Source organism: Chaetodon auriga, chromosome 1, assembly GCF_051107435.1.
Source record: "Chaetodon auriga isolate fChaAug3 chromosome 1, fChaAug3.hap1, whole genome shotgun sequence".
Lineage (NCBI taxonomy): Eukaryota > Metazoa > Chordata > Actinopteri > Chaetodontiformes > Chaetodontidae > Chaetodon > Chaetodon auriga.
The window spans coordinates 16,827,112-16,971,290 of NC_135074.1; the positions used below are offsets into that span (position 1 = coordinate 16,827,112).

At 41.5% G+C, this 144,179-nt stretch overlaps 7 protein-coding genes across 11 annotated transcripts in view; 5 read left to right on the top strand and 2 right to left on the bottom strand.

Moving 5' to 3' along the window:
* The first annotated feature begins 40,024 nt into the window (after positions 1-40,024).
* On the top strand, positions 40,025-70,503 carry LOC143318514 (chromodomain Y-like protein 2). 2 transcript variants are annotated; one of them, XM_076726913.1, is made up of 7 exons: positions 40,025-40,207; positions 54,511-55,108; positions 59,784-60,001; positions 67,080-67,252; positions 67,338-67,548; positions 67,707-67,850; positions 67,941-70,503. In XM_076726913.1, exons 1-7 carry the CDS (start codon positions 40,184-40,186, stop codon positions 68,097-68,099), a joined length of 1,527 nt encoding a protein of 508 aa, XP_076583028.1. In that variant the 5' UTR covers positions 40,025-40,183; the 3' UTR covers positions 68,100-70,503. The 2 variants fall into 2 exon arrangements, with proteins under 2 accessions (XP_076583028.1, XP_076583036.1); XM_076726921.1 differs by lacking the exon at positions 40,025-40,207 and adding an exon at positions 40,437-40,559 and having other exon boundaries at positions 67,941-69,596.
* Positions 70,504-71,738: 1,235 nt separating this feature from the next.
* Positions 71,739-73,532, bottom strand: cmc2 (C-x(9)-C motif containing 2). 2 transcript variants are annotated; one of them, XM_076726933.1, is made up of 5 exons: positions 73,237-73,532; positions 72,898-72,968; positions 72,633-72,703; positions 72,476-72,547; positions 71,739-72,368 (listed from the first exon to the last, which is right to left on the bottom strand). In XM_076726933.1, the coding sequence occupies exons 2-5, from the start codon at positions 72,932-72,934 to the stop codon at positions 72,285-72,287; spliced, it is 264 nt and encodes an 87-aa protein (XP_076583048.1). In that variant the 5' UTR covers positions 72,935-72,968; positions 73,237-73,532; the 3' UTR covers positions 71,739-72,284. The 2 variants fall into 2 exon arrangements, with proteins under 2 accessions (XP_076583048.1, XP_076583057.1); XM_076726942.1 differs by lacking the exon at positions 72,898-72,968 and having other exon boundaries at positions 72,633-72,749.
* Positions 73,533-75,268: 1,736 nt separating this feature from the next.
* On the top strand, positions 75,269-79,572 carry cenpn (centromere protein N). The gene is made up of 10 exons (XM_076737699.1): positions 75,269-75,557; positions 75,818-75,863; positions 75,979-76,038; positions 76,760-76,833; positions 76,952-77,125; positions 77,228-77,329; positions 78,272-78,326; positions 78,495-78,604; positions 78,779-78,902; positions 79,229-79,572. The coding sequence occupies exons 1-10, from the start codon at positions 75,387-75,389 to the stop codon at positions 79,348-79,350; spliced, it is 1,038 nt and encodes a 345-aa protein (XP_076593814.1). The 5' UTR covers positions 75,269-75,386; the 3' UTR covers positions 79,351-79,572.
* A 1,040-nt stretch (positions 79,573-80,612) lies between these two features.
* On the top strand, positions 80,613-89,576 carry atmin (ATM interactor). The gene is made up of 4 exons (XM_076726954.1): positions 80,613-80,956; positions 83,733-83,858; positions 85,263-85,462; positions 85,576-89,576. Exons 1-4 carry the CDS (start codon positions 80,705-80,707, stop codon positions 87,356-87,358), a joined length of 2,361 nt encoding a protein of 786 aa, XP_076583069.1. The 5' UTR covers positions 80,613-80,704; the 3' UTR covers positions 87,359-89,576.
* Positions 89,577-89,677: 101 nt separating this feature from the next.
* Positions 89,678-91,793, bottom strand: c1h16orf46 (chromosome 1 C16orf46 homolog). Its single transcript, XM_076726965.1, has 2 exons — positions 91,563-91,793; positions 89,678-91,229 (listed from the first exon to the last, which is right to left on the bottom strand). Exons 1-2 carry the CDS (start codon positions 91,764-91,766, stop codon positions 90,414-90,416), a joined length of 1,020 nt encoding a protein of 339 aa, XP_076583080.1. The 5' UTR covers positions 91,767-91,793; the 3' UTR covers positions 89,678-90,413.
* Positions 91,794-92,588: 795 nt separating this feature from the next.
* On the top strand, positions 92,589-97,639 carry LOC143318657 (protein phosphatase 1 regulatory subunit 3E). The gene has a single exon (XM_076727112.1). The coding sequence runs from the start codon at positions 92,913-92,915 to the stop codon at positions 93,834-93,836; it is 924 nt and encodes a 307-aa protein (XP_076583227.1). The 5' UTR covers positions 92,589-92,912; the 3' UTR covers positions 93,837-97,639.
* A 23,498-nt stretch (positions 97,640-121,137) lies between these two features.
* The window catches only part of gse1b (Gse1 coiled-coil protein b), a 172,135-nt gene continuing 149,093 nt past the window's right edge, over positions 121,138-144,179 (top strand). For 2 of the 3 annotated variants that reach the window (XM_076727050.1, XM_076727058.1), the window contains exon 1: positions 125,215-125,340. In XM_076727050.1, the coding sequence (XP_076583165.1) occupies positions 125,230-125,340 (111 nt within the window). In that variant the 5' untranslated portion in view covers positions 125,215-125,229. Of the gene's footprint in view, positions 121,227-125,214; positions 125,341-144,179 lie in introns of those variants that run through there. The other variant, XM_076727067.1, reaches the window with a different exon arrangement.

The window sequence follows — 144,179 nt, forward strand, 5'->3', positions numbered from 1 at the left end:
GACAGCAGTCTCTCTGCCACCTGTCACAGTGCAGCTTTAGGGGAAACATTCTGTCCCACCTTCTCCCCAGAGCTGGCTCACGCCATCCAGCCCACTCTGTCTGCTGCACAATCAGTCCTCTGTTCGGGACTCAGGGTGGGTCCAGCTCCTTCCACCCACATCACTGTGAAAACAACCCAATCTCAAACACACTCTCACTCTGGCATACCCATGAGTAAATACACACATACACACTCCTGGACCCACTTCTAAGCCCATTGCCCACCACGGTGCAGCAGGACCTATGGGAAACCTAACCCCATTCCTGCCACTTACCATTATACTCCTGCCTGTCCGCTTCATTGAAAACACATGTCCGCATGTGCGCCTGTATGCTTCTTGCATAGATGCATGTAAATGTAGGTCTGCCGAGGTAATCGTACTGTAACTTTGGGTGTGACTGTGCATACAGACTTGTAACCCAAACAACACTGGCAGGATACACTATTCCTGCTATTTCATGGCCTCACTCCCAGCCTTGATCTTTGCCCAGCACTCGACTCCACCACTTTCCACACTGAATATTTACAGCAGACTGTATTAATGTAGTAACTACACTCACATGCTCCATTAACACAGGCATCTTGTAACAGAATTGTGTCAGGTCAATCTCGTGTCTGAGTCACTTTCTTCGGTAAAAGTCACGATAGGCTTATGCCGATGGTTATCTGATCATATATCAACCATTGACAGGATGATTGACAATTGCTTTTTCCTATGCTGATGTTAAGGTAATTTTAACTAACTTACTATGACAACTAAGATGTTATACAATTATATCTAGAATCTGCACCCTGCTGTCCATTTAGAGATGTTTGTGGTGGTGCAACATGTCTTAGGCCAGTTAATAAGCAATAAGTGATGAACGAATTTTAAATTCTTGGTGACAAATCAGTTCGTTGTCTCTTTGACATTGATTGCACATCACAACGAAACTTTGCTCTGTGCTCCATAGGACTAGTGAACATCATAGATATGATTTGGAGTGTGATATTAAAGATAAGAAAATAATGTTAAACATTGTCACACCAAACACAGACTTTTACATAACTTGCAGGCTGTGTAATATCTATAGGTTCACCTTTGGCATCTGGGTAAATCCCATAATATCGCCATGAGTAGACCACAAGCATATGTTTCATTTTAGTCTATGCAGCTGTATGCACCAACTCCGCGCAGGCTTGCGCATCAGCTGTGTCTCATGGGCCTCGCCACCGGAGAAGTATATTTTTTTGACAATATACACATAAAAACAAGTTTGATGCCTAATTAAGAGACACCAAATAAATATATCTACATTTTGTAACCTTGGTGGATCAGAATGTGCTGCTCCCTGGTCAGCTGGAGACAGTGACGGCCCACAGGTATGAACATACCTAGTGCTGGATGACTAGTTTGTTACGTTTGTTGTTTTATGCTCCAAATATGCTCCAAATACAAATTTAACAATCACCAATTATAACAACAATCATAAACTGTACATCACAGTGGCAATCTCACTAGGTTGGACCTGGTAATTTCTCTGTAGCTGTTCGAACTTGGCACAGTCTCAATTTAATGTCATCAGATTATCGAAAAAGTTTGCAGCAGCACAAGGTTCAATATGTGCAGAGAACAATGAAATGTGTGCCTATTTATACTTTATAAAGCACAATGTAATAAATGCATCACTCCATTATTACTCTCTTATGGACAAAGAAAATACCTTCAGTTTAATAAGCAACAAAATCCTGTGATTATGAAAATTTTAAGTTGACGATTCTTCTCATGTCAGACCAATCTATAAAAAAAAAAATGCCCTTTAGTGCAAGGAAAGAGGTTAAAAAAAGAACTTTCCTACAACCACAAATCAAATTAGTACTCAGTCTGTATACTAACTATAATACTTATAGTAGCCAGCAGGATTGACCCATTACTAGTCACTGCCCTCCTTACTTACTGTTTCTGTGCCTGTCAAGCTTTCCATTCTCACACTGCACATACGGAGGTTACAGCCAAAACAGTGGCAGATTTATCACCAAAATGTGCAGTTATTTCTGAAACACTACATCTTTGATTCCTCATAGAAGTTACCAAAAGCAGGCTTCTCATTTACAACTGATGTTTCCATGTGACACACTGTAAAACTAGAACCCTGTAAAAGGGTCTTAAATATGTGCTTGATGACAGCATACATGATACAATGCCACAGGACTGAGGCTAAAGTTACATGCGCCAGGCATAACATCAGCATGCTCACCAGTTGCTGATCCATGTAATGTATACAAGGGAGCAGCATTGTGTGAGTACAGTGGTATGCAAAAGTTTGGTCTGGTCAAAATTTCTGTTATGCCTGTGAATAGATAAGTGAGTAGACATGGACTGATCTCCAAAAGGCATAAAAGTAAAGATTAAACATTCTCTTCAATATTTTTAGTAATAATAGTGCATTATTTTTGTTTTGTACAATTTCAGAGCAAAAAAAGGAAAAGAGCACCACGTAAACGTTTGGGAGATTTGAACTTTCAGATAATTTACCAAGGTGTCGGACTTTAATTAGCTTGTTAGGGATATGGCTTGATCACAATCATTGTTAGGAAAGGCAAGGTGATGCAAATTTTAAAGCTTTATACATACTGACTTCTCAAACCTCATCAGCCACAGGCTCCTCTAAGCAGCTGCCTAGCACAAAATGAAAATAATTGGTGCCCACAAAGCAGGAGAAAGCAAGAAAACAGGAAAAGTGTTTTCAGGTGGCCGTTTGCTCAGTTCAGAATGTAAATAAGAAATTGTAGTTAATAGGAACACTGCAGATCAAGTTGAAGTCTGGAAGACCAAGAAAACTTTCACAGAGAGAACTGCTGACAGGATTTCTAGAAAGACTAATCAAAGCCCCCGATTGACCGTTCAGGAGATCTAGCAGACTCTGAGTGTTGGTGCACTGTGTAGATACACAAATGTGACTTTTGTGGAACTCATCAGAAGAAAAGCTCTCCTTCATCCTTGAAACAAAATTCAGCATCAGAAGTATTCAAGTCTGATGCATTTTGGAAACCTGTGGACTGATGTAATGAAAACAGAACTTTTTGGTCACAATGAGCAATCATATGTTTGGAGTAAAAAGGGTGCAGAATTTCATCAAAAGAACATCTCTCAAACTGTGAAACACGGCGATGGATCGGCCATGGTTTGCGCTTGTGTTGCCGCCAGTGGCAAGGATGAGGATTAAAATGGTGAAATAAGAAATAACCTACTAGAAATGGGGTAATATATTCTTTCAAATATGGGAAACACTGTAGTCTACGATGACTCAAAGTGTCAGTTAGTAGTTTTGATAGCAGGTTAGTTGACTATTCGACTACTCTGTCAAACCCCAAGTGAGAAGCAGGGGCAAGCATGCGATGCACAAGAAGTCTAAGAATCAATCACTAATGCAGCCAATTGGAAAACAAACAGCAACACTCTTCTTCCTTCATATTATAACTTATCTTGTGAAATTCCTCCCTCGTGCACCAGGTGACAAATATCATGTAAGCATGTGGCTCTTTCTGTAAATGTCCAGTAATGTCTGAATGGAGCCATGATGGACAATAATGTGAACGACAGCTATGTCTGAATTACAGAAAGCCATCACACAACAGACAGATAAAGACGGCAATTTTGCATACTGCATGTTTGAAATGGACTATAAAGCCAGAGAGCTCGTCTACACAATAGAACAGAACTTCACTGTTACACTGTCCTCTCAGGTAGTCACATGATTCATTGTCCTACTTGCCAACAACTTAGCACCTTAGCCACGATATATGGCAACAGGGACAAATCACCTTGTGTGAAAATCCCCCCATACTCCCATTGTATGTGATGACACAGGGGGATCCTCTTAATGTATAATGATGAAATTTTCCTGCCACTGTGACAAGGCGAAGACTTTGCTTCAGCATAAGAGACCCCTGAGCCAACATATGGTTCAGTGCATTGCAGCCGACATTGACGTATTACAACTCATGTTGGAGTGGGGCTCACATCAAGAGGAGGCTCGTCCAAACCACTTACTCTATAGATCATCAGAGACAGAGAGCTCTCCCTCAGTCTGCACACGCTCCTAAAGTGGGTCCATTCAGACAGAAATGAAAATAGAGAGAAAGCGTGCTACGTCTTAGGAGTAGAGTGCATTTATGTGTGGGGTATGAAATTCTTACAGACATAGGAGCATAAGGGTGGGCCAATACATCTTACATGGACCACACACATGCACACAAAAATAATCAAGCACACATACATACATCTCTAGACATGCACTAACATCCATGCATGCATAAATACACTCACTCTCTCTCTCTCACCCACCCACTCACACACACATACACACAGAGTCACATAGACGCACACACCCTCACTTCGACCCATTTTAACACCCAAACAGCACAAATTGACAAGCACAGGCCAAGAAACACAGGCCTACACTGTTGCCATATCCCCTTCCAGCGACACAGAGAGCAAACGAGGCTCAACATTTTCCATGGCTGGGTGCACTAGTTAAACGCTCTCAGAAGCGATGTCTCTTTGATGAGCTGTGGTAAGTGATATAATAATCACACTGCTGCACGTTTGCCAGAACACTTGCCCATATTGCCCCACCAGCTCAATGCCCTTAGGGGAAACTCAGCCAAATAAACAGATCCCCTTTCTAAAGGCAGAGACTGGTAATGAGGAAGCATGCCTGGCCAGATCAACCGCCTCCCCATTACTTTCACCACTCTCCCGCTAAAGTGTTCGGCCTGTTAACATTCCTCACTCACAACAGCGTTATCGTGGCTGCTGAAGGCAGAAGTGAAGTTTATATTGCCCTCAACCAAGGCCGTCCATCTCTGATGAGAGCACACTGAAGGGCTTTGTGTCACTGGAGTATTTCAGACAGGGGAGCAGACAGACCGAAAGACAGACAGAGGGGTGAACATAAAATGGATAATCTCTCACTGACAAACACACACAATACAATACAATTGATCATTTCTGCCACCAATACATCACATGGCCTCTAACTCACGATGAAAGGCAACCATGCCATCAAAGGCAGTGATACACTGGCTTAATTTTGAGACAATAAAGTAGATGGCCAATTTTGTTAAAAAAAGAAATAAAAAATAACTCCTCCAACCTGTGTTTTTCATTATGGTTTTTTTCCTTACAAGCCATTTTATCGACACCAATTTTGTCCTGACACCACCCATACCTGCTGGAAACAATATCTATTCTCATCATCCCAAAACTGAGAAATCTCTTCTTGGCCTTGCAGAGTATAAAAGACACATTTTCACAGCACACCCTGCACACATAGACCACAATGAGAGGCACAACAATGATTTGGCCAGTCTTTCACAAAACAGCTTTATCATCTCAACTGTATAAACTCAGAGTCAAGAGGTTGTATTTCTTTCTACTGCAGAGGGCATTGCTGGCCATGAGAAAACTATCAGCTCAAACATGGAATGAACAAACACAAATACTATACAAATGAAACACACACACACACACACACACACACACACACACACATACACGCGCGCACACAAACAAACAAACAGAGACTCACGCACCTTTGACAAGAGGACTGCAAGCACTTGGTAATTTATGACAATTTTAAAAAACATGACTTTAATTATTTTAGCATTAGGAGTATTTTGAAGAGGAGCCCAGAAACAATTAAGCCACAGGGCCCATACTAAGCTGAACGGTTCTTTTAGATTAACTAATTCAATTAATGATGAAACTACCACTTTGCCTGGTCGAGGATCTCTGTGAAGTTCAAAACATGCACTGTAACAAATTGCCGTAAAATCCAGGAAATTTTGTGAAGTAATATAATGTTCTCATAAATACAGCTGAATACTGTAACAATCAATGCCTCTGAGGAACAAACAGGAAGCTACTGTAAAATGTAATGGTACAATACAGTATTTTTTATTTTTCAAAGTCTTGGATGCAAGAAACAAAGTCTTGTTGCATCCAGTCCCCCCACCTCACTTAGCACACAGTCTATGAAAAGAAGACGGACAGCAGTGAAGAGGACGATTTCCATCCTACTCTGAGCAGACAGCACTGAAGTGGATGGATACCAAATGCTCCTCCTGGACAACAGACACAAATTGTTGAGGACCTGTTTGACATGATTAATTGCCCTCATGGATTGTATTTTATAATAATTTTATTATTTGAAGTGCATTGGCTACTGAATGTAATAAATGTAATGTGATACAGGCATCTTTTGTCATAGTTCAGTGAAAAAAAGAAACTGAATTCAGGGTACATGGCCTCATCATGGCATCATCAAAAAAGCAATGAAAACACTGTTTCTATTTCCAACACCCTGTCTTTGTGAAGCAGGGTTTTCTGCAGTGATGGCAACCAAAACAAAGTTATGGAGTAGACTGGACATAAGGAACACACTGCGGGTGTCATTGTTTCCCATCAGTCCTAGGTGGGACCCTCTCATTGCAAAGAAGCAAGCTCAGGCCCACTGACTCTGCATTATTAGTGAGTGGTATTTTTATGTACTTTTATGCTTGTTGGATAATTTTATTTCCGCGTAAGGTTTGCATGCTGCCCTGTATGCAACATGTCCTTTCTCATTCACATGCCTATTTAAGTGATGAACTGCACTACTATTTGTCAGTTGTTTAAGAGTCGGTAACAGACATTTATACATGTACTACAATTTTGTGGCCTGTGCTACAAAACTTTCAACTCTATGTAGCACCAGTGGCATGTGCAAAAAAAAAAAAAAAAAAAAAAAAAGTTAACATACAGCCTTGGCAGGGAAAGAGGATTAAGAAAAATCTCTAAAATACTTGCCTAGGCCCTATTTGTACTATATAGAGGGAATAGTATGGACTATGATCATCATAGGTTGCTCTGTATTCTCTTTATTTTACATAAACTAAAGGGGTTGGTGGAACTGCATGCTTGTTCATAGACTCTGAGGTTAAAGTGTGTGCATATGAGATACCAAACAAATAAATATGATTCGGCCCATCAGTCTCAATATTGACATATCCACAGAATCATGCACCCCTTAGCTTTCTTTCTTTCTCGCTATCCTTATTTCCTGCCTGGTAATAAGCACCCGAATACATAAAAGATGTTGCTCAAGTCCTTCCTGTTTATATTAATGTTTTATTTAGTGTTTTGTATTATCATAATCAAAGTTCCAATAAAAATAACAAAGTAGAATAAAATATACATATCAAGTGACAGCCTAGTTCCGTAACCTGTCCCGCGCGGAATCTTGATGTTATGTTAACAAACAAATTAGCATTTAAATGAGTCCTGCATTTTATCCTTCAAGGTTATGTTGTTATGGATATTAAATTAGAGTGTGTGGATTTGCTTGTGCGTGGACTGTGCACGGTGTTTGTGTGAGTCTGTGAGTGTGTGCGTATATGTATGTGCTTGTGTGTGGTCCATAAGCTGCCAACCGACAAGTTCCCCAGAGAGGTGTTAGAGCAGGTTTGTTTAGGGTTGGTTTGGGAGAGAGTGTGGTGGAAATGTGCACGTTCCATTGTGTGTGTGGGTTTCAGTCTGCACGTGCTTGAGGAGAAGCAGTCCAGACTTTTTCTAACTGCAGAGGATTTAATATCCATTTCTCCTGATGGACAGCATCACCACAGTTGAAATGTTCTTCTAGGCTAATGTGCCTAATATTTATTTTCTCTGGGACAAAATCTGCAGAAAACACACAGGTACAATGGCTCGTCCATGTGTTGGCCTGCTTTTGATTGTTATAATTTTGGCTGGGCTCCTAGAGCAGCAGATGAAAGTGTGTGGACTGTTATTGCAGAGGTGATACACAGTGACTGTTTAAACAGCAAACAGTGCTTAGATACACAATGCACCCGCCAGATGGCTCGACTGCCAGTTTATAAAGTAAATTCCAAAATACAGACTTTAAACTAGGTCTACTGTGCTATCACCATTGGGGAAGAATCAAGACTTTCCTAAACTTGCACTTGACATATCAGCACTTGTTGTGGATGCAGTAGGTACTTTTAAAGTCAGATGTGACAGCTCCCAGTCTGATAAAAGAACTCCTTACACTGGCAGAGTATAAGAAGTCAGTGACAATAAACTACATGTTATTGAACCAGCTAATCTGTCCACATACATGGTTTCTTCAGAAAGAGATATAATTATGTTTCCGGAAGTAGAAACATCAGGTCAAACTCGCCCTGCGCACATTTAAATCTGCAGATGATGAGTCCACACTTAATCTCTACTGCAAACTAATCTCCCCTTTAATATAGTTGATTCATGAACCTGCTCAAAAACATGTTGTTTTTAATCTACCCCTCGCCGGCTCAGCAGCCATAATAAAATGTGGATTAACTTGTAAGCTGGGTGATATGTGGAGGGTTTTTTTCTGATTCTTATGGCAGAGCGTCTCCTTCAGTCTGCAACAGTAAATATGTATGCTAATACAGTAGCTCATAAAGCCTTTAAAAACACCTCCCCATGATATTACAGACAGAAAAGCTCACATATTCAAACACACACACACACACACACACACACACACACACACAACATATGTCCATGCACTAAAATACACACAGTGATGACTTTGCCTGAGGCAGTTTACATGTATAAGCATCAAGTATATTAAGCCTATACCTGTTTTTGTATTAACTCATTCAGTCTTCCTTTCACTCTTTAAGGTAATGTCCAGTCAAAATGTATTTGGAAATTGCTGCAGGTGTTAAGGAGGGAAAAGACTTTGAAATCTATTATATAAAACACTTGTTGAGAGTGTGGGAGAATATTATTTTCTGACTTTGTTATTATCAACTGATTTTACCCTCAGCCCATAATTACACAGCTTTACTATAATATCGGGTTGCGGTTAATTTTGTTGCAGAAACACAGAAATTGATGTTCCGGTTTGGATAGAATTGAGCTGATTCCTATTTCATTATTGTTTCCATAACTTTTTGTCTTGTTTTATGTTCAACCTTTACCTGAGTCAAACTGAGATTTCAAAAGTAACAGGAACTGAAAGATAAAAACAAATACTCAAGTGCACCAAACTGGATACACAAGAGTAAAGGCTGGTAGACAACAGAAAAAAGGAAACAAAGACAGACCAAAGAGAAACGGGAAAGGAAAGAAAATGTATTCAGCGCACCCAATTTATTCAACATTACTATTTCCCAACAAGTATGTGATCTACCCACACCTACTCATTTAATCCTTAGGTGAGGTGAGGTGATTTGATATAGCATGCAGAGAGCTCCAATGATTAAGGCCACGTGGGCATGGTTACAGTCAGGCCCACTCCTGACTATTATTATTGCCCTATCTGAAACTAGAGCTACACTTCAGATCACCACTTGGACATTCCAAGACACAATGATCCATCACAGGGACCGTCAACCTTGAAGCACTCAGACCCCCAAGCAAACCATTTCCTGAAGCCCAACCTCCACCAATTGCCCAGGCCAGACATTTATTTATTTAGCACTGCTGTCCTGTGCAGTTTGGCCACATGCAAAAACTAATTTAGGAATTTATGGAGCCCGGTTTCAAACGTAGGGTCTATAATGGAGTGTCTGATATGTCCTTGTGGGTTTGTGACAGGAAATAAAGATTTACAAACGGAGTGGAATTTGCTTTAAGACATGCCAGTGTTAGGTGGGGTGTTGTTATTCTAAAGTCAGAAAATTCCATCTCCACCCCAGAAACACATATCCTGTAAGTCCACATCCACAGCACATATCAGAGCGGGGGCTCTACCTCAAGGGGTTTATATCCTTCCATCTGAAAATATGTAAAGACAAAAAAAAACATGCAAGCCAACAACAAGAAACTTCAAATACACAGAACAGAAGCACAGAATGAAAGCAAATTATCAAATGTATTCCACCTTCTAAAATATTAATGCGTGCATTTAGGAAGCCTGTTACATGTCAGCTGTAAGGAAATGAACTCATGATCAATGTCAAATGACCAGTCTGTGAACGGTCGTCGTTTTCTGCAGTGAAGGAGGCTCATCTTTTATCTGTCTTCAGTGAATGATGTATTTTATTTGTTCCACAGCACTTCTCAAACAAGAGGAGGCAATCACAGGGGAAAGGACGGATCTGAGGATGAATCACCACTTATTTTACACTACAGAAAGCTGTAGTTTATCGGTTGGTCAGCAGCTGCTCAGACCTTTCATACATTACTGAAATGCACAGGACTATTGTCAGTGCATTGCGAGGGAAGGAAAAAGGCAAACTACAGGGACTTTCGCTCTCTCTCCCTCCTACTGTTTTATCTCTCACACCCTCTTTCTGCTTCCCACTCCCCCCGCCGCTCTCTCACACACACACACACACAAAGTACAAGGGACTTGAAAGACCTGTTTCAGGTGTTTGAACTCATCATTACCAACTCAAGCCTGGGGATCTGCTCAACCTGACAGCCTTGTTGATAGATTGTAATTGTATGGTCACAATTGATTGACTGCACCACACTCAATGTAATATGCATTTATTGGAGGTTACAGGTAAAGGGGAAGGCAGTAATGACTTCCCTTCTTGTCCTTTGGCAAATGACCCTGTACAAACTCTGACGGACACTTTACCATATTGAGGAGGCAAAGGATACTTTTGCATTTCTCTGTGGATATTCTGCTTACCAGGCAAAAGAAGGTTCTGGTTTCCCTTTTAATCAAATTTCAATTATTCCAATGGAGGAGAGGAAACTCACTCGTTTTGTGGCAGTCTCTGTGTTCTTTAAAACCAGTATTTTCCTCCAGCAGCTCCAGGTAATTAATCATCCATACATGTTTTAAAACATCAGCGACTCTCCGCGCTCCGTTCTCTCAGTCAGTACTTTGTCTCTGTTGTCCCAATGTGTGAGTGATTACCACCAAACTAAATATATTACATATTCCAAAGTGTGGAAAATACACATATGGCGTGGTCTTTGAAACAGTGTTTTATTTGAAGCATAAGCAGAAAAGAAAAAAGGAGGCTGAATGGAGTGTGACTTCCAATGTACAGGTGCAGCTAACGAAGTTGTAGAAAAGGAAAGGGGAAATGTACAGTAGCAGGTCAACATTTTTCACTTTTTTAACAAGCCAAGAGTGAGAGAAAAAATACTTTCTTGCCAAAGCTGTGTGCATTAGCCCTCAAATTGCAGGCTGGGAAAAATCTTGGCTGTATTCAGCCAAAGGTTTTTCGTGGTATGGTATTTCTTGATGCTTGTGGTATTCATTCTGACTAACTTTAAAAAAAATCTTAAATCTGCATTGTTTTGAAGAGGAAACATTCTGTTTCTATTTTGCACAGGTTTGGTCCTCTCATGTTCTCTACACACTCGCTTGCTCGCTCACTCCTTTGGAGTGGGACACTGAAATTTGGCCAATCAGGAATCAAAACAGTAATTCTTCTCAGCTGTATTAAGTTCATTCTACTCTAATCCAAATGATTCACTGCTGTCAAGTCAAGGTTGGCCTCCCCTCTACTCTGATGCCGCACCGACCCTGCTGCCGGTCTCACACTCTATTGGTTTTGGCAGCAGGCAGTTACAGGTGATGTGGTGGTTGGATTAAACCAAATTTACACGTGTCATAATGAGTGAATTTTCCATCCAAATGTAATGCCTTTTTTTTTTTTTTTTTTTTTAATAAATCGGCAAAAAAAAAAAAAAAAGAAAAGAAATGTGGATTTCTATTCATTTCCATTGTATGAAAATTGAGCAGAGAACACCACGATAAACAGCTAATGGTGCCAGTTCTCCAGTCCAGTGAACCATTAACCTTCCATCACCTTGGTTGCAATCTCTTCCACCTTGGCAGAGGAAGAGAGCACAACCACATGACTTAATTAAAATCCTATCAGCCTCAAATAATTTCCTCATTGGTCCACAGGTCTAATGTTTCATCTGGTGCTATTCTTTGTGCCTTCAGTGGAGCAGAATCTACACCTTCCACCACAAATAAGTGTAAAAAGTTTCTGTAATATCTTGCCTTTTTACTAATTTCAGGGGTTTCCACCATGGAAACGCACTTACTGACTTATGAACTAGTCCACTATAAAGCTGTGCCTAGCAGCACTTTGATGCCAGTGTCCAGATGTATGCACCTCACTGTGTTGAAGAGGCTGGAATCATTTTTTTATGTGACAGGCAACATTAGGCTTGACTTTAATACTGCTTTCCTAACTTTGTAAAACAAAATAAATAGGCAGGCTGGTAGAACATCCCCCACGTTGGAACTATTATGATCCCCCAAGCCTAATACTGGAGGCCCAAAATACTTAGCCAATATAGCGTTCACATTCTGAGCTACCAGCTCTGCTGCTGTTTTGGTGTTCGTGTAGTACTGCAATGTTGTTGCGCTCTTCTACATAACACAACGGAGAGTTAGAACAGACCCACTACACTATCACTGAGAAGTTATAAACACAGTTGATGACAACAGTAGGTAATTTCCAGGGGAGATAGCAGGGATGCAGAGACACAGTCAGCATCTCCAGGACAGGCATGCATACCTTCCACCGTATTATTCGCAATGGCCTTCATTTCCCATAATGCCTACTGCTGGACTGAGTAGTTTGTTAAGTTTACTGTTTAACATTTCAAAATGCATGTTACTGTTTGTTTGTGGAGAATGAGAATGATTTGCAAAATAGAGCTGCTCTGATAAATTAATTAATCAATGAGTCCTTCAAAATAAAATGAATCTGCAGAATCTTCATTCTACAAGCAAAAATGCCAAAAATGTCATGGTTCTAAAATGTGAGAACTGCAGCTTTTATTGATCGTACATTGTAGTACATTGAATATTTATGGGTTTTGGAGTATTGTTCAAACAAAACAAGACATTTATGGCACCTAGCGCTCCTATGCCACATAGGATATAGTGAAAAGGAATTTTTCACAGCTTTCTGATGTTTTAAAGACCAAAAATAAATCGATTAATCAAGAAAATAATTGACAGATCACTTGATGTTGAAAAGCACTGCTAGCCCTGTTGCAAAATGCATAAATAAAATTCACATGGTTCACAAAAAAGAAAAAAAATCCTTAGTTAGGTCAGTTTTTTGGACATCTTTTTGATCGTCACATTTTTGACTGTTTGACTGGTTATGGATCTAATACAGGATATTAAGTGGATTAACAGCCACAGCTTTGGTGAAAAAAACAGGCAAAATCTTAACATTGAATATAGAAATTTGGCAGGAAAAACTGAGGTTACACTGCCATTAAGCCATGATTACTAGTTTTACCAGATTTTTTTTTCCAGAAACCTTTAAGGCTGTATCTTACATTCACCTGCTGAATGCAGCTATTACTTCGAGGTATATATCACCAAAGGTACAGTCAGTGTTTTGAAAGGGGCCATCAACCTATTATTACACACACACACACACACACACACACACACACACACACACACACACACAGTGACAACTGCACACACACTATAAGCATTCACCTTTTGTGTGCATTGCATGAAGGTGGACACACAGGGTAGTAAAAGTCATGGGATGACAGGTTTACACCAGAGCTTATGTTAAACCTCATGAGGGCTCACCAAAGCTATGTTCCGTTCATAGGATAGAAACAGCTTCCACAGCAGATTGTATGACATGCGCACACACACAAGTCCAGAAACACGGTTCCCTCTCAGAAATACTCAAATACTTTGCCCACAAGTTCCTGAGTCTAACAATACTGCCATAATTCTTTTGTTTCATCAAACAAGGTTGTGAAGCAGAGTGTATCTAAATCAAGCTTCTAAAAGCTGCATATGAGTCTAAGATGTTTCCTGGGTTATCTGACAAAGACAGAGGGCATAATGAGAGACAGATCAGTTTCACCTCCATCTACCTCTCCTCTTCCTCCCATTGCTGAGTCCTCCCATCACTCTGCTTTGCCATGCTCAGATACAGCCCCTATGCCGAGGCCTATCTTAGTGCACAGGCGGATCATACCAGGCCAATCTTCCACCTAGAAATAGAGGAGGGCCGGAAAAAGATTCCAGTTTGCTGACGTCACCTTATCGAGAGCAGGGGACACAGGGGAGAGGTAGCGAGTAGATTACCGGTCTCTAAAAATAAAATTGAAATATGGCTTCTGTTCTGCAACTTCCCTTATTCTATCTCACTGTCTCTCTCTCTCTGTATGTTTTTTGTTGACTGTTTTTTCTTCATGCACTACATTTCCACTGTATGATACATTCAGTAAACACTGTTAAATGTGTCAACTTTATGATAAAGTCCAGTACTTGACCATGATCCTTGTTTAATAATATAGTTATATACACATATTATATAGGTGTGGCCTGGTTGCACATTATTGTTTTAAGCCCCGGCCTCTGGCTCTGTTTTACAGGTCTCAGAGGACAGCGGGCATTGAGTACTAATTGGTTCCAGAGCGAACCATAACACGGAGTCCACCAACGACTGTCCGCCTTCATCACCACAGGACCGTAACGAGTGTTTTGCAAACAACACAGAGAGGCTGATAAGAGGCCAGGTGGGTAATTGATGTGGTTACTAAGTGGCTAATTTGCATTCTTTACGCATATCAAACTAAGCAGAGAGAGCGATAGGGGTAAATGAGACAGAGTTGAGGGGAATTACAGTCATAAATGGCAACATGAACTCTAAATTTGATCTAAAGTGACCAGAATTCCTGGAGAAGACTAATTTATAAAGTGCATTAGGAACTTTGATAGAGTTGAGGGGCTGGCCAATACAGTAAAAAATGTTATCACATAAACTTGTTCCTCATCATTGGATTGACATATATCACAATATAAAATCAAGTCAGGATTTCTATTTAGCTTCAAGATTTCCTTAAGCTCAAAACTTCCTTGTCAGGATTACAACCAAAAATGGCAGTATAATTCACCTGAAATCCTACAGTGTAAAATGTTTAAAGACCAGGAGATCATATCTGCAATTTCTTTAATCTCAGTGAATCCCCAATTTTTGACAATATCAGAACCATGTCTTTCACACTTTAAAAAAGCAAAAATGTCTTCATGTATATTCCTTTTTTTTGTCTTTCGATGCAGCGCTGGAGAAGATGGAACACTGGCCATCACTGACGCTGTGTGCGGTCAGAAGCATGCACTGTTGCACTGATACATTTTCCTCTCATGTCACACTCAGGGTGGGAAGCTCAAATGCTGTTATAGCACAATATTGTAGGGAATCTGACAAATCCAAATCTCCCGGCCCAACAATGATGAAGTCCATTACAATGTTTCACTGTAGACATCGTGGACATGGAGTGATTCTTTCCCATATAAGAACACAAGGCAGCTGTGCTACTGTAATACAATGCCTGACTGTCTGCTGGTGGAAATGATGAGCTGTTGAACAGTGACGACAGTGGGAGAAGAGATGACAACTTGTGAGTTTGAGTTTGTTTGAGGTAAGTATATATGATGAAGGCATTGTAAAGACTTTCTCTTGTACGACTGTTGTTGCACATTGTATTTGTGCTAATTGGCAGAAAATATAGGGTATCAGGTGCTGTGGGAGTATCCTACAAACCTAATTTACAGATGCTATTACTATTATCTCACATAGCTCAGTGTAAACTGTGAGCAAGAACAACTCTCTCAGGAATCCTGAAGCCTCTCTCCTGACAGGCGATCGGGGACCAAATTAATGGACTCTGCAAAACACTATGCGTGATTCAACAGGCATTTGGGCACATGACTGAATGGTCTATGATCCCAAACATACTGTGTGTGAATTTTGTTTTAGGCACTAATTAACATGTCTATCACTCTGTTTAGGTTCTCTTGCTTCAGCACAGACAGTTTAACATATTGTGGCATTCTAATCTATCCTACTCTCACCTTCCCCCGGGGAAATAAAGTTAATTTGTGACTATTTGCAGACTGCACCACAATAGTATATTATTGATACCCAAGCCTGTCCCAGGTCTTTTCATTTGTGCATTCTTCTCAACCTGTTCCCTGGCATGGCTCCGAGCTGTCTTGCTCTCCCTTAGGAACACATCTGCTGCTTTAATGCTCCACCAGAGTTTATAGAGGTCTGAGCACAGGCCAGAGCTGCACCTGCAGAACCATCCAAACAAGAGGAACAGCACTTGCATTGCACAAGGAATTCATGACGTAACTATCTCTTCTGCCTTAACTCTAAAATCAGATAATGTGCCCGACAAGTCGCAACCATGTGTTAAAGTAGTGTGCAATGATAGGTACCAACAGGGGCATGGAAATACAGAGGAAGAGCTCAATGAGATGGGAGGTAAGACAGAAAGCAGGAAAAATTAGGAGAAAATTAAAAAAGGCACAAAAAAGTGACAGTAAAAAAGGAGTAAAAGAAAAGGAGAGACAGGAAACCGTGTCTTGCTGTCAATTCCTCTTCCAGTATGAAGAATCACTGAGGCCACCTGCGCCAGATGCTGGGTAGGATCATTAGGCGGGTGGCTAAAGGAGAGATGCTTACCCAAAGAGGAGAGCTGTGTACCAAGCCCACCTGCCCAGGGATAAAAATCTCCCTGGGACCCTTAAACTGAAAGGAAGAGAGCGCTGAGCCTCTCAACCAGATGAAGCTAAATAAAACCAAGGCTATTTATCAGTGTAGCAGCCACTCGACCTGTCACTCCTCACCCTGCATCCTCTCCATTCAACCATTCATTGACAGCAGCGCTATCAGCCCACACAAAGCAAATCAGATGCATGAATCAAGCTAGGCAGTATGGCTGAAGTAAGCCAAAGAAAATACTTCTCCAGTTGGCCAAGAGGACAAATTAATATATAGAGTTGGGCACCATTTGAGAGTTGCCATTTGACTTTCACCACACTTTGGTTATGTGGACCCACGCAAACTTAAAAAGCTATGCCTGGCTGTTGCTGTTTGTAAAAGGAATTTCCATTGTGGCAAACATTCACGTCATAGAAGGCCTGACCAAACACTTCAGAATAATCTGGCAAACACTCCATTATCCAATTAATACTCCTTCCTAGGAAAGTCCATGGGTTTCAATCAAGATCAAATGGACCAACGAAAAACTACTATCTAAAAAATGTTGTTGGACAAAGGCAACCACTGTTGGGTCTCCTAGCCCCCCACCTCCAAACTTCATCCTTGCAATAGTCAGGTAATTTCTACACTCCATTCATCATGTGAGGAGCTAACAGCTAAATCCTTGTCAGAGCTGAAAGAGTGATTCCTGCTGCTACTGTGTATCACTGACACTGCTCCCCTGTGGCAGATTTTCCAACACACTCACAAAGTGGGAGACAGATTATTTTCAACAGACTTACCCTCTCCAGGGGGCAATCTGTCTGTGTTACTGTGGTGTTAGTCACAGGGATAAAGGTACTATGCTCTACTACTGTCTGTAGAATTTCTCCCCTTTTCCAAAGTGGTATTAAAGCAAACGTAATTATGCATGATATGCTAAAGTAAATGAATGATTGTGGTGTGTACAAGTAATTGCCTCCCGTCTTTACCATTACCACTGTATCATATTGAAAAGAGAATATGGGGGAAAGTTAGAAACCAGCATAATGGGACATTTTGAAACAGACAAAATTGTCTCATTATGATGCATTATATAGTCCCTCTGAGCTGCAGCCTCAGCCCCAGTTTGGTAATTTTGGACGCACATGTGTATTGTTTAATCAGCATTGTTATCATTACCACTCTTCCTCCTCCACTCTACACTAAAGTGCTGAAGCAGGTGAATTACACCGTGGAACTTCACAATACTCAAGTGTATCTGTTCATTGTGCTAGTAGGCCGAATTCAAACCACTATCCCCTCACTAACCTTTAATGATCAGCTACTGCCCTTAAAAATAGATGTACCTTGCAATATCAACCCAACTGTATGTGTTTGTTTTCTGAGGCATCATATAATGAGCTCTAATCCTGGATACTGATACGTCTCCTTACTTTTCTACAGTCGTAATAAGAAACGGCATCAGTGGTAGGCAAACCATTCAGTGCAATAGCCATGTCTAATGGGGCCATAATGCAGGGTTGAATGGCTCTATCTGCTGGGGAGAGACAGCCCTCTCAGCAGCCCCTCAGGCCATCGCCTCAGGTCCATTTCAGGGGAAATTCTCAAGTGTTTCATAATTTCCATTTATAAATGCCTTGTTTTGATCACTGAGCTATAGCATAATGTCTTTTTAGCAGTTAGCTGGCTGTTTGACAACCCAGATCATCAGCTTTGTTCATACTTACAGTGATTCTTGCTTATAACTGAAATATAGACAGTTATTTTGTAATTTATACGATCTTGTCACTTCTATAGTACAAAGCGACTTAAGAGAGACAGTGTAGGCTGACAAGACTGAAAAACTCCCTATTGTAAAGCAATGTTGCATCCACAGTGCACTTCAAACTCGAACAGTCTAAAATAAACATGGGAAATGGCTCCTTTATTTCATTTTATTTTATTCCTTTATTCCTGTGCGCTGGTCTCCGAGGAGTGCTGGCATCGATTGCTGATTTAATGAAAGCGTCTGTTCCTCTCCCCCATTCCTCGCTCCTCCTTCAGGTCACTCTGCTTAAAATGCCTCCGTTAATCAGATTTCTGTTAAAAGCCGTAAATAGAATCAAAGGTCTGGTGCCAAAACACACTCTCCTTTACCCTAGTCTTCACTCCATCGCCCCCATTTCTACAATTTTCTCATTTGGTGTAGTGGGCATCCATTCTAAAGGTATAAGTTACATGCAATGGGCAGCCACTCATTCAGAGTGTCAAACATTTCTTTGACAGCAAAACAGACAAATTACTAAAGTGTGACTTAATAAGTAGCTTCTTCTGTAACATAAACAATTCCTGAATTAATCAATTTGCCAATCATCAGAAAATTAATTGGCAAATGTTGACAGTACAAAAGGCCAAACACTCTGAAGGGCCACTTTGCTGCTTTTCTGTTACATATGATAACAAACTGAATATCTGTAGGCTCTGGACTTAGTGGAACAAATCAAGCAATTTGATGACAAAATAATCAGCAGATTGATCAGTAATGAAAACAATCGCTTTGCTACCAGTTGGTAACAATGTTGAGAGGGGAATATTTTTGCCTGATTAAAATCTTAAGAACTCTGCTCCTTTTATTTTAGCACCTGATTGCTTAGACTTCCTCCAAGTGCTTTACTACAAATGGAATACAATCCCACGTAGTGTTTATCATGAAAACACTCATGAGCACTGGAATTAACAGCTATTCCTTGCAAAGTACAGGATACTCCTTAGGGGAGGATTTTTAGTGTTGTTATGTGGTGCAAATTCATTTTTATGTATGGTTCTATTTGTTCGTTATAGGTTGCACGTGGAAGTAACATCCAGAGAAAACCCTTCCAGTTTGGCCGAGGTCTGCTTTTACTCAAAAATAAAAATGAATGGCCTGTCAACAGCTCCCTGCAGAAGAAATTAAAGTCTCAACCTTGCCATTACTGTACAATTTGTGTTGGGCCTATCCAAAGTAGAGGAACTACTGTGAAATGAAAACACAAACTGAGAAAGAAAAAAACAACCAGCTATATTGTCCCTACTAATATCACTGTCGGGTTCAGAACATCACTGTTGATTCTTTAAATATTTACTTATGAAAGGCAATATGAAAGGGGATCAGAGTCCTGGTTGGCTAAAGATTCATGGTGGTGGGTCCTGGGGCCCCTTTCACTAATCTGCCTTGCAGATATTTAAAGGATAAATCTACATTTAATCACATAAGAAAGAAAACTTTGGGTGCAGTCTCTGGGATGAATATTCTAAACATGTTGCAGTGACCATGAAAAATGGCCATGCTCGCTGGTTGTAAGGGAAAAAAATGCTATTTTATCGCTTGTTATGCTTACAAGCACGGAAAGCAGCACCACTTGATCCCTGAGGGTCTGTTTAAGTCACTTAGTGATGTCTGTTAGTCACTAAACACTTTATACCCAACACTGCATAAAAAAATACCTGTGGAGCAAATTCTATAATGATTGTTCAATGTATCAACACAAAGTTTCATAAAAGTAAAACATTCTGCCTTACTTCTACAGGCTCATGTTACTCTGTTACAGGTAAATGCTGCTCTACTATAACTACACTTCTTTGGACATCTAACAGGTTGTACATGCTCAGCCCCTAATATCTTTTATCTGTGCACTGAACATTTGAAAATGTAAAAAGAGCAGGAGAAGAGAATTTCTCCCACACCACTCCTCTTCTCTATTTGCCACACTGGCTCCCTGTTGTAACTCATATGCACATTAAGGCTCTGGTGCTGGCCTACAGGCCATGAAAGAAACCACTCTTTGCTACCTCCAAGCCACGGTCAAACCCTACATGATGGCCCAACTATTGCTCTCCTCTGCCCCTGGAAGACTGGCTTCACCATTACTCTCAACCAATGCATTTCACTGTTTTGGCCCCACAGTGGTGGAAATTGCCATGGCTCTCTACCTAAATGTCATCAAAAATGTGTGGATGGATAGATCTCAAAAGAGCAGTGCATGCAAGATTGCACAAGAGTCTCGCAGAGCTAGACTACTTTTGACAGGAAGAATGGGTGAAAATCCCCCAAACAAGAATAGAAAGACTCTTAGCTGGCCAGATAAAAATATTTACAAGCTGTGATACTGGCCAAAGAGCGTGGCACGAAGTACTGACCATGTAGGGTGTACAAACTTTTATTTCAGACCCGTTTCCTTTTATGTTACTTTGAAACTGTAAAAGATGGAAATATAAAAGTAGTCTTGCTTAAAATAATGAAGAAGCATGTCATCATATTGAGAGAAACAGAAATTTTGAACTCTGCCATGTAACTGTATACGTTACGTGTTAAGTTTTTATGGACACCACTTTGAGTAGATATGCACATATGAATGACTTAAAAATCTGGCCCCAGGTGTCGGATGTTCAATTAAATGTACTGCGTACACTATGCTTTTATGATTTTTATGATGTTTACGATTTGATTATGCAGTGTGCCATAAAAACACTCCTTAAGCTTACAAATCCTAATTAGTTATTGTATATGCTAAAGGATCATTTAAGATGAGACTTTACTTTTCTTTCCAGCAGATAAGCAGCACTTAGACTGCCACAAGGGCTAATCATCACATTGTTCCTGATGAATAGCCAGCCAAAATGATTATGCACTCTACAAAAACTCTTAATTAGCAAAATCTCTTCCTCAATCAAGTATCTAAATTACATTTGTACAGTTCAGTGATTACTGACCAAAAGGAGGATTCTTGAGCTGTAAAGAATACGCTGGCCCATAAATGGTCCCATCGAATGGGTGACCACTCACTGAATGAATCATGTCCTAATAATTAAATTGTATGGCATACCAAGAGTGTTAACTTTAGTGGATGCACATTGAGCGGTTCTGACTTCTCAATAGGCTTTTAAAGAAATTAAGTGATGGGCTTGGACAATAATTTCTCTTTTCTGGGTCATTGATTGTTCTCATTTTTGGCTCCTTCAGGCCCATTTTGCTCCTCTACTTAAGATATGTATTCAGGGACTCTTGTCTTATCCCTATAACCTCAGACAAGTCAAGGGAGTAAAGAGTAAAGAGATGCATGAGGCTGAGCTGTCACAGTTGTTACTTTTGAAATGTGGTCATTAAAATAATAACCTTGAATTTAAATCTCTTTGGATTTCTTACTTTGTCTGAGACGAGTTAGTTATTCACTCAACTACTGTAACTGTTCAAGAGAAATAGTCGACAACTACAATAACTAAAATAAGTATTTCTGTGGGTATCTGTTGCCATTTAGCAATAATTGTTTACATTTATCATACAATGGCGAGAGATATCACACAATTTTATGAAATGTACTTATCAGTTACAAGAATTTTAGGTCTGAATAAATTTATAGTCACATCTATCAGGTTAACAATCTTTCACATCACATTCATTAAATCACAATTTGAATATATGGATACGCCTATACATCAAATCTGGAGATATTCACTCTTAATTTCAATGATGTACTGCATGTCATGAGCAGCACTTATACCCCACTAACGCCTAGGTTTAATCTTTAGAGTGATGGGCTCTTCCAAAGAATTTCATGCCAGAAAGCTTAAAACACTATTGCCACAGGTATATACAAACCTTAATACCCTCTTCACAGAAGCAGAAAACAGAAACAAGCAGCTGTTATGGTATCCAAAATGTTTAATTATGTAAGGCAGTCAAAATAGCCCAGATGAATTTGCAGCTAATAGAACATTTGTTTAACACACTGAGGCTGTCAAAACAGGAAAATTAGTCACATCACAGACAGCCTTTTCTTTTTATTACATGTTCATTTTTCTTTTCTTTTCTTTTTTTTTTTTTTTTTTTGACCTCAGAAGACTAACAATTTGCTGCAATCTGTTAGCATCCAGCTATTAATCTAGTGGTTGCTGAACAGCCTGCAGGATTGTTGTGATTTAAGAGCCATAACAGCGTCTTCTCTCTCTGCTCAAGCACCTGCTTTCCATTTGTTTCAGTTTTCTAAAACATTGTAAGCAAACTGTCAGCATGTCATAATATTAGGCCAATAATCAAAGTCAATTAGTGTCTGTGCTCCATCCCTTTTACACATAGTCCCTCTGGCTTATCCCACCATGTCCCCGAAACTTTAGAACAACCATTACTGCCTTTCTATGACATTTTTTAGCTATCCAGAGGGGTTTGATATCAAGCTTCTTCCTGATCAATAAGTAGAACTGTAGGCTAGTGCCATTTATCACATCCAAAACTGCCTACCTGCCTCTCCTGAAGAGTGATAGATCTCCCATACAGTCTATAATCTAAAATTACTCATAAAGACTGATTAGGGCCAAATCAGAACCTTCCTCTTATGGATCCTGTACATATCATCAAAAACAGGCTTCCTGAAGTCAAGCAGCCATATGATAGACGAGCCTTTCCAAGCACGAGGCCGGGGTATTGTGTGTGCCATGAAGCTTATTTTATAGGGTCCATGATAGATGTTGTTTAGAGCGATTTAAGCGGCCCTTATGCTGGTGTCAGCATCTGACCCCTCCGCAGTGATAAAGCTATCAGAAAGAGAGAGTAGAACCAGAAGTGAAATATGGAGGGAGGGACACGTGTGCCAGATAAACTCCTGCATACTGGGCACAGGCCCAGCACTGGGAGGGGAAAGCCTTCAGTCTTATCTGCATAAAACTTGAAGAATGGTTGGTGAAAGGGGGAGGGGATGAGGGCCAGTGTAGAAAGAGTGGTTTCAGTGAAATTGCCTGTGAAGTCCACTAACTGTTCATTTTCCAAAACTTGAATTTAAATCAAGAGCATTTTCCCAGGAAGAACAAGTATAAACCAACTTCCTCATTGCATCAATAAGACCTAAGTTTCAGATATAATTCAGCTAAGTAATATAATTAATGAAACCAAACTGGCAGCAGCTACACAGTGCACAATGGGATAGCAGTGAATGTGTAGCAGCGAAAGACAAGCAATATCACTGGTAACAGATGCTTTTGCTTATAAATTCACAAGTCAACCTAGTTCCTCTGGCAGAGTAGCAAAGTGCTTTACAATAGCAGGACAGTAAAACAGAGCATAATATGATAAATAACACAAATAAAAATCAGAAGTCAAGAGAGTAAAAACTAGAGCAAGGTACAGTAATTAAAAAGGTGGCCCTGACATAAGCTGGAAAAGGGGTGCAAATAACAGTGAGTTTTAAGAAGTGATTTAGAAGATGAAACTAACTTGGCCAGCCTGAAGTGCTGAGGCTAAAGCTGAGGGTGTGGTAGGGACTGGTATCAAATGATCACATATAAAAATGGCCTCATCAGGCAAGTTGCTGAAACAACAAGAGAGCACTGCAATTCATAGCATGCAGTGTCTAAAATGTAAACTGGTGCCAGACACAACCTTTAAAATAATCAATAAAATCTTAATGGGTCAGTTCACTTCAAAACATATTTTCTCAGTTATCCCTAACTGGACGTAGTCATACAGGTAGTTGCTGTTTAATTTTAACAGAGGTGATGCAGTGTACGCTCCCTACTTACACTGTGGGCTACAACTTTAGCCTATAGTTCATAACATTTTGCTAAATTTTCACCACTGAAAGTGTGCCAAATTAGGCATTAGAAGTTCGTGTTTGCAGTGTGCCTGTAGATGTACCGACTATCACTGGATTCATTTGAGACTGATAATTCTCAGGCACGCTTTGAAGTTAATGAGCAGCATTTTTTCCGATGATTTTTAAGCAGGTTTATGGATGTTTATCTGCAATGGACATAGGAGACAATGTCATTTGACATATAATGATATCACTATCAGTAACTTATAGCCTAAAGCTGGTGCACAAACAACCTATTGTAGCTAATTAGTTTTAATCAGATCCACCTTTACAGCCTATTATAACCAGTTAGACCGATTTGTCTGCTTTCTCAAACTTGTAGATCTTTTGCTTTGTTGATGAACTCACTGTTTACTACCCTCACACCACAGTTCATGTTGTCACATCGTGTCAAAGGCTCTGTCAGTCAAAATTTGAGAAAATATATGCTAATCTCAGTGAGTGTACCCAACTTAATTCAGTCACCCCTCTTATTAATCTAACAATTACAAAATAATTAAGGAGTAATTATCCATACTACATGAAAATGAAAAAACAAAAATGACATTCCAACAGCTTGAAGTGTGTTTAAGGACAGCGGACAGTGACCAAAGAATAGATTCAGAGTTGTACAGCAGGTAAAAAAAAAAAAGTGCTGGCGCAAAAAAATTCTTCACCACTTCCTCTTTTAGGAAGATATAACAAACCCAATGGGACATTAACCCCAACTCCCTCTCTTCTCCAAGCTCTATAATACAGACACTGCCCCAAATGAGTAGTTTGTGCTGTCATGTGAAATTGAGACCTATTGGTTGTAATCAGGAAATGCGACAGGCCTGTCCCCTCTAAGAGCAGGTCACCTCTACTCCCCCGCCCTCTTCCTGTTCTGGTCTGTTCAGCCTTCATGAGCCCCATGTTTTATTCCCCATTTCTGTCCACACACATTGGTCCTGTCATTTTTCACCCTGCTGACTGATTACTGGTTACACTGTTCAGCCAATCTCCACTTACAGCTCCTTGTCTTCCCTGGCTTTATGACATTATTATATGTCTTTATCACCGCCATCAATACTCCTGGACCCATAGTGAGATGTTTCAACACACAGTACAGGCCGGGCATAAGCATCATTAGCTTAGCCCACAAATCTTCAACACGCACCACACTACAGTACATAGTGTCAGCTGGACAGAGACCTGAAGCGATACAAGTTTAACCAAGTAAATGTACTATCAATACAACATGATGAACATTATTACACTTCCATTTATAAGGTAGTAGTTACTTTTCTCAGCTTGGAATTTAATTTTTTTCTGTCTGGCTGCACAAACTTGACTGTGATAACAGAAGTTCAATAGTTTGACTAACCAAGCATGTGTGAAATTTGTAATGAGATTCATAAACCTCTACCTCAAAATGAAATTCAGTCCGAAATCAATGGAAACAAGGCAGTGGTTCCTATATCACCAAGTCTAATAGATTTAACATATGGGAGTGGTGAAATTAAGTCATACAGAGGGACAATGGAAAAAGAGGGTGAGATAATATAACGAAGAAACCTCTATATACTGTACTGCATTGTACATTATTGTGCCTAAACAACGTGTGTTTATTTCAAGCACATATTCATCCTAGTTTAAAAATGGGTATTTCTATGCATCCTCACCACTCACTAATCACCATTATTCTTTTGGGCAGGCACACAGATTTCAGAGCACAACATGGAGATGAAACACATTCATGTGATGGAAAAAGGACAGTGGCAAGACAGAGTCAAAATTAAGGGCAGTGGTCTCCCAGTCAAAGCTCTAATCATCTCCTGAATTAATCAAAAAGCTAAACACCCTGCAGTAAAAGAGTGAAAGACAGCAAACATTCACTCCATAAGAAAGATAGTTTTAAGTGGACACTATATTGTTGCAATACTGTATCAATCGTCAATATTACAGACATGTTTGTTAAATGCTTAAAAGTATATCAAAATGTGTGATCTGTGGTTGTAGATCCCTGGCCAGAGGTGGCCGTCACAAAGGTTTATTGTTGCGGTTTAGTTCAGTTTATTTTGTTTGCACAATGACATACAAATAATCCAATTTCGGGATGCAACATCCTTTGCTGTTAAAAATGTTCATTTTTAATATTACTTAAAGTTTAGTAACAATGTCAACATTCTCATTTCTTAATCGTTTAAATAACTGCTGCTGAATACTGATTAAGCCATCTGTGCATGTGAGGGCTGTCCACTGCAACCCTGCAAAATGGTTATTTTAGATAAAATGTGTTGCTTTTTTGGGGGGGGGGGGGGTTGTTCCTTGCCATGTAATTTCAATTCATGTCAATAACAGCAATAGCAAATTTCAGTCTATGCATAAAACTCCTCAATGTCCTGTTTGTAATGGGAAGAACTCTGGGCAATTGCCACACTTCAGCAAGCAGAATAGTAAACATGTGTCTATTAATTACCATTAAAAATGTTAAATGAAAAATGAGCAACACTTATCTATGTTTTACAGTCATTTTTCTCAAATTCAACTCAAAGTATTTATGTGTGTATTCTGTGTGTGTACCTATGTGCACATTAGTGTTGGGCATTTGAGTGCAGTCATGCAAACCTGCCTGGGTGGGTGTGGGTTTGTGTGTGTGTGTGTGTGTGTCTGAGTTTATTTGTGCTCAAGCTTGAACACATACTGTATGTAACTTGATTGAAATGCAGAATTTTAGCATGAGAGAAGCGTAATCTTAGTCTCACAACAGGGCGCCTCAATGTCAGAGGAGCACTGCACTGGTGGCAATTACTATTGACATCACGCTAATTGTAGCTGAATAATTAATCCTTACTGTTGTGGAGTACAGGGACCTCAAAAGGTGAGCTGGATGTGGCAGAGTTGAACTCTTCCAAAGTAGAATCGTGACTAATTGGATTTAGGTTCATTGTGTTTATTGGACAATCACAATATTATCTATTCCAGTTTAGGTCATGTTTAAGGAGGCACGGCAGCCAGAATTAGACTGTGAAGACCACAACAGAACAATTGATAACAATTATAGTATGAATTTAAAAATCCATATACAGTGTTCCTGAAGCTGAACATATATATACAATTACTGGATATGAAAATCTCATGAAAACAATGTAGTCTGTGCATGTGAATGAGCCCAGCGAAACTCTCAGTGATTAAATTTGTAACACTGGTCTGCCCTCTATTGGACAAAACATTTAAATGTGACTTTCCTCTTCCATGGATGCAGAGGAAAGTGTTATCTTTTACATTTTAAGATTGGTAATTATATTGAATTTATTGATTTTTTTTTTTTTACAGTGAATAACATTCTGGTAGTCACAATGATTTAGGCCAAACAGGACAGTGTGTATTAGGTATAATGTATGTTTGTAAAATCCCTGTGCATTGTTGCAAAAACAGTGGTGATGACAGCACACAACATCAGGATGCTGAGAGTGTGACGAGTGCCACCCAACAAAGAAAAGTTGTCTGCATAAACAGGTAATTCCCCTGACCTTTGACTTTCTTGTGGGCACAAAAAAAAATTCAGGAGAACAACCACCAATGTATCACAGGAGTTTTTATACTTACTGCCATGAAAAGTAGCTTTTATCACATAGCTTTTTCATTTTGTTTGTTTGTTCCTTGTTTGTTTGTTTGTCATAAGTAAATGTACTGTTCTGTTTGAAGAGAAATCTATTTCCTCAAAGTTGCTGCATATACTCAAAAAAGATTTTGATATCAATACTGCAATACTGATCACAAATATACTTTTATAAAAACAAAATATGGCGCCCGACATTCATTCAGAGGTCAAAATTTCATTCTGTCTATCTGATCAGTTCTTTTCAGAAGACACCCTGACACAGGGCATTACGCAGATTAAGTGTAATGTGGTATGAAATGACTGATCATTTACCAGGATATAGTGAAAAAAAAAAATGTACATGTGAAAATGTTGTTTGACGTATGACCACAACAGGAGGAGATGATTCATCCTGCTTAAAACAGACATGTGATATAGCCCAGCTAATCTATTGTTAATGGTTTGTCATTATCTTCTCATATGGATCCAACATGGTACAACCTATTGAGGTTTCATTTTTAGATGAAAGTTGACTCATCGGTGCGTTTCCTGATGACTCACCATTGTACATACAAGACTGACTTTGTATTTAAGTGACAAGTACAAATTGTTTTCTTCTTGGCCACTAAATAAAAAAGAGCATGATTTAACATTGTGAGAACCACCTTTCAAATAAAAGACAACTGGGGGACTCATGGGCTCATTGTATAGTAAGACAATGTCGCCATCTAGTGAGTAACACGGCAAAATCCTTCATGACGGATTAGTTCCTATTGTGAGAGGGCCATTTCCCCTGCTATGAATAGTTTTCACCAGATCAACTTAAGAGAAAGTGATTTTATAACAGTTAAGTTCTCTTTTTTTGAGCACTGTAGAGAAAAGCATTATCTGAATTTAACCCATCTGAGTATTACGAGAAGTTGGCAGCCACTGAGCGGTGGTGTTTTTCTAAGTAGTTGGTTACAACGCTTTGTTTCAAACTGAATGGTTTAAGTGCCTGTACTTTCTATCAAGAATCTGACTTCTGGGTGAGAGTAGTCTATTCATCAATGAGATACTATGTTAACTCAGTTTAATTTCTTAATCATCTTGCCAAGTGATTCTGCATTGGGCTGAATCGCCCTGCAGATGGCATCACCTGGAAAACTGGAAGTTAAACAGTGCAAACATGCAGGTGTTAACAGCTTGAAAATCTAATTATTTCATACTGAATATCTGCAAGTTATGATAAATGTGAATTGACATCAACAATGTATCAAATATTTTTGTTACTTAGTCAAGTTTCACCTTTACATTTAGATATGTGACTAAAATAATAACAATAATGATTTCTCTTGGCCAAACTGATTGTCATGAAAGTGGCAGCTATCTCGTAACCATCAGAACCGTCTCAATCACATTGAAAAGGATTCTAAATAATGCTGTGGGACTATAATTATTGTACTGTTCATTTTACTTTTTAATCACTAATGAAAACAATTACTACAATTACAATTAGTCATTTGGCAGACGCTTTTATCCAACGTACATATGAATTCACACACCAATGGAACAGCATTGGGGGCAGTTTTCTGGGGTTCAGTATCTTGCCCAAGGATACTTCGGCATGTGGACTGCCGAGAACAGGGATCAAACCACCATTCATCAGTTATATCATTTAAATCTAGCACTGGTACATTTTTACTTAAACTCAATCAAAGACCCAGGCCTCAGTTGAATTGACAGTATAGACAGCTCTCTTGCTGCAGAGTGGAGTTTAGCCACATGTTTACTGCAGCTTTATTTTTTTAAATCAATAAAAGGGCCATATCTCACTGTAGTGTCAAGGGCAGAATAGACGATCTGAATGTACAGTTTCCATTTCTACGTAAGAGCTTCCCCCTTAAGTTCTATAATATAATATGGCTTAGTTTGATGAACACTGTATTTACAGTTTTACTCTCCTTCTCCATGTTTTTTTGTCACTATTCTTCTGGACTCGTGTACGCTCTAGATCTGCTCTATACACAAATTGCCCTGACAGAACTTCAGTTATAATTTGGCACAATTTAAATAAAACAGACTTGACTTCTCTGGCAGTTGGTGAACTAGCTTACATGTAATTTCCCACCACCGTCGCTCTCACAACATGCTGGTACGTGGAAGAAGTTCTGACAGATTACTGATAAATGCAAAACTTGGAAAATGCTGGTGCTGACTGTGTCAGTAGATAAATGCAGTGAAAGTTTCAATGAGACTATGCAAATACTGTAGCTGAATCCCAGAAAACAAGGCACAATATATTTAAACCTAACATCATCATTTGCACACAGCTAACGCCCACAAGCATCACAAGCTAACACATCAGACTTATGAAACTAACTGAGAAGACCTTTTACCACAAATTTACAGTTAATTAGTTACAAAAGATCACAAATGGCACACAGTGAGCCAGAAGTTGTCTGGTCCCTGATAGTCTGAGGCCCTGGACACAGAACTTGATCCAGTTTGGCCTGGTCCAGCCTTGAACATAATGTGTTAATCGTACGCTGTCTCTGTCTGAAGAGAATGTTTGTGTAGTCTGTGGAGGATGTTTTGATGAGGGCTATTTTTCCTGCATCAGCAACATAGATGAGTGAGATCAGGTCTTGCAAGTAGGAATGCATGATACAAAATATATTATTAATAAATACCAGTATTTATTTTAAGTTAATTATAAACTTAGTTTTTGCTGACCTGCAGCTTTGCCAGACACCAACCGACACTCGCTTGTGCAAAATACAGCCCTGGTCTGTTTTAAGGGGAAATAAAAACTTTAACAATGATCTGGCTCTGACAGCCATCTAAAGGATGGTTTCACTATCATGAGTTAGGTTTTTCTAGTTTCTGATTCTGATTCATTTATCATCTACACTGCTGTCCAGAACACACACACACACACACACACACACACACACACCCTCTAACATCAGTGGCATTACTAGGGTCTCTTGGGGCTCCAAGCAAGAAATCCCTGGGGGCCCCACCCCACCCGTGCACACTGCAAAGATTTGGTTTTTGCACACATAAATGCACAACTTCCGGGACATTTAAGATGAATACTGAGAAAATAGATGAGTGGTTCTCAAAGTGAGGTCCAGTGAGGACCCAACAGAGGTCCCTGAAACCCCCCCCCCCCCCCCCCAGTGGCCTGGGGCTCCAAGCAGCTGCATGGCTTACCTGTCCACAAGCCCCACCCCTGACTAACACATCTGCAAGAAGTGTGTAGCAACACCAGCAAAGGAAATAATGCAAACAATGAAAAGTAACAAAGTACTACAGCAATTTCAGACTTTCATTCAGTCACTTGATGCAAATAAACATGCATAATTCAGGAAATGTCACACTCAAAAACCACAATCTGAAAACACACACACCAATGAACAGCTGATTTCCACAGATGTCAGTATATTACTCAGCTAATCAGTCGAATTCAAATTAGCTCTCTGGGCTTCCAACACTAACATTAAATACTGTATCTATAAAAAATAGCAACAGTGCTCACCTTTGATATCTACAAGTATATTCTATCATTAGAAAACAACTCATTAAAAAAGCTTAATCATACACAATAAAAGCCAGAAACATACATGATTAAATATTGCAGAACAGTAAATTTGAGAAAAATCTGCTTTCACAAACACAACTAATTATAGATTCGCGAGGAATAAGCACCCATGAGAAATACACAAACTCCAGCTTCTCCAATAGCCACTTTGAGAGCTGTGGACCATCACACACCCTCTAAACATGTAATGCTGTTAGCCAATATGAAATTCAAATTGTTTGCCAAAAAGCACAAATATCAGATGTGTAGTGATTAAATAAATATGAGTAACTGACGCACCAGTTTGCGTCAGTGCAGGACTCATAAAATTCAATCAGCTGCAGGTGAATGTCAAAGGAGACACAACAACTTTATGAAATAAAGAAAAAAACATTAAAATGTCCTTCTCTCCATCCAAATGACTCAGTCTGCCACCTCTATCAAACCCGAATTACACTAACTGGCACCTTCAACTCCACACAACATGACTTTATCACCGGCTAGCAAAGCCTTCAGAGTCCAAAACCATCGCACTGCTCGTCAAACAACGACAAACATTATCAATGTCAGCAGTCTTACCTTGTAGCAGATGTTCGTTGGTCTTTGCCAGCGCAGAGTCGTAGTTCAGTTCATTCTTTAGACCGCTTGTCCAAACTTGAAACGGTTCAATCAAGTGTGTCCTTGGTCTTTCGTACGCTGGTTGAAGGCGCCAGTTGTTAGTCCGCTCCGTGGTTATTGCTAGCATGGCTAACATTAGCAAGCCTCAGCGTTAGCTCCAGCCGCAATCGTTTTGTAAGCTAACTTTACTCCCGCTGCGTCGCCGTTTACACGCTCCTCAGAAAATGTCGTTTTACCATCCTCCTCAGAATTATTGGATCTGTTTCTCCATTTACTTTCTCTTTATTAACAACTTTGTTTTAATTATACAGCCTGGGTCCACCACTTGGCCAGGCGTTGTGCCAAACTTTTCACATACGTCGACAGGCGCCATTTAAATTCCTGTTGTCAAGAACTGTCTCTATGCTCTTTCTTCCGCATGCGCACAGCAGCGCCGCCCTGTGGTAGGAAAGTGAAAGTGTGTCATGTAGAGCTCATAATGGACCTTTTCTTCCAGTAGACATGTAGACATATCATGTGAGTACAAGAACAATTACCATGAAGAAAGTCTATTAAAAAGACTATAAGAAACAAAAATTACACTGGGCTTTGCGTTATGTGCCAGTATTATTTTTGACAAAAATATTCAGATGAATTAAACATTACATACCGTACATACAAATAACTTTTTGCATTCATTCTGTAATGAGCACCACTTTCATCAGGATCAGTGGAGATCTTCAGATGCGGTTTATTGGTGGCTGAGAGGTTTGCAGTACTACATATTTTTTTTGCACATACTCGAAATCATAAAAACTCAAAATTGGAAATTAGCAATGTTAGTAACAATTATCTTTTATTTTCTCTATAAATTATTATAAAACTTAAATTAAAATTGTGGCAATGGCCATGCTGGTCTGTCCTTGTCTCATTCAATTCATATGATCTCGCAAACTTGACAAAAACCCCTTTCAGATCCATTTTCCTTTGTTGTTGCATCAGGCTCCAGCATATTCTCCTCAGCTGCCCTTTATTAGCTCCACAGCAGTAGGTGAGATGTCACTGTATAATTTGTGGCAACATGGACATGGCTGGCTGGCAAAGGATGGTGGGGATTCGAGTGGCTGTGCCACTGACTGACATTCCTCCTATTTATCTGAGGGAGATGCTGGGTATTATCACCTATGTTGTCGGCTTCACCCAGGGTAGCTGCTGCTCATACCCAGCTACTCTAAGGCCTGAGTGCCGTTAATGCAGTTGCACTGATTCTGACTTTGTCCATGACACTCCAGCTGTGGCTCCAGATGATCTGACCGACAAGATGACAATCCAGTCACATATATTAACTGTACTTTTTGTTTTTGTGGCTTGTTGATGTATTTGAGTTGCATTTTAACACCATATAGTGATTTATCAGACACTGCTGTGCTGATGTTACTGCTATAACATCAGAACTGATGTTGCTGTAGGACCATCATTGCAACAAAAAATTGTACCAACAAGCGACAAAATCACAGAGGGAGCAGGTTATGATGGATGAACAGGTTAGGTACAGGACTTTCACCTGGGAGACTGGGGTTTGTGTCCTGTCTGGAACTTATTGTAATATTGTTGCCTCATTATTTTAAGACTCAGTTTGCTTTTCTGTTTCTTTATTTGTCCTCATTTTTCTGTTGCAGTTTGGTACCAAAACTAATTGATTAGGTTTAGCAACAACATTATGTGGTTAGATGTAGGAAAAGATCATGGTCTAGGTTAAAATTGACCACTTCACAACATTAACCGTGTCTTATAAAAGCTAACTTTTCCCAAGTGTGTATTCTTGAGGTCTTTTTGTGTGACATCAAAACAGTGTGATTGGTCAGTTGTTGCACTGATGGTCCTTAAGCAACATAATTGTGATGTTGTAGGATGAGCATCAACATGGCAATATCAGACAGTGCTCCTAACTGAGAGGAACAGCACTGGGCTGTACTGCTGTTTGACACAGAGACCACAGTCAGAACTACAAGTGCACCGACACCTGGATAAACTTGTTTGCCATAAACATGTATTGCAAAAATAAAAACACACAGTAAAATTGACATAACCCCTCCATTCCATCTGTTAGCTGTATAGCCACTTTTTCTTTGAAGGGTTAATTCAATTCCAGCTGATACTGGGCAAGAGGTGGGGTACACCCTGGACAGGTCACCAGGATCACATGGTGGACAAATAAAGACAGACAGTCATTCATGTTCACACTGACACCTATGGGCAATTTAGAGTTGCCAGTTTAACACCCACACATGTGATTTCACAAGGTTTATTACACTTTTATTCATAGCTGAGGGTGCTGCACTTCCAAGCACTCTTTTGTGTGCACAGATATGTGTAAGGTTATATTGCAAGTATAAACTGTGGGAGATAGCATACCAAGGGGCTAGCAACAGCATTCCACAAGTTGTAAATGAAAGAGCTTCCTATCAGACACTTCGTCACTTATTGTCAACTATTATCATTTTCCTTGGACTCCTGACAGTCTTACTAACCAATGTCACTGTAATAGCCAATCTGTCAAGTTTTGCATTATAGCAGTTTAAAGTAATAGTGCTGAATTTGCCACTTGAAATTCATAGTTTTTACTTCAAGTTGTCCAAAGCCTTTTAACTTTTACAAGGCAAAGTGCATCAACTGCAGCAGCAGATCTTTTCCTAACATACCCCACAAAACGATGTAGTTAGCTCATGCCACCCTATGTTACCCCCCAGCTTTGGAAATAACAGCATAATTTGGTCCTTACTTCATTGGAGTTACTCACTCTATTTAGCACATATACCACAGACACTACAACACTGTAATTTGCCAGAGTGACATGATCAGCAAGGTGACCTGAAAATACTCAGCACTGTTGGTAGGGACAGGACTTCCTTAAAACATGAATGTGGCACTTGTAAAACACAACACAACATAAAAATAATAATAATTTAAACAAGAAGCCCCTCTTGGAGGTGTAACAGAAAGTCATACAAATAACAGGCCTGCCCAGTTGTACTGTATTTAGTCTGTTTTGTAATTGCACTGTGTATATTGAGCTTTTCTGTTTGTAAAGTACTTTGTAAACTGTCAGACATACATCTAACAAAAGTAGATTATTAAGGGCAATAGATGGAGTAAAGGACTTTTTTTTTCTTTTTTTTTTCTTAACTTCTCACTTTTGGCCTACATACGAATAGGAAAGAGCTTTTTTGTCCGTTACAGTTAATCGCTTGTAGAATCTAATCCACAAAGCTTCTGTGTTGCTGGTGTGTTGCTTGTTAGGATGAGGTAGCTGAAGAGGCTTGGTCTGTCTGTGGATTGAGCAGCATGCAGCTGGTGATGGCAGCATGCGACATGGAAGAACAGTGTTAGTTGTTGTTAGCTAGCATGCTGTCAGCTGATGATGGTAACTAGTGATGAGGCATGAATATAACTTGTTAGGTAGGGCTGTGTTGAGTCTGTGGGCGCAGGTAAAGAGGGGTGTGGTTTTTGGGTGTCTGAACACACTTCTGAGCTCTCTGTGTCGTAGGCCCAATTCAGCAAAATACCAGTTAGGCGCCCAGCTGATGACACTGTAGACATGCCTGCATCCTTACAGTCACACACAACATTATATTGAAACTATGTTCTTTTCTTTGGTTAGAAAGGTCACAGGACGGATATGTCTTCTCACTGGAGGGGTTACTACCTTGTGGTTACTACCTAAACTAGTGCAGCCAGATAAGCAGGCACGAAAGCAGGCTATGACACTCAAATGAAACTGGCCATAAAAGCTAATGGGGCCAGCCACTGTAATTTAGCCTAAGCAGATACAACGTGGATATAAGGCCAGCTCAAGCCGCCAAGTGTCTGCTCTTTGCTTTGGTGAGTGTAGGATTTAAAGACAGCCTAAAGATACGTTAGGTCAGGGCAACAGAATTATGTTGCCTGTCAGAGGGTTGCAGTTTTATGACAGCATAGCCTGATACACACTGCAGGGCATAATAATAGGTCAAAACACCATTTAACAGGAATACTGGGCCTCCATGGGAACTTTCAAGCAACTTTTGTCACATACTGTGTGCTGATAGCTCACAAAATGTGATGTTGACTAGAATCATGGTAATGGCCTGACCACTTTTAATTGTGGAGGATGGCACTTTTGATGGAAGTAAAATACCACTCTTATGTAATTTTTTAATTTACCTTTACCTTTACATTTACTTTGCAGTTAAAGGGTAACTGGTGCAATCTTTGTCATCTGAAATCAAATGTTAATGGCCAGAATTGTTGTCACATTGACAGAATACAGTGGCTTAATTGCCTTTTGATCAATGATTCACAAAAAGTTAGTTCTCGTCAACTGACAGTGTTGCTTATGGCTGGACTGGGGGCTCAGTTTGCCAGGATGATTGATAGAATGAACTTCCAACACAGTTTTGATTGACAGAAGTCTGAAAGCGCAGTAACATTGCAAGATATGTTCTGTCCTATAAGCCATCACGCTTGAGCTTAACCAAAAACCAGACTAAAAATGGTTTCAGTAATTCCTCTACATTCGCACATGCTACTTAAACAACAATATACATTTGTTGTTCATGGGGACTGAGTTATGTTTAAGCTTCCAGTGTTGTGTATGCAAGTTTACATACATGGGAGAATAGAAGGTGGTTGAAGAGAAGCCAGGAGCAGCACTTAGATGACTTACAGAAGACACAATGAGAAAGGAGCTCGTTCAGTGTTTCTGAGCAGAAATGTGCAGTATGACGCTCTCACTTTGATTGGCCTTATGAGATTGTAGGGCGATGGTGATAAAATCAACATTACATGCAAACAGCTGAGCGGACACACCCAAGAATGAGTTTTAGGTAACTTGACAGTTTGCACAGTAAACAAAGAGAATCACTACCTGGAGAGGATGGTTAGCAACATGGGAGGTAAACCACAGGAGTCCAGATGTCATCCTGGCTAGCTATGGGATTTGAGGGAAGCGAACATGTGAGAGACAAGCAACTGCAGCAGTGTGAAGCACTGCAGTGACAGCAAGGAGCACAGAGCTTGCAATGTGGACTGTTTGAGGCCCATGTGGCAGTGGTCCAACAAAGTTATTTAGAGGATGTCAAAACAGCGCTATTAGTGTTTAGATGCACTGAGGATGTTTCTTTCTTAAGATGTATGTTGTGAAGAAGTCAGATATGCAATCAGATGTATTGCAGTGGACAAGAAGCTGGGCATTACTGCAAAATAAGTCCACTCACAGAACCAAATAAATAAATACATTTTTTTAAAAAAAATTGTAAATTATTTCTGAAGTTTTCTTGTTTCTTGTAAACAAGCAAAATCTTGTTCACATTCCGTGTCTCTCTCTCTCTCTCTCTGTATCCTTGAGGCCTGTTGAATGCAAATGTAGTAATTATGACCGAATCCTTGTAAGTCTGACTCATTCAAATAGTATGATAAGTAAACAAGTACTCTTTTTATAATCATAACGTTCACTTTTATTTGTAAAAAATGTCCATAAGACTCGACAAACAGAAATATGAAGTTAAAGTGTTACTTCTTCCCGTAATGAGAGCTGAACATCTTCTCTGGATATTATACAGACAAGCCACAATCCCACCTATCACAATAGGAAATAGCAACTGATTCAACAAATAGCATCTTTGTGACTATAGGAAAAGAAAGCATTCATTTCCCCTTTTCACCGATGTGAACTGCACCGTTTCAAACATGGTGCAGTCAGCCAACAGCAGGCACAGGTGTCAACCAGAAACATATTTGATAAAATACTACATTTGATCTATATTGTGAAACATGATCTGAACTTCAATCCAAATTACTGTGTTCTTTTATGATGAATATCTTTTTTCCCAACAGAGAAAGTCTCTGTCTCCTGATCTACAGCCAGCTGATATCTATCCAGGCAACACTTCCTGTTTTGCCATTTCCTCATCTTTCCAACATATTGACAGTTTAAGCTGAGTTTCATTTATGAAACAGGACAAACATGTTGCATTTTCTGTCGTGAAAACATGACAGAATGGATTCAAATTGCCTGTAACTGCATGATCTCACCTTTCACAGCTGTTAGAGTATCAGCAGTTTGAATATCACCAGTGGGACTCCATTAAGGAAAGTCCTATGATCCTTTTTCCTCAAACATTTCCCTCTTCGACTTATTAAAACACAAGTCTAGGGTAGCTTTCAAGGAAAGACTCCATGAAACGGACTGTAACAGATGCCTCACTAACCACAATAAATGGTGTCACAGGATCCCAGGAAGCCTTTTTGCATTCACACAAACAGACAAGTCTGACCTCAATATTTGTGAGGACCCTGACATAATGCATTCCTTACTCTCTATAGCCTCTAATCCAGACCTTCACCATCTCAACTAAATGCCTAAACCGACCTTTTCTCTAACCCTCAAACCAAACCAGACCGTGTTTTCAATGACTTATAGACTCAGTAAACTCTGAGGTATGACAGACTATAGTCAGAAATAAGCTCACAATGTACCTCCAGAGGTGTTTTAGTAAGAGTGAGCTTTTGAAATACCTTATACTGCCAGCATAATATTTAGAGAAAGCAGTTATTTCCAGCATCTCAGACAAGAGCACTCATTTCTTGCTGATAATGTTAATATATTCTAAAGGGTTCATCAACTCCAACAGCTTACTTAGGCCGTAAGATGAACCTTGAACTTCCAACATTTCTGAAATTGGAAACTGAGCTAATATCTGTTATTACGCAAAAAGCCATTCTGTGCAGTATTTCAGATCTCTCTAACTAAACACAATTCATATTCATATTAAATGAAGGTCAAAGAAAATTAACAGTTTACTGCTCTGCTGTCATATTAGCATGGTCTGTTTAATGTTTCGACAAAAGTGAGATGCTCACATTTTCTTCAGTATTTGTTTTTACAGTGCTGGTGTTTCTTTCTATTAAAGGAGCATGGTGAGATATTTCTATGTTGTATCACACACACAGGAACAGTTATGCTCCAGATGTAGTGTGGCCTGGAAAGCAGTTGCACATCATGTGCACTGAGCTCCTTTCCGCTGAGCGTACTATCAGTAATGTGAAACAGGCAGGATTTGTTTTCATATACATGTTCCTAGGCAGTTTAATATCAGAGTACTTTGCTATGTTGTATAGTTTCTTAGCTGTATTTTAAGTTAAACTTTAAGTAAGTGGTGGTGGCAGTGGTGGTTTAATATAACATTTTTATGGAAGGAATGACTGAAAGAAAGTCAATGAAAACTAAGGATGATTGTTAATGGATTTCCACACTTTGTGCATACTTTAGCTGATCTTGTTAAATTATTATTTCTGTGTTGTGCATGGCACAAAACAACACTCAGTATTATGGATAATAAAAAGTAATCACAGTGGAAACCAAAATTACATTTGCAGTAAATGTCACACTGGAGCTTAATCTTCACAGATGAAGAATTTCTTGATATTTCAGCTTGAGCCACGTCATTTCAAATGCACAAATAATCAAGAAGTCATGATGAGATACTAATTCATGTGGTGCCTTATGTGAATCTTTACCACAAAGCAGTGGTGTACAACCACTGTGGCAATGAGCAGACCAGTGTGTCTTTATTGAATACAATCATTTTATTTGGGGCAACACTGTGACTGAGAAAATAAGATCAATATATTTGTTTTTAATTGTATACTTCAGCCACTGCTTTGTTTCTTTTAATAATGAAAACACTTTAACCATGCCAACATGAATATTGCCAAATGATGACAATTTTGCAGTGAGGGGGCATACATGCTCACCAATAAGCACAGTTTCCACTCAGTCATCAGTCGTTTTAAATAGTTCGGGCTCTTGTTCTGGGTGTTTCCTAATGGCTCCAAACGAAGATAAAGTCATGTCGTCCCTTCATAGCCTAATGGACAGGTGGAGTGGGTCATAGGAAAGGAACTGTCTCAGCTGGTGCGTCTAAACACAAGACATTTAGCATATCATCTCCCGTTGAGTAGTTGGATAGCGAGCAGAGCTCGGAGGAGCAGGGCGCATGCAGACCATCAGGCTGTGCCTTCCTTGCCGGGGACTAATTTTCAGTCCTCCACTTGGGTCTGGGTAAACAGCACCGCCCCGATGGTTGTTTGTTTTAAGAGTGGAACGATCCATCGCAGAGCGCCGGGCTCGATTGACACTGTCTGCTGATCTGCTACTGCGGATTGCTCAGAATAACAAGGCTGCTCGCTAATTCCCGTCTATCGGGGCTTTCGCCGAAACACCGAGAGAGTAGGGTCCAAAAAAGAGCCAACAAGGCAGGCAAGAACGCCGCGCCGCCGGAGTCCGCACCCCAGAATGGCTTCGGGAGACCTTTACGAGGTAGGACAAAACCACGTCCAAAGAAAATGCTCTGTAATATTGACGAATAATGGAATTAGGAAGTAAAGGGGAGGGCGTCGCGTATGTAAAAAGCGGTGTACTAAGCCCTTTAACAGGCGAAACTAACCCTTCTCAAGCTTCGCGAAGACAAGGTTGGTTAATTTATGCTCATACTTTATGTCGCTTCTGATATACTTTGACATAATTCTTCACGACTCTTGTAGATAGACAAGATGTCATTTACGGGCTCAACTCCTCAGTCTGTCGCCGAGTTGAAAGTCGTGGTAAAGTGACAGCAGCGCTGAGCGGACGGACATGGTGAATAGCTACAGACGGAGTGATGGTCCTGAAGGTGCGCATACATGCCAAAAGATATTTTGTCATCACAGCCTTTACAGCGGTGTGACTGTGTCTCAGGCTGTTTGGCACACAAGATGAGACACCGGTTTATTTTTGTCGAGCGGTGTAAACAAGTCTGTGTGAGCTTCTCTCATGGTTGATGTGTGAATTTGTGAAATTATGACTCCCGACGGTGTAAAAGTTGCCCAAATCGGTGGCAGGAAGGTCACGCCGCCCTCGTGCGCAACATCACTCTGGAAGCGGTGCCAGAATTTGCATGAAGCCTGGTTTCTACATCAGCTGTACTGAATCGGCCACTTACTGTCATTAGGCTTTGTTCTACGGACATGGTGTCATATGTTTCAGTTCATGGTGGTGACAGAGAGAGATGGGGAGGGAAGGGGGGGTTCAGTGTCTGATGACTTCCAAGGACAAACAAATATAGTTGGACAGAACAAGTTTTCCCATTTGTTTAAGTAACGCACAAGTTTTAAACGTGCCACAGCAACATGTCTATCTGAGAAGAAACTTGGGGATCCTCTCATGAGTGTTCGAGTAGATAACATTATCTCTGGCAGCACTGATAAGCAATGTATGATGAGTCAAGTGGGATCAGTTAGAAGACAATGGAATAAATAAGTGACAAGGAGTTGGTAATAGCTTTTTGACAGGCTGTTTTTTTTTTTTTTTTGGTTGTTTGGCCCACTGACTAATAATTTTATGTTATCGCTCATTATCCCAGCACCACATTTAATTTGGAATATGGCAACACAGAGCTGCCAAAAAGTGGATCTGTGAAGTCCATATTAGTATAACCCCCCATTCCCTGCCCCCGCCGCCTTCTGTTAATGGTTCTGGCTATTATTAGTTTTATTCACTTCCTTTCTTTGGCTTTTACAATATATTACAAAATGGATTTTAACTGCATCACTGCATAATTAACAGTTTTTCTTTCCTTTGGTTCAATCCCCTCAACAGCAAAACCTGTTTGCTTAATGCCACGTTCAGGTCATACCATTCGATAATTATGAGCATCTGAGTGGGAAAAACCACTCACTGTAATTTGTAGTTGTGTAAATATAGCATCAAATCAATAAAGTAGTGGTGAGCAATACTGTACTTTTGTTTTGAAGTTTGGCTACTGGATTGAGATTACTGTTCATTCCATGCAGGCAGATGGTGTGATGTGAAATCTGCCTCACGTGGCATCCTGTACCAACAGGTTACTGGTTTATTGTAATTTATCACTCAGAAAATATGATTAACTTTTGTTAGTAACAAGGTTGTTGGCAGGCATGGCCCGTCGATGGGTTGTTTTCCTACTAACATGCAACAGCTCTGTGGGTGACTGTTTTGTTTATAGTGGCCAAAATTGAGAAGCTGACCAGAGCTTGCATGTGCTGTGCAGCTTTTAATCAAAAAGGGCCAAAATTAACATTTGAAATATGCAGAGCAGTGTCTGCTATTGTTGGAGATTATGGCAAGTAATCATTTTGAGGAGTCTTTGCATGTTTGGAGTGCCAGCATCAATAAACTAGCTAATAATGTGATGTGGCAGGAGTTTGGTTGATGGTGCTGTACATGAGATTGTTTGAAAAGAGGAGGAAGTTTTGTCAGTTCAGGGTCATTCAGTATTGGTGTAGTTGTGTCTTGGAAAGCGATGAGCGGGACTGTTATGACAGTGAGAGAGAGAAGAACTCAAGAGATGTAGTATCTGCAAGAACACGCTCTTGTATGTTCATTATTTCTTTTTAGGAAAACAAAAACAAGGTGACTCAAAACACATTTCTACAGGAGGGAGTCACTCGTTTCACACGAACCCAGCAAATCTGATGAGCTGAGAATTAGCCTGGATATTTTCCAGTGAAGAAGAGCATCTTGACATCACTCACAGGTTTCTAAAAAGATATGAAGGCTGGGTTTTGGTCATTAGCCATCTTTAGAGCTCCAGAGATTAAATAAAAAGAAAATCTGTATTTCAAAGAAGATGTTGGGGAGTGAAGGAGATGGGGCCTAGGTTGAAAGGCTTTGAGATGAACAAGCAGTGACCTCCAGGGCTGCGTGAGACAGGCTGGGTATTAAAATTCAGTACTTTTCTAATACCGGAAAGTGAGAGCAAATTAAATATTTGACCCGTAATGATCTGTCTGAACGTCTGACTATTCAGTCTGAGAGTGCAACAGGCTGTGGCTTGTGCTCCAGAGAGGGTGTTCCTAAAATGCACTGTCATTCTGATCTATTGCATGCTTTATTGATCAGTAAAGTAGGCCATTGATCTCTTCCGTAGTGGAAAATGGAGTAAACTAGTGAACTGAATTGAACAGATATGATGTCATCAAACCATCTGAGAGCTGATGTGTGAAAGCATTTTTTGTAAAATCATGGATAAAGGTCAGGTGTTCTGCCCACTTTATAAAACGCAGTGAAGCACTGCACATGAACTGAGCGATGTCAAGTCCATAATGTAGTTAACACAAGAACAACTTGTGTACAGAGATGCTCACTGCTTTTATTTATTAAGCACATTCAACACTAAAACAACTGCACACATTTGTAGAACAAAATTATAGAGAATAACCTCCTTTATAAAAAATGTATAAATGTATTTCAAGGGTGAGGTTGAGATTTCCCATTCTCATCAACACTTTTTTTGTTCATCTACTAAAGGAACTTTATCTTAAATTCAGTGGTATAGTTTTCTAAATCCACAAAGGGGCCCAATATTATGCTGCAGTTTGGGGTTGTCCCTCAAGAAGAGATGTATATTAGACACTTCATTTTCTGCATTCTGGTGACGTATTATGCATGTAAATAAACATAATACCTACCTAACAGCAAATCAAGTTGGGACAGGATTGTCTTTGAAAAGACGAACACTAAATTCCAAAATATTTGTTTGCCTGACCGGAGCCAGAAGCCTCACTAGCATTAACCAAAAATAGGACAAAACTCAGACAATTAATATTATTCTATTAAATGACCAACAGTGAATCCAAAAGTTGACTCCACAGCAGATGCAACAAACATTATGAGGCCACAGATATTAAACTGCCAATTAAACAGCAGAATAAAACATCACCAAAGAGAAAACACAGAGATGTAGAAACAGTATAAACCCCACAGTGCTGCAGCCAAACACACAAATTAAGACAAAGAGAGCTGCATAGTTTTTACACATGGCATAGCATTCACACACAACGCTTCATTGCTAGGCAAGGCAGTGGTTGTTGATGTAGTTGTTGTAGGCTACTCATCTGTCTGAAAGTCATTCTCTGAGCCTTGTGCACTGCAGAGTGGTCCACTATCTGCTCTTGGTTCAAATTATTTACTTGACCACTCTCAGTGCACATTGTAGCCAGTCCTCCCAGCCTCTCTGTGCCATTGTGTTGCTCAAAGTTTTCAAACAGAGAGAAGCTCAGCAGTACCAATTTTGACAGAAATTGTGAAAGCAGCAGAAGGGCATCACACACACACACACACACACACACACACACACACACACACACACACACCACACACTGAAGGTAGATGCTCTTACGTAATGAAATGTAGAAATCACTGCTGGATCCACTATCAGCATTTTAGAATTTAGCATTTTGCCAAACCCAGCAACCACCTGTTGGTTGCGCAACGTCTTGGGTGTGTTTGTGTCACCTAGCATGCTTGCCAGGTGGTGCATTAAATGAGTGATTGATTAATGTAGATACAACAATGCTAACCATAACCAATAATGACATCATCCATAAAGGGATATTTGGGATCATTTGAAGTGGCGTTTTATAATGGAGTTATGAATAGCCAGCGTATTACCTACAGTAGATGACACGCCCCCAGTTTGGTTCAGCAGCAGTACCAGTGTAGCAATGCACTGCTGTAGACTGGGGGCAGCAGCAGCATGTATTTTAACCACCTAAAAAAAACAGGTTCACCTGAAAAGATCAATATCTGTAAAGTGTATGCCATGGTAAGAATATTTTCACCACTTTAACTTGCCATCAGACAGTGTTTCAGGTCCAAACCAGATTCCATTGACAGAAATAGTAATTTTACCTTGTGGAACACGGGAGTGGCTGGTTTACCTCAGCTTTGATCGCTTAGTTTGTGTTATTGTGTAACTCTGTGAATCCTAAATAATCCTTTTAAACACCTAAGTCACACAATAGCCAGAACAAACTAACTGAATTGTTTGTGCAGGTTATGCCTTCACCATAGCACGATTTGTAATTCTGCCACCAGGTCTTCTCCAAAACCAGCGATGTTGGCACAAGTCTGTGTCGTGGGAGCGTTGCTCTATTTTCAGTGACCTAAAACTGCATTTGTGTGTGGATGAAAGGCCAAAGCTCATAGAACAGTGGTGGGGAACCTCCGGCCTCCTGGCCCGCGAGGCAATTCATGAATGCAAAGAAATTCTCTAAACAGCAATAACTTTTTTCAGCAACAAAAGAAAATAACATGAAATAGTAGACTAACATGTTCTTCTGAGTCCCTGAGCACAATGTGCACATGGTGGTCCAAACTGTTCCAGAGTGTCAGTTTGTCTGGAATAATTCATGGAGATGAAGAAAAACCTGACGTGGAAACTCAGTGTCTGTGATTTGGCCTTCATGGTGGACATTATCGAGTAGCTCTCAGAGCTGAACTTCAAGCTCCAGACAGCTTCTCAGTTTTCTGCTTCAAATGTGAAACCATTTGAAGTGAATTTAAAGCTGTGGCAAGTACAGCTGGAAAGAGGGAACACTGAGCATTTTCCTGCTCGCCAAGAACAAAAGCCCGCTATGACATCTGAATATGCTGCTGAGTGTGAAAACTCCTTCAGGTGTTTGGTGAGAGGTTTCAGGACATGAAAGTAAACAAAATGAACTGAACATATTTGCTACACGGTTTAATGTGGAACCAGCTGATGTGACTGACAACCTTCAACATGAAATCATTGAGCTGCAAAGAAACAACCTGCTATTGTGAGCAGCTCCTTTTAAACGGACGCTTGCAAAGACTCAGTTCTGCTCAAGACTGACATGATTTACCAAAGGGAAGATGTCTGAACCATCACAGAGGTTACTGTGATATATATGTCCAATAATTTAGTATGGTGTTAGAAATGATGTTATGAAAGTAAAACATTACCCACCCCTGGCATAGAAAAGGTTGTTTTTGACAAATACCCATGTATGTGTGGCCTCAGCTGTACTTTGTGTTTAGTGCTAATTAGCAAATTTTAGCATGCTAACCTGTTAAACTAAGATGGAGAATGTGGTAAACATTGTATCTGCTGAACACCAGTCTGTTAACATTTTCTTCATAAGTATGTGAGCATGCTAGTGCCAGCATTTAGCTTAAAACACAGCCGTGACTCCCGATTTACTCAGAAAATGGAGCTGTACAAATGTGCACTGTGGTTTTCATTGACTTTGCGGCTGCAATCGTTGTGTGTTTCATGCATGATTAACTCAGACAGCAGCTCTTCATGCCGTCAGCTCTTGGACTGTAACTGTTTCTGCACTCAGTGAGTGAAGGAGATTTCAGAGGTGCTGCTGAGTAGCGGGTTTTCTATGAGATCACTAAGCTCAGAGAAGACACAGTAGCGTAGTGGCAGTGTGGTCTGTAGTCTGTGGGGAAATGTCAAGACAGCTGTGTGATGTATACCCTGACATCACTTTTGGGTGTGGTTACAGGTGCAACAGAGCACACCTCTGACCACACCCAAAAATGATGTCAGCGTGTGCATTACACACCTGTCTTCACATCCCTGTCAGACCATTTTATGCTTTTCTCATGAAGCTTTGGGTTGGAGGATGCTGAAAAGGAATCTGGCAGCTGAGGGAGGATATGCCCACCTCCACTCTTCCAGCTCATACCTAAGCGCTAAGTGTTACTAAACCTCTCTGGTCTGTACAGCTTGGCCCTTCTATCTACCTCCTCCACTTTCCTTCTCCTTTTCTTTGCATGCGTCTCTGCTCTGCTGTTATGGCTAAGTATGACAATGTCTGGGACTGTAAGCATGAATCTCCTTAAAGGCTGGTTATTCCCATAAATTTCCTCAAAACATATGTGAAAATGACAAGCAGTTATAACCGCAGCTTCAGTAAACCCTCTGTTGAAACCTTCTTACTATCCTCCATTTCTGACCAAAACAATAAGTGATGTCAGGTCCCACTGCAGTAAATATGAAAGAGACAGTGCTTGATCTTGTGAATTTTCCCGCTCATGTTCCTTCATATGTACAAGGAGGCTTCTTATGTTATCGAGCACAGTTGGAAAAAATGGATTTCTACAAGATGTATACACTCAAATAAGAACAAAAGAAGCAAACAATTTAACTGCAAGGTGGGATTTCCCCTTTAACAAACACTAAGATTAATCTGTTTGATGATATTATCTCAAGGAAAAGTCAACATACGTAAGAGGAAATAGTGTTGGTAGTGGCAAAACTATGTTAGTGAATTCTCCAGTGTTAAATGGATCTCCAGCTTGGTTGTGTGTTGTTGTTATTTCATCTTAACACTGACTTACTTCCTTCTTCTATGTCCATTTTGTTGTCTGTTTCTAGAGCAACCATTGTTCACATGACAGGATTAGACACACTAGCCTCAACAGTAGTCTTTAAGTTGCAACTTGTAAATATTAGTGTACACATTTTGAACAGATAGCAGTCGAAAGAGTCAAGGCCGGTCGATGCAGCATTGCAGTTGTACTGCACACATTATTATCTGTGTGGCTATACAACAGATAATGTCCTCACAGGAGATAATTCTTCAAGGGCTTGATCTGTAACCCCCTAGATCACCTTTCTTCAAGTGAGAGATGCATAGAAAGATTTCAGTATCACAAACTCTACAAACCAACAGATTGCACCTTGGAAGACATGCTGCTACCATGCACACCATGTTAGGCCAAAACTAAAGTAGTAATCATTGGTATGGTCCAATTTTATTTTAATGTCTACATGCAGAAGGTTTCCTTAAATGGTAGAGATGGTGGTGGTCTTGGGTAGCAAAGAAGAAAAGCTTTGATCGAATCAGAAATGGGCACTGGAGACTTCAGTATGAATATAAGAGAGAAGAAAAATGAATCTGAAGACACTGTACGTAAACCTGAATTCATTGTTTTTTGGCCTCTTGATGTGAGTTGATGTGTAAACACAACATTAACATATCATCACCTTATTATTATAAATGTATTAGCAAACAGTTGCCTATTTACACTTCCAGCACACATGAAGCAACATTAACATTCATCTGGAGTCATGTTTCTGCCCGCCTATTGACCTTCTTTTTTTGCTCTTTTTTTGTATTCACTAACTCCTGAGAGAAAAATCGCTAACTTTGTCTGTATGTCACATGGTGCTGGACAGATGAAGTACAGTCAGTTTATCAGAGCCTTTTCACTGAAAGCAACTGCCTGCTGTGGCCAAAAAACAACGCTATCAGAGCGGTAAGACTGAACCAAAACGGTAAAGTTACTGCCATGAAACAGAAGTAACAAACAAAAAAGTGTTGTTGGGCATGTGAGTGACCCATTTTCACATGACACCTAACCAAACAGGTTTTATGTAAGCCCCAAGTTCAAGTCAGTTACTGATAATGTGTATTTGAAAGTGAAACCAAAAGTGAACTTAACCAGATTGTCTGTTTCAGGGGGATCATCCTTTGCATTGTAAAACTGTGCGTGTAAATTTAAAATTCAAACAGGATGTAGTAATGCAGGATGTGATGCGCTTTTACATTGTCAGTTTGAATAATCATATTTGTAATTTACTTAGAAAAAAATGGTTTGATAATCAGACTAAACTGGAGTGGTGTTTGAATTTTGTCTCACTGTGAGGTTTCCCTCTTCACGCTGGCACCAGGCTACTGAAACTCAATGGTCTTGGGCTTGCTGTAAACACACTCAATTCACTGATAGTAATAATTTTGCAATGTATTAAAGCATATTAAATACAGTATATTCAATTAAAGTTGGACAATCACGCCGTAGTGCAGATGGTCATTGCATTGAGCTGAATGTTCTCAGAGGTTTTCATTATCAAACTTCATTTTTATAGCACTTTTCAAAACAAAGTCACAAAGTGCTTTACATGGTTGAAACCTAAAATAATACAAAATTAGAAGGAATAAAATACCCAACAATAAAGATAAGTGTCTGGTGTGAGAGTGAGCATTAACAAAAGGCTTTTTAAAAAGATAAGTTTTGAGAAGTGACTTTAAAGATGTCACTGATTGTGAAACCTCAGATCTTCAGGCAGTGAGGCTGCGCTCTGGCTCACAGGGGAGCAGTAGTTCAGCAGTTTAACTGGGTGCTAAACCATGAAGTGCTTTAAAGGTAAGCACTAAACTGATGAAATAAACTCTTAAAAAATTGGGATATGATCTTGTCTTCTAGCATTTCGCCTCTCATCCTCCCTGTGATTGTTCGTTTTAGAGGTCAGTATAGAAGAACTCACTGCTGTCATAACCTGTTTTATGCCGATTTTGTCCGGTCAAAGTCTGATCCCCTCTGGATAGTGGTTCCCTCCAGTTTGAATTGTGTTTTCTGTCCCACTTACCACATGTTGGCTATGATTCACAGCTTTGTTGTTCGCCATCTGAAAAGAGGATGAAGAAGAGATTTTGCCGTCTTTCACTGTGGGTAGACATCTCAGCGAAAATGCCAGTTTAAGAATTAACGGCTTAATGTAAACATAGTCTTGCTGTTTGTTTCTCATGTCAACGTTCCTGCTGATGGTTTGTCAGAATTTATGCCCAGCATGTTATGAACACAGTGCCGGTGCCGGTTAATGTCGGAGGATACAAATACCCTCACTCTCTGCCATCAAGAGTTTCTCAAGCTCTGCGGTCAGCGTATCCAAGTTTACCCCACGCTTTCCCTTTCCTTCCCCTCTTTTCTCTGTCTGTGTGTCTCTCTGCGTGCTGTTAAGTGTGACATTGTTTGAGACTGCAAGCAGCCTAATCGTCTGTTCATTTCTGTGACACCCCTGCGGCTCACACATCAAAGGCTGTTTACTCCTGTTAATGTGTGCAGCACATCTGAGAACATGATGAGCAGTTATTACCACAGCTGCACTGAAGCCTCTGATGGAACCTTCCAACCATTTTCCATCAGTCCCAAAACCATTGGTCCTTCCTATGAGTATTGTTTAACATACTCGTACTAAAACTTTTCCTTGTCTTTTCCAAGTAAAATCAGAAGAGCCTTACGTGATGACTGAGGATGTTATCGCTTGTGATTTTAATAGTGCCTGTCATATATAAAGGTCCACCCATGTCAGGCAGTGATGAGGAGCCTTATGCATAAATATCCAACCAACCGGCATGCTGCACATCTGAGATGTGTCACCATGGTGCAGGTGATGTTTTGTACATTTCGGTGATGGCGACAGATTGTACAGAGATGTTTTGCTATGGTGTGTATGTATGTGTGCGTGACAGTTTTTGATGTGATGTGTCCTCTGTGTTATATATTCTTTCTAACGAGATGAGGTGTGTGTGGCTGTTTGTGATGGTTGAATTTTGATGAAGTAAGGCCTCCTGTTTACTTCTCCTCACCCTTTTTTTTGCTGCTCACACTGCGCTGGCTGTAGTCAGTGTTTATTTTCATTGTACTTACTAACAGATGTTTTGAGATTCGAGTCAATCAGAAATTTGAATCTGGCATCAGATCTGGGAAAATGAAAACCAGCAGAAGTTACATTATTGAATGAGCATTAAACATTTGAACAGTATAAACTAATAGTCATTTTTTAATGCCAGTGTATTTGTCTAACAGAGGGCTTTCACCTCGAGTTTTACCAGCATCTTCTGAATTGCAAATCAAGTTGAGTGCAATCAAATTGAATCGCAAAGTAACAATTCACACTCTTATTATTTGAGCGATTAGTCACACACTCATTGTGTGAAGTTTGGAAATGACACTATCATAGTTGTTTTGCAAATGATGGAATATGACTCCGCTCTATTGTTTATGCAACAACAAAGCTTTAACTTAAAACACCTATTTTGGTGTTATATAGCCTAGGATTTAATTATTGTCATTTCACAGACCAGGCTGTCAGAGAAAGATATGACAACACATATAATCACTAGAGTTCTAAGAGTTTGTGCTGTTTCTGGACAGTGTCACCTTTTACACTGGGTTTATTCAGTTACTTTGCGTAATTAACTGCCTGTGTCAAACAGCAAGATTTGCTGATGGTTTATGGTCTCTACCTTCCTAACGTTGTATATAACTGTAAAATACAGGCTTTTGAATTTTCGTTTTGACTTCGAAAAGCTTATGTTTAAGTTTTGTTCATGATAGCAGCCTGCAGCTCATCTCAGCTCCACTCTGGTGTCTTATCTTTCTTCTGCAGGGAATTAGCCTTATCTTAAACTTGACATATGTCACAGAGTGTACTTTTTTTAAGATTTGACACTCCCTGGCAACATGTCAAATTTAATTCATCATTAGAAATACATCAGAATGTACAGTATATATAAAATTGAAGGTGCTTAGTCACTTTAATGAAAATCTGACCGGTAAGTTTTAGCACAGTATATCCTATGTACAAAGTGGAAATTTTGGCCTGATGGTGCCATCATAGTGTTGCCATAGGAGCAGGTTTATTAAGGATAGTTATCGATACCAATAACTGCATTAATATCAATAAAACTATTAGCATTGATTAATAACAGCACCAACCTGAGATAAGTAACCAATAACCAACTCCAGATTCAGTCTCTCAAAAGGGTTGTTAACTTAAAATGCCAATGTTTAAAATACCATTTACATTTATGAGATGAACAGTGAAGGGTTAAATCTGAGCACTGACATCAGGGATCAAAAATTTACATAAAATAAGATGGAGAATAAAACCTACTTGGTAATATTAATACAAATAAGAGAAAACATGGAAATAGAAGCATCAAAGGTTTCCAACTCTGTTATTCCTTTAAGACAATGACAGTCAGACTTAATAGGGGAGAATGCACAAAGTATTTCTCATGTGCTCCCTCTACCAATCGGTGCCTCTGATGCAAACAAGCCTAACACAATCTCCCAAATTCGCGATGACTCAGATTCAACACTGGTCTTGATTACCCGAAATAAGCCTATCTCAGCCTACCCCACAATGTCTTCCTACAGGTTTAGCCTCACTGTGGGTATTATCTGTGTTGGTCACAGCCTGAAGCTGCCCCAGAAAAAACGCCCTGTTGAGGTACTGTTGGAGTTAAAGCAACACACGACAGTCTTTTAGAAAGTGATTGAATAACACAATATAGAGAATTAAACTCACTGAATAGTAGTAAAAAATTGTGCTTCACATAGAAAAGACAGAGAATGAACATAAAACCAGGGAGAGAAAATTTAATGGAAAATGAGATGGAAAACAGTTGAATAATTGTAATAAAATATAGAGTACATAGAAATCATACAATCAAGTTAAAATACGGCATTTTAAAACACGTGCAGCAGGGAATAAACAAAGCAAAAGTTCAGACCTGTGTCAGGAAAGTGATAGCACAGACAACTGCTCTTTAAAGGTACAATAGTATTTATTATTTCAGCAATGTTGATCAACAACCAATAATCCTTCAGTCACTAAACATCTATTGTCCAACTCCAACTCAATGGAGATGTTCAACAATGTTCAAGACTGTGAGGCTTAGCAAAGACATGAGAAGCAAAATGGAGGACACGTCTCTGAACACAAGTTGGCAGGGAGCAGCTCTGAGTTGTACTAAAGCTATCTGCACCTTTTAAGGTGTGTATGTGTGTGTGAATGCCTGTAAAGGCATGTGGATGTATGTGTGGATTAGTAAAAGAGAAAATGGGAAAATCGCTCAAAGTGAAGCGATCTCAATTCCTGCAGAAAGACACAACAACTGTCTCTTTATCACACAGACCCAACATGTAAACTCAGCTCAGAGTTTGTCAGCTGTGGCTCCAGGCTTTTAACTGATAAACGCAGCTTACTGGCCCTACCACAGTGGCAGAAAACTAACACAAAACAAAACAAATCCTGACGGTGCAGGACACACAATCGCTATAACTTGCAAAGCACAAAACCAAGCAGCAAGTACAATGATTGAGGTATCTCAGACAGCAGCAACAGGGCTCGCGGGTCCGTTAATTTCACAACAATACAGTACAGCTTTCACAGCAATGAAGCTTACAGTGACATACTAGCATCAACCTGTTTCTACCCAGACAAAAGCTGCTTACTAGAGATGGCTTCAGGAGCGATTAACACATGTTTTAGTTTGTCTAGTTTGTCCGGTGTTTCTTTGAGCTCAGATGGTGACAATCAATCAATCAATCAATCAATCAATATCCTTTATTTAACCAGGTAAAAGACTCATTGAGATTAAAATCTCTTTTTCAAGAGCGACCTGGCCAAGAGGGCAGCGAAGACAAAGTTATAACAATACATACAACAGCAATCACACACTATAGTTAGAAACAGAAAGTACTTACAACATTGACACAAGAGCACGCAACAGGTCAAAATAATTTAAAATGTTTCGGCAGTAAAACAATTTAGAAACAAGTACATTGCCCAATAGAACTGGCTTCTCTGTCCTTTAAAATGGACTGAAATTCCCCCCAAAGTGATCACGGGCTTCTTGTGTTGCTTCATCTATGTTTTAATGGCAGGAAACAGTGGGGAGTCAATTGAATTGAAGTAACAGTAAATCCAATACTTCCTTCTGCAGGCAATGTGAGAATGCCCGTTATCTATTTCAAGATCCAAACGTGTTCAGTGAGCACGATATGTTGCTCGTCCAGCAAGTTAAGACTGTTTCCTCGGTTAATTAATATGCAAGCATTTATTTGGGAATGATACACCTCCAGTAGCAACTTCACGTCGCAGTGGAAAGGCGAGGTGGAGTGTGGGAACGTTAATTCTTATACCCTTGATGATGTAATGGCTGTAACAGGGATTCCCCTGAGTTTTGGTGGGACTTGTCCAATGGGAAACCAGGACTTGGATTCAAGCCAAATCTTACACTCCTGTGTGATTTGCAAGGCCTCATGTGGTTTGGCCATTGTTCCCCCGTTCATTCTTGTGTGACTTTGGTTTTACATGCGGGCCTGTTTTTGTTCATCCTCATGGTGAGATCCCAACTACAGCAAGAACAAGAGGATTCATCCACTGGAGATCATAACTATTGACAGAAATCTTCAGTGCTATGGCTGCAAGACCCACAATGCAGATGTGTATGGTGCGAGACCATAAAATACACCCATAATGGAGGCCATGCACCCCCACAGGGCCCTGATTTTCAGCAACTTAAAATCATATAAAGGGCCTCAGACCTTTTAAGTTATATTAGAATTGAATTTGGCACACAGACATTGGGCATTTTAGTGGACATATAGACATATATCCTAGCCTTGAGCTTTTTTTAATAAAACCAAAAGCGATTGCCTCAGTTTTGTAATTGTGTCATAAAATCTGACAAGAAAAATCCAAATGTAAATGTAAAAGGAAACAAAACAAGCTCACTGTTTGTCACTTAACTGGTCTGCTGAATTAAATTTTGTTTCATTTTATTAAATATTAAACAGTAAAGCTGCATTGTTAAGAATTTGAACATTTTGACTCTGGCACCCTCAGGTTGTAATATCAAAAAAACACACTAGTAGTGAGTAGGCATTTCCAGTCAGAAAACTTCTGTCTCTCAATATACGTACCTGTGCAGGAGCTAATGGTCAACTATTCTTATTTTGCTATTCTGTTTTAGGTCGATAGATAAACGAGTTGGAGTGCATTTAATATTCTTTGTTTTTAGGAATCATTCAACATGTAAATCTCTTCTCGTGCACTATGAACTTTTGTGCTAATCGGTTTATCAGTGTAATACATACTGATTATTTTTCCTAATTTCTTAAACACAGCAATGTTTTGGGAGCCAAAAAGAAACTAGTAATTCTGTGTGTAATAATAATACTGTCTAATTGCCTGTTCATTTGTGTGCTTCCTTCAGGTGGAGCGGATCGTGGACAAGAGGCGGAACAAGAAGGGTAAGTGGGAGTACCTGATAAGGTGGAAAGGCTATGGAAGTAAGGAGGACACATGGGAGCCAGAACACCACCTACTGCACTGCGAGGAATTCATTGACCAGTTCAACAGCTTGAAACTGCACTCACACAAACGGCCCAAAGTTCCAAAAAGTCGCCAAGAGCCCCTCATCACCAGCCACCCATCTGCTACTGAAAACTCCAGAGCTCGGTCTGAGGCCCGGAAGAAGAAACAGACTTGTGGGCCAGCTGTTGGGGTTAGAGTAGGAGCTGTTCTAGGGATTGGAGGTGGAGGGTCAGGACCTACTCAGAAGCAGAGGAAGGTGGGTGTAGGACCTGGGAAACATGCTTTAGGAATTAGCAAAGCCATGACGTACAAGGCGGCTCCACCGGGGGAACCTCACTTTGCTCCTCCAGTTAGGGTTCCTCATAATGGACTCCAAAATGGAGAGATGGAGCCTCTCGTGTACAGGACTGCAAGGTCACATAGACTGCCTTTGGACAGAGTGGATGGAGAGCTAGGTGACATGGATACCACTGGACAGCAGTTCACCACTGAGCTAGGTAAGACTTTAAGAAATGAAAATGAAAATATTATGAAAAGTAGGGCGTTTTTTTTTTTTTTCAGGCAGATATTGATATCATAATGTGATAGTTTCAAAATATCTGATAACAACATAGAGAGCCAAAGTAAAACCCAAACTCCTGGGTTCTGTTCCAGAAAGAAGAAACCCTCATTCAAAATTAGACTGACATTTGTAATAATGCAAATAACTGCCAATCCAGGCTTACAACGAAACCTCAGGTTCGGGCTTGTGGCAACAAATCTCACTTCAAGCTGAAGTCAGAAGTTGGCAGCCCTGAGATTTAATTTAGCTGTTGTTTAACTTTGTAAAAATCTCAAAGATTTGGATTTCAAGTGCTGTAGTGGATGCCAATTTGTCAATTAGTCTTAGAATATGGAAAGTAAACTTGAGAGACACGTTTCATTTTTTAGAAAAAGCCGATGAAAGAACATGCTCAAATGAGAGATTACAGTCAAGGACAGAATGTGGTGGAACAGAGGCTAGAACAGGTTCTGTTGGTTCAGTTCTAATGGAAGATTTACTCAGGTGTGGACCTTTATACATGGATATTAATAATACAGGTGCTGGAAAGGTCCTGACATACCAGAGAGCTACATGTAAACATGTGATTCTAGTTAGATTGCACACCATTATCTGTTATGATGGGCTATTTTCTTATATTGCAATGATGAGTATTTCCTGTTACATGATAGATTGCATTGCTTATAAAGATAACTACAGTATGGGCTCACTTTAATACTGTCATGACTTGTGCTGACACACAGCTCTTAAAGCTCCGACTATGGTTCTTTACTATGGGAGCAGCTGATAACACCTTTGAATTTCACTCGTGGGTCACAGTCCAGTGCTGCACCACTATAGTTAATCATTACATACATCTTAAAAAACCCATCCTCGCTTGTTAAACAGAATACCCAGACCAGGATAGTTCGGATTTTCATCATATTTGAATAATAACACATTAGAATTAATATAGAGTTTGACCGTTAAAGAAATGTTTTGTCCTCCGTTGTGGGCGCCAGGAACCCTTGCTGTTCTGTTCAGATACAAAGAAATCACAAAATTTGTGCATATTGGTATGAATTCTTAGTGTTTGTTCTGTTCTCTCTCTGATATTGGTTTTCCTGTTTGTTATTGCTCTTGTTACTGCAACTTTTGTCATAGTACTATTTAACTGATGGTTGCAGTGTACTCATGTATTTTTGGGAAACATCACCAATTCTAGTTCAACACACCAAAATGTGAACTTATTAGAAAATTTCCACATGCAGAAGTCCATTGTGAAATCTGGCAGTTCACTCATTTCAAAGCACCACAACCTAATTAGACATTTGTGAGACCTCATCTGAGAGCTTCAGTATGTGAGAAGATTCAGGCTCCCAACCTAACCTGTCTGAGCTATTATGGATCCTAATCTCCTTATCCTCAAAAGACTACCCCGCTCACCTCATTCAGCACCCTCAGCTCAACCTATTAACTTGCTACACTGGTAGGTTGTCGAGTGGTGGCAAAATGTGTACACAAGGTCAAACCTACAACCCCAATTTAAGAAAAGATAGACGTTTTGTGAGACATAAATAAAAACAGAATTTAATCATCCGCAAACACACTGTGTTTACCAATGGTTTTATGAATTGTTCCTGAGCCCATGTAGTAATAACCTTTATCCAATCATGTGTTCACAAAGTGGTGAACCTCGTTCCATCCTCGCTTGTGAACGACTGAGCCTTTCTAGGATGCCCATTTCATACCCAATCATGATACTATCACCTGTTACCAGTCAACCTGTTTACCTGTGGAATGTTCCAAACAGGTATTTTTGGAGCATTCCACAACTTTCCCAGTCTTTTGTTGCTCCTGTCTCAACTTGTTTGAAGCGTGTTGCTGCATCAAATTCAGAATAAGCAGATATTTACAAAAATCAATGAAGCTTATGAGGTAAAGCATTAAATATATTGTCTTTGTACTGTTGTCAATTAACTATATGTCAGTTAGGATTAGCAAGTTATTACATTCTGTTTTATTGTTGTTTTACAGTTTTTAGGAATCGGGGTTGTAGGTATTTAAATGTTTTTGTAATGTAAGAAAAATAGTACCTTAGTTGATTGACCATTCTTTATCAAACATTCTCATCAAGTGTCTCTTTGGTTCTGTGATTATGCCATTGCTTATGGTACGTCTTTTTTCAGCGTATGGACAAATTAAAATCTTCAGCAACATGAAAAACAGTCTTTCAATAAGTTGTAGGAGCAAAGATGGGAGGCTGCAAATGATATTGATTTTACCACAATGATTGAAATGCTAGCATCCTCATGACAATGAGCGAGCTAAGCAGCTCTCGTTCACCAGAAATTTCAAACATTTTTTGGGGGGGTTTAGCCTTTATTATTAGTCAGTAAAACCAATGATAGAGAGGAAAGTGGGGAGAGAGCAAGGAGAAACCTGCAGCAAAGGGCCCTGGGGTCAGAATTGCTCCCAGGCTGCTGGTAAGGACTCAACCTCAGCACATGGGGCACACCAGGTGAAGTACTGGGGTGCCCCAGGCACAGTGCTGTCACATGTCAGGAGCACTCTCAGTGAGACCAAAGCCTCAGCCTCTTGCAACCGTTTGGAAGCACTGCTACCATTAGAAATCCCATCTATCCAGGCCGATCTCTGTTTATGGTCTTCCTCTGTAGAGTTGAATTGAAGCAGACTCATAATTTGCTGTTAATTAAATTTTGTATTGCAGAGTCAAACTCCGGATGATTCTGTTTGTTAGAGGAACTAACCCCAGTTTATTAAGTTTAACTGTAATTTGAATTGTTCCATGTTGGGTCTGCATTTGAGAAGCCTGGAGGGATGATATAAATCGTATCAATGATTTGAATATTTAATACCAGTTTCTCATATCATCAGCCTAAATTACCATTATCTAAATTTGTTATTATAATACCCAGCTTTTTTTCTCATTTGGTTTGCTATTGCTGTTTCTATTGGTGACTGATTTATAGGTTTAAACACTGGCTGGTTCTACTGCCTCGCTGCATTATACATCTTGAAATCATTCATGGCTTTAAGCACAGACTGAGCTTCTCTTTGAAGGCTTTTACCCAGTTTCAAAGTCTCCACTGATACAACAGTTCATTAGTTTTTTTTCACATATCAGACTCAGCTTTTGTATTATATTTTGTAGTGTTTCAAAAAGCATCATACCACTTTTTATGGTGAGAAAAACATGCTTAAATTGCTGAATGAGGTATGACTGCATCTCTAGATCTTAGTTGAAGGACTTGCATTGTTAATTCATGTTTTTTCTTCTTTAATCCATTCAGATGATGAAAGTACAGCTGCAATTGTGTTACTGAGCTTTCACAGAATCAGAGCAGATTTTGGATGAATCTTGGTCCTCTATAGATCGCAGTGCTCCTATAAGTCAAGGCTTCTTTCTGTGAAAGGACTGAAAATGATGGAAAGTAATGTCGACTATTTTCCAAATGTGAAAGTGCAGCCCTGTGTGGGGGTTTTGAGCCAGAAATATTAATGCAATCAAGAAAAGTTCAAATTCAGTGTATCCTGCCGTGACAGCTCAGATGTCATGCATAAAAAATACTGTCAGATAAAATGAAAAAAAAATGCCTGCCAGACAAAATCAAATGTTATATGGAAAATACACGCACTGCCCTGCACTGTGCATGTACAAAAGTCTCACTCCATTCAAAGTTCCTTTTAATCATCAAGAATTTTAATTGTAAATGAAAGATCAAAACCTAATGTTTTTCTAATAAATTCAGAAGTCCTGATTATGTTTTAGTATAGACCTTGCATACTTTCCATTTGCAGTAGCATCATAAATGCTGAAATTGCTACCCAGAATATCATTCATAATGAAACGTAGTGTTCCCTGCTGTGTTTCATTGCAAACACAGTATGTAGTAATTCTTCAGCTGTCCAACCCTTGTTTTCTAATACACAGAGAAACTTGTGTAAGACATCCTGTAGAAAACAGGTCATGCCAGATTTGGTGCAAAGAAACTCCCGCATTTCTTTAGCTGTCGGAGAAAACTTGTCTGATAGCTAATATATTATAAAACTTGCATCACCTTAAGATAAAAACTTGCTCCTGGTGCTGCAGAGCCAATGTTGGGGGGAAGGGGAAGCAGTCAGTGAGACACTCCACTCCATTTTTCCACATCCGATATGCAAATATATTGTAAACCGAGTCAAATCAAGCTCAGTATAGTTCTTTATCACAAGCCTGTCTCAAAGAAAAACAGTTAGAGCTTTTATAAAGTCTCCAGTTTGACCATATTATCAAAGCCACGGGTCTGGATAATAATTATGCAGTTTGAAGTGAAAATGAAGGTCAATGTTTAAATATGTGTCTCAAAATGTTGCTTGTAAACATCTGTTACATTTTTCTAAGCTACCTCCTTGTTCAACTTTGGCCTGCATGCACAGTTTTAATGGACACACTGTAGATCTGAGCTGTGAAATTGGTGTTAGAAAATGTCTTCAGGACTGATGTCAACCGAGACCCGGGTTGAAAAATATGAGGAATTTTACACACAGTTTTAATTAATATTCAATCATAGAGGTATTTAATTACCAGTCTTATCAATGGGTGTTCAGAAGACAGAGTGACCTGTTTTGTCATCCCTCCTCTGTGTCAGGCCCCCCTCTGGCCAACGGTAAGATGCATCTACACAGCTCAGTAAAGCGGAAGTTGGCTGAGGACAAAGGCTACGTGTTCGACAAGCGGCTCAGGTACAACGTGCGACAGAACGAGAGCAACTGTCGATTCCGAGACATTGTGGTCAGGAAGGAGGAAGGCTTCACGCATGTCCTGCTCTCCAGTCAAACGACAGACAACAATGCTCTGACACCAGAGGTGAGAACAGGAATGAACACACACCTATGAACACTGTTCTACTGCTTATACATATGAGTGACTGTTTGATGCCTCCACACTGGTGCCGCGGTGGCCGGAGGCATTATGTTTTCGGATTGTCTGAGGGAGGTCTTGAGGGAATTTCTTCACATTTGGCACAAATGTTCACTTGGACTCAAAGATGAACTGATTAGAATTTGTTGGTCAAAGTTCACAGTAACCTCACAAATCTTTTTCTTTTTTTTCTTTTTTTTTGGCTAAAACATACACAAATTATGGCAAAATTTTACACAAATGTCTCATAGGATGAAATGATGAAGTGATGACATTTTATATCCAAGAAGTGGTCAACGCTGGTCATTATTCAGCACCGTGAGCCAGGAACTGAAGGGCAGATTGTGACCATGTTTTACATTTGGTCAGATCACAGTTGGTGACACTAATCTTGGGTGTCCACCTTTAAACTGTGCTGATTAGTTAGATCTTCTGTGATGCCGGGTTGAAAATGTGTGTGGAGCATCCACATAGTACAGTTTGTCATGTAGTTTTGCAGTAACATCCATTTGAAGCAGTGGTAGTCAGTTGTAGTCAACTACAGGCTCATTGATTCTGCTGATATTGAGCTGCAAATGATTGTTGTTAGACCATGTGATGAAGCTCTCATCTGTAAAAACAGTCTGTAAGTGAAGACAGCATGTTTCTCACTGGAAATTATTCACTGGAATCATACATGTCAATACAGCGATAACTTCCATTTCATCAGAAAATACATTTAATACCTTTTATTAAATTCCTCCAAGTCTTCCCTGCATATAGTATGAGTCTGGACAGACATGGATGGAGATGCAGCTTGACTGGTTGGGGGAGACATACAGTCATGAAGTGGTAATTCTAGTTATTTTCATCTATGCATGTCCATTTCCCCTTGTGTGTCTCTGGTATGCACCAATGTATCAAGACCCATGTTTAATTATATGACTTTTTAACAGTGTCCCACTTGACATGGAGCTCTGTTTGTGGGAAAATAAATGAGAAAAGTTTCCTCATTAATTGCTGTAGAGATGCCCTAGAGCTGTGCACCAACTCCCCAACTGCTCCAGGGAAGCTTTTCAGGAGATAACTTTAGAAAACTGTGGTTTTATTTGACAGCTGCCAGGTGTGAATATGTTTAGCTGCATTAATCTTATACAGGGCATTGCTGAAGAAGGGCACATATACTCAGCAAATAAGGTTAGGAAATAGCTCTTGGGCGTTGTCCTCAGCACTGACACCGAGTTTCCTTAAAACTGCTTCCTATCAAACAAGGTTTCTACAAGTAGATCAATTGGGGGTGCATATAATCCAGCATGATGCCATCTGTTGTTATTGCAGCAAAATGTCAGTTAAACTAGTGAGGAACTTTTACAGTGTTATCCAGATATTGGATATAAAAGCAGCTTCAGATAAAACTATTCATTTTGCTGTTGCAATGACAGCAAATTTAGACCTAAAACAACAAAAAGGTGTTGGTAAATGATCAGTAAAATGGCTGATTTACCATGACTTTGAACACATGTAAACAGGATCTTGCTATTTTTAGGAGCACTTGTGATTACTTCTGATGACGTACCAGCCGAGTCTTCTCTACAGGCATTTGGGTGCATAATCTATGTCAAGCTGTGCTCACTGACTTTTGACATGTTTTCTCACAGTCTCCTCAGCAATTTGTCGATCACCTGCTAACTCCACGTCAATCAAATAATCAAACCCCCCCCTCCTAAAATCTACACGTTATGGCAGAAGGCTACAGTCTGTATTCAGCAGTTGGGTTTTGATTTATTATGATCGGTCACAGTGATGGACGGGGAGGTACGAGTTCTGTCCAAACTATAATTTTAACATTAGATCTAACTCAATACTTGTGTGACTTAAATGCTGCTCTACATGAGACGCTCTCAGTGAATGTTAAAAACAGACAGTTTAACAACGCTGGGACATCTCCGTCTGCATCACTGAATTGCTCTCTTAGGAAAGAAAAGTACCAGCCTGTGATTGGTCGCACGATGTATTCAGTAACTTGCTTTCACAGTTGTGTAGGTGCTCTCCCTAACTGCACTTTTGAATGTTGATCAGTCTTTTAATTTTGGACAGGTATCATTAATGAATTGCCGTGTTGCAGTTGATTTTCAATATGTCAAAATGACAAACAGTTTTGTCCATAAATGCTTTCAAAATTTTGATAGATGATGAAAACTTAGCATGTCTTTCTGTTACATTTGCTAATATTGACCCTGCAGGCCGTATACTCATACAGAAGTATATTTACAATTTCCACCTTTGCTGATATATTAATTCAGCACATCATAAAAAATGTATATCAGTAAATTCTGAAACATTTTGAATCTTGATCTGTTGTGAGTTGACATACATTTGAAAGTAAATAAAAATTTAGTTTTTAATGTATTCGTCTTACAGATCCCTCAGGCGACCTTTAATATAATAGTGAGTTTAACCACAGATAATGACATGTATCGCGATCATTCACCTCTGCCTTGTAAATCTAAGCGAACAGGATTTTCCTCCTCTCAGACTGTAGGATACGTCTCAGATCTTCCACAGAGGGTGGCTCTGGCTTTGATACAGCCTTGTGTGCATGGCAGTCTGTACTTCACAGGCACTGAAGTGGCCTAAACTGTGTGTGCACATGAGTATGTGTACTTTCATGTGCGACAGTAAGCCCGTAAGCTGTGGGCTTATCAAACAGCTCTGATAGCTCCTCTGTCTCACAGTCTTTGAAGCTACAGGAACAAGAGAGTCTGCGGATGTGCCTACTGAATAGCTTTCACTGAGAAAATCTTCCTTCCAAAATATCCCTGTACATTTTTCATCCAAACACTCAAAGCTTGCTTTAAATAAGAAAGTCCCCCGAGCTGTTACCTCGCACTCTTTCTGTCACCTTTCTACAACCCAGATTCGCAAAACATTAGAAGACTGTGTAAACATTAATAAAACAGAATGTGATCATTTGCTAATCCTAACTGGCATATACTCAATTGAAAACAGTACAAAGACAATATATTTAATGTTTGACCTCATCAACTTCATTGATTTTTGTAAATGTATGCTTATTCTGAATTTGATGCCAGCAACATGTTCATTCATATAACAGCAACATTCCACAGGTAAACAGGTTGATTGGTAACAGGTGATAGTATCATGATTGGGTGTGAGAGGGGCATCCTGAAAAGGCTCAGTCGTTCACAAGCGAGGATGGAGCGAGGTTCACCACTTTGTGAACACATGATTGTATAAAGGATATGACTACATGGACTCAGGAACGCGTCGTAAAACCGCCCTTGGTAAACAGAGTTAGTTTGCAAATGATTACATTCTGTTTTTGTTTACGCTTTACACACCATCCCAGCTGGTTGGGAATTGGAGTTGTAATTAAGAGAAAAGAATCTCAACTGGTCTTTTTAACAGCAGGAATTTTGAGTTGAAAATGCACAGGATTTACTAATAACATTAGCAGTGGCTCTGTTGTATTCAAGTGTCCCATTAAGCCATGACAGTGTCACAGTGAGCCGGCGTGCACAATACCAGGACGCTCAGACTGACGCAGCTAAATGGGATTCATCCATCATCCATTTTATTATTTTCAACTGTGCCCTTCTACCCTGACATGAGAAAGAAAGAAAGGAAAAAAGAGCTTTGGTAAAGCACTTTGAAACACCTGCACGGTGTCTGCAGTCATTCTCCACTCACTATGTAGAGCACTGTGTATCTGTATGGGATGCACGCTGCTTTTTATGAAACATCTCACCATCCAATGAGTTGCATTTTATAGATGCAAACATTACAGTTGTGTGACTCTACAGCTGTCAGCGATGATGGTGAAGTCTCAGTTTACTGCTCTAGAGAGTAAACTGCTGAGGGTATTTCTATAGGGAGCAGTGAACGAGGGAGCTGTTTCAGATATAGCCCCTTAAAAAGCAAGCTATTTCTGTTCTGAAAAATCAAAAACTGTCCTCGAGAAAAATGAAAAAACAAACCAATAAAACATAAAAACACGTGATTGATTGACTTATAACCAGCCCTAGATGTGGTGATATCATTTCGAGGGAGCTCTTGCATGCTGTTGCAAGTCTCCTTGTTGTGGATACCGCCTTTGTCTACTGATGTCCTCGAGGCCTCCGTTCATTGCACATGAATGTCACTTTGACTGCTCTCTTCTTCATTTCTGTTTCACAGACTGGAACCAGCATCTGCCCATCTCTGTTTCATGTATCTGAGCAGGTTTTTAATTCACCTTGTTGGAATAATGTTGCTCATGGTTACACACAGACGCACACACACACACGCCACATTCAGTTACAACAGGGGACAGATTATGTGCTCGGTGAGACGTAAAGAATTAAGATCACTTTAAGGTTGAATGGTTAATATGGGTCAGGGCTGATAATCTGATTAAAATGCAACAATAGTTGTGCAGACTGACTGCAGACAGTGATGTGGGTGTTGGGGTGTCCAGACGACTTCTTATCAGAGGGGTTTACTAAGAAGCGTGATTAATTGGTTAGCAAGGCATGCTGAGCCTAAAGCCGGAGTTCTCAATGCCATGAAGGTGGCTCTCGTTTAACCTGGCTAGGTCACTGCTGTGGCTTTTGCTTACACCTAACCTGCTCCAGAGGAGATTGTGTGTTGTGAGTTTGAGATTTAAATGGGCTAGAAAAATTACCACCCTGCTTATATACTGTATACAAACTTGCTGAGCCAAACGTTAGAAGACGATGCTAAAAGAATGACACAGGCACAGAGACTGTAGACCTGATTTGCTGCCAAGTCTGTTGCAGGTTGCTGATTTTGCAGCTAATAGAACACCAATTAGAAAATAGATCAGTCTACTGGCATTTGTCACAGATAATATTCTTTTCACTTTGATCTGGCCAAGAACTGAAGTGATTTCCACCTATCCTTCATAAGGGGACACTGTCAGAGACTTGCTGTATTGAGTTTAAATTTTTAAGAGCTTTGTAGAATGTGCAGTTGTCACATTAGAAAGAAAAAGGAGGCACTGAGAGTGCACAGAGGGGTGAAATAAATATATCAACTTACAAATTTACACGAATAGCAGTTTTCTGCCAGCATTCCTCTCTTGCCTTAATCGAAACAACAGTGTTCTTTTGTCACTGCAAAAACAAGAAACAAAGCAATAAAATGGGGGAAATATAACTTAAAATAATCAAACTGATTTGGCAACAGAACAGAAAAATATACCATTATCTTTAAAACAAGTAAAAATAATACAAGCATGTGTCTGAATACAAGGAATGTCACTGTTGATCCAACAGATTTAGAATTCTTGAAATTCTACTTTCAACTTTAGTAGTAAAATCCCAGTAACGAGGTATGATATCTTGTTGGGTCAATTAAAGACATAATACTTGAAATAAGTGCTAAAAACTGCCTGGTAAGGAGATATATCCTGTCAGACCAAAATCAAGTATATTTTGCCTCAATTTAAGATATTTCATCTTCGTTAGATTTCACCTTTTGCAGTGTTGCTGTAATATTTGTTTATACTCTTCATCGCTCTCCAGTATAACAACCTGTTCTTTTGGACTGAAGTAGGCAGCTGTAATGGGTCCATTTTGTGCAGAAGAAGAGTCAGCTGATGCAGCAAACACATGCAGAGCCTGAGGAAGAAAACCTGGGTTAACAAAGAAAGTTGTTAACCACCATTGTGATACCCACTGTCTCGGACTGTGGACCATGCAAAGAAAGCCTGGCTATGTCAGACTTGCTTCATATGTACCCACCGGATCAGCTGTCTGGAATGTCCAAACGCTGTCTGTTGATGCTGAATGAAGCACAGCTTAGCTGCTGTAGCAGCCCCTCTTCACAGACTTGCACAGTACATTATATCGTATTGTATTATATTGGTCCCGTTTGTTCGGGTATCATACTGGAAGTGTACTCAACTTAACTGAAGACTGACCATTGATTTTTTTCTATTCCTTTGATTATTTCCTATAAATGCACAGAGAACAAATAAAGAGAAAAACATATTTGAGTCATAGATCAAGAAGTTTGCATGCACAACTTTTCTCACAGCTCCTGTTGGTCCCGCAGCAGGAGAAGCTGCATCAGAGCAGCATCCAGCCAGATCACCTGCCGATGGCAGGCAGGTTGTCAAGGAAACAAGCTGCCCAACAAGTTGTCGTGTAAACATTTCACTTGCAGTCTGCTGCTGCTCAGGAAGTAACGTTAAATAGCTAGAAACAAAGTCACCACCAAAATCTGACTCTTCATTTGATTTATTATTACATTTAAGACCAATGTTGTTTTAGGATTCGATGGATTCAGCAGCTCCACTGAGGAGAGGACATCTGCTGAAGATGGTTTTCTGTTGATGTCCCCGGGGAGCTGGCAATGACCACAGAGCAGCTGATTCCACCACTGCATGAAATAATGTGGTTCAAACTTGAGCAAACTGACATTTAGTCAACAGATGAGTCAAGACATGAGCCACTGAATGCCATTAACAAGCACCATTATAACCAGCAGCTTTCCATCAGTCGTGTATTTAAACATTATGCTGACAGCGTATGAGCCTCTGATACTTCTGTTTGTAAATTCAGACATGACTTTTTAGACATCTAAACACCTCTTTTATAACCTCATTGTGCTCTAGGCTTTATGCTGTGTGCAATTATCAATCAAATGCTAGCTTTAATGAAATGTGTCTTCCACTGAAGCATGCTGGTATTTTCATGTGTTTTTCCCGTTACAATAATTATTCACTCCACTTTGTTGAAAGAGCGTTTGTAGACGTCACGGTAAACTAACAGAACAGGAACAGGATCCTGAATTTTTGTGGCCCCTCAAGTGAAAGCATGTTGATCACCTGGTGCCTGGTTGGACTAGATGAATAGCACTATTTTAAATGCACTTTCCCATAAACTGTCATCATTTCTTAGGCCTGTCTGTCTTGCTGTAAGGATTGAATATCTATATTTTATATTTTTTTCTTTCAGTCTGTCTCCGTGTGTCAGGTGAGTGAAGAAAGTAATGCACATCTCCTTCTTTCCCTCTTCAGATCATGAAGGAAGTGTGTCGAGCTCTGGGTAATGCAGCTGCTGATGACAGCAAATTATTATTGCTCAGCTCTGTGGGGACTGTTTTCTGCAGTGGCCTGGAGCCGTCGTACCTGATAGGGCGTCTGTCCACTGACCGCAGAAAAGAGAGCAGCCGCATCGCAGATGCCGTACGGTAATGAGAAATCTCTCCACTATAAACTCTGACTCTCGCATCACCAGCTTGAGAGTTGGTCCTGATCGTTCTGTGACCCCTTCAGGGACTTTGTGTTGGCATTCATCCACTTCAAGAAACCCATCGTGGCGGCAATAAACGGGCCTGCTCTGGGCTTAGGGGCCTCTATCCTGCCCCTGTGTGACGTGGTGTGGGCCAGCGAGAGGGCCTGGTTCCAAACTCCATGTGCAGCTCTCCACCTCACCCCCTCTGGATGCTCCTCTTACACTTTCCCCCAGATCCTGGGCGTCGCTCTGGTGGGTCTCAGCAATATCAAGGCTTTCTCCTGATTTCACTTGACTTAATTTGATTCTTCCTACAACCACCTGATTGACCCTTGTTTATGCAAAGTTGGTTGTATGACATATTGAACATACTTTGTCATTCACCCCTGTTTTTCTGTTCCCATTGACAGGCCAACGAGATGCTGTTCTGTGGAAGAAAACTCACAGCACAGGAAGCATGCAGTCGAGGTCTGGTGTCGCAGGTCTTCTGGCCAACCACATTTAACCAGGAAGTGATGCTGCGTGTGAAGGAAATGGCATCATGCAGTGCAGTGGTAGGTCCTGATCTAGACTACCCACAAGGCATAGTGCTCTCTTCAATATATATCCAAATGACCGTCTTCCCTTTCTGCATGTGTTTAAAGGTTTTAGAAGAATCCAAATGCCTGGTGCGGAGTATCGTCATGACAGTCCTGGAGGAAGTCAATGAGAAAGAGTGTCAGATGCTGAAGCAGCTGTGGTGTTCAACCAAAGGACTCGAGGCACTCTTCAGTTACCTGCACAACAAGTCATATGAGAAGTGATCAAGGGTCTCTGCAGGGGGACTTTCAAACTGAAGGAATAGTTGCATTAAGGGTCTTTGTTTCTGTCTGTCAGCAGAGGGGATTCTGTGGTGTTCTGTTTGCTCACATCTACCAACAATTCCTTCACGATCATCTTTTGTAAAGCAACTTTTTTATTGGACCCATAACTGTCCAGAGGTTTATTGTGTAGGCGTCAAAGAGCAAAGGGCCAAATGTGCATTGCTTAATGAAACACTGAAGGAGGTTCTTCAGGGAGGTACAGAGCGTCTCTGTGCATACGCGACACATGTATGTCTGATAGCACATGATAAATTGACAGTAATATATTTGAAAATATATTTATTTCAAGCGTGTAAAGGAGTTGCTTTCTGTATATGAGGTGCATTTTTCAGGATTTCCTTTGGTCGCTTCTTGTTTTGAGTTTAAGTGTCAACCAAAGTTTGCATGAGGACGCTGTCTCTTGCTCCTTGCATGCACATTCCATCCTCTCTGTATGGACAGAAGAAAACTGGCCACAAATGCTCAAACATACTCCTACACATCAGTGGATCACATCCACTGGCTGCTCAAAACGTGATCTTATGAATTCCCATAAAAGATCGAAAGATGCTGTGGATAGTTCAAAGAAATTTGTTTGTTTTTTTTTTAAATCACACAATTCATTTTTCATACTGTAAACGTCATTAGTACACATAACAGACATCTCGTTTTCCAGTAACTTCGTCATCATCATCATAATCACCAAACAGTTGCATCCGTTACATGAAATCAAGATTAATGCTCATGTGCTAATGAGACCGTCTGCTGATCCTGCAGAAGATGAACTAGCATCCTCATACTGTCAACATCCATCTGTTATTTTCACCTGCAATACAACACACCATGGCAAGAGCTTAATTTAACTTTTATTTCTATAAATAAAATCTCATTGAGGTCAACATTTTTCTCTCATTAGAGAGAATTTTCTTTTTCTACAAATCAGAAAAGTAAGTGGAAACGGAGACATTGGTCGTCTCGTGTGAATGCTAGCGCTAAATACACAGATGTGACTTTTCTTAATCAAATGGCATTTTGGCTTGAATACAAAATGACTTCAGATGATTAAATGAATTTCGGCACATACCACATGGAAGGATTAGCAATGGATTTTATTCCATTTCATTTGAGCTACGAACAGTAAGTAGCCTGATGTGAAGCACTGTGGTGATTCGTGGCTTCCAGTTATCAATGCAGATTCTTACTGTGTGAAATGGTTTTTGGGAAACATCAGGCGATCATGTTATCACCTGACAGTTCTTTCTTAGCTGTGTATTTTTTCAGAGCACACAAAAGAGATGATAATTGTGACTACACTAATTGTCGGTGATTAGTATCGTGGAAATGCAACAGTCGTGTAGCTGGAGTTGACTTTGTTCTTACCTGCATGTGATGATTTAAGATTTCAAGAAATTTTATATTGCGATGTGTATTATATTTAGGGATCTATTTTGTTTTACCAAAAAAAAAAAATTGTAGGTTTGTGAAAATTGTTTTGTAAAATTCAGAAGATATTTGTCCATTTTTGCAGTTGTACACATGCAGTACAGAATAATATATAATGTAGACTGTTTTGTGTAACTAATTGCATGTAATATACTGTACATATAAATGTGTTGCCTGTCTGAATACCTTGTATTCCAGGGTATGTTTTGTACCAATATTGTAAGTAATGTTAGAAATGGTGCAGTTTATTTTTGTATTTATTTGAGATAACTGTTTGGATGTACAGTGCCATGTGGTCTCCTCTGCTCCAGAAGCACCTCGACTCTCTTCGTCACCCTTTCTAAATTATCCCATAACAACATTGATGAATGAAATGGGTCAGGAAAGCATATAATTTATATTTAGTTTCAAATCCAAAATGTTTAAACACTATTGTCACTTGAATGTTAACCTTCTCAATTGACATTATCAGATTAAGTATTTTTTTGTAAACTATCAAAGGCATGTCAGATAATTTAATATATATTGTGTTTTACTGAGCTTTACGAGTATGAAAAGATGATCAATAAAATAACCCTTATCATATTTCACATTGGTCCATTTCAAGCATGTAAGTCTGTTAATGCTCCATGAGGGTATTTCTGTTGCAGTTTGATTGTAGGGAGTAATTAATGGCTTGCTGAAGCATTTTTTGACCAAAATGAACAAAAACAAGCTTCCACTTTACTCACGAAAAATAAAACTTTTTGTAGCTGCATCATAGTGCATCAAAATTATCTTTTAATTTTCCAAATTCATAATCGGCTGGAGCCCACAATAATCAAAAGAGTTATATTTTTTCAGGCAGTTTGGCAGGTTTGTGACCAAAAAAACTCCATTAGGCTTAAATAATGAGAAGCTGTTAGAATGTTTTTTTTTTTTTTTTTTTTTAAAGAAAGCGGTCCCTACATTCATGCCTTTGTTTCATTCATGTCGTTCCTCGGCTGATGGGAATTAACAGTTAATAGCTCCAGTTCCAGGCTCTCAGGAAGAGGTGAGGAGGACCTGTGTGACGTGGCTACTGCACAGCACCGCTGAATGCAAATCATTCAGGGCCACTGAGCATTAGTCACACTGATCCCTCATGACAGGGCTCTTTATGTCTTTATTGGTTTTAGTTTGTAAAATATTACCAGTTCTTTTCAGTGTGTTGCCTGAGATAGAATATGGATTTCTTTGCTTTGAACTGCTTCTCTTTTAGGCATCGGATCCAAATTCCCTCCTCAGCATGTGTTTGAAGTGTGCTTGATAATAAGATTCAAAGTAAATCTGTTCGAACTCAAAAACTACTCACATTTGGTCCATTATTTATTACAAATGATTGTTTATGATTGTTTTTTTTCTGCGGTTTTCTGTCTTTTATAACCACAATATCATGTATGTGTAATTCATCATTCATGTCTCTTCACCCCACATTGTCTCAAAGCACGCCTTGCGGTGCCTTACAGTTTCTGTCGAGCATTGATCCACACATTGTGATTGGTTAGAGAGAGCCGCTTCAAATAAAGAAACGGTACTTTCACATTCTGTTTTTATCTTACATTTCTCAAGCCACTAACTAGGCTTTTGTTGAGTTTTCTACACATTGCCAGTCTGCTAACCTCACCTTGCCAGTGACCCCCAACACAACTTTTTCTGATCTGGTCTGATCTGAGCTTTAATCTACATTCTGAAGCGTTTGCTGGTCACTTGGCACTGCGGGGAAGTAAGAGGTCTTCTCATTGATGCAGACGGCCTGCTACAATCTGTTTTTAGTGTTTTAGTTAACGAAGACAAGGCAAACTAAAAGGTCTACTTACTGCTGATTCTGAGCCCTCGACCATATCTCATGGTTTTCGCTCAGCAAACAGAGAAGGCTCAGGTGTTGTTTTGTGACCTAAATGTGAACTTTCAGTCACAGGACCACAAGGTCACTGACAAAGAGCCAGCAGACAGCCAGAGACAGATCGAGGAGGAAAACTACATCCAACGCCAGAGACTATCCTTAGACAAAGAGAGGGGTTATATGATGACTAGCTAACATGTGACTGAAGGTTCCCATTTAGGGAGCGCACAGTCCACTGTTGATACCCTGACATACTATGTTCTACAAGGATGACAGACTATATCAGAGCAATGGATCTTTAAATAAACACATAATTTTATTTGAAACAAATCCATATGATTCCCCATGTCAAATAACCTTTGAAACAACACGGACTTTGTTCAATATGTATGTTCACACCGAGTAACACCGCCACTGGTCATCCTGTTTTGGGACTTTTTTTTTAGATGCATGACTGATACCCTGAAATGGACTCTCCCTGTTTTCATGAATAAATCAGGTACCAGAATATTCCTGTGGTGTCTTCCCAACTAAAATAATGGTTTGATGAAAGGCTTCTGCTACCAGCTACACAAATCTCTTTGATGGAGCTGTCGTGTTCTGAGGAAATAAATGACAATCCCCAAATGCAGTATTTAATCAAACACACCAGGTGTTGTGTTATCTTGACCTAAAATGTCCTGATACCACTGCAAATGCAAGAAGTTATATCCCCTTTTCTCTCTTTACATAAAACGACAGCAGAGGCCTGTTACACGGGGTCATACTTAAGTCCATGTACCAATATCTGAATACTTTTAACTCCTCGTGGCAATGGAAAAGTTGCAGTAAAATGTCCTTCAGAGCTCCTCCGTGAGCCGTCTTTTCAGCTTCTTTTTCATCTCTAGTGCATGTTGCTTGTTGCGCTCCCTCTTTTCCTGTCTCTGTTGAATGGTAGGACACATGAAAACGTTAATCAGAAAAACAAACAACAAAACAAAAACAGCAGAGTGCTTGTTGTATCTTATTGAAAAAAAAACAAGTGACAGACCTCTTTATCCAGGCAGTGACGCATCGCACGGTCCATGTCATTACACGTCCCAAAGAACCTCAGGACACTGTGCTGAGGGGGGACATTAACAAGACTGACATCGTTTCATTCTGTGTATATATAGCACGCAGCAATACAAGAATATAGAGTGACATACCTCTTTGTGGCACCGCCTCAGCTGAGCTATCAGCTCATTACACTCATCCGTGTGCAGGTGAGGTGACAGGTCAGGGTGCATGCTGAGTTAAGGGCTTTCTGTACCACTGCAGCAATACTGAAAAGCCACAAACAAGAGGAGCACTGATTGAAGAGCACTGAGCTGACAATTACTTAATTCCTCACATCTGAGAATCTGGAGCCAGTGGATGTTTAACATTTTTACTGAAATGTTGATGCTCATTGACATGTCCTCTTAAGGATACTCATGCCACCAAATCCCTCGCCATCCTGAGATGTCATAGTGATGGAGTTTGTTTTTCCAGTGGACACTTACCTGCAGACAGAGAGGGGCACACAGACAAAGGAAGAGCATAAAGCACTGAGATACATGTTTAGTCATGGCTTTGTAAAGTACCTGCAACCACCCAGAATCCTCTGGAAACATGACGACTCTTTGGTTTTGACAAAGGCTTGTAACGTTAACACAATAGCCATGTTTGCTAAACGGTTGCGATGCGATACATAGTGAATATCTAGTGTTTTACTACAGACTATTTGATAACACCTGCACTTCCGGCTGTATGTAACCGTGGTATCCTTACCAGTGCAAAGGCTGTGTCACGTGAAGTTTTCCAGCAAACCCCGGTGAAATGTCACGTTAGCTCACTGCTAGGCCTGAGATAACGTTAACTGTTAGCATAAATCCATTCAACCTCTGACGAAGTACTGAAGGTTTCGTCTTTCTTCCCTCTAAATAACGACGCGGATTACTTAAACACATGTACAATTTCAGCTAACTTAACTAGTCTTATACTCATGTCAGCGTAACCTACAACAGCCCTAACGTGTAGGACATATTCGCCTGCTGTTGTTTAACCACAGCGAATTGAGATGCAATAGTCAACAGCGAATCGGCGTTCGCTTTTTTTCCCCAATTCACCAATGGCAGGCGTTCTCATCTCAAAAAGGTGGGACTTCTGCTGACGCTACTGAAAAGGAGTTACAAGAGGCATCACCGTAACGAACTTCCGTCTTTGCTAGTAGATGGCTTTAACTTTCGGCCAGATGTCCTTTTAGAGACGTGGTGAAAGTTTTTGGTACCTGTCCTGTTGTAACAACAACATACTGTTAATATCCGGTCGTATTTAAAGGCTATGTAATGGCGGAAATCAGTGATGGACAGAAATGCTTGTTTTGCAGGATTACGCTTCACGATGGTGCTTTTGCTTCTCCAAAGAGTTTCAGAGATGATGTACCTGCTGCTGCACCGTTCCAGTCTAGTGGACAAAGGGTCCAGCGTGTTCTTAACCCACTTAACTAATGGCTTTCATGGTAATAGGAGTGGAGTATTGCCAAGTGCTTGCTTATGAGGGAATTGTTGGCTCTCTGTACATGAAAGAATATGGTCTGGATCAGTTCTACATGGAAATTGTCATGAGAAAATGAATACTGTTCAATTGAATTCAGAGGGGGCATGAAGACAGTTAACACAGTTTGTATGACCTCCAGACAAAAGGAGGAGCAGCAGAGTAAAAGCAATATTTTAAATGCACTGAAATGGTATAATAATACAGCATATCTTCAAGAGGGAAGTATTACATTTTTCACTCCTTTACTTGTATTTTACACTTATAGTTACTAGTTTATTTTCATTAAGATGTTGTTAGCAGTTCCGACAAAGAGTGACTTTCCCTCTTCTCACATGGTTTCATTTAAATAAATGTTCAAATTCTCCACTATTTTGCAAGAAAATCAAGGATTACAGAGAAGTTCAACTAAACAAAACAAAAAAGATTTGTACATCAGAACTTTCTTCTTAAGACAGAGACAGAGCAGGCTGTTCTTCCTTAGATCCTTCAGTGCATAGCACAGGCTCCTAGAGATGTTCTATTGGTCTGTATTCAACAGTGCTCTGTTATTCACAGTGATGTGCTGGAGTGGTGGCATCAAGGCTGACGAGCCCAGCAGACTTAGCAAGCTGGTAAGGAAAGCCAGTTCTGTGGTTTGGCTCGACTGGACTGGAGTCAGTGGTGGACAGGAGGATGAAGGACAAAATCAATCATTACTACTTTTCACCATAAACCATATGTCATATGTCATTCTATGTTATAATGCATTACATTATACTATATTATGTTAATATGTTATACTGTCTTCCTACATGATATACTGTATTATATTTCTACATTACAAACACCAAGCATCATTACTTTTTATATATTAGGGTGGTGCATGCTTTTTATATATACTAGACTTGCTGCTATTAATTTCACAACTGTCACTTTACCTCATAATTTTGTCTTTAAATATTCTTCTATATTCTCTATTTTTGCATTTATTCTTGTTTTAATTTTACATAGCTCTTTTTATTTATTGCTTATTGTCTCTATTTATCTGTACTTATTTCTGTCCTTACGCTGCTGAAACAACCCAAGTTCTCTTCTGGGGATCAATAAAGACTTAATCTCACTTTATTTTACCTTGTATTTTACTTCAGAACAAGTCCCGACAATTCTCCAGGCCACTGGCAGTATTATTACTCCAAACCAACAGGGGGCGCCAAAGGGAACGCGTCAACATGTCTGGTGATATCTGATTGGTCGATCCTTGTGTTCCGTTGGAGGCAGTTTGTTTGAAATTGTTAGACTCGTACTGGCGCCGTCGTGCAAGTTTGACGGAATCAACACTGAGGCCTCAAAATTAGCCTCCAACACAACACCACAGTTGGATATCGATTACTGTCCGAGGAAAAATGGATGATTCTATGAAACGCTTATTGCAGCGACTCATTAGACGGATACCGGCTGATATGATCAGAGCAACGCTGGACAAGTGGGGCCGTTTGACCGAGGCTGAACAGCAGTCCATGGATTTCACTCAGCCAAAGTGGGCGTTAACGGAAAGATTATTGGGCATTTGCGAGGTATGCGACCCTTTTAAAAATATATTTTATTTAATATACAGTGTGAAAAGATCGTAGTTAACTAACAATGCGTTCTTTGTCAAGATTCCTGCTGAAGTTGGTCGTGAAACCCATCGTTGTACAGAAACTTAGCACGTTTAATGTTAGCTTGAAATTCACCGTCTCTTCTCAACGTTCTTCAATAGGAATCAGCTTCATCTGGGTGTAGCGGGCGTTGCTGTGGACCTCCTGTCTTTTAACCTCACCTGTTTTCTTTGCAGGAAAATGGCTGGACAGTTAAACACATCACAGAGCTTGAGATGACATGTAAGTCAGATGCAGTAGTTTTCTCATTTGGGCTGAAAGCCAAGGCATCTTAGCTACGTTCGTCACATCATACCATGCCCTCTAATGGTGCCTCTTGTGTCACATTGTCTCTCAGATTTCATTGACAATCCAAACCAGGGCATGTGGCATTCCTTGCAGCTCGTGGACCCTGAAGGTATGTTAGAACTTGTGCCATGGAGGCTCGTCTGTTTCAAAGATGTTTAAACTGCCAAAAATCATTGGATTGGTTATAATCTAGCAGATAAAATAATGCAGTCATACGGATAATTGCAAAAGAGATATTTCCTTTATTTTACATAATTGACCATTCTTTAATTCATGTTGAATAGTTAAGCAGTGTAATTTCCAAATATAGGCTTAAACAGGGACATTATACATATTGAGCACATATAAACAGTAGAAACAATAGTGCAGGGTTGCCTGTAAGCACTTATTGTGCTATAAACTGCAAACACCTCTTTGGCCACAATTGTGATTTTTTTGGTTACAAGAAATGTTAAAGTTTCACAAAAACATACATTTGCTATAACCACAGACCTAATGTTCTGTATATTTGCACATTAGGACCATTTGATCCAGATAAAAGCAGCTGCAGACCTTTAAACTGGCCAATAGAAACAGTTTTTGGCAGACAGTCATGGGATCGTGGGATCAGACTTTTCTTTCTGGTTGAATGTTTGGTAACTTTGATCAGTCAAATAACAGGATGCAGGAGTCTGGGTCATCACGTGTTTTTCAGTTATATAAAGCAAGGATAACATTTCTGCACATTGTCTGGCAGCGTCACACACATTCTTTGGTCGTTCTGTATTTGGATGAAATAATTTAAATTGTGTCCTTTTTTTGATGCATGTTTGTGATTTTCTGTTTTCCAGATGATGCTCACTCTGTAGAGCTGACACAGTTCAAAGAGCAATTTAAAGCTCACCTCAGTGAGCTTGTGAGACCTGTAAGTGATATATTCCTCCTCACATAAGTCACAAAATCTTACTAATCACATAGTTGCATCAACCTTTTATGTGTTAAACATTGTATGGTAATAGCCTGCGTTTCACTTTGCATTCAAGGTGTCTATCAAAATAAAAAAGCACACAGATGAAGCTGTGTGGATTCGGATTGCGTGGGGAGACCGTTTCTCTCGGCCCAACCACCTGAGGCCGACATATGTTGTTCACTATCTTCAAACCCCTTATGTCTTTGTGACCAGCCTGACGTCAGCGCAGAAGCCTCTGTTATCCCAAGTACGGAATGACTTTTCTGTCTGATCCTTGACATTGTTTGTACAGTTGCTCTTTTTTTTCTGTCTTTCGATTCCCCTCTAAGAGAGTGATGCTCTTTTTCAGGCCTTGGTTCTGTCCACCAGGTATCAAACTATTAAGGATGCTAACCTCAGTGGACGGAAACTCACTGCCATTAGGGACCTGCTGATGAAGCATTATCAACAGGTAGGCCTGTTGTGATTATAGCAGTATAAGACTGTATCTTCACATTTCCTAGTTACCTTAAACCACACACAGCTCTGTATTTTCCAGAGTGTTTCTAACTGTTTGTCACTGAGCTCTGCTGTCGTGTACTGGAGAGTTTCTGTTTTTGGATTAAAATTGCGTTGTTGGTAAAGGGGATCAGTTTCATGCCTAAGGATACTTCAACATGTCGACTGCCAACACCAGGGATCAAACTACCAACCCTCTCATAAGTGGATGACCGCTCTACCTCCTGAGCCACAGTTGATCTTGATAACCACTGCCAAGACAAATGTAAACTGCCATGTTTACCCTTTATGAACATGGCATCAAATTGCATATTTTAAATGTAGTTTAAACACATTTTAGGTGTAGTTAAGTTTTAACTATCCTTAAAACTTTCACTTTTTGTAGGGGACTAAGAAGCTTGATTTATGTTTATTAAACTCTGGAAAGCTTCATATAATATTTCATCCCTACGTACAGTAGATATTTGTCATTGAAGGGAATCTATTGTAAACGTCAGGTATGTTGCAGAACTACCTCCAGGTCCATGTTTGACCTTTGCACTTGGATGTTTTCACTTTCAAATGACTGGTTTGGATAGTAAAGTTTAAGTGGAGGTTTGCTGTAACCTTACTGTTTGTCTGACTGGTTGAGTATGGACAGAATTATCATGTCATTACACAACCAGCACTTGGTACGGTCCAAAAACATCAAGAAAGTGTTTTTGACTACACCACAAATCAAGTTTGTGTGACTAGTGTTGATTTATTGTAACCCCTGATGAAGATTTCTTATTATGAAAAGCCCAACTGTGGAAGATAGTTGTTCATATAAACACTGAGACTGAACTGATGTATATTCAGAATTTTGTTTCTGGGAAGATTTTGATTTTGTTGTTTGTGTTTTTTTGTTTTCTAGGTGTTCCCGACTAAGTATCCCAGCCCTCTTAGAGAGAAGAACCAAACTGTCTCAAGTATGTTGTCAAATCATTTAGTCTGACTGAAATGTATAATTTGTTATATGTTTGGTTGTTAAACTTACTGTTTATATATTATTATATTAATTTATACGACCTTAATGTGTGCTTCTAGTGGAATTCTGCACTTGGATTTCATTTATTTGGCTTTCTTTGTATTTACAGACCCACGGGTAGAAAAAGAGCAAGCTGGGCCTGCAGTAAACAGATTTCAGATGGCTTGTGAGGCCTTTGGTGATGGGACGTTACCTCAACTACAGTCTGCAGTTTACAAGGTACCCTGAAGACTGAAGCATGCTTGTGTTTAAAATACTAGTAGTTGAATATCAAAGTTAAAGAGACAAAGGGCACAAGTCTCTGTCTTACTATATGAGGTCAAAGATGCAAAAGTTCATCATCAGTCTGGGCTGTGATCATCTGAATTATGTTTTGCGTTCATCTTTCCTCAGCTGGAGACGAAATTCAGAGACCACACCAATAAGACCATGACAGAGCGAGAGGAGCCCTTCAGATGTGTTGTCAAATTTGCAAGTACCAACCTCCTGGAGTCACTCAGACACTGTGCATCCTCAGGTAACAAGAATGTGTTAGCCACAGACACAAAAGAAACCATCTGTGTTTTTGGAAGGAAGCGATATTAACACTGAAATTCAGAAGAACAGTAAACAATTCTGAATGTTTCATAATACAGACAATTCCATAGATGACCACAAGAGGGCACATACACATACACTAGAGGGAATATCCCCACTGTAGTGTCTCTATCATGAATATGTCATGATCAGTGAATTACAGGAGTTGTTTTGTAATAAAGGGATTTTTGTCCATCTGTCCAATAGATAGTTGTGATTAGTTTATTTTAAAGTCTGTTGAAACTAATGTATTTTTATATTTGACAGGAATTGCCTCCACCCCTGTCACACCTCTGCTCTCATCTATTCCCCTGAAAGGAAAGAATTATTTTGTCATCACAGACAATGGCCCTGGTCCCTCCTCACAAATGCGGCAACCACAGACCTGATTGCTGACAGACCCTTGATTTAAAGACTCACAGTCAGTGTTGCCTGTTCTTGCTTCTGCTATGTCTAGTCCACCCATGCTTTGCTCAGTTTATGTATGTCATGTATTAATTTATTTACAATAGATAACTGACATTTCTTATCTTATGTCGGTGAGAATGTTACTATCATCAAATGCTAGATATGTCCAAAATGAAAATAAAAGCAGGATTTTTAATACTCTTAAAGTTTGTAACTTGTGCCTTCTTGGTGTCATTTCAACCCACATATGAGTTAATATTCCAGAATTTGTATTGGGTCATATCAGTTACACAAAGATACACTACAGAGTTTTTGTTTCTTTTTGTTTGGCTAAAAGCACAAATTCATGACCTCTGTGGCGATAATTACAAAAAGAATGAAAAACAAAAAAGAAGAACCTGCTCGCTCACCTCAGCCATTTTAAAACAGTTACAGCTGCTGACCCATCTTGACAGTGCACCACTCACAGAAATTTGGACCCGCTCTGTTTGACACCAAATCCATGGAGGCATCTCATTTGCTGGACGAGGGCCACAGCCTGTCAGTTCCACAAGGAAAACCTCAGTGTCTCTTCATGTGTACTTACACTAAAAGAGTTATTGGTTTCTCCTGTTCATACCTGCAGTGAAGAGATTCCTTCCTCACATAACTACACTATAAAAGATGGGGTACAAAATCCAGTCTTACTTCTCTTTACTAAAATGAATCCTTAAGTCTAGCTAAAGCTAATATGAGGCTCCAGCACTTGAGTTAGCCAGATGACGTGGGTCTACAGTGTGTGCAGGTTTGCAGGTTATCCTGTAGGCCTGTGATACCACCCAAAAGGAAAAACAAAATCAATTGAGTCAGAATTAATTGAGCCATGTGATGAGTGGGGCAATTCTTGATGGACAAGCTATGTAATGGTGATACTGTTTCTAAATTTCAGCATCATCTGTACTGCAATTTCTTATTACTTAGAGGCTGACCTATTCTGCATATAAACAGATCTGTGATGTTTACATAAAAAGAAATATTGAGCATTGAAATAAGCACTTTGAGCTTAAAACGCAGACTGTGTATAAGGTAGAGCAATACATTTTAAAATACTGTCACCGTACTCAGCCACAGGCATTTACATATTTACAAGAAAATCTGCCACATTTGAAAACTAAAGTCTGATGGTAAACCTTAACTTTGAAAAACGGAAGTAGTATGCGTATACCGGATGTAGCGTAGCTAATCTGTCCAAAAGTCCGTTCGGTGAAAGGTAGCGAAGCAGCCTTTCAGGCAAAGCTGAGGGAGGGATGTCACTGTGCATTCAATGCTGCTGTGCGGCTCTCTGCCAAACACAGGATGGACTGTCAACACAGAAACATGGCTGCGTCTGCAACGAGCAAGGCGAATAACAGAGATAACGCTGCAACAAACGGTCCGAAATGTCACGAAGAGTCTCTGTCGCAGTCACGGGAAATAATAAAACCTACCATTACGGAGCTAACCAAAGAAGTGAGGACGAACATCCTCTGCACCGTGGAAGGATGTGGCAAGATTCTGCCCAACACACCTGCATTGAACATGCATCTTGTTAAGTCACACAGAATAAAGGTAAACGCTTTCAGAAGCTGGTTAATTTTCATACGGGTCAGGGCTGTACGGAACTGCTATGCTAACTTGGCTAACCCCCTCGTGAGAGCACTGTCATGAAACTGGAAAACGCAAGTCATCCATAATAAATTGGTTGTAGCTAACACTCAGTAGTGATGCTTAGCAACCGCGACATCTTCGTTCGGGAAAAGTTAACGTAGTTTTGATGTCAGCGAAGCTACGTAACATTCGCCTAGTAACTGTTGAGTTTGTCGTTAGCAAGCTAGCTACATTGGAGCTAGCTAACGTTTCTTAGTCATGCAGTTGCTGATTTGTATCGCACGTGATGATGCTTACTGCATTTTCCCATACATACCAAGCTACACGCTTAGATTTCATCTGGTGGACTGTCCGTAGTTTGTAGCTCTGGACACAAATTTGGGGAGCATCTCATGTTGACTAGTAGTGTGTAAGTCTGTTTATCATTGTGATGTTATGATCTCTTCACCTTCGTGTCCACTTTTTTCTGCCTGAGTCTCGTAAACAGTCGTCTTCCATCGCTGAACGTTCAGCAAAGTGGAGCCAGACACAGAATTTGGACTTCAGTAGAGCTACAACTAACTATTATTTTCATTGTCGATTAATCAGTTTGCTGCTTGGTCTATAAAATATGGTGAAATATGTCCATCAGTGTTTCCCAGAGCGCAAGATGACATCCTCAAATATATTGTTTTGTCCGCAACCCAGATATATTTATTTTACTTTTATAGAGAGAAGAAACCAGATAATATTCATTTTTAAAATGCTGGAATTAGAGAATTTAGAGGGTCTAACAAACAAACACTCAAATCAATGAATCATTTATCAAAATAGTTGGTAAATAATATAATAGTTGACAGCTAATCAATGATTTGATTAATTGTTGCAGCTCTGGACCAAAGTCTGAGTCTTTTGACTCTGGTTCTTATGTTGTCACTGGACTGGGAGCCAGTAAATCACTGTTTCCCCTCCATGAATGAAGTCCTATGCTGGGAAAGGCTGCCTTTTGTCCTGCAGTAGACTAAGCTCTTTGTTTAAAACAGGTGAATGTGAGAATTTGAATTAGCTCTCAGAGGTAGTCCATGTTGCCCAGCTAGAAGAGCGTTTAAAGGCCCAGTTAATGGTTCTATCATATAAAGCTGAGCTGCAAAGTTTAAGTCTGTTACTTAGTCTTAATTTAATATGGACCTATTTTACCTCAGTGCCTAAACATTACTGGTGTAAAGAAACATTTGAGAGCTACAGGAAACGTTGAATATCTATGTTCACCGTCAATCCTTCTACTAAAAGACATGTCAGCTACTTTGAGTAACAGCAGATTGAAATCATGTGTTTTGATTTTTCGTTGTGCAGCCACATTTGCGTCACACACTGTGTCTTTAAAGGGAGTCAGCAGCTGTGTGAAACTCGTCAGCAGTGGTAATGATTTCATGGTTGACACGATGACAAAGTTCTTAAATGCTGGAATCGCTCACTCTATGCTTAATCTCCATTATTCATCAAGTCAGACTGCAGGAATGAGGCCTCACGTGGGACATCATTTCTGTTTGTATTACGTCCACTTTCACACCACTGTTGCTCTACTGCATCGTTGCACAGCAGTAATGTATTTGTTGATCGCTCTCTCTAAAAGTCTCTTACTGGTCATAAAGACTGATGCATTTCATTTGAGCTCGCTCACTCAGCCCAATTCAGACTCCTTTAATAAGTCTAATGTGACTGTTTTGGCAGGGCTTTTAGCTGTCTTCCTATTCATATCACTCACCTCAGCAGCAAGGAGGAACAGAATTGAACTATTACCCTGACATATCATTATATTGTACAGTCTCGTAGAACGATTGCTATTTAAAAGGCTGTGGACTGACCCTGGTGTGGCAAAGGCAGTGAATCTGGCCACATCCAGCTGCTGACTGATGACAAATAATGTCTTGACATGACTCAGACTTCAGCCTATGGCTAGATGATGTAGCTGAAGCCAACTCCCAACATTAATTGTTAGTGAAATGCCCGTTTATGCTAACTCCTTATGATTAGCCACAGGGTGTTTGCCAGCTTTAGCTGTCCTGCTCCCTCCAATGTTAACAGCAGATGGAGGTGACCTTGACCACTGGAAGGCTGCAGTATTAATGACTGTTATGGAGCGTGATGGATTTGTCTGTTTTCAGCATTCAGGGTACATTCAAAGTGCTGCTGTTTTCTCTGATAAATGTGCTGCTAGTGACTTTAAATATATATTGTGTTGACAGCTGCTTTAGCAAGTCTGCCTTGGGACTAAAAGAGGAGCAGTGGTACAGAAAGCTGTTAAATCCAGTGTGCTCCCATGCTCATTAATTTGTTTCGCAGTTATGTAAAACACAGTGTACTGAACATGAGGTTATCTTTTTAATGCACATCATATTTACCTACAGTGACGAAGGAAAGCAAGGCAATGTACAACCATTGCTTTTGCCTTTGAAATATGACTAAAAAATTAGTATAAAAAGCAACTTTTTGTATTTTTAGGTGTATGGTGTAGTTGACATTTAATGCCTTTTACAGCAGTTATTGTAAGAAATGTTGTAGGTCACGTAAAACCTAATTTTTTCAGCTAAAATCTTGAGGTAAAGGTAAATGTGTTGGACAGCTAACTTAAAACTTCACTCGATTGTGTTTGTGGTTTTCTTTAACACTCACTATAGTACCTCATATTATCACCTAAAATGCAAAAATCTTTCTCCTGTGTCTCTCTTTGTCTTTCATCTGCATTGTTGCCCCTCAGGATGGTATGGTCAATCCCACGGTCAGAAAGGACATGAAGGGCTCACTCAAGCTTTACTGCTGTCCCATTGAGGGTTGTCCCAGGGGGCCAAACAGACCCTTCTCCCAGTTCTCCCTGGTTAAACAAGTAAGCCTTTCCTACAGTGACCTGCAATCCTATCCATACCACCAGTGGAGTAAAATGATGTGGTCTCATTTCTGTGGAATAGATCCTCATGCATTATTCATCACCAAATATGTTACAAAAGTCAATTTTACAGCAGTGATGCAATCCTGAGTTTATCTGTGCCCAAATACCACATTTCTGCAGACACTTATTGGTTAGTGCTAAGTACTGTTTGCATGATTCATTAGGGTACTTGTACTTAATAAAATCCTCTTAGATCTTTAACCCCTCCTGCAAAGTTTCACTGCCTGGCTCCGTGAACTACCCTTTCAGTTTCAAACATAAGTTTGTCCCATATGCAAAATATTTATTCATTTAGGAGCGGCAGCCTCTTAAGGTGTCTTCTTGCCTAAGTGTTTAGAATAAGGCTTTCACTGTACTTATTGTCACAATACAGCACATGTGCACTTCGGTTACTGTGGTTATGCTTCACTCACATCATCATCTTTTAACATTATTTGACAGCATTGTTGCCAGTGTTAGCTAGCGTCTACGAAACGGACTATTAAGAGAGTATAAAAAGAAAGCCAAACTGGACAATGTTGTTCTCCTCAAACAATGTGGAACATACAAACGCATGATCCAAAGTAAATTTAACCCAGTCGCAACAAATATGCACAAGCAGAAGATGTATGGGTCCTTTACATTTTTCTAAGTAAAAAATTACTAAGGACTAAGGACTAGCAACACATAAGGGAATGTTTAAGTAGCTCAGAGCAAAAACTTACAGATCAAAGGGTTTTCTTTTACAACATCTTAGGCAAATACTTATGGCGATTTTATGCAACTAATTCTTTTTCTTAGGCATCCTTAGATGAAAATTTAAGGGCAACCTTAGCCCAAGTGGTTTTAAGCAGCCAGACTCTGAGCTTTTGACTGAACTTCACAGGCTTTGAATGAAAAGAAATCATATTTGATGAAGTGAGTTTAAAGTCATACAGACCAGCCTTCATTTTCTGTATGACTCAAAGCCTCTTCAAATGAAACAAATGTTTAATGTACTTTACTTGACGTAACATCAGACAGAACAGTTGTCTAAAAACATTGAAATATTCCAGTAAGACTTAGCGTCTGTACGTGCTGAGTCAGATATTCTCTTCTGTCCGTTTTTGGTCAAGAATTGTAGACAAGGAGGAGCATTGCGTGAGTGTATTCTTCATCAGACCCACTTACCCGGTGTGCATTGTTACTTTACATCAAGTTTATTAATATTCATTCATGACAAAATGTGATTAAAGCCCTAACGACACAGTCACAGTCATAGAAGTCACAGAATAATAATAATGTGTGCTATTTAAAAGCTCTACATTCTTTACATTGATAATGACCCGATGTTATCATGTTCTCTGATCTGTTTCAATTTAGCACTTCATGAAGATGCATGCAGAGAAGAAACACAAGTGCTTCAAGTGCAACAATGGCTATAGCACAGAGTGGGACCTAAAGAGGCACATAGAAGACTGTGGGAAGACCTACCACTGTACATGCGGCTGCCCCTATGCTAGTAGAGCTGCACTGCTCTCACATATCTACAGGACAGGCCACGAGATTCCGACAGAACACAGGCATGTACATGCATGAACCACCATGATATTGAATGATTAATACTGAAACGCTTTGGGTTTAACTAAAAATTTATTCTGACCTTCTCTGTATCTGTTTTATTTTTTTTTTACAGAATTCCTCCAGTAAAAAAGCGAAAGATGGAGAGACTGTTAAGTGGCTCTGAAACGGTCAAGACCAGTGAGTCGACCTGTCAGATCATGGTTGCTAGTAAAGAGCAGACAGAGACTACTTTCCCTTCTGATACAACTGTTCACATCCCAGACTCAGTGAATCAGAACTCCAACCCCCGTAAGAACCTCCAGAAGTTGCTCCTACCAAAGCCCAAGATGGCTTTGGTCAGTGTTCCTGTGATGCAACTGGCCCACCTGCCAGTCCTTCTTCCATCTACAGAGAGCGGTGCTCTGAGGTCGGTCGTGCTGGCGGTGGACAGCCAAGGCTCCGTCAGCACCCTTCACCTCCTGGCACAAGCCACGGGAGCTGTGGTACCACAACTTGATGCTAAGAGTATGGGTTTCAAGGATAGCATGCCCACTTCCCGCTCTAGCCAGGGGCCCATTAGCACAGGAGTGCAGGTTAGCCCAGACCCTGTAAGCACAGAAGATTCAGCTAGCAGCCTGGCAGGACAACGGGGGAGAAGCACCTCCACCACCATTCAGACAGACAAATCGTACTTGTCAAAAATGCCCACAGGACTCGGGGTTGGGGAGGGAATAGGCTTGTGCCCGGTGGGTGAGTCCTCTGTGTCGTCCTGCTCCCAAACAGACATCAGCGTGAGTGCCCAAGTCCTCCTGCCAGTCAGTGTTGAAACACAGACATTCTCCTCCCGGGTCAAAGCCACATCCTCCATTGGAGCTCAGACAGACAGCCAATGTATGAGCCAAATTTCTTGCTCCTCCTCATCTGTGCCCCCATACAAAACCAGGCAGACACAGACATACTTTGCCATGCCCCAGTCAGAGGAGAAGGCTCAGGACCAGGCTATCATGTGTTCTGACCTATTTGGCAGTGACTCCCTCAGTGTCTCCACCCAGACTGCTCTGGACATAGATGACACCCTCACTGCTGCAGGAAGCATGTATGAAGAGTCAAAGTCGCCGGGTGGTATGTGTTTTGGGGTGCAGACAGATGAGCTCAACTCAAACAACATGGCAGACAACCAGACCCAAACAATAACTTTGCTAAGTGACCTAGAAAACATTCTGTCTGACAGCATGTCAGGCCACCAGGTGCTCACTGAGGCCTCTGCAGGCTGTGGGTCAGGTCTGGGCTCTGTTCAGGAGCAACACAACAGCATTGACTTTGACTTTGAAGAGTTTCTCAACGCTGTGCACATCCAGACACAGACAGAGGAGAGTGAGCTGGGAGGACTGGGTGGTGACACGCCGCTGGAGTCTCTGGACATCCAGACCCAGACAGACTTCCTGTTGATGGATGAACTGGACCAAAGCGAGGGACCAAGTCGAACCCAAGCCAGCGATCTGGAGCTATTTGATACTCAAACTCAGACTGACCTCAATTTCCTGCTGAGCGCCGGAAGCCACATGCCCCTGAGCAGCATTCTGCGACACTCCAGCTTTTCCATGAGCACAGAGTCCTCAGATACAGAAACACAGACAGATCTGCCTTCATTTGCCACAGGCCTCTCTGCTCAGACCCCTGTCAGTCAGGGTGAGCATGCAAGGCTGCTGAACAGCACAGAGACGCAGACTGTGACCAGCCAGGCAGAAGGCCTCGGACATCTCTTCCTGACAAGCAACGAAACACAAACTGTCATGGATGACTTCTTGTCAGCTGACCTGGCGTGGAATATGGAGTCCCATTTCAGCTCCGTGGAAACCCAGACATGTGAGGAGCTTTGTGCTCTCTTTCAGCACCCTGAGAAGCCCAACAGCTGAAACCCTGTTAGTGAAGCTGCCTAAGCTTTTTGCAGCACAGGTTTCTCATGTCTGCCTCTTGCTACGAGAGGAATCAGTCTACACTGTCCTCCAGCGGACCACAGTCTCAGCAGTAAGAGGTGTGTGAAAATGTCTTTGAACATTCCACTGGAGACACCATGTCCAGAGCCTTTCCAGGTATATATCCTGACAGCTCCGCTGCACTTTATTAGCTCAACGGACATGAATTATCAGCTCCCGTGACAGTTTACATATTTATTTGCACATGAAGTAACATATTGTACGTGTCTTGTCTGAAATGCCAGTTTACTTCTATATTTCAGTGTATAACCACCGTGACTGGTTTTCACTGTTTGGTCTTACTAGCAGATTAAAAAACTCGACATTTCATCATTGTTAGATCTGCACTTAAAAGGGATGACATCTTCAGCTGTGTGTGACTGTCAAGAAAAGGCTTGTAAAATTGTCACGCTGTATGACAGCTTTCAGACGTGCATAGACAGCATGAAAACAGCTTCATCTCAGCTGTACAGCAAACAGCACTGCGTGTTTAGTTTACGTATGTTCGTAAATGTGCATGAAGCCTTCACTCTGTCGGCAGCACAGAAGCATGAAATATCTACTGTCAGCTTGTGCATTTGATGGCTGCCTCCATTTATGTTGCCTTGTCAGCGGCAGCAGGAATATAAACCCTGAATTACATCCTGCAAGCTTTGCAGCCAGTGGAAAACTTGACCAGTGAGAACCTCAGCTTTGTTTTCAAAAATAAAACCCCACAAGGCCTTCAACCGTGAACGAGGCATCATTCAGCATCGCTAAAATGCATCTCTGAAGCATATGGTTACTCATACAGATGTGGCACAAGTTAAAATGAAATGTTTATGTCTTGTCAGTTGTTGCACACCTTTCTTGGATTTGTGATTGTGAGGTATAATGTTGTGAAAACACTTTTTTGTGTCTGGGCCTCTCTAGCTAAGCAGTCAGTTCAAGTCAGTAAGCAGATTAGGCTGTCATTGTCTTTGACTTATTCATTAGCTGGGTGTAAGTGTATACAGTAGCAGTACTCAGTGCTCGAGTGATCCAGAAATGTTACTGTACAGAAATGCATAGTGGATTAGGTTTAGCATAGAGTTCTTGTCTGTACCTGATTTTGACTGAAACGGAGTCCTGTTGAATATCTTCTGTTAAAATCATCAGATTCTCCACCATTATTTTTCTCTTGTCCAAGCAACTAAACTTTTAATTATGTTTTCCATTATACTGTTGCACTGAGTTACCTCATGAAGCACCGGCACCACATGCAGACTATGTTCTACTAAGGAACCTAGAGCGATAAGCCTTGATTATTTATTAATTTTGTTACAGTGGTGCCTTAATTCAAGTATTAGCTTTAGTTGTGTAAGACAATTTGCTGCTTTATAGTCATTAACAGAATTATTCTAGCATACGTTTTGGAAGATGAACACTGAAAAATTTGTTACAAACCTTTTGTTTTGGTCGTTGCATGTTTCATCCATGAAGTATTTGTGTCTCCATCATGGTTGCATGAACTGTTGGAATGTCCCTGATCGTTCTCCATAGTTCATATGGAAAGATTTCTGTTCTGTCACGTGAAAATAATGCTATGCAGCATTTTATTGAAGAGAATTTGTTTGACGCCTTCACACTATTTTTACGGACGGATGGTTGATGCTGTTCCGGTTTATAGATGTTTGCAGAAACTGAAGAATGTACAGAACATGACACTGTGCCCAAGTATTACATGTCCTGTATATATATATTTTATTTTATTTTATTTTTTTTCCCCCATTACATCAAAACAGTTTAAGGATAATTTTCCCCTGTTAGGATTTTGGATTTTTGGATAAGGATTTCAACACTCATATTAAATTTCAGCATTTCTTGTGTTGAGTTAAGTACTTCTAGTTAGTGGTTCTTGAATTCAGAGACAGCATAGCTGCTCCCTGCTGGTTTAGTAGCACAGGGAAATGCCTTGCTTAAAAGAGAATTATGTGTAGAAGCCTTGTCAGTCTCAAGTGTCAGTTACCGTGCTTTATTTCCTCTCTGCTGGGAGTGCATGCGTATATTTTCCCAGCACAAGATATTTGTTTTAGCAGAATTTTAGTTACTGTTGCCTATATGTGTAGATCTGATGGTTGCCTTTATTAATTGTGAAACTACACTACAGATGCTCTTAATAAAAACTGCTGGAAAGTGTATATTGTGGTCGTTGTCACTTACAGATCAATGGTCAAAGAATAAAACATTGCACTCAACCAGCTTGTGCTGGATATGGAAACTCTTTACAAGTCGGTTTTCAATAACTTGTTTTAATGTACATGCATATTTAGGTGAGAAATGTGTCTAATTAGGTCAACCTTTTGCCTATAGAACAGTCCCACTAAGCAGATTATTTTTACTTCACAGGGCAGCTAAACAACAAAGAGGTAGCATAATAAAGCATGGTAACAAGATCCTCCTAGTTGTAAATAATGTTACAGTAATTGGCTGACCTTTGAAGACAACATGATACACAGGATCTCAGTGTAACACTGCACTGATAACCACTGTACAGTCCATAACTCAGAACCCATCCGCAATCACCAGTAATTACCCACTGACCCATATAAAAATCAAGTTGAAAAGGTTTAAATTTGAGAGCAGATGCTATAGTTTGGCAACAGTTGACATCATCATCATTGCAGAGTCACAGGATACAGTGCAACAGTTCTGACAGCTGTAGCTTGTGGTTGAAGTTAAAGTAGTAGAAAGTGCAAAGCAGGTTTCCTATGAGGTAGATGCACCATTGCTAGGTAACTAGAAGAGCTGAAAAATCACTTGTGGGGGTCGTGTGGTCTGAAATGTAATGCCAGACTGAACTAAATGAATAACCTTTGCAACAAGTTACTCTTATAAACATGGCTCATACACTGAATCTATTCTTCCAACAAACTATTTTGATGGAAATATTTGCATGATATAAAATAAGATAAACCAGGTTGTTCTTACTTGGTTGAACCTGAGAGCTTCAAATTATTGCATATCAGCAGTCATGTCAAACATTTATTTCACAGCCCTCATACAGCCTGACAGCACACATGGTCTTGCTGGGGCGCATACGGGCTTGTGCACCTGCTGCAGAACCGGAGTGGAGGGCCTTTGTGAGGCTCTTGCCCATTGAGAAGCTCGTGCGGTGCGCTGTGTCACGTTTGGGGATAGACACGTGTATAGCAGAGAACAAGTGGGGGTTATGCTGACATGTTTGGTACTTGGAGGTCAGGCATGCAGAGTGAGTGGGAAGCTCAGGGTTAGCAACAGGGTCCACTCTTGTTCCTCTCGTCCCGTTCTTATCAAACATGAAGCAGTTCTCCTCTGCGGTGTCTCCCTCTGGAGCCTTCTTACCACTCACTCTCAGAGGATTCAGGAGTGGTGATTCAATCGGTGGTAAGAATGTGAAGTTTTTAATGGGAACCACTGTATTATTGGACCTGTGGCAGTGTTTCTGAGGCTTAGCAGGCCTGTTCTGCAAAGGAGTCTTTCTGTGCATCCCTTCCTCCTCTATTTGTTCCTCCAGTAAGAGATTTGCTGTTGTTTTCTGCTCTGCATTGTGGACGGGCCATTCTGAGGCATCTGTGGGCAGAGCTGCCGCAGCAGCTGTGCTCCAGGATCCCGTGTGATGGTTTAACGGCACGGATTTCTTAAAGCTGTTAGGCACATGAGACTCACAGCGGTGCTCCGTAATGCTGTTTGAGATCGCTGGGTCAACAGACAAGGGGGCCGGAGTGTCGGCCTCCTTATGCTTCGGTTTCCTGCATCTCTTCTGGGTCAAAAGTATGCAGCTCAGTGGAGCAACTCTGGCCCAACCTTGGACCTGTTTTAAAATTAAGTATCATGTTAAATATGAAAACAACAGTTTTGATGTGTTTAATACACATTAAAAGAATTATTGTGCCAAGTCCAAATTAGAATTAAAATATGATAGTAGGAATTATGTCAATATCGGTACAAATATCACACAAAATACCATTTAGATAAGAGCCAGCGGGAGTGAAATTAATCAGATGTTTGTTCTTTACATTTCAAAATGTACATTAAACCATTTTGCCACAGACTCCAGACTGACAGAGGACACTTAGCCGACTTTAAGGTAACATTAACTACATCAGATAAAGGCAGACAGTAACGAAGATATTCATTCACTTACAGCTTCTTCCCAACCAGAGTAACCATGATACTCATACGGCTCCAGGTCTTTCAAGAAGTCCTCCTCACTAATATCCAGAAGGGCATCGACGTGTCTCCGATCTGGTGTCTTGTAAGGCTGCTCTCCCACTGCGTCCTCCTGCGCTGGAAGCTCCTTCTCTGGTCCATTCACAGCTGTGTGTTCCACTTCTTCTACGGTCGCCATTGTGCAGTTAGCTCATGCACACATGGTGGTATCTAGAAAAGTGTATCAAATAAGCCAGCTACACTGCTGAGTTCTTTAAGTCACACAAACGTTTTGTTTGAAAGCTTGAAAACCATCTACTCCAGCCCTCACTCACCCAGGAATCAATGTGAATCCGTGCAGCATTTTCAATGGGTTTGTATCACTGACGCCACAGCAGAAAGCTCCATTCATGCCTGTTTTTTCTCCCTCTGGTCGACACAGTTTTTCCCAAACACAAGTCAAGTGTTGAAGCGCTGAATGCCTTCAGAGGCGAGCTGCAACGCCGTCGCCACGGCAACCCGTAGAGGCTGCACGGGAGGCCGTGACGCCATGAAAGGGGCGGGGCTCCGCTGCAGCCCGGTGCGCTCCGGAGGAACTATTACAGCTCTGTTATGCAATAAAACACCCCCCCCCGTCCCCGCCCCCAACCCCGGTGATCCGGTGAGGCGCATAGCAATCGAACACAATACAGAGAAACAGTTTAAAGACGTATAAGAAACTGTCTGTATGAATAAACCCAACTGAACTGTCACACTGTCTTCAGTCAGGCGTTGTCAGAAAATGCCCAATTTCATGTGTTAAAATATCAAATGTGTTCAAAGTGTGTGTTATTTTTTTCTGTAGGTCAGTAATTAGAATACTGTCTCACTGTGAAAACGGGAAACTTAACCGGTTTCGCACTTGTGTAGGAGGAAACCATTTTGGTTAGTTGCTACGTTCAGTTCTGCACGTAGAGCTCCTGCAGACGTCAAACTGGCCCCTGCAGGTTTATATAAGATGAGAGGGGACCCTGCTGGTTCACCACATGAAAATGGAGCCGAGCAGTGATCGCCGCGAAGAGGGAAGTGCTCACTTTGTATTCTTTTTGTAATGAGCTGCCAGTGGGATATATTCTTCACACGTCGAAATGTAAAAAGACCCATCTGCAGGAGCAAACTCGCACTTTGCTGGCGCACATCCGCAGCTTGGTTTATTGGTCCAGAGCTGCAGAGTGTCAGCGTCTGACGCAGCTGGAGCACCTATCCGAGAGGGGGAACACTGACACCTGACGGCTCCATCTCTTGACACGCCGGTCTCTGCCATCACGACCACTCCGGCTCTGTGCTGCAGGGTCTGCTGCGTTTTATGGAAGCGGAGTCTTCGCATAGTGTCGTAGTCATGCTGCCCCCAAAGAATTGCCTGCCGAGGAACTACAGCTGCATAGCTGGACTGTTCGGAAGCCTGGCCGCGGCCAACCCTCGGCTGGAAGATGGGGAGGATCTTGACAGGTTGAACGGTACTTGCGAGCCCATCGAGAGCCCCGTGGTGGACGAGAGACCGCGGGGCAGAGAGATCTTCCTCAAGCCTCCACAGAGTCCAAGTCTGCGTCGGAGGTGCAAGTCGCTGCCTACACCCACAGAGAGAGCAAAGTTAGAGATCTCCCGCAGCAGAAGTCCAACCAGTCAGAAAAAGGTCCGCTTCGCCGACTCCCTGGGCCTGGAGCTCATTTCAGTGAAGCACTTTGACGACACAGATGTGCCAGAGGTCCCGGAGCGCATACTGGCAAAACTCCCCAAAGGACCCCTCCACCTTAATCACTTGGAAACAAAATTCCCCCGGCCCCCCGCGCAGTCTGTGTTCATGGAGTTGCAGTTCACCAACCCAGGCACACTACCCGGCTTTGAGCAGAAAGTGAGGGAGGTGAAAGTGCTGTTGGAGAGCGTTGAGGCGGACGAGTTCAGCCTCTCCGGGTTTGTGCGCGTGTTGAATCTGGCTTTCGAAAAAAGTGTCTCTTTGCGGTATTCTCTAAACAACTGGATAACATTTATGGACAGTTTGGCGTCCTATGTGCCTAGCTCAAGCGACGGTGTCACTGATAAGTTCCGCTTCAAGATCGTCATGCCCACCTACCTCGACAACGGAGGCACATTGCAGTTTGCAATCAAATACTGTGTCGGCGGCCAAGAGTTCTGGGACAATAATAACGGGAACAACTACAAAGTGCGGCGTCACCGGTTCAAGATGTCCCCGCCGCGGGAATGGGAGAATGGATGGATTCACTTTATCTGAGCTTTGCCGTCTGCAGTGGCACACTGTGTGCGTAATATGCGCGTAACTGATCCCCGGGTACCTTAATTGTGACTGTAGCCTGTTTAAGATTATTATTTTCTGCCGTTGTCGGATACACAAACGCTGTGACACTGAAAATAATTTCCCACAACAATTCAAATATTTGGTAGCAGAATGAGTGGTGAGGAGTACTGTGTAAGCCTTCGATAGGTGCCCGGTGTGGGATGCTGTGAGATTATTTGCCTTGATGTCAGGGCGCTGTACAGCCGGGTGCCCTTTGGGAGGGCATGTTCTGTTCACGTTATGTAATGTAGAAACACGTGCCACGGAAAACGTGCCGGGCAATGCCGACTTCAGGCATCACTGTTCCTTCCAGGAGATGCTGTGAATTAATTTGGTGGTATGTTTAAATTATCAGTTTGTTTTGCTCGTGTGCAAAACACTGGCTTAATGAAAAGCAGAGAGCATCACATCTTAGCTGATGTAAGATGCTGAGTGAACCTAGTAGCGAGTAGCGTACTCCTGGGGTGGTCCCCTGCAGGTGGGGGGGGGGGGGGGGGCATACGCAGCGCAGACATACACACATCCTGCTGAGATGACGGCAGGTCATTTCATTCAAAAAATTCAGTGTATAATTTCCCGCTGTTGGGCCATTGAAAAATGCCTTATTTTAAGCCATGATGTGGGACGTTGTGCGTTGAATGCTGAACAATATTTTCTCGACTAGGCTTGAACATACTAAATGCATTAGATGGTTATCATCATCAACTTACATTTTAAAACGTCTACAGGCTCTGGGAACTAGCTAGTGTCTATATACCTGTAGGCTTCCAATCCAGGGACACCATACTTTGTCATAAACCATATATTTTGAACCTATTCAACACCCATTGTATATTTTTTGCTGAATTAAAAAAGATTAAATATTTTGTCAAACTCAGAAATCAAGGAGGACTCACCTGAGTCCAAAGTGGAACTCTAGAAAAAGAAGTCCCCAAATTACCTGCATCATGCACATATCCATCAAATCATAAAGACTATATTTCAAAAGAATGGGCTCTGATAGGACGGTCTTTTCTGAATGAACCCCTCCAACTTGGTGTTTGTCCCCCCTCAAGGACAATACATCTCGTAGCTGTTTGCAAAGTTAAATTTACCTCAGACTCTTCTTCTTCAGGCTGATCGTTATGAGACAGATGTTATTTTCACAGTATTTATTTTCTAGCAGATACATTCAAACAGAAAAGTATTATTGTACATTTGAATATTCAAAACACGACGCGTATTCTAGTGTTCTCGTTTGCACTGTGTACCTCTGTTTTTCACAGAGCAGTGTTGTCTACAGACAAAGTAGCTATTACACGGACGACTGTGTTTAACCGGCTTCTATCCTCAGTCACCACTGTGCAAGATTAGTGCTGCTCCTTGTGCCCACATGACCTAAGTGGTTTGAACCACATGGCAGGCTGACATTTCCACCCTTAAGTGGCAAACTGTTGTCTGATTACTTCATTTCCATACCACAGGCCTTGATTGATGTTGTACAACCAGTCTGCCCTCTCCAGACAACAGCTTATGTAACAATGGAACATCTATACGTTTTTTATTCATTCACTGAGGAGTAGTCATCTGAACCTGCTCTCGATCACTTGTGATCCAGGCTTGCATGCTGTAGGCAAACAAGTTTATTGAAATGCAAATATCCATCAGGCTTTTTTTTTTTTTTTTTTTAGTTGTATGATAATAACATTGTTTGCAGGCATGTAGAAAGTTTAGCCTCCAGTTCAGCAAGTGGAGGAACAATAAACAATAGCCAGGGTGCTTTTAATTCCTGTGCTCTGACTGTGATCTGAACATCACTTTGTCCTTTGTTTACATCACTGTGGCCTCAGAGGGAGGCTTTCCATTTAATGAGGCCATCACGTTGGGATGTGGATAAAGACTATTCCTGTAACCACTTAGGTTTTGGAGCAGCTCCACTGTGAAGCCATCAGTAATGTTTGTCTCCATGTCTGAAATGGTTTGTTTTGAAACTTAAATGCTATACCTGATGTTAGAATAGAAGTTTTGCTGAAGTCAGAGATGGCCAGCTGAGCTGATAAATGCTTTCACGACATTTAGCTTTATCGTGTACAGAGCTAGGTTTCTCTCACTCACCTGTTTATTTAAATACACCGTGGATATAAAAGGTCTTGCCACGGCAGAGCTTACTGTGTGTTGGTGAATCAGTGGCATATTGTCTGCTTTGGTCTGTGTAAACTTTGTTAAAGCATCCATGCCATGCGATACCAGAAAGCATTATCCAGGCTGAGGGGGGTACAGAGAGATGCATCAATACCAATCAGTCACTGCCATCACAGACTGTGTTGTTTGGATTTTAACATATGACGAGATTTGCTCTGTTTGGTCAACACTGTACAGTTTGGGAGTAACACAAATGACTGTCTGAATATGTTGCTTTCTCCATGTTCCATTTCATGTGACTCTTTGGTTTAAGTTTTAAGAAGGTGTATATACCAGTGACTCTCTTTAACCTGGTATTGCCCACACCACTGTTGCTATTGGTGCATCCCTACCACAGAGAACATGAAGGGCTTCTGGTCTGTTTTGATTTTCACTTCAATGTAAACATAACATTTTGCATCAGAACTCACTGATATATAGATGTGTATGTAAATGTGTTAATGTTTCATATTGAATGTCTTCCTATTACTGTTCTATGTTGTGTGTATACTGAAGCATTTTAAAAGCAGAATTGAGAGATGTGAAGGGTAAAGGTTTGATCTGATGACCCTGTGACATTGGAAGATAAAATATGAGCCCGACCTGAATGAAATTCTAAAGCACACTTAGTATTAAATTTAATAATCTTTCTTCGAGATGATTTAAAACAAGGCTGGATGTTAAACTGGCAATGCCACAACCAAAACGATGTTTGATCGGTGAGATATATCAGAATTTCCCCTGATGTGTGCAGTATTTCTGAATGAAATGAATATATTGGAAATCCCCTGTACACTGCCTTATCAAAACAAGTTTACTTAGAGACATGAAGCAACGCTGGAAGAATGCAAGTGGTTGTTTGTTAAGAAATAATGTGATTGTAGATGGATGAAGAAAACATGTGACTTTAGACAATGACAAAGGCACATACCTGGGCAAGGTAGATAATGCGAGATGCACTTTGGCGTTTGATAACTTTTATCATGAACGACTTACGATTGTAACACACCCAGTCAGAGCAGGTCTAATGCACTGTGAGTGAGAACAAGGAAGGAGGCAGGGCTGCAGGTCTATATATACGGTAAGGAAGCTTCTCCTGTGAATAGCTACTAACCAAGGTGTTTTCCATTCGTTGTCCTTCTCTTTTCTCTCACTGTGGAAAGCCTAAATCACATCTGTCTTATGTATAACCATTGTATGGCACTGAGTTGATATAAGTGAGTTTCTTGGTTTTGTAAATCCTATGCAACCCCTTTTTGTGTTATAACATCTGCAGTCATCTGACTGTTTATCTGTGCTGTCCATATCTTTTCTCTTTTTGCAGAGAATGTTAACCACTCTTGCACGAACAGCTGTAGCATACATTTATTGTTATGTTTAGTTTTTAATGTAACCTATATTTTGTTAAAACAATGGTTAATAAAGGCATTTGTGATGGAAACCAAATCACCCAAAGTATCTCTATACCACAGCCATTCATTCATTTCTCCCACTGCGTTCTGTATTATGTGAACAATGACGACAATCTGTTGCATAATATCATAATCAGACCCTTCATTTGAAAATTCCATCTCTTAGACTTTAGGAAACCGACAGTGTCTGTTATTATAATATAAAATATTACTGTGATGTATGTGCAGTGTCTGACTGCAGAGCTGTTCGTGTGTGTGTGTGTGTGTGTGTGTGTGTGTGTGTGTGTGTGTGTGTGTGTGTGTGTGTGTGTGTCCAAGGTGTCTGACTATTAGACCAGCTGAGCATCTCATTTGCAAATGGCTGCAGCCGGTCCTCATTCATAAAGCAGCACACTGCAGTGGGCTGTAGCCATCGCCATTGTACACATGGCTGCTGACATGTCCTTGAATTGATTACAGTCTGACACCACGCCCCCTCTGTTTGTGAACGGGAGGGGCTGGAGCTTGAAGCAGGAAGAAGCGCAGGAGAGCTGAGCTGAGGGGCAACAAGCAGAATATAAAAGAGTGTATAAGAAGCAAATGGTAAGATAGTATGTTTGAAGTGTAACTTAAAGTTAGTGCAGCTATTGAACTGCACGCAGAGTTAATGCAGCTGTTTGTTTAGCTTTACTCTAACCAGCTTTTGTAACAGAATTCATATGAAGAGCAAGTCTTTCTTTAAAAAATGACCAACCGTAACCTGTGATGATTATAAAACACCCACTCACCTTGACATCACATGTGGTCATGCATAGTTATGTATACAGTATATCCCCATACTCAAGATTCCTAATTAGTGGTTTAGTTTTTTTTTCTGGTCTGTTGTTTCTTCCTCCTTTTCTGATTGTGTTCTAGTGTTCTCCTCCCCTTTGCCTCCTGTCTGTGTCTCTCCTGTCTGTTGTGTGTCTGTGTTACTGCAGGGTGTGGCTGGCAGATCTGGTCTGGCCCCCTCCTCTCATGAGCTCACCTGCTCTCAATCATTCAATCAAGACTCACCTGCTGCCACAGTATGCAGACACCAGCCTTCTTCATCCATTTATCCTCCACTGAGGCTCCTGCTCCAAAACCTAAGTATTTTTGCTTGTTTTTTTTTTTCCCCGTCTGCTTGCCTGCTCCCTGACTCCTGTTTTTTGTGTCCAGGTCGACTCCAGTCCTCGCTGTCAGTCTGTCCCTTGTGAGTACTCTGGATCTGGATTCCCCTCCAATCTGATCACTCTATCATCTGTAGTACATTTCTGAATATTCATTAAACTGTTTTTTTTTTACTCCACATCTGTCTCCTCGTTCAGTGTTTGGGTCCACTTTCTCTGCTTGTTAACAGAATGCACTTTCTGTTCTGTTAATGTTGCGAAGTATCTTGGTTGGCAAATACCAAAAACACGATCAATCTGCAGCCTTTTTCCTTCTAACAATCAGACCAGTTGTGTCTGTAAATAGCACAAGTCATTCTTATAGAGGAAATAATAAGCCAACTGGCATGCAGTCGAAAAAAGCCACAGTCTCTAGAGTCCATTAACAAATCCTCCAACTCGTTCATTAAAGGAATTAAATGTCTGATAATGGCAGTGTAATATAATGCGTTTTTGACTGATGCAAAGTAAAGTCTGATACTGGAGGGTTTTTTTATTTGGAAAGCTAACAGGATTAACTTAGGATGCTGCATTCAAGATTCAGTCTGCACATGCAAAAGCTATATGTTGTACATGTGTATGGGTGGTGGTGGTGGGGGGGTGGGTTCTGTGTCAGATTAGGAACATGATACTGCCTAATCTTCATGTAAACCCAAGGCAGTGATGACTGAGTGGTGCTGGCCCACAGTCTGGAAGTTGAGTTCAACTTTGCTTACTAATGGTTGTGTTGAAGGCATCCTGACAGTTTGTAGCTGCTCTGCATTCAGCATTTCAGCAACCAGTCAGCGTGAATCCATACGGCAGGTCAATAAAATCCTGCTGTGAGACTCCAATTTAATTCTATGGTAAGAGCTACTCAGCAGCTTGCTTGACGTGACATAATTCCCCTGTATTAAGATAAAGGGTGATTAAAAAGTGTGCGTGAGTGGTGAAGCAGGAAATTAAGACATGCACAGTTTGATTGGACTGCAGTGTGGCACATTTGTCTTGTCTGGATTTTATCTGACTATTTGTAAGATACATTTAATGTATAAACATCAGTCACCAATTTTAAAGCAAAGCTGACTTTGGACATGAGCGTGTATCCAATCACATCATACTATATATCAGCAAAGTGCATGGGTTGTATGCCTGTCTGTGTAATTACCAAGCGGTGTTAATCAGGAAACATTGTCATGCTGTGTAACAACAGCTGCTTATATAACTGCTGTGTTCATGTGATGATGACGTTGTGATTGTTCTCTCCCTCGGGAGTCTGGCATTATGAAACTGCAGCCACAGAGCCATTTTCATGCCACCTGCGTAGCTCCTCCCATCTCATCAAAGTGTGTCCTTCGGCTCTAATAATGTGGCCAAGTCGGTGCACACAAATAGGTTTCATGATTTCAGTTTGAATCATTCATATGATGCATTTGGGAAAATGCTGTGCCATGAGATTAATCCTGACTCAGCAGCAGCCAGGGCTGCAGTGCAGGCCATGGCCATAACCTCATCTCAGTGAGCACTGGACCTGAATAATTAATTGACTAAATGATCTTTTACAGCTTTGGAAAATTCATTCTGTTGTTTTGAATGTCTTCTTACACAGCTGACCACGATGGCTTCCTATTCCTTCAACCACAGCTGTTTCTTTTGCATTCTTCCTCTTTCATACTCTGCTAAGTCACCCATCATGTTGCCTTTCCCAGTACCTTTTGTTAAACCTGGGTCCTCTCTCGCATCTCTTAACACATTCTCACACACATACGCTTACACCGGGTCACTCCCAAAGAGCATAAAATCAGGTGTGGCAGGAGTCAAACTGAGTCTTTGTCAAACAGCCTACGTGACTTCTCATTCTATTTCCCTCTTTACACCACTTTTCTTTTCTCCCCCTCCCACCATCTTTTTTTTTTTTTCTTTTTGTAACCACTACACATTTTCTTAGTTTATTTAACTCATTTGCTCTTCTGAGTGTGTATTGCCTTATTCAAGTTTTAAATTATCTATACTTAACTGTAATTTAAATGCACTTCCCCATTTTTTGTTGTAAAGCTTTATAAAAGTACATGTGAACCCAAATAATTCACATGTGAAAGAACGTGTATTTCATGTCCCAAAACTGCACATGCATGTACATTTATAACATGTGAAGTTCAGCCTCACACGATGAAGTCATATGCGCGTTTTTATAGTTTCATAACAGTTCACAAAGAGTCATGAAATATAGACAATATGAAATATTGATGGAGGTGGCAGCCCAAGATGTAGCAGGAAGTGCAGCAGACAGAAGAAATTGCAGGTTTAACTTTTGTTCCATTCATGTGAGAGCCGACAGTGTTAGTCCGTCAAGCATACTTGTCTAAAGATGCAAATGTCCACGACATTACAGCTTTGTTAAGTAAGTTAGACAAACAAACACACACGCAAAATGAATTCATCTGGATCTGGGAAGCTTTCCTGACTTTTGTGGAGAGCTCCCAGTGGAAGCTTCCACTATCTCGAGTACAAGTATTTATTTATGACAAAGTAAGATGACTTGTTTCCCCACACACCATATTTAGACATGGTAAAGGAAGCAAGCTGGGGAGGCTTCTGAGGAAATGCTTTTCCCAACAAAATAATGGCCATGTGCCATAGCTGCATACCACACTGTAGGCAGACAAGCTTATGTACGAGTTATGACACAAGTACTTCCCGAAAAACAAACAATTGACCTATGTATGTTTGCTGCTGTACTTTGGTGATGAGAAGCCTAAATCGTGGTAAAATGATTTAAACCATGCAGACCTTTTCTCTATGTTGTGACAGTGCTTGTAAACTGCACAGAAAACAATGCAAGAGCCATCATATTGGCCAAGCTACTCTGTGACAGATGTTATTTCAAATGCAGCAAATGGAATAAAATTGAAAAAAATAAAATGAATAGAAAAATATCCTGAAAAATAGTAGTTTGGTCCATTACGCACGAGACGTGAATTCAAAGAGCTGTATGGGCATTCCTCTCCACCGTCAATGACTGATTAGTATGCTGCTGCTGATCTCCCAGGTCTACCAGACCTTGTGTATTAAACACGGCTATGGCTCAGAGCGGTCGTCCACTTATCAGAAGGTCGGCGGTTTGACCCCTGGCCTCGGCAGTCTAGTGTCTGTCAAAGTATCTTCGGGCAAGATACTGAATCCCAAGATTGTCCCCGATGCTCCAATGAATGCCATTAGTGTGTGTGTGAATGGATAACACTCGTAATGAGCAGGAGGCTTAGTCGATGTACGAATGGGTGAATTGTAAAAGAGTTTTGAGTGGTCATCAGACTAGAAAAGCCCTATACAAATAGAGTCCATTTATTAAACACAGCTTGACTCATTGCACCAGAAAATATTGCTTTGAATAAAACAAAAAGCACAGTGTTACATTTCCTTCCTCTGTTTGAAGTGTGCATCCCATTCTTTATCTGTCTCCACTGTTTTCATTTTCTCCCCTTTATATACTATTCAGTCTGCATCCTGCTTCTCATCCATGCATTTGCTGATGCTCTCTGTTGAATTAAATGTTCTTTGTACATTCTGTTCATTTCTCTCCTTCTCCCTCCGTCCACACTTTCTTCACTTCCCTCCCTCACTCTGTTTGCTCTCACTGTCCTTCTGGACTGTATCTCGTATTCTAATAATGCAATGAGCATTCAGGCCACTGCAGACACAGTAAATTTCTTTCACTGGCACCGGGGAAGAATTCTGGGCTTGAGGCACAGTCATAAATAATCTGCTGATCCAGACTGTTTCCATCCTTTCATCAGCTCTGCATCATGTCTGTCTGGCCTAAGATGGATAAACAAAAAGCATCGTGCTGACAAACAGGTGGATAGATCAACTTGGTAGGCGCTTATATATAAAAGCACACATCAGAGTGCATGCACACATGCACTGAAGACCATGTGGTGAGAGGAGATAATCAGTGGCACATTAAGCATAATCAGTTCCCAGCTGACAGGTCTGCCACTCTAAAAATGGCCTGTCTGACACACCAAGCTGGGTAACTTATTGAGGACGTTGGAGGGATTTTGTCTTCAGTCAGTGCAGGTAGCAGGACTTTTGACACAGTGCCTATAACAGGCGCCATGGTGGTTGAAGTGTATTAAGCCAAATATACAGAGAGTGGTATAGAAAACTGAGTAAATGTCTGTCTGGAGAATGATCAGCTTACCTCAGTGATGTGTTAATGATAAAAGTATATATTACAGGGCCAAAGTATGCAGACATTGGAATAAAGAAGGTGGCTATCAAAACATGATATGATCCAAAACCACATTATTTTGCTGCCATAAGAACTTCCTGAAGGCCTTCCACAAGAATCTGTTGGCAGGAATTTGTTCCTATTCACAGAAGAGTATTTGTGATGTAGGGCACTGATGTTGAATGAACATAAGAATAAGAATAATATTGTGTACTGTAGCATTAAGATCTTCCTCAGCTGGATCTAAGGGGCCAAAAACATGAAAAACAGCCTCAAACCAGTGGTGCATATAAGCTTGTTGAAAGGGGTGTCAGGTGCTGGCTGGATGTTGGATTTAAGTGAGAGAGGGGCTGTAGCATTGCACTCATTTGATTGGATAATGTGACCAACAAACAAGATGCTTTTTAGATTTTAAGAAAGTACATAAATGGAAAGGAGCCAAGAGGTGGGGCTGAGGCTGTGTCATGAATGAAGAAATAGGAAAGAGTGAATGAAAAAGTCCTGGCTGAAATTTTTCAATGTCCGAGCTGGTTGAGCTGTGTACTGCTTTGTCGTGCGTGACATTTTTAGGGTAGTGGTAGTTCCACCGAATGGATACTGGGAGCGACTGTAGTCCCCTGGGACCTGTGGGTAAAACCATTCAATTAGATTAACGTTCTGGTTCACATAAAGCGTACAAAGGGAGCGTGTGTCTGTGTGTGTCTTTGTAAGTGAATAAGGGTGTGCCAGAGAGAGAGAAAAAGGGAACCAGCAAAAGAAGAAGGTCACCCTTAATGATAGTCAGCAGCGCTAAGAGAGGATGTTTCAGCACAGTATCTGTAACAGGAGCCAAAGCCAAAGCCTGTTTGTCACTGTGTGTCCCTGTAAAGGCACAGTGGGGTGACTTCTCACCCCTCTCTTCCTTCTCACCATTATCACCCCTGCTTGGGCGTCAGTGACACTTTGTCACAGGAACTGATGCCATTAAATCCCAACTCCACCCTCATTTCCAAACAAAAACCCTGTCTGGTGTGAAGGAGCAGGACCGGGCGCATGAGTGATTCAGCAAAACGTGACTGCTGTCAGAACAAATTTTTGTTTGCTTGATGGGGGACGTCTCTTCCTGCAGATGGGTGCTGGAGATTTGACACATCAGGCATGAAGCAGCAGTCGTGCATGAACGTGAAAACACAGCAAGCTCTGTGTATGCACACCCATCTGTTTGTGGGTGAGAACGCTGTGTGTATATTTAGGTTGTCCTCTCTCTGTCTGCCTGCCTTATGGGAACCTGAATCGTATCATTTTCACCCTGATGGCTACATCTCCATAAGGCCTGTTGCCTGGAGGTGCAGAGCACTCACAACAGGTCTCATGAAATAATTATGCTGCTGCACTCTCACACACCTCTCTGTGTGTCTGGCTTCTGCCCCAAAGCACTCTCTCATGTCTCTCAGACTCTCCCGTTCAGACAGTGGCAGGTCACATGGAGCGAATGTGTGACTGGATGAGCTGTAGTCTCCCTTTGCCAGTGACCCTTAGCTCAGCGACTGAAGCACATTCCGTACTCATGAACACCCACCCATCCACCCATAGACACATATGAGTGTGCCTAGGTGTCGGTTGTGCGTAGGTGTATGTGTGTGGTATCACCACACTAGTAGTTCTATCTGCTTCATTAGTTTAGACTAACAACATCGATGACATCACATGAAATCACTCCTACAGATGCATTTCTATTCTAAAACATTTTAATAACTTCACATATTTTACCAAAAAAATGCAATAAATTGAATATGTCATGAATAAACCATCAGCCTAAACACTTTCTAAAATGTAATTTACCTATTTACTCACTAAATGATTGTATGAATGCGTCTCCTTTATATACTTATGGGAGGGAGTAATTGGACTATTTATACACATATGCACACACACATGTATATAATACTGCTTAAGATCAGAGCACATGCACCACGTGTAGGAGAAAGTACATCTGTGTGATGAACCAAACTGATGCACTTCATGCATGTGTGCACTGAGGCTCTCCATATGGTGACTTTTATTCCTGGAGGCAGAGCTCACTCTCTGCTGCCCTCTTTTGCGCAAACACGTTAAAACAATTTTTTCTTATCGTCTGTCTATAACCTGCATTATTTCAAGTGTTGCAGAGGAGAATTCAGACTCAGAATTCATCAGCACATCAGTGGGCCTGTTTTACGGTGACAGTTCGTAATCTGCTCCCACGTAAATTCTCATTGACGACTGACAGCCTTATTGTTGAGTACTGTTTTTAATCCTACATTGCTGCTATTATTACAAAAGCCACATTTGCTGTTCAGCACAATACACCCATCACACACACACACACACACACACACACAGCTAAATCCTTTTAAAAAGGTGTAAATCCTCAGTGCAAGCCAGGTTAATGAAGGAGGTTTTGTTGGTACCCCATCAGAAGGCTTGTGTTCTTGCTCACAACCCTCTAAATGCGTCTCATCTGTCCAGAGGCTCCACAGGTTAGCAGATTACTGAGAACAAAGCCCAGAATATGAGCCTGCTGCCAGCAGACTGATCGTCCCTGTCTCTGGGACCCAGTCATCAGAAACAGCATCACCGCCATCTGTCTGGAGGACAGCACTCTCTCTCACCCTCACCCTCACACTCCATCTTGTCTCAACTATGCGTGTCACAATGACCGTTATCACCATCAAGTGCAGGCCAGCCACACTCATACTGTCAGAATTTTGCTATTGCATATATTTTTACATGAATACATTTCTTCCTCACTCCTATATATCAAACTGCATATGCACATATGGACACAATGCACAGACACATAAACACAAGATGTTTTAATCTCTCTCCTGCTCTCCCTCTCTCTAATTTCCTTTCATCTTGACTGTTGCCATGGTGACCCCCTACTTCACCGGAGGTGAGACCCCAGTCTTTTCAATCTTGTGTCAGGTGAATATATATATGGTGGCACCTGCAGACTGACTGCACTGATGAATCTCTCTTCTTCCAATTTCAGCTAAAAGCAGCTAAGAGGTTAATATGAACAATGAAGTTGGAAAAACTGGACTAATTCATCGCAGCAGCTGTCAAACACAGCTGACATTTCCGTGCCACGAGGAAGAGGTTTTGGCACGGGATGAGTGAAGGGCTCATGATTTTGGCGAGTGTTTGTGAGAGGATAGAACGTGGCTCTTAAGTGTCCTCCACTCGGTGTTGTTTCAGCTGGACAGCTTCAGGGACAGCAGGGAGGATCTAGAGGGAAGGATTTCAACAACACACACAACAGACAGACAAAATGATGGACAAAGCTCCATCCCTACTGATGCAGACCCTTTGCAAGAAAATCCAACAGTGTAGGTATTAAAACATGAAGTACTGTATGTTTTTAATAGATATATCCCTCATTCATTATAATTATCATCACACACTTATAAAGTGGTGAAACCATCGTCGTAATCAAATTCGACAGTGAAAAAAGGCTGAAATATGGCAGCAAGTTTCTAAGGTACTGCAGCGCTCTGACCTCAGTGTGCTCAGTCTTTGTATTGATGTCCTTCACATGTAGCTCAATGCATATGTGTAGTTGGGGCCTCAGCATGTAATAGCGGCTCCCTTTACATTCATATTTTACTACAGCACACACAAACAAGAAAGATACGGTAGCTGCGATTTGGTATTAATACAGTCTCAGGTCATACAGCAGCAGCAGGTCCTTACTGTTTGTATTCAGCGGCCACGGCTGGGCTGCTTATGATTGATGGATTCATTCAATGAAACAAAATGATGATGAGAGTTTGCATTCATGCAATTTTACGTTTGGAGGCTCTCCAGCTGAAATGATATGTTTCCAGTTTCCATTACTGTCAAGCTTATTTGGTCATTTCAACAGAGCAAAATATTGCCATTGTTTCTTTGGACCATATAACAAACTTTTAGGGGGTTTCACTCTCTTTTCTTCACACATCAGACAAATTGATGTTGTGTAATTTGTGTAATGAAAGGGGAAACTATGTGATACATATTTGCAGCGGGTGACTGCATACTATTACCCTTTAGATTAGACCAGCTGTAGTGTGTTGTGTGTGTGTTTGTGTGTATGTGTGTGTTTATGCAGTATCTGTGAATACTGTTGCTTCCAGATAAAGGTTCAAATATTCCTTCCCTGCAAATCTGTGGAGGCTAAATGACCTTTATTTAATCCAGTCAGACAAACTCACAGATGCCTTTCGTGCACCTTATGATTCAATCCATGGTTGTCTTTTGGCTAAAATGTTGTACAACAAAACTGCAACAAACACATCAGTGATAAAACAATTTAAGTGCAAAAGTGCTGCACACATGTACACAGTGGCACGAATCAAGCTTAATTTTTCTTTGCAATAGTGTTATTAACCACAATAATATCTTACAATCTCACAATAATATTTTATGTAGTTTAGTCATACAAGTAGTCTAATCTGACAGTTCAAACTGCATTCAGAGACGTCAGAAGGCCAACGTAGTGTGTGTGAGAGAACAGCTGATTATTTCAGCCTCATGATGGCAGCAGAGTGACATGGCTGGGATCTCCTCACAGAGCACGGGAGACTTAACAAGGAAATAAATTGTAACCTCATCCTCTGAGCCTTTGAGGAGTCTGGTAAAATTGCTGTATAAAAACACTCAGATTGGCTTCCCTTACCCTCTCTCTCTCTCTCTCTCTCTCTCTCTCTCTCTCTCTCTCTCTCTCTCCCTCACTCTCTCTCTCTCTGTCTGTCTTGAGGGGAGGGATTGTAAGGACTGCTCCCTATTAACAAGAGTCTGTGTGAGAGATGTGTTGAAGCGAGGCCAGCTCAGCTCTCAATCTGAAGAATGTGTTGGCATATACAAGGGGCGCCACTCAAATGGAACTTTAATTCATTCACACAAAAACCAGAACAATCGTAAAAACAGACCTCACTGCCGAGAGCTAACAGCTTAGGTAATAAAGGCTGGAACATAACTTCCTTTAACCTGAGAATTAGTCTTTTATAGGGTCTTTATTTCTCTATCTTTTGCCCATTGAATGGGAGGACAGCATGTCCTTCCGTGAGTGTGTGCATGCCTGTTGTGTGTGTGTGTGTGTTGGATAGTAGAGGTGGGCTGTGAATGAGCCTTTGATGTAGCCTGCCAAGTTTCCCCTGTGGACAGCAGCTGTTATGATAAACATGCTGTCTAGTAGCAACAGATCCTCCCAAGATGGTTCCCCACCCCTCCTCTCCACTCTCCTCCCCCACTTTCCCTCTCTCTTCTCCCAAGGCTGTGTTTAATGGAAGGGAAATGAAAACAATAGCCCTGCCAGTCTGCCGGCCAGCAACAGCTCTGCCAACCTGACAGTAAGTCAGAGAGACACAGACTCCGAGAGAAAGCCTGCGATGTACCAAATACAGTCCAGGCAACGTTTTTTTTTAGAGGTCTTTCCACAGGGGGGAGGCGGGGGTGACTTGTGGAGATTGATTGTGCATGACCATCTATTATCTGTTCAGCCAAGCCCGAGAACAGAGAGATGAGGCCTTATAGGTGTCGAACATACTGGATGTGCTGCTGATGGAAACCAACTTTTATCTTTTACGTGAGCAGGCTTTTTATGTGAGCCTGCTTCACCACAGAGGTCACAAAACTCAGTGGAAACGATTAAATTTCCATTAGCTGGGCTATTTCTGTGTAGTTTTCCAGTCTAAAATACATATTTCTTTCTGGCTCACTCTGACCTGTGACCACTCTGACACAAAGAGAAATGCTATATACTGATCTCCAAAAAAGATCTGAGAACTGGTGCTGTGATTTCACGCACACCAAATCGAAACCTTTCTTCCCCCGAAAGATCCTGTTATTTATTTTGTAAATGGTAAATGCATTACAGTAACAGTATCACAGTAACTGAACTGTACTCAGTGTATACTTTATTGCTGATTAAATATTTCAAGATCTTTAAGTCCATTATTTTACATTACTTTTGCTCAAATTGTCCAAGGTCTATCGAATGTCTTGGGAAAGTTTATATATTAAATCCAGACGGCTGAAATCTGCTATTATAACAGTTCAAATACAGTGTTGATCTCAGTTCAATGGGCACGATATCCTGAAACATACAAGAATCTTCTGATCTAAATTCTGGTTGAAATCTGCCTTACAGACAGATTCTCGCTGAAATTTCTTCTCCATTACGTGAATATTTTTGTAACAAAGAGCAGCCTTTAAATTAAGAAAGGCGCTCCAGCTCCAGATGATGGGACCCTTTTTAAAACGAATTGTACCTTTTCTGTCTCGTTCCACATGGCTGTCTGTGGTTTGAGCCTGTTGTGACCACTTTCTTAAATTAAGATATGCTAAACTGCAGGGAAAGGCTTGTCAGTTTATTCATTCGGTTGTTACTTTAAATGAAAACTCCAAACAGTGTCTGTACCAAAACCAACAAGAATAACTATGAAAAAACAAAAGACTCGCTCAGTTATTATCCAAAAATTAAGCACTCCTAAAGCATTTCAAATGTTTATTTACTTGTTCAGAGTTTACGTCTGATGACATGTTCAGGCGGTCACAGTTTGCCCACATGAGGAGAAATTACACTGTCTTTTGCTAATTCTCCGCCGCCCAGGTTTACTCATCAAAGTGCTGTCCGGTCTTATAAAGTGATGTCATTCAGCTTTTGGTTTCCATGAGCTTTGGCTCTCCGCAGTCATGCCCACGTTGTTGAGTGATGGTGGAGGAAGGGTTAGTGGACACACACATGCACGCACACACACACACACACACACACACACACACACACACACACACACACACACACACGCACTCAATTTCCTGGAGATTTGCCCTAACCCTAAACATAATCAGTACTTGCCTTACCTGTCTCTTCACCTTAGAATTAAATGATTTATGTTGTAGGGACTTACATTTTGTCCCCATAAGAAAGGTAAGTCTACGCAATGTGACTATGTAAACAGTTCTGTGTCCCCACAATGTTAGTAATACATGTGCCATGCACACATAGTCGCACAAACACAACACACACGCAGTGTGGTCACGACAGGCCCAAACCACAGGCACCCATGTGGAACGAGTCAGTGAACAGACCTTTATTCCTGCACTGAGCTGCTCTGTGAGTAATCTCACTCAAACTTTGTGTGTCAATTCTCTCTTCTTGCACATTTCATTAGGTGTGTGTTGCCAGTTCTATGACTATTGAAAGCCTTTCCATATACTGAACATGTCTCATTAAGTTGCTTTTGTCCTGTTCGCATGCTGACCCTGTTACCTGGAGGGTTTTGTTTGTCTGCTCTGTGACCTCGGAGTGAACTCTCCCAAGTTGGCCTGCTGCCCACTGAGGGACATGCAGCTCATTTGGCCCTTCAGTACCTGTCTGACACACTGATTGGGTTACTGAGTGTGTGTGTCGGAGAGTAAACAGGTACTTCCCCATCTATCCAAGAGCCCTGGAAGAGCAGGCATGTGCAGAGGTGCACAAAGATCCTTTTACATTTTCCACTCTCCTGGAGGCGCCCTGTATGTGCTCATGTATGCATGCATACGTGTGTGTTACTGTGTGCACGTTGGTGTATGTACAAAAACACTTGGAAATCTTGGGTGTTGGAGGGGAACAGGACTCTGTACTCAGAGCATCCAGCTGACTTTTTCCAGAACAAACACCTTTCAGCCTCAAACCTAATCACACTGTTTGAGCATGTGTGTGTTTTAGAACATATGAGGTGTGACTGGAGTGACTAATTCAATAAAGACTTAGCTTTCCCCTGCAAAGCTATCCCATACAAACTAAACGTGTCTTATTAGGATATCGTGTTGCCTGCCCACCCTGTCTCTCTGTCTCCTCTGTTCATTACCCCCAATGCCCACATAACATTAGCCCCCACCGCATCAGCCAGTGAGCCAATCCATCATGCGAAGTTTGTGCTGATGAGAAGAATTGGAAAAAAGCACAGTAGGTTGGAGAAAGAGGGGGAAAGACATGGAATTAGAGAGCGAGAAGAGGGGAAGGGGAGAACAAGTAGAGCCCTGATCACTGTGAAGGATGAGGGAGAGGATGCTGGTTGATAGCTACTCTCCCCTTTGGATCCCACGTGAATGTGAAGTCAAGCAGGAAAAACATACTCATGGGATCGCTGGTGTGAAGGGACATTAGAAAGAGGGAGAAGTAAGAGGAAGAGGTGTGAGTGCACATGGGGGATGTATGGAATTTGTTGCATGTTGGATTTTTTCATTTTTTTTCCTCCTATGAATAAGTCCTGTCTTGGTTAGTACCCATATGCGTGAGAACCCCTGCACAGCGATAACTCACCATGTCAGTTTTCTGCAGTGAAAACATCAGACAAAAGGCTGAATGATTTATACTGGTCAGAAATCAGTAAAACTCAGACAGGGAGAAACCACAGTACTGTCATGATCTGAGTCCAACAATGGAAGATTGGATAAATGCAGACGCTGGACTGCTTGGAAATGCAACAAAGTATGACAGACCTAACCACAACTAGACTATTATGTTACCAGAGGATGAATATCAGAGAGTTGGACGGTGAAAATAACTTACTATCCAGTCTACGTGTGCATGTATGTTTGCGCTTTAATTGCTGTGTGAGGGGCTGATTATGGGCACTAATGCTATTAGAAGCAGTTGCATCCCTAAACAAATAAAGAAACCACTGAGGAAACAAAACAAAACAAAATCTCCGACATATTGATTACTATTATCAGGCAGACTTCTGGAACATCTTGAAAAGCTGCATCTCACTGGAGGGGAATAAAAGTTGGAGAGAGAGGGCAAAAGGTGGAGAGAAGCAAGAGAGGAGATGGAGCCAAAGGAGTTTAAAGGAGTGGAAAAAGAGAGAGAGAGAGAGAGAGAGAGAGAGAGAGAGAGAGAGAGAGAGAGGAGAGGTTTCCAGTGCGTTGCTGTGTGGCTGGCTGTGTGCTCCTGTTCTGCTAGGCGGCCGTGGCTGGCTAAATAAACAATCCTAATTGGCTGTGGAGCCCCACTAGTCTGGGGTTTCACTCGCTTTCATCCTAGGGAAGCTGCCGGGAAGCTGTGGGAGAGCTGAGGTGAGGCATCATGATAAACACACATGTGCTCAATCACACACACACACACACACACACACACACACACACACACACAGAGAACTCATGTATATGCTCATTCAGGGTGAAACTTGATTAAATGCATAGAGGCTGCTTTTTGATTCTGTTCTATTTCTGGTCAGGTAACCGGTGATACATGAGAGTTTGTAAATGAGCTGTTGTGAGCAGCCCCCCGTGCCTGCCGTTAAGCTCAGAGGAGGGTAATGTGGCCACCTGCTTGGCACATCTGGGGATGAGCAATGTACCACACACACACACACACACACACACACACACACACACACACACAGTTCCTTGTACATATGGAAATAGATGCACACTCAGACACATGCACAATCACACACATGATTCATACCACAGAAATACACACTCACGCAGACAAACACAACAGCAAATTCCTGGATGTTGCGGACACAGCAGAGCCCAAATGACTAAGTTACACTAACAGAATTACGACACTGGCTCTGGAACAAACACAAAGCAGCAGACTTTATCCATCACGGACCATTTAGATTCATCTAGTGAGGTTTGGTGGAGAAATTAATGATTTCTTCTTTTAAAACATGAGCACGGTCCAGCACACAGTGCAGGACTTTTCAATATGAGAGACATCTAGTGGTGTAAATGAGAGCTGTCTCTAAGTCTGTCAGTTCGTCTCATCAAGCCAGACTGAACGACCGTGCCTGTTTCTATTTGCTGATGTATATATCACAAGAGAGAAGAGCACTGTGAGCAGGATCACAGCAGAGTAATTTGTGAAATGGATATGTGAATTTGGTAGAGATGTCGTGAGGAAATTCAAGATCAAACTTGGAATGATGCTCTGATTGGCTCTCATCTCTCTGAAAATGAGTTTCAAACATCAAAAGTGAGGAATGACAAGCTTGTAGTCTTTTGTGTCTCTGCTGCCACAGCTAACCTTTGACGCACTTAATGCATATGGTGTGATGTTGCTGCAAAAAGTGTCTTAAGAAAAGACAAGGCCTCGAAGTTTTGAAGACAGTGGTTTCATTGTGATGGAATTGTGTTGTCTGTGAAAAAGAAAAAAGAAGAAAGAGGAACTCTTTCGCTCTTAAGCACGATTCTGGCCCTTAGCCCGGCATGGCTCAGTAAGGGAATTGTGAAAGCGGTTGTCATGGAGGAAAACAGGAGAATAGAGAGAAGGAGAGGAAGATTGGAGAGGAAAATACTTGCTCTCTGGAGATGCATACTACCAGTGACTTGAATGTGCTGTTTTAAAGGCTCTACAAGAAGAACATGATGGAATAGGTAAAGTGACTAATTAGAAATTTAAAGACAATAACGTCATTCTCTATGAAACAAAAGCCATGTTTTGCAACCCTTTATTTAGGTGATGCACTTTGCAGCAGCAGCAGCAACAAAGGACTGTTTGTTTAGATATACTGTAGACAGTTCAGATGTGCAGCAGTAATCATGATGTAAAAAAATTAACCAAGAAATGAGAGTTTCATGTGAGGCTGTAATTAGGTTGCATTGCACTTAGTGCTAAATGGATGCTAATGTGCATCTCAGTTTAGCGTGTCAGCCATTATTCTGTAATCACAAATTATATACTGCTGAGTTTTGCAGGTAATGCAGGTCTATACCAGACTCCATGGCAATCCGCTCAATTACTGTTGAGACATTTCACTCAAAACCACAAATGTCAGTCTCATTGAGGCACTAGAGGAAAAGTCAGGGGGTCACCAAGATAATCATCATTCACTTTGAATATCTGTACAAAATTTGGTGCCAGTCCATCCAGTAAATGTTTTATTTCACTGGATAAAGGCAACCCTTGATCTGGTGATGGTGTGAGATTAAAAGTCAGGGGATCACCAAAGTCATACGGTTTTATCCTTTGCAAAGTTTCATGGGAATTCGTCCCACACCAGCAGATATATAAAGTGAAACACCAGTACTATGAAGGGATCTCTGGGAGTTACACACTGAAAGAAAAGATACATGTACACATGACATGTCCCACATTACTGTTATATATGATAGTAGAATCAGTCTTTTATTGTTGCCATAATTACAAACTGTTTCACAATATCTAGCAAATATGACACACAATTGTTTCCTCACTGTCCTCCAAGACATCCTCTGGAAATTCAGAGTTCATAGTGGTTTAATGGTTCTGGCAACAGCAACCAAGCTGTGAGTCAAAGGGCTGAATGTAAAGATGGCTCGGACCCAAACCCAGCAGCCCAGCCTGCCTCCATCCTTCCTCCTGTCAGATCTTTTCCTCCTCTTTTGACTACTGGCACACACTCAGCACTCACACTGCTCCTCGCGTGACCAACACACCCTACCAATCCAGACCAGCCATGAGAGGAGATTCTGTGTGTGTGTGTGTGTGTGTGTGTGTGTGTGTGTGTGTGTGTGTGTGCGCGCGCACAGGGAATTAAAGACTCCTTATGCAAGTTCTGTGTATATCAGGCACCTCATGGATCAGACAGCACCTCTGTTCACTGGAGCATAATGAACAGGACACAAGGAACTTTCCTACCGCACTTGAATACTCTGCTCACAGATACACAGAAACACACACACGATTACACAGGTCAAAGGACACAACCTGAGAAGAAAATGCTGCCTCTTGACAGCTGCGACTGCATGAGCGTAAATGTGTTTGCCAGGGATTGAGAATAAAGGCATTTGCTGCTCTCTGGGGCAAAGGACAAGTGATCTAGCTGCTAATACCAAGAGAAATGAACAAGCGCACACACCCACACGTGAAAACATATACAGCCACACACACACACACACACACACACACACACACACAAAGACAGAGAGGTGATAGATGGAGATGGAGAGACAGCGAGAGGGAGCTGGAGTGGATACTGAATGCTGAATAGACTGGAAGGTGGGGTTGTAGACAAGCAATAGGATTATTTGATATGGACGAGGGTGGGCGGTAATCACTTTTTCCAGGGACCTCTCCGAAGATGTCATGTCATCAGCATTTTCCCTGGCAGCTCGCACGCTGTGAGAGAGAGAGAGAGAGAGGGAAGGAGGGAGCGAAGAGAGGAGAAGGAGGGAGAGGCTGAGGGCGCGCTTCTTCCGAAGGTGGCAGGCAGCCAACAACAACAGCCGACTCCAGTAGGTCGGCACAGGAAGGGGGGGTGGGGGTAAGTGTATGAGTGTGTTTGTGTGGATCTGTCTCTGTGTGTGCGTGTGTGTGTATGTGGGGGGTGCTGTTAAAGCCCTTATGTGTGCACCCTGCGCTCCTCAAGCGTTCCCGTTTGTTGTTCCCGAGCCAGAGGGCCTTCGGCTGGGCCGGTCCCAGGGGAGTCGTTACACCACATTCCTTTCTCATTATTCCAGGCGTCTCTTTGCAAGCAGCACCATCCCCGGATTTCAGCTGGCCTTTCCTCTCGCCCCTGATGTCCTGTGTTTTCATCCTCGTCATTATTTTTTGGTTATTAGCTGCGAAAGATGGTGATGTGTCAGAGAGCCAGGGGGAGGAAGGGAGGGCAGGATATTGAAAGGCTTCTGCTACTACAAAGCCTACCCAAGTGTGTGCATGTGTGTGTGTGTGTGTGTGTGTGTGTGTGTGTGTGTGTGTGTGTGTGTGTGTGTGGGTGTGTGTGTGTGTGTGTGTGTTTGCCGTCTCATCCTTGAGCTAGATCTTAACAAAAGACAAACCACTGGAGCCTCCAGGTTGTACAAGGTCACATGAAACAGCTATCCAAATTTCAATCTTTAAAGTTGCTGCATGTCAAGCAGGACATCATTCTGTAACCTAGAGAGTGACAGACTGACAGCTAGTCACTCTGCTAACATCTGCAACAGAGAACAGGTGTCCCAGGATCTCCAGTTCCATGAGGACCAGTCATGAGACAGCAGGGTTACTCCTATCGCTTGTCCTGCTTCTCCACATATTCACTCTTTCTGGCTCTCTCGTCTGATCTCTTCCTTTCCTTATCGCTTCCACTCCCTCCTAAATGTTCTCCTCTTCCTCTGCCCCTGGTAGAGCCTTCTTCCTTTGGTTCTCAGTGACCTGAGAGCAGAAGAATGTTCATCAGAAGTATGTCAAGACTTTTTAAGGTCGCTGATGGAAGGGGCCCGGAGCCTCAGGCCTGGGAGGGGCGTCGTGACTGACTGACAAGTACAGGTGAAAGTGGATTAGGTCAACCTCGTGTCACTGAGGACACACACACACAGGCTCCAAACAGGCTATGCCACTCTGGGAAAGAGGAGAGAGGTCAACTACAGCTGTGATGGGGTTAGCTACAAGGGAAAGTAAAGGCTTAACATGAAGCTCGGCTTGATTGAACTGAAGAAAGGGTCAAATACGGAGCATAAACGTGTGAATGTTTTCGTGAAGAAAATGTAAGAGCACTTATGTTTATGCCTTCAAACTGATCCAATTTGAGGTCACAGTTTTCCCACCTTGCAGAAAAAAGAGCATCTATTTTTACTGAAAGTCTATTTAAGCAGGAGAATACAGTCCACAAAGCCAGCTGAACTGTGGCCCAGTCGACACTGTATGAGCTGGACGCGTTAGTTTTTCCTTGTTCAGGGGAAACACATTCCTGAGTTTCACCTCTGACCTTGGAAAGAGGGAAGAGATCCTGCAGAAATAAATGAATAAATAAACAACGAGGAGAAAGTCCAGACTTCTCTCCAGAAGTTGTATTTTCTCTCTCTCTCTTTTCTGTGTGTGACATGCTTTGAAACTGGATAATGAACCTCCTGTCTCCCATTCTTTTCCACAAAGATACTGAGAAGCATCTTGTTATAGTTAACAAGTGTCAAAACTGAGAGAACTCAGCCTTGAAGTGCTGCAGGGTAAAGTAATTATTCCCTTATTTGTGAAAAGTTTGTAACCTGTTTCTTCGCCACTGTGATGACTCTCAGTCATGGAACTGACACTTTGGCTTAGTTTTCTTCCTGTCTCACCTCCCTGCAATGGCATGTACGTACACCCTCACTTCCTGCCTAGCAGGATGCAGAGCTGTGGTTGGCAGCTAAGCGTGGTTGTTATTTCTGGCATCAGAAGGTATCAGCTGCTTTTAAACCTTCATAAACACAATAGACATTTAACTTTAACAGACACACAGAGGACTCGCCAGTGTTCCTGCTCTAACAGCTTTCATGTCGTGCCTGACAAAGTCTTTTTCTTGTCTCTTATTAAAACATTAATTCATGAACTGAATATTTCCTATTAGTTTGTTTGACACCTGCTTTCTAAAGTAACGTCTTCGCTGCTTAAATGGCATGCATGCTTGACTCTGGGTAATTGGCTTTTTTCACTGCAGACATTTTGACATAGTCATAGCAGGAAAAAACTGATCATGAAGCTGAAAAAAAGAAAGCACAGCTGAGCTGTCAAAGAAATTCTTTAAAAATGTAGTAGCTTTTCTTCAGTATGAATTTAACAGCTCTTTTTTATAAATCATATGATGGCATACTGCCGATGAGCTGAGCCATAACCACTGAGTCAGTGTTCAACTCAGCAATGACTGCAGCGCTTGTTCATGTGTAGACCATGTGCTAAGAGGACTGTGGTAAACTTTGAGTTTGAGTGACTTTTTTAATCCTTATTCTAGTCAATAACAATTTCCTGAACATGATGGCCTCCTGCTCCCCCACAGCAAACTAGAAAATATATATCAAGCAGTTAAATATTTGTCATCATAATTTTAGACTTAGATAAGCATAGAGAATTTCTCCATTTGTGTACACCAATAGATGACAAAGTATACCCAACACACGCCTTACTGAAATAAATAAATAAATAAATAAATAAATAAATAAATAAATGCCTCGTCCTTGGGAAATTAGACACTTAATCATGACATGTACACACAAACAACAAGTACAACATTTAAACATCTAAAATGATGTAAAACTATTTATAAAATGACTTCTACATCATCAGTGGGGCCCGGGAGAAACAGCCGAAGAGCAGGAGAGGAACAGATGTAGAAAGGGAGGGAGGAAGAAAGGAAGAGGGCTAAAAAGATGACAGAAAAAGGAAGGAAGCCGCTGAGTGATTAAAGTAACAAAGGAGCTGTCAATCAAGCCTGGTTTATACAAGTTTACTCAGTCCTGGGGCAGAGGTCTAATCAGGCCAAATCGGAGAAAACATGTATGTTAGGTGCTCTTGAACTTTTAAGCTGTGACAGAGACAGCGGGTCAAGCAGTATTAGCTGAGTGAAGAGGGGAAGGACTGTTGAGAGTAGTCAGGGGAGCTGCTTTGTTGAACAGATAGGCCAGAAAAGCTCTTAATGAAGCAGCGGTGAGAGGGCAACTGGAAAGACACAGCCTTGTGTGGCACTGCTGTACCAGTCTCTGTAAAGAAAAAACAAAACCGAGCTATAAGAGCATCTGGATCTGAGGGGCAAAACAGGAGTTTTAGCCCTCAAACACGAGAACTTATCAAACACGCTGTGTAGACTGTCTTCAGCTACAAGTTCTGTGAATACTGACCTTGGTAAGACTCTGGGATATGCTGGATCCCCTGAGTAGTAGTTTCAGAGAACTCATTAAAAGCGTGATTAGTCTTAGCTGTGACAGTTTTAGCATTGATACTCCCGATTAACACACTTAAAACATGTCAAAATGTCCACTGTGAAAATGGCTGACAGGCAGCTCATTATCTGAGCTTTATCGACGTGATTTTCATCTTTTGTGAATTATTTTCCACTCTGAGCATGTAGATTTTGGATCACGCTGTCTGTTCTCTGTGTTTGAAGATGACAGTATTTGCATTTTAGTTTCTGATTTGAGCTGTAAGCTTCCATGCTTTGCATCAAACACTGTTTTATTTGGAATGCTGTCACTCTACTTGAAAAAAGGAGTTCTTCATCTAAGCATATCTATATTCTCTCTCACTCTGGCTGACATGCCCAGTTCACAGGAGGTCTCTCTGGTGAAGTATGGAGTCCTGTGCTGTAACTGTAAAATAATGCCTCCCAGATGTTTCCCTGAAAGCTCAGACACATGCAGGATGCCATAAGTAATGCATACAAATGCACTGCACATGCACATTGAGTGGTTTTTGACTATAGGAGTCTGGTGTTACTGCTGCATCTGTCACAAACCCGGAATATCAAGTGCAAACACAACTTATGCGCACATTAATACACACATACATGGGTGCATTGTGTGTGTGCTCAAGCACGCAGGTTTTGTGTGTTTGAAAGTTTTAAATGTGTCTTGCATATTGCGCAAACGTCAAAAATCACAAGGCCCCATGATGATTGTCATATGACCCGTACTACCAGGTGCTATTATACCCCCACTCCTCAGACACACATGCACACAAACACACACAAGCGCAGTGTAGCGTCTATGCCCTTCTCGTGCCCCTGTCATCACCTCTTCTAACGAAACTCTTGGAGGCCCTGCACTACTCAACAAGGGGATTTTATTTAAATCTCTCCCGCTGCATTCCCTCGCTACCCTCACCTCAACACACACACACACACACACACACACACACACACACACACACACACACACACACACACACACACACACACATCCCTCCTTGTACCCCATCATCCCATCTCCCTTTCCACTCTCTGCAGCCTGGACGGATCGACATGCTGCACCCTGTCAGTCCCTCAGAATGTGCGCACACCGATCATCACACACACTGACCGTCAGAGCAATCTGTCTGAACACAGTTACAGAGATGACATCGAATGGGATATTAAGATTGTGGCTATTTAGAGCACAAGTGTGTGTGCAGTGAATAAGTGTCTTGACTTGTGACTCTTCATCTTAGCTCACGGACATAAGTTGTGACCAGCTACACCAAAGAGTTTTTGTTTTCCCAGGACTGTTTCTTCTGAAGGCTGAAAGAGGTTACAGAAGCCAGTATGTCACAAAAGCTTGAGAAAAGACAGAAAAAATGAACTTTTGAATGAACATTTTGTCTAACAGAAATGTATATATATATATATGTGTGTGTGTGTGTGTGTGTGTGTGTGTGTGTGTGTGTGTGTATAATTTCTTTCTTTTTTCATTTGTATGAACCTAATAATCTTGTGAACCCTCGGATTTGTACCGACCCAGAGATTGGAAGCCAGTATACCAATAAAGCAAGACAAAAGAAGGAAAGAAAGAAAGAAGGAAAGAAAGAAAGAAAGAAAGAAAGAAAACAAAGATGATGGGATACCTTTTTACAAGCTCTTCTGCTCAACTGTGATTTGCCTGCATGATCCTCAGACTGACTGGCTGCACAGGGGGATTTCCCAGACGATGCAGTACCAACATTTGACAGTACAGGGCAGTGTTGTAAATCCATGCTGAAAAAGTATCACGCCTGCCTCACTGTGTGTTAGATGTAACTATAAGTGAGGACAGAGTAATGGTGTGTGCATTGAAAACACATCAGTTTGTGAATCACTTGAGAGAATAGCACCTCCTCTGATGTTGCCATGCTGTGCCTCGACTCTCTGCGCTTGTGTTCCCTCTCACTCCCTCTGACTTTCTCCTTCTCTCTGTGGGAATTGTCAGTAGAAACAGGTCAGCATCACTCAGGAATGCCCCTTTTTTTCTGTAATTTGTCTTGGTTGCCATGTTGAAGAAAAAAAAAACAGATCTTGGGTGGGCAAGGAGTTATAGAGGGGCTCAGCACTATCATTGAATCCCCTCCAGGCTGGATGGTTGAGGAGTAAGCTTAATTTTTCTTAAGGGGACACAGTGATAAAAAAAAAAAAAAAGAGGATAATGGATGAGGGGGAGGGTAAAATGGGGAAGTGCAAAGGTAGAAAGATAGAAGGTAGAGGGGAGTCCGTGACACATAACAGTAGACGAGGCCAGAGGCAGCAGTGGGACAGAGGAATGAACAGACATAACTGTTTATGTGTGTTATTGTTAGATGACGTGAGTGTTTGAGGTTTGATTGCTTGACTTTCTGAGTTGTCAGGTCACGAATAGATAGATAGATAGATAGATATATAGATAGATAGATAGATAGCTCAGGAGCAATTTTTAAGCCTTGCCACAGATTCTCAGTTGGATTAGACTTGACATCGCTGTGTTAAGGTCTTTCCTGTGTAGTTATGGCTTTATGTTTGGGATCATTGTCTCACTGGAAAATACATTTCCCAAATCACAGTTGTAAGGCAAACTGCAGAAGGATTTTTGCCAAAATTTCTCTGAATTTGCTGCATTCATTGTGGTTCTTGTCCTTGTTTTTCCAGGGAATGCTACAGGGAAACATCCTCACAGCATGTCCCTGCCACCACCATGCCTAATTGTGGGAAACACTTGTTTCTGCAGACCTCCAGCGTTTGACAAAAAGGTTAGTTTGGGTGTTATTTGACTAGAGAACCTTGTGATTGGGGTTTTTCAGAGTCTCCCATAGCCTAGCTGTCGTGTAATTCTTCTTCAAACGTGCCTTTCTCTTTTGTACTGTGTTGTAAGGCTGCAACTTGTGAAGCACCTGTTGTGAGGCAAATGCTGTCACACTGCAGTCTCTCTCATCTCAGCCATGGAATAGATAGCTCCTTCAGAGTTGTCAGCATCTTGGTGGCCTCCTTCGTTTGTGCCCTGTTCGCACAGACACTCAGTTCAGGACAGCCTACTCAGATGCACGGCTGTGCTCTATTCTTAGCCCTTTTGTTGACTGACCTTACAGCATTTTGATGGATACTTGGTTCCTTGTAAATGATCCTGTACCCTTTCTCTTGTTGGTGCTTTTCATCAAAACTCTCACAGACTTGTTGGAATGACACCATTTTTCCAGGACACTTACAAACCAGAGGATGGACCTTTCGCGTACATTTGTATTTAGACTAAAATCACCTGTCACAAGTTACACATGTCAAAATCAGTTGGCTGTGCGAGTGATTATTTAGGTTTTCAGTGGGGATGCATATTTGTGTAATGGATTGTTTTGTGTCTTGCATTTGTACTTTATTTACATATATTTGTCCAAATTAATTACCTGTAAATATAAAATCCTTGGAAATTGCATGAATATGATGACATATAATCAGTATCATCTCACGTTGCTTAGACATCTTACCCAGTGTTGCACATATTGTTTTATATGTCCAAACAAACACTCAAACACCATAATCACCTCAACATATTATTACATACAAAACCGTAACTCTTCAAGCTCTCAGTGCAAGTTTTGATCCTGCATAAAAAAACGCCAAAATCAGCTGGAAGCGCCCCCGCCTACCCGAGTCTGCGAGAGAACATTTGTAGCCTATCGCCTTTTTTTCACAGTCACAGGCAATCGCACAAACTGGGTCTATTATTGATTGATTTGAACGAGTTTTCGACGTTCTGCTTGCAGATGCCGGGAGTCCGTTTATTAAACCCACGCCCCCGTGCATGTTAAACTGTGGATATCCTGTGCATGGTTAGTACTGTGACGCATGGGCAGCTACTGCAGGAGTGTGTGCATAATCTCTGCAAAATTATTACTGGGGGCTGGCAGGGGGTGGAGGTTGCCTTTGGGTTGTCGAAGCGGGTCCCATGAATTGGGGATGGCGCTGTGTACAGTGTGAGCGAGTTAGCAGCCAAAGTTTGCAGAGCGCAGGCAGGAAAGTTCGCTGGAGAGGCGACCCGTGATCCAAAGTTCCTCTGTCATATTACCTACGGATTTCAGCTGCAAACACGCGGACTACAGGCTTCTCTGCTGTTTCGTGGGTGTTTTGAGTGAACTGCTGTCTGTCCTTGACAGATAACACTTAACGGTTTGCTGCCTTCGCTGCACGCTGTCGTTTCAATGGACTGTCGTCTATCTTATCATTCAGTGAGTAACTTTGACTAAAATTGATTGTATGATTTCCTGACCTGCAGATAAGTGCGGAGCATGACTTAACTGTTGACACTGTGCCATGTAGCCTAGTCTAGGGTGTTTAAAAACAATGAACACCCCCCGTGACAAGGAACTGGCACCCTTATCTCGGAAACACCGACTTATGGCTGCAGCTATGCCCGGTGAGGACAGCCCATTACCCGGTAACACTTCCAGGAATGATCGGAATGGGTTAGGGGGACTGGTTCACTGTTTCATATGTGGAAGTGGGGTTACCCCAGGGAAGGAAATAAGGTTGCAAGTGACATACCAAAAGGAGAGAGTGCCATTTTTCCCGTTTCTACAAAATCAGGAGCCAGCACCGGGTGCGTGTGAAGTGAGCCCGGATGGACATACGCTGGTGTGCGCGGTGTGCCACTGCTTTTTGACGGAGCAGTGGAACTCCTTCGAGCGGAGCAGGACGCCCATTGAGAAGCGCATGTACTGGCTGAAACGGCCGTACCAGTGCGACTCTCGGCGGGTTCCACAGGAGTGGAACATCTCCTACGATCTGGAGAGGAGGATCAGTGTCAGCAGCCAGAACTACGACGGGGGCGCAGAGTCCGATTTCTCGTCTTTTTCTGAAAACGAGAACATATCAGACCAGGAGATGGATTTAGTCGACAGAGCCTGTGTGGGTAAAGACAAGTGCCTGAGATCATCTGGCAAGTCGCCAAGACACAGTAGCAGGAAAAACAATGTCATCAGTGTTAAAAACAGCCCCGATTCACAGCGGGCAATCCGTTACCCGGTGGGTGTTTATGGGGCGCACGGATCGCCTAAAGCGGAGAGCGTGCCGGCGAGGCGCGTTGCTAAAATTATGAATAATGTCTGTCAATCATCAGAATCTCTGGCAAAGCCCCAGGAGAGATTCCCCCAGCGCTGCTACGACAGTACTCTTTCTGACACACCTGTGCAAGACAACGGGGTCATTATACGCAACAGGCGATGGCTGGAGGAGGGGAATGTCAGACATGCGGAGCCGCGTCAGATTCAGCGTGTTACCGACAGCAGCTGTGCTTCGTCCAGACATCCACCGCTTCTGCACCGTGGAAGAGGCGAAGGTCACCCCAACACTGCACTGTCATCTGTTGGCACCACTGCTGTCAACACTAAATGCAACGTAGCTGTTCCCAGGGAGAATAACACTGACAACTCTGATGAAGATGAGATTAATATTACAAGTGATGATAACATAGACATGTGTGATAGCAAAACAGGCCCAAGAACCCTGTTTAGACCTGCCAGAGACCTTTCAGCAAGAAAGAGTGCCCAGTCTCACCATAATGTGGATGTATGTCCCGAGGAGGGTGTTTGCTACATATGTGGCACTGTGCTTACACGTAATGGCCGTTTTAAAGTAAGTGTTCAGAAACAGGAGAGGGCACAGGGTGAGCCTTTCTTTCCCTTCCTGTGGCTTCACTCTCCTCCCCGGGGTGCAGTGCCTATCAGTCCAGCAGGTACAACCCTGGTGTGTGGCAACTGCCACACCTCCCTCATGCAACAGTGGCAGAGCTTCCAGCTGGCAGATGTGCCTGTCCTCCAGCGCCTGTATGTAGTCCCCCTCAACCAGGGCACCAGTTCTCTCCACCCTTCCCAGATAACTCCCCAGGAGGGGAAACCCCCAGAGTCCATAGAGTGCATAACTGAACCCAGGGCTTCCCATGAGGCCTGTTTTCTCTGTGGTCAGGAGTGTGGAGGAGATATGAGAGTGGCATATGCACAGGCTGGTGTTGGCAAGTCCCGTGGTGCAATGTATTTTCCCTTCATTAACATGTTGCCTTGCCCACCTAACTCCCACGGGGTGAGGAATGGCCGTGTACACTGCTGCCCACAGTGCCATTTTATCCTGGAGGAAATCTGGGGTGCATATCGACTCAGCCTCAGTGAGGACCTCATCACCTCTGTCAGCTCCTTCCTTGTCAGGTATCACACTGCCATGGCCATTGAGGGATCTGGACCTGCCCATTCCCAGACAGGTGTGGCCTCTCGTCCTGGCAGCTCCATGTCGGTGTGTTACCTGTGTGGAGCTGAGCTGTGTGCAGGTGGGGAGTACCAGCTGCATGTCAACCCGCCTGGGCGCTGTGGGGAGAGGGAGCCTTTCTTCCCCTTCCTCACCGTCCACCCTCCTGCTCCCTGTGCTAAGCCAGTCGACGCCACAGGCCTGGTGTCAGCTTGTAACCTCTGCTACCATGACCTACAGACACAGTGGGCACAACATGAGAGCAAGAGCCTGGGTCCCTCCATCCCTTCTACCTCTAGTTTACCCAGTACCAACCCCCAGCCACCCAGCTCCCCTTGGGCCCGCCAGTACAGCTGTGAGGCTTTTGTGTGTTTCTTCTGCAGGCAGGAGCAGCGCAGGCTGGGTAGGCTGTGTGCTGTTACTGTGGCCAGGCTACCTGTGTTCCTGTATGCACCTCGCAGCACACGCACACTCCTGGTGGATGATGGGAAGAAGTTGGTCATTGGCTCATGTGTGGAATGTAAAGCCATGGTACAGGTGGGACAGAGCATGCAGCAGGACAGGGACAGGCTGGGACGTGGAGCCTCAGATGGGGAGAGGAAAGAACCAGAATCAGCCTCAGCACAGTCTAGACATAAGGTAAGACCAAAACAAACTGCCTGATACGGCACACAGCCAAAGATGCTCCTCTGTTTTCATGAGCTTGTTTAAAATGACCTGTCATCTTCTGTCAGCTTGTAATCCCCCTACATTCCCACAGTGCAGTGCAGATTGTGTTTGCCCTCATATGACCCCTGAGTCACATAGCAAAGTGTGATTTTAACATTTTGCATGGTAGAATTGCGGTGATAAAGAAATGGCAGCAGGGTAATAATCATGATGCACATGGTACTTCTTGTTCTTTTCAGTCAATTTTACTGTGCTTATGTTAAATGCATTAAATATCCTTGAAACTGCTTATCATGCAGTGGAGTACTGGATTCTACTTTTGCAGAAGAATAGATTGCAAATGGTAGTGAGTGAGTGTGTGTGTGTGTGTGTGTGTGATTGTTTGTGGCTGGAGACTGAAAAGCTTGGTTAGGGGGGCTTACACAGCTGGGATGAACAATGATGAGACAAACAGTTTCATCAAAACTTACTTCTATAAACACCAGAGGAAAACTATGGGGATCTGAAGGCCAAGACCAGCCTTGTGTTTGCTGTGTGCATGTGTGCGAGAGTGTGTTTATTTGAGCAAGCATGACTGAGTATGTCTCACCCGGTGCTGAAGAGTTTGTTTTGGTTTGAACGTGCTGACGATCTTAAATAGTATTTTCAAGGAAGTTAGCAGAAAGTCTTTACCATGTTTCTTTTTTGTAATGACAGTAATCATAACACAAATGCAAAAAGAACTGCCTACCCTGCTAATTAGAGCAGTTTCACTTACTTAATAGAGCGTATTTCCTCCAAGAAACATCAACTATATTGTTATATTACCAGTCCATCTTGAAGTGTTGAGTTTAAGTCTCGATATGTAGAATGAATGAAATCTTACAGTGTTGTATAATGGAAATAGAAAAATCAGACTAACAGAAAGTGAACTGATCCTGTCTGTCTGTTACTTTCCATGAATTCCATTTGTTCTCTGTTAAGATTTGGGGTGAAGTACACATGATGACGCAGTTCACAAAGCCAAAGTCTCGACCAAAATAAGAAACATGACTGAATATATACTCAGACAGTCCTGACGCTGCATTCCCATGATGTGTAGAAGGCAATTAATTAAGTACATGACTGCAATAACATAAATAGTTAATGAGTTAATGATAGTTGATCCCTGCTGATGCCACAGATCTCTCCTAAAGTGAAAAGCAGGGGCACAGTGTGACTCCCCCCGTGCCCACACTCAGTCACACAAAGTCAGTCTGGCTCCAAATCTGCCAATATTTAGCTTATCTGGCAGGGATACATGTTTAAAGACTTTGCACAATTCAGCATATGTGTGGTGTGTTTTATCGTTAATTTTAATGGTCTCTCTTCATATTCACGACAAAGTTCTGCATGTTAATGTTGTAATAAGTGATTCTGACAAGTGAAGATGCTTGCATAGGTGGTCCAGATGGGCTGGCTCAGGGAACAGTTCCTCTGACCACCGATCGTTGTCAGCTTTCGCTTTGTTGCCTTTTTTTCTTGCCTTTTCTGTCTCTGAAGACTGGTTTCTTTTTGTTCTTCTCTCAATAACACACATAAGATCCCTTTCCTACTGTTAAAAAGCTGATAGCAGAACTCAGCTTTTCCAAATGATTAATAGCATAGGTTGAAGTCAGAGGCTGTGGGGCTGCATGGGTGACCAGTGCAGGGCAAATGAAGATGGTGATGTGTTGATGAAGAGCTGAGGACGATTTAGACAGCCAGTTGGCTCTGTGAACAGCTCTCTCAGGCAACCAGACACAGACTGACCGCCCATTCACGACACGTGAAGAACATCTGCGGATGCCATTCACACTCAGCAACCTCAGTATGTTGCACACTCACACCAGCTGCCTGGAGTTGTCCACCTAATTTTCTCTGTCTCTTACAGAAGTGTTTGGAGTAACACTGTCATGGCTACTCTTAAGATGTCCAAACTTAAGTCTTTATTATTTGTCTGAGCACTTGCATGGAGCCAGTCTTGGATGAGCTCATAGTAATCAGATGTGAGGGGATGCTCCTGATATAGAGTGTAATTATGGGACCAACCTTTCTGCCTGCCGAGGTTGGGTCATCATGGGGTGGAATGAGAGGGGTGTCGGGGCAGGCAGGGTTTCGGGTGATCATTTTGGGCAGGGAGGACTGCAGGTGGTACAGTCAGTTTTGGCCTGAGTGAGCCAATGACCTCATGGCTGAGAGAGTGCCAGTGTGTGTTTCTGTGGGGAAGGGGAGGTGCGAAAGAGCTCCGGGGGAACAGGTGCTTTGTCCTCTAGTGTCATGCTATATGCTTGAGAGGGTCTGTCATCGCTGGGGTTTGGGCTGTCAGGAGGGAGTGCCCATCTGGTTCCCCTTAGCACTGTGTGTGCCTGCCGGAGGGGGCTGTACAAAGATAAACACAGGCTCACGTACAGTATTCTATTCTATTCTAGTTTTTCTTGTTGCATAGCAGTTTACCTCAATGCCCCAAACACAAAGCTGCAGAGCAGTGACTGATTAATTCATGTTGAATATTCAGAATTCAGAGACATAACCAAGAACAGATCCGAGACAAATTGTATCTGTCATTAAAGTCAGAAAGTTTTTAGTCATGAAACTCACTTGCTATGGTGTGAACATTGTAGTGCATGGATGAATGCTTATCCTTAGAAGTGTGAAAGGGTGGATGATGCTGTGCTGTCTATTTTCCCAGCTTAGTAAGATATGAATTAGCTCATGAAATAAGATCTGCCATAGGACAGTCTTGTAGCACACACACACCCACACACATGCACACAAGCATAAGTGATGGATGGTTCTCATGTTCTCTGTTCTGCTGCTGTGTGTTTAATTAGTATGTGGGACCTGACCTTTGACAGGTGTGTAAGTATAGACCACCAGCCGGGTTCTGGGGGGGGGGTTGCTGGTCAGTAGACCTTTCACATGCTCTCTCGGCAAAACAGATGTCCACCAATTTATGTTTGATTCATTAAAACTGTTGCTTGCATGTAGTTGTGTTGTTTTAAAGGTTGTTTTAAGTCATATTTCTGCTTGATGAGGTGGCAGCAGGATGACATAGATGGGAGACTGCTCTTTGGAAGTGCCTCTGAGCAACACAGTGATGGAATATTTATTTACTAAGCCCTTTGTGCTTAATCTCTGACACATTCTGCACTTAAAGATGTGTGTCTGAACAATAAAGAGAAGGGATTTGCATGAAGGAGAGAGTTGAGTTGAAGTCTCTTAAGCACAAATTCTCTTTGTTTTACGATCCCCCTGCTGTAGCTTTGCAGTGAAACACTGTGTGGGAAGAAATGAGGGAATTTTGTAATAAAAGCATTTTGACTTTGAAAAGTACCTTCTTAAATTCAGGAACTCTGACTGCATATTATGGTGAGATGAACTTTGGAATGCCTTTTTGCACTAAACGAAGAGTGTGGATTTTATTCCCCATCCTCACACTGGAATCAGGAAGGGATCTCTTCATAGCTGGTATGGACAGGTGAAATGATTACAGCAACTAACTAGAGGAGTGCACTCAATAGAGTGCAGACCTCTGCCAGATATGTCTGTGCACATGTGTGTAAGCAGCCCCCAGGAGTTGGTCAAGAGGAGTGAGGAGTAAACAGTCAATGGTGGTCTAAAACAGAGCAGTCAATAAAATAGGTTTTACAAAAAATCACTCATAAACATACACAAAAAAAATGTTAGGCTGATTGCTGCAGTAGTCTGAGAGATTAGCTGCCGTATGTCTTGAGCACAAAAAATGTGAGTCTATCTTTGATAGCAAGACAGTGAAAATAATGAATGGCAATATTATAAGTATGATCATTTAGATTGTTATGGACTTATTATTGTTCACAAAATTTTGAAGGGCCAGATTACAGTCAGAATACTCCAAGTAAGGGATGGTTGTGTGGAGAAGGAAATTTTCAACCTGTATCCTCTGTGGTTCAGTACTGGAGTAAGAGCGAGAGAAGCAGCTTCTAGGAAAACAGTTGAAAGTTGAACTTTTTGCAGACCTCTCTTTCAATAAATATTAATATTAATAGTAAAAGATGTTCAATTTCGATGGCAGATTCAGTTTCTTTTTTATGCTTGCTGATGTTAAACAAAGTCCATCTCTAAGTTGTGCATTGGTAGCTCGGTTTCACTGACAAAATGCGCCAAGAAGGCATTCTGAGAAGCTGATTGTGTAATCATCTGCTACCTTTCTAAATCAGACACAAATTGCACAGGTTCAAAGAGCAAAATGTATAAAAGGCAGAGCACAAACTCATCCTTATGAGTACAAGGGGTGCATTCAAGTCTTTTAAGAGAAATTTGCTATGCATAATGGATACCTTTGTTTTTGTCACTTGAAAACCTGTAATGTAAAAAGTGACAAAATGTAGACACAGAAAAATAAGAAAAGCAAGGACAAAACATGGCGAAGTGATGATGGCATGCTGCAGAGCTTTGGCCTTAAGTACACACATAATATCACAGTTACATGATTCTTCAACTGATTAGATACCAGCGCTGCCTAACTTTGTTATTGCAAGGACTGGAATTGACTGCATTCCTTTGATATAGATATGTCAAACTGAACCTTATACTGTAGCTAAACCCACAGTCTCCCTATAGTCAACATTGTGTCTTCTGCTTGTGCAAAGACACAAGGGACTAAAACAGCAAATAAATGAATCCTTAGTCAAGTCTTGCAAAGGGAAATATTTCATAATTGTACATAGACACAGAATACACAAACATATTGAGCCTGATTACTCATACGCACTCATATGTATACATGTGTGTATACGACGTGTGTATCTGTATCCATGCATGGATGTTTATCTTTGTATGGTGGTCTGAGACTGTTTTGAATGGATGATTATTGTTGACCTACCTGCCTTTCTGTGCATGAGTTCCATCATTCAGTTGCTGTGTGTGTCTGTGTAAGGGAGGTGTGTGTGTGCGTGTGTGTGTGTTTGCTGAAAAAGGTTGACTGTGTTCTCGCTGCACGGCCCATATCCTGTAAAGGAGGTATTTGCTGTCACAGGAAAAACATGCCGGCATCTTGACAGTGTCGCCAAGGAAGATTTATAGCATAGTGAAAGAAGGAGTGAGGGCAAAATTACACATGAAATCTGGATGTGAAGTTGAAAAGGTAGAGAAAGATTATCCTGAGTGAATTGTTGGAATAAGAAGAAGAAGAGAAAAGAGGAATGGAAGGCTGAGAGAAGGTGAGGGGGTTAATGGGATTTAAATTGCAGCCAGAGGAAACCAGAAGAAAAAGCAGTCCCGTTTTCCTCAGTTCATCATAGACGGAAATATTACAGCATGCTGGCCACAGAGCCTGTTTTACCCAGAAAGGGGAATCTATTAAAATGGTGTTAATTTTAGCCATGTGAGCTGATTAACATATGGTGTGAGCTGTTCTTATGCGTGCCTGTGTGTATGAGTGTGTGTTTAGTCAAAACCATTCAGATTGCATGTATCCTGTAAAGTTCCTGCAGCTGTGCTTCTCTCCTCTCCCAGCAGTACAGTCTGACAGACAGCCTTGCGTTTCACAGGGAATCCTCTGGTATTTGAGGGGCTTAGTTTCAAAGCTGCTGGAGGTGGGTTTTGATTTAGAGCTCAAAGCTTTAATCACCTTCTTCCCGCTAGCATCTCTCAGTGCTGCATTCTTGCCCATGTCTGAATGGAGAGATCAAATCCTGGATGGAGCAGATGAATTGGAGGTGTTCCAGTGTTTCGTTCTTTGTCTCCCCTTCTGTGTCCCAACCCTGCAAAGACTTACCTGTATACAAGTCTCTCCCAGCACTTGTTTGAGGAACACCACAACACCCCAGACCTGTCTTAAAGCTCTCTGCTGTACCTGGCCTGCCGCGCGATGTATGTTCTGGCCAGTGTTTGACACGGCAGAATCCTTTGATGTAGCTACAGTTGCCAGCTTTCACAGCTGGCATGCAGTACATACAGTTCATGTACCCATACATCCCCACTATGCATAGCGTGATGGATGTACTAAGACAACTCGATATGTAGGACTCCTAGGTGGCATCCATTCATTCCAGTGAAAGCTGCTCATACAGTGCATATGCCAAAAAGATATCTCACCCTGCTTCTGAGCTGTGCTGCCTACTGCACATCAGTTTTCCTTAACCTGCAATGCTAAACATATCAAAACTTCATTTATACTTCATCAATAAATGGTCTTGTTTGCAGTTTTTAGTCTGTATAATAGTGGTCTGTGAGAGAAATCCTTTTTGGTGATTTTTGTTGCAGTACCATGTTTGGCCACTGGGACTGAGTGGCAGCACGGTTGATTTGCTGTGTCCAACTGCATTAATACAGCTATGATGTGGACATGGGTAAAGGTGTAATTAATGTGTTTGGTTGAAGTAATTTTCTATAAAAGCATTTCATGTTTCAAGCATGAAATCTGATAATCTCTGAATTTATCCAAAATATAAATTAATCAGCCCCCTGCCCTACCCCGTCCGTTCACTTGGTTTGGTCCATTTGTTCTAACTGTAGACTCTGGTTTGTTACTGTAACTAAAGACGCCACAACCAGCTGCAGAAAAAAAGATAAAAGACTGAAAGGTTGTGGAGATGGTGAGTAATCCAGCCTCACTACCAATTTATGTACTTTTTTGTCAGTGTTTTTTAAATCCAGTCCGCTGGCGTTGGTTGTGTACACCGGTAAATTTACTCAGCTAGTGTAACTGTTGGCTAGCTGAGGGTGGGTGTCTACTGGTAGCCTAATGTTACTGTACATTAGCAGAGACACATCTCATGTTTGTGGACATGTAGACTTATATTATTCACAGTTCGGGTCATTTCACACTTTAAATGCAAATTATTTCCTTCATGATGCTTATAACACAGTTAAACATTAAGCAGTAGTAGCTAAAGTTGTTAATGCAAGTTTTAATGCAACTGGGAAACTCCATCAGATGAACTTTAAAGATTTGTCATCCCTACAGACATTTGATTAAGTGCTAACCCAAAAGGCATATGCTTTCTCCTGTTGATTATGTTTGTAGGTTGTCGGTCCAAATGGATCATCGTAGGCCAAACAGGATCAAAACAGACACTTTCATGTTAAAATTTCCCTCATAGATGAGTGGAAGCAGTGGAGGACTAAAGGGGTATGGAGGGAGTGTTTGAATCAAGCAGCCTAGTTTCACACACACATCCTGTGTTAGTACAGAAAGGAATGCCATTGAGTGCAAAGAGTGAATGACGGTGTGGTTGCTCACTGCCTTCTAACTGTGAGAGAATGAAAGCGTGGCACTGCTGTTGAGAGACAGCGGGGTTGAGAAGGAAGTTGGGGTTTTGGGGCTCGCTTATGACCTCCAAGGTGGTTTGTAGCTGACAGATGACGGCATACTGACCTTTTAACCCTGTGGAGCCTAGCAGAGAGGGGATATCAGCATGGGCTTAGCACTCAGGCAGAGGGTCAGCAAAGGTCATATGTCATATAAGAGGGGCCTAGACTCTGACACACCTGTTTAGCTTTTAGACTTCAAAAATTGACTTCAGTATTTTGTGGGCATATGGTCTGGTGTTGTGATCAAAACAGCCTAAAAACGTTTTGAAGTGCCACTCTTATCCCTAGTGCCTGCATGTTTATGTATGCACTGGACATAGCAGTAACCATGCTCAACAAAAATACTTAAATCAGGCCTTAATTACAGATTTAATGTCATCATGCTCCTGAACTCTGAAGTACAAAGGAATTTGTGCTTTCAGGTATTTCACTGCCCACGCAGCACCTTGCCAGTTGACATTGAGTAACAGCAAAAAGTTGAGCCGGGTTAAACTGTCTTACCGGATCCCTGTGCACCGACACCCTCAGCTCTCATTCAAACAACTGAGGGGGGTACATTTCTTTCAAGCAGCGCTGCCTTGATTGCAGCGTGTCAGATTGATTCAAGTTTATGTCATTTTTGTACACACACTTGACCTCTCTCACTTTCTTGTTCTTGTTTGCATTGCTTGCCTCTCACAGTTTACCTTTGTGTCAGATCATAGTCCAACAATAACAGACTCCAGTGACACTCTTTTGGCACTGGAGGACAACTGGTTCTCAAACAGTCATATTGGACCCCAGAGGTTTAAACCCCTACACACCCATGGTCCTCTCACACAGGTGTTTTCACTTACTTTTCCTGAATAGACTTTGTCTCAAGACTGTGTATGCATGTGACAGTGCCTTATTGACATGTACCTGACTCTCCTCTCTTTGATATGAGAAGAGATCTAATCAGCCAAAAATAACAAGAAACACCTGTGAGGGTGTGTGGGGTCTTAGCTAAAGCAGCAGCTGGAGCCTTTACATCACTTCGTCTTGCTCACTGGGGTACTATTTGACTTTGGCATCATATTATAATATGTTATAATATCCATAATGTCAAACTATCCCACTGAGTCATTTGGCTGGAATTCTGCACTCAGGTTTGATATTGTAGACACAAAGTACATGCATGTCCATAGGCTTTCGGGAAAAAAGAGAGGAAGAAAACAATTGTTTGCCATCAGTTCATGCCAGTGGATGGCAGACATAAATAGAATAAAAAGTGTAGTAGTTGAATACAGTAATAGTTAGAGGTTCTCTGCCTTTAGCTGTGGATGATAAGGAGCAATTTACATTATTCATATGTGGAAATATGTTTGAAAATCAGAAAAATGTTTCTTTAATGTCAGTGAAACAAATATTACTGATTATGCAACATTAAATGTACCTGGCAATCTTGCCCCCATTAAAATAAATGTCCAAATCCACTTGAGTGGACAGGGTGAAGGAGAGGGCACAGAGAGGGCAGTGTCCCTCTAAACCCCTGAAACCATGAACCCTGCTGTGAACTGCTTTCAAATGTGTTTTCGTGGGTGCCCATTTGGCACCAAAAAGTGTGTATGCAAACGGCCAGGCTGGGGACACAGTCCAGTGAACTATGTGTGAACTAGTAAGCTGGGTTCCTGTGAGAACCAAGTAATGTGAGTAGGAGTACAGTGTTGTGTGAGTTTCTGTGATGTGGCCTAGACTCACGGTTTTAAATGGTATTGTGCACGGGAGACAAGTACATGTATCTTGATCTCTTTGGCTGTCGCGTTCTTTTTCATACAGTTTTCACTGATCTGTATAATATGGACATAGTAATCTCACCCACAGGTTTCCAAAGAGGTATTTTTAAGCTTGGATTTGGGTTTTCTGCCTGTCTTTGTCACTTATTGTAGCTAGTAAATCCAAAAGTAGCTCAACCAAACACACTATCAAGTCTTGAACCTTTTATATGAAAAATGAATTTAACAATCGCTGCCAAGATGCACATCAGAAGAACTGATGCGACCAGCAAGTAGTGATACTCTAAAATTGTGGAAAATGTGAATTTTGTGTTTTGCAAGAGAAGATTGGTGTTTTTGTAGTAATTTTGTGCAACATGAGTTTTCAGTCAGTTTTATGTGGAGACAAGAGAAAATGGATGTTAGTAGTCTTCTGCAGTGTCCTAGCATCCAGTGTGATTCAAAGATCCTTTGTTTAAAAGTTCTTCCTTTTGTCTATAGGTGTGTTTGTGTAAATGTGCTGTTTTTTTTAACCAATCAACCCATTTCAACCCACCAGGAACTGTCAATGTCAACTAGGTATTTTTAGGCTGAGGTACATGCTACACCCTGTAGTTTGTCATAAACATGTTCTATACTGTGCATCTGCTTTGTAGTAAATTCTTCTGTGTGTACTGGAGCCTGGCACGGTGTGGCAAGAGGCCAATGTGGAAGAGCAGTGATGCTGTAAATGCTGCTGTGCTCCAGCACTGTCCTGGAGTCTTGGTTTTACAGTAGTAAACCTAGTTTGACTGAGGTAATTATAGAGGATGGAGTGTAATGTAACTATAGCTCAGCACTCCCTGCCAGCTTCCCCCTGGCTATAACGTGCATTCACCCACAGTCCCATATAAATGCATACATTTTCAGACTTGCACTTACACACATGTAGTATGTAATCTTTGATGATCATTTACATACAGAGCAGCTGCAAGCATGTGTGAATGTGTGTGCACACGCGTGTCTGCCAGGTGGTTGGGAGAACTGGCAGGTGTTTGCTCTCGTGCTGGCAAATGCAGCTGGATTGTGCCACAGCTGTGTGTGTGTGTGTGTGTGTGTGTGTGTGTGTGTGAGTGTGTGTGTGTGTGTGTGTGAGTGTGTGTCTGTGTGTGTGTGTGTGTGTGTGTGTGTGTGTGAGTGTGAGTGTGTGTGTGTGTGTGAGTGTGTGTGTGTGTGTGAGTGTGTGTGTGTGTGTGTGTGTGTGTGTGAGTGTGTGTCTGTGTGTGTGGTTCTGCACCTGGACACAGCTGGAGTGTGCGGCAGCACAGTAGCTAATAGTGACCCATTTCCAGGCCAGACATTTAACATGTAACTTATGTCTCCGCTGGCTGGCTGGATATTTTTCAATGCTATTAAGTGCTACACATTAGTCTTGCTCTTTTAGACCTCCCAAGTGAAGCTGAGGGTCTTTATGAATGTGATTCTTCGTGCTTTGGCTCTTCATCTTCATTTCCCACTTTGTTTCACTTTGCTCTTGCGTCCCCCTCCTGCCCTTGACGTATTCTGCTGATATTTCTAATGGGGTGAAGAGAGGGATGAGTCACTCTCACCCTGCTGTCAAGACAACTGGGGAGTCTAAATAGCCCCCTGTAGTGGACTAAATATACCACACACCCTCTTGCCCTACTCTCACAGCACACAGACAGACAGCCACTGGCTCCGACCAACCAGCCGCTAGATAGTTTCACCATGTTTGTGTCAGCCAACCGGAGGAAACATAATGATTAGCATTGCCGGTGATCTTTGGGGAGCTTATTTTGGCTGAAGAAGACATTCCCTCCTTGAATCACTCCCTTCTCCCGTCAGCCTCAGCCTCCCCAAGTCCTGGCTCTGCTGAAACCCCCCCCCCCCCAACCACCTGGTCTCTAACATACTCAGCTTGTCCTGCTGGCTCCAGGGCAACAAGGAAAAAGGAGACAGAGACAGAGACAGAGACAGAGTTTTGGACTGAGCCTCCCATAATACCTCTATCAGAATGCAGTTCACAGACTATACAGTAGCCCTGACACATTTTCACAGTATGTGGTCTCTATACTGTGTGTTAAAAATAGATCTTCAGGTTGGCATGACCAGATAATGGTGGCACTTAAGGGATTATAATTGCTGTCATATACTAGAATCGTTAGTTGTTGCCTGTTTGAAACGCTGGTCACTGTCGTCTACATGCGCATATTCTGTGTAAAAAGCATACTAAAGGTCAACATTTGACCCTTGGTTAAACCTTAGTTTGGGTTTTGATCCAGTCGCCTTTAGTAATCCACAGCATCATGCAAACAAAGACAGGTTACTCAGAGGGCCCTAAATGTTAGCCAGGTTGTGTAGACTTCAGTGGAGATACTCTCAAGCCATGAGTGGACACACATGAAGACACATGCACGGGCACACTCGAACACACAGACATAGTCAGGAGTTACAGGGATTTTGTGAATAGTTTCCATGGGTTAGAGTCTCCCACACTGACATGACCATCCTATGAGTCAGAAATAACCCGATACAGTTTCTCCATCTGTGTGACAGATAGATACCACAGATACTTCCCAAAGGCCTGTCATTATTTATTTGTTACTTTTTGCCTGGTATCCCTTTCAAGTATGCCATTTGTAGCGTTGAAATGTTATTAATATAGAGTTCATGTGGCTGTTTACCACTGCTGGTTATGTCTCCGACTTACTGAAAGCATGCCTAACCTAATCCAAGGCTATGAGGCTAGCAGTATGCTAACATATGACCTGCCAACTTGGTCAGTGGCATTTCCCACATGGTCAAGGGTTGTGTGCAGTGTGGACCAATGCTCTAGTCACGGTTAATGTGCAGAGCACAGCCTCAAGGCCACAGTGAAGTAGGCAGAGTGGTAAGCCACCTGAGTAGATTTAACCTGTTGCAAATCATCTCCAAACTCCTTGTCTGCACAGTTATTGACTGGAGCAATAATAACAATAAAGTGACGTATCACGATTCATTGTTAAAAATAGGTTTAGGTTAGAAGATCCTTTACCCTGAAAACTACAGAGAGAAGAATGAGATTTTAAAATCCAGTGTTTCCTCCTCAAAGAGAGCCTCTGTTCTAAAATGCTTCAGTTGTTATGAAAGCCAGCAGAGGCAAAGGGGTTCTCGATGGTTTTTATGTTCTCTTCTATGGGGGGCTATAAAAATAGCACTTGGCTTGAGTTAGGTGTCAGAGGTCTTCTCCTCTCTCCCTTTTTTCCATCTCTCTCCTATTCTCCCCTGTCCCCCATCACATCCTCTTTCTCTCTCCGCACCCCCTCCCTTTCCCTTCTTTTGCCCCTTTTCTCCCTCTTTTTCTCTCTCTCTACTCCCCCCTCCTCGTCGTCTCTCCCTGTGGTATTAGCGGGGCCACATGTTGCCGGCCTCTCCTGGTGGTGTGAGCCCCATGGCAGGCCCTGGCTCCAGGCTGACGCGTAGCCTGGTGTGTGTGTGTGTGTGTGTGTGTGTGTGTGTGTGTGTGTGTGTGTGTATGAGAGGGAGACTGTAATGTGCGCCTGCATGCCTAAGAGTGTGTGTGTGTGTGTGTGTGTGTGTGTGTGTGTGTGTGTGTGTGTGAGGCCACTAACACAGTAACCTGATAGCGGTGCGGCTGAGCAGTACAGAGCGACGCAGTGCTGTGATTTATCCCGCGGGCCCAGCAGATGGCTGCAACAGGAGTTTGTTTAAGTTTGCTTCAGTGCCGGGCAAGCAGCCAGGAGCATAGAGAGGGCCTGCCAGAAAAATGTTCACTGACTCTGGATGCCTAACCACACTACTCCCCCTCTCCTCTCCCCTCTGCCTCCCCCTAACCCCTCACAGCCCCCTCAGTCCAACACACACGCAGACACACATGCTCTTGCAGACTTTCTGTCGCTACTCTCCTTTTACCCCTCTCTAATTTCTTTCTTTCCTCCCATCTGCTTCACACACATGCTTCCATACATATGCACCCTCACACGCACACACACACACACACACACACACACACACACACACACACACACACACACACACACGCTGGCTTGTGCATGCTTCTCTGTTCTGTTGGCATCCCTGGTGTGCAGACATGATCTCACACCTCAGGAGGGGGCATTAAAGACTGAGGAGGTGTCCATTCTGGTGGGGGTCTTCTGAACACAACCATATGACCAACACTCTCTCACAGTGGAAAGGAGAAGGATCTCTGCAGCATAAACACATGCAGAGGAGCACATGCACAGCCATACACAACTTTGCAACGTGCACACGAAGCAGATGATTTATGAAACAGAGTCCAGTCTGGGTTTGATGTCCGTCCATCGCCTTTTCCTCTCTCACTCTGATCCAAGCTCTTGCTCTCTGTTTGCAAAAGGTGAGAACAAGTCCTGTCACATCGCTTCAGGTCACCCAGGGTGATAACTCTTGACCTTCCTCTCCACACATCAGCCTCATGTTTTCTGACTTATCTCTCTCTGGTCAGTTCCTGGACTTTTCCTTTTCTTCATATATTCCTCTTCTAGACAAAGCGTTCAGCAGCAACTATTCAAGGTCATTACGTCTAAATCCGATGAAGCAGCAGACATCAAAGGAGAATGAATGGTCACTTTATTTATGTAGACAGTTGGAAAAAGTTCTTGATCTTGGATTCAGCTGTTTTAATCAAACTTTTTCAGACTCACTCTGTCTATTTTTGTTTATTTTCAGCAACCATTTTTTAATTTTCAGCAACCACAAAATCCAATGCAAGTCAAATAGTTCCAGTTTCTTCCCTGTACAGTAAGAAACGTTAAATCATATTGTCTGAGCAATCTGAGCAATCCAACTACCAATTAGTCCCACCACCTATCTGCCGTCTGTGAACATATGAGGTGTTTTATATTGTGTTTTTGTAGGATTCTGTCAAATTTAGATTATTGCAGTCTATTTAATAAAATCATTATAGTCCCACAAGCATTTTGATCCATGGGCATCTTGTTCATGGGTGCACATACGTACTGTGTCTCACTTTCTGATGAACAAGAGTCTATCAGGGTAAAATCAATAACTGATAATCATTAAAGATAAGTTGTGAGGCCTCATGATCATATGAATATCTGAGTCAGCTTGTTCCCAGATCTCCACTCATGCCTGTATGTGTGTATATAGATGCATGTGTGTCTTTGTCGTGTTGTGACTGTATTCATGTGTCACAACATGACTTATTCTTCATCTCAGAAAAACACACACATCCACACATGTCCCAGTTCTCTCCTTTTAATTGATCAAAACCCTTTTCATTTCACGTTTCTTTTTCATACCTCCTCCCTGTTGAATTTAGATCCTTTCTAGAACTCACCCATCTTTACAACCATCAGGTCTCTCTTTCTTGGCCACCTCCCCAGTGTTTCTTCTGTAGCTTATCTGTTTCACTTTCCCTCTGCCTCCTAACCTCTGTCCACTGCCATCAGCGCCTTTTCCAGCTCAGTCACAGTGATTCGACTGGGCAGTAATACTGACAGAAGGTCACTAATGTGAACTGAAGTCATACATTTGCTAAATCCATGCATAAACTATGGAGGGAGGGAGAAGACATCCTTGTGTTTGTGTGTGTTTATGTATGAGTAATGTGTGTATGTATGTATGACTAACTGTGGAGGCTGTCAGGGCCATTGTGCTTTGGCAGTGATCCTTATTTCCTCTAAAGCAACATAAGTCATTCCTACTGCCTGTTGCGCCTTCAGGTCAGCTGAATGTTATCTGTGTTCTGTGAGCCTGTAAGAATTTGTTAAGGATAAGACTGGCATGTTTGGGTTCCTGGAGGTATAGTTGCTTACATGAATCAACTTTCTTATGGAATTGGTTTCATACTTTCAATGAAATGAAATGTATCTGTCTACGGACAGATACGTAGAAGTATGAAGCCTTCAACTATTACAGTCATAGTCCTGTACTGTCCACATGATATGTTCAATTACAATAAAAGTCTACCAGCAGTTAATGAGGGATCGTTCAGTACTCTTCATTGTGAAAGCTTGTAATAATAACTAATATTTGTCTCCAGCAAAATGAAATGATGCTTTGGACATGTCGTTAGTGACCTGTGACAGCACCAACACATTTTATAATACGTACTTGAGAAGAAAAACAATAGCTCTAGCTATTTTTGCTTTTCATTAAAGTCATCTCTTTTACAAGACTGAATAGCTATAGTGCCACCTTTGTGTGGGTTCTCATAGTAACGGGAGCTAGCTCTTTGAATTGAAAGTGCTTCCACAATCAAGGCGTTCTGTTCCTGTGATGTTTGGGGAGACCTTTCTGTGTGACATCCCCTCTCTGCTCCTGCAGAAAACCACTTCAAATGCACACAAGCTACACATGAAACAGGAAGGGAAAAAAAAGAGGAGACAGGCAAAGAAGAGACAATTCTTTATTAGGCTTCATATCCTCCTGCAGCTCTACTCCTTGATATCCTCCGAGAACGGGAAGTGAGTGGGTCACAGGTCAGGTATCTTAGCAGCACGCTAATGAATATTTATTTACTCTCAGTTGACACAAATGGGCTTCTACCAGACTTATTACCTTAAGTGTGCTTTTGTCCACTCATTACCTGCATGCTATTCTACATACTGTACTACTGTATGGCCATATAATCAGTATTTCTTGAGTTTTTTATGCTTATTTAAGTGGAAACTAAGGGTGCTCTTTGAATTCTCACAACAGATTGACAAATCAGTACATCAGAGTCCAGTTACAGCAGCATCTCCTAACAACCACCTTCTCACCAATACATATGGATTTTTAAAAACCCGAATTAAACCTTATGAAACGAAACCATCTGAGCTTCAAACTCTAATTGTTATTCCAGTCTGATATTATATCCCTTTATAGGCCCATTACTTTGTGCTGTTGTTAAATTTCATGACTGTATCTGTGAGATTCATCAGCAAACCTAGCAGTCTTTTACCATACGTTTTTTAACTAAAATAACCTTGTACCATCTTTGATGTCCAGTCCAATGTGTCTCGAATCCAGTCCACTGTAAACCAGTGAATACAGTGTGATCTGCAAAAACATGTGGTTCTGTGTGGCTTGTGGATCCTTTAGAGAATTACATTCACAAGATCGTATTACCCATGTCCTCCTCGTTGTCCTGTGTATATGATAACACTGTGTGTTTTGTCCAGGCCAGATGGGCTTTTTGTGAGCCAATCGCTGTCCACCTGTTGGTTTGCCTGAGGAGAGCGGTAAGCACAGCAATTTCTGCAAACCAGATCCTCAGACAGACTGACGCTGGCTAAGGAGTGATCAGATGCTGTTTGACGTCCACTCAATATGGAACATGTGTCCTCAGTGTTGGACTGATAGCAGGCTTTGGACCAGCTCCCACACAGCTCCACTGGTGTCAGAGTTGTTCAGGATTTTGTACATAAGCTTGTGATTGTGTGAGAAAGACAGGCAGTGTGAGCTTTTTTTTTTGTTCATTTGCGCACACACACACATGTGAGAGCATTTTGAGCATCTTGAGTGTGTCTGTCAGTGTAGATCAAAGCCCTGTTTCTCTGTTGTTTTGCCGTACTTGGCTGAGTCAATGTACATGAGGTCTGAGCTGCTTTTATGGAGTGTTGCTGAGCTGGTCAGTGGCCTGAGCCTACATGCATGGCTGTGGTCCTGCTGGATCTCTGTGATAGACTGTTAAAACTGACTGACAGCTCTGCTTTACAAGCTGCTATACATCAACCCGTAGACCTGCTGAAACCGTGGGAACACAGACACAAAGGCAACTCTGTGTGTGTGTGTGTGTGTGTGTGTGTGTGTGTGACAGAGTCAGCGTGGAGCAGAAACAGGGCCCGCTGCTGAATGATAAGGCCTGCTGACCTTGTGACCTTGATCTTGCTGTGACGAGGTCATCTCAGATTACACCTAGCCAAATGTTCCCTGTCTGCGAGCATTAAAACAGGAAGGTCTAACCTCTGGAACAGAAACCTTTTTCTAACCTGGTGATGGATGATGATCTTCTGTCCGGCCTTATGTCCAATAAACACAGACAAATGGACAAACAACTCTCATGAGCACACAGTGAAGGCCTGGAAGTCAGAGGCTAACTCATGAGAGATATCATGCTTTTGTTATACTTAAAGATGGCCAAAATTACTAAGTAATCTTTGCTCCATCATCAATCTGTTGTATTTATTTGCTGCGTTATGCTGTGCTTTGATCTACAGCTGCAAAAGCTGACAAATGGTTGTGGTGGCTGTAGAGTTGATGGCTTCATACCTGGCTCTACATACCAATGCATCCTTTAGCAAGACACTGAACTCTGAAATTGTTCCCTATGTAAGTTTATTTGGATAAATGTGTCTCCCTAATTAATTTAGAGTTATAAATTGTTCCCATTAAGCCACTGTTGGATCATGTGTGTAAACCCAGTGTGTGTGAATAGGAGGTATAGACAAGAGCAGGGGCCGTGTGTATGGTGGAGCAGAGCTCCTGTGTGTGTGTGTGTGTGTGTGTGTGTGTGTGTGTGTGTGTGTGTGTGTGTGTGTGTGTGTGTGGCATTGCATTGCCCAGCCCTGAGGTACGGTAAATATTTGAGGACTGCAGGCACCGTTAGGAGAGGGCCTGTCTTTGATGGGCTGATTTCGTGTGAGGCCAAGGATGACGTCAACTTTACCTCAGAGGATCACAGTGTGTGTGTGTGTGTGTGTGTGTGTGTGTGTGTGTGTGTGTGTGTGTGTGTGTACTTACGTGTAGTACAGTGAGCATATCTGCAGTTCATGTGCACATAATAGCTTCAGCTGTCTTGCATTCAGAACAGAATTAAGGAAAGTTGTTGGTCTTGTGAGTGTGAATTTGTTTGTGTGTGTCTCTGTGTTTATTGGAAGTTAAATTACCCAGCACTTAGCTTGTGACATTCCCTCAATCACATTTCCTCCACTGCTTCCTGTGGCACCTGGGTTCTGCTCAGTGACATGCACCCACATGTTTCAAATACACTGATCGCAGTACAAAGTTGTTTTAGTGAGGGACAGTGTAGTCCCTAGAAGTTCCTTTTTGCTCTCAACAATTTTATTGGACAATTAAACAAGTTTCAATCCCAGACAATGTTTGGACTCGCTTGACAATGAATTTCTTTATGTACCCAAAAAGCAACTGGCAGGGAGTTTGTGTAAACAGAAACTAAACCGAAGCTGCCAAGAGTCCTCTTTCTCACTCCTGATCGCTCTATCTTTTTCTTTCTTAGTTTCTCCTTCCTTCCTTCTCATTCTCAACTCTTAATCTTCCTCCTCCTCCACATTCTTCACCTCCTCTGTCTCCCTTTCAGTGCAGAGCAAGCCAGTCTTTTCTGGCGCCGATGTCACTTCTTTATTTTCCCTCTAGAGGAGTAGGATTTATTAGTCCAATGATTATTTATGTAACTAATCTTAGTTTTCATTACTTATCTATTAACATTAGCATAGTGGCTTTTTTCATGTTCAGTGGTAAAAGGTAGTCAGTGGTGTGAGCTGTGCTGCAGCGTGTGTTTTTGTTTGTGAGTGTGTGTGCACTTGCATGTGTGAGTATGTGTGCATGTGCATGATCCAAGCACAGATGTTCTCAAAGGCTCCAGTTTTTAGGCAGTAGTTCTCTCTCTCCCCTTGCAGAAAAAGGGAAGTGTCTAATAAAAGGCGGGTGTACGAGACGGAGTGAGTCATGCACATGCACAGAAAGAGAGAGAAAGAGTGTGCCTGCCTCGATCTCTCCGAGATTGTGAGAGAGAGAGGGAGCGAGTGAGTGAGAGAGCGAGGCAGGAAGCAGGGA

Bases quoted from the DNA above. Each gene is read 5' to 3' on its own strand.
- cmc2 (XM_076726933.1), bottom strand. From the start codon at position 72,934: ATGACATCTCAGGATGGCGAGGGATTTGGTGGCATGA. The intron at 72,548-72,632 runs GTATGTCACTCT...GTCCCCCCTCAG, and splicing joins TGAGGCGGTGCCACAAAGAG to CACAGTGTCCTGAGGTTCTT. The intron at 72,369-72,475 runs GTCTGTCACTTG...ACCATTCAACAG, and splicing joins GTCACTGCCTGGATAAAGAG to AGACAGGAAAAGAGGGAGCG.
- cenpn (XM_076737699.1), top strand. From the start codon at position 75,387: ATGGATGATTCTATGAAACGCTTATTGCAGCGACTCATTAGACGGATA. The intron at 75,558-75,817 runs GTATGCGACCCT...TTTTCTTTGCAG, and splicing joins GATTATTGGGCATTTGCGAG to GAAAATGGCTGGACAGTTAA. The intron at 77,330-78,271 runs GTAGGCCTGTTG...TTTGTTTTCTAG, and splicing joins TGATGAAGCATTATCAACAG to GTGTTCCCGACTAAGTATCC.
- c1h16orf46 (XM_076726965.1), bottom strand. From the start codon at position 91,766: ATGGCGACCGTAGAAGAAGTGGAACACACAGCTGTGAATGGACCAGAG. The intron at 91,230-91,562 runs GTAAGTGAATGA...ATTTTAAAACAG, and splicing joins ACTCTGGTTGGGAAGAAGCT to GTCCAAGGTTGGGCCAGAGT.
- atmin (XM_076726954.1), top strand. From the start codon at position 80,705: ATGGACTGTCAACACAGAAACATGGCTGCGTCTGCAACGAGCAAGGCG. The intron at 80,957-83,732 runs GTAAACGCTTTC...GTTGCCCCTCAG, and splicing joins TTAAGTCACACAGAATAAAG to GATGGTATGGTCAATCCCAC. The intron at 85,463-85,575 runs GCATGTACATGC...TTTTTTTTACAG, and splicing joins GAGATTCCGACAGAACACAG to AATTCCTCCAGTAAAAAAGC.
- LOC143318514 (XM_076726913.1), top strand. From the start codon at position 40,184: ATGGCTTCGGGAGACCTTTACGAG. The intron at 40,208-54,510 runs GTAGGACAAAAC...TGCTTCCTTCAG, and splicing joins CTTCGGGAGACCTTTACGAG to GTGGAGCGGATCGTGGACAA. The intron at 60,002-67,079 runs GTGAGAACAGGA...TTCCCTCTTCAG, and splicing joins ACAATGCTCTGACACCAGAG to ATCATGAAGGAAGTGTGTCG.
- LOC143318657 (XM_076727112.1), top strand. From the start codon at position 92,913: ATGGAAGCGGAGTCTTCGCATAGTGTCGTAGTCATGCTGCCCCCAAAG.